Genomic DNA, 144179 nt, shown 5'->3' on the forward strand with positions numbered 1-144179 from the left:
TATTCCCTGTGTTATTTACAACACAACCATACTGTTAAACTAAAAGATTTACCATGAAGAGCATTCTTGCCTTGGTCGTATCTGTCAAACTAACAAACCCAGTTTTGTTATCCCAAGACATTCAGCAAATAACAGAGAAGAAAACCACTGAACACCTGATTTTCAAGTTTCCAAAGGGGGAAAGAAAAAAAAAAAAAAAACAAATAGGCAATTAGTTTTGCATAAACAAAGCCATCTTTGTTCCATTGGATTTTTAAAATTATTATTGTGTTTTGTTAGGGTTGGAATTTTTTTTTTTTTCCCCCATGAAATAGCAATTTTTTTTTAGCAATTACACGTGTAAGATGCTGCTTGGCTCTATCTTGGGTGTTCACAAACTTCAGAAACTAGAGAAAACATTAATATTTAAGAGGAAGGACTTGTAAAGATGTTACTCATTTTTCAGATTCTAAAATGCTAACTGCGAAACAAAATGACCTGCTAGGGTTAAAGTGAAATCACCAGTGCAGAAGAATATGTAATTCACTTGTCTTTTCCCAGTTACACAAATGCTACAGCTTCTTTCCCAGACCAACCCCCAAACTGTTTTCCAAGCATAAACTACTGCATAACTCTTAGTTCTACTTGTCATCTGCTTGGAACAGTCGGGAACAACACCCACACACAAAACTGATTTCTAAGCAATCCAGAAGAAACATGCTCTCTGCCCTCACTGGATGTGGGCAGCAGCTTGCAGGATGGCTGGCAGGGAGGATGGTCCCCCCAGTCATTCCCTCTCCCAGTGATTCCCTCAGAAACACAGCATGTTCCAACCAGCTGGGACAAATCCTGCAGTTTCTCAGTTGTAGTGCCTGCAAACACAACTATAACTGCCGAATGGCCTGTCCTGCTCTGCATTAATGATTAAAATGTGAAAAATTAACTATAAAGAATGTTGAGTCATCAAGGACATTTTTGAAGGTCTTTCTCATGTGTTTTGTTTTTGAGGCTTTTTTCTTTAGCTTGACTTCCAGTCCACATTGGATTTTGGTTCCTTTGCTACTGTTAAATCTTTTGACTATCCTTCACAGCAAGGAATCTTTAATTTTAATAATGATTTGTTCCTTTAATCACCTTCAGCTAATCCCAAAGCCTTTTATTAAAAGGTTAGCATTATACTTCACATCCGAGAGACAGAAAACGGAGGATTGCATTGAGGAAGTCATTCAAATCACAGTTCAGCAGGCATAGTTACATGCATTTCAGTAGTTAAGCATAATCAAACACAAAAACAAAACCATAAAGCAGCCTTTTCTACTGGTTTAGGCTTACTAATAGTTTTCACTTGTGTAGTCTGAATGTCAAGCCCTGCATCACTTGAAAAAATCCCTTTAAGATACTTCCATCAAACTGACATTTATGAAGGATCAATATTGTGGACATCCGATTGGAGAGAATCACAAAGTTGCATGAGTTGGAAGGGACTTCTGGAGATCACCTAGTCAAATCCCCTGCTTCCTGTCTTCCAGCCGTGTTCATTGTCTTGTGCTACTATGGATAATAGTCCCAAGACTGATATTAATCTTCTGTGTTCAAGAACTCAATTCTTGGAAAGTTCAGTTTGGAGAATGAAAGGTATTTTACTATTTGACATTGTTGTTAAAATATTTTTTTTTATTTGAATTTATTCCAGAATAAACTGTTCCATCTCCTATACTTCTACTTCAGCCCTGTAAAAAAAAAAAAAAAAACACACACCACCGCAATGCTTCAGAAGTCTCAATTTCACATAAAAATTAAAAGAACTTCCTGAATTAATGTGCTCATTTCCATAGATCAGAAGGCATGGATGAGTTCATCAAAACCACACTTTGCTTTCAAAAACCAGAGGATATTGGCTTCCTAATAAAATGTTTACAGTACAGTGTTACATTGCAATTTTCTTTTAGGATATTTACATTGATGAGAAGGAGAAATCAAGCTTGAACCCTGCATTCCCTTTGATTACCTGTTCCTGTAAATCGTTCATAGTTAAAAGCAAAAGTAAAATAAAAAAAAAAATAGAGGAATAAAGGGTGGGAAAATCTCGATGCTGTGCAAGTACTGCTCAGCATTATCAAAACATTGGTTTGGTACAAATAAATACTGTTTGAGTCACGAATCTAAAATACAGCATCATACCAGGCTGTTGTGCAGAAAGTAAACTCCATTGCAGTCATGCCCAGAAAAATATCTTCAGATTGCTGATCAGGCTTTTCGTACATACTCACTGTCAAAAAGAAAACCTCATTAAAGGTTCCTGGTGGAGCTGATTACTTGATAGGTCAGATAAATCCACACTTAGAATAGAATAGGAGATGGGCTTGAAAAACAAAGAAATAAACAAACAGAAACAAACAAAAATAGCAGACTATACCCGGCTATCACAATAATGCTCAGTAATGGAAAACAAAAATGCTGTTCAATATGGAAGACTAATATATTATTTTTAAAACACGCTATGTTAAGGGAAAAGATAGAAAAAAACACCTCCATCTCCAATAGTTTTCTCAGGTGTTAACAGATGCTTTTAGAGAGAAAGCAAATTCCTTAATTTTTGTTCCATATAATTTACCTCTGGGACCCCAGTTAAACTTTGATTCAAAAAAAGCTTTATGCGTATTCTAGAGTAATAATGAAAATATATGCCTGCTTTAACTAAACATATATGGTGCAAGGCTTGTTATGTTGATCTTGCAATCTCTCATAGATTTGCACATTAGGATTACCTGCCAATTGCATTTCAGTCACCAGACTCATGCTATGACTAAGCCATTATAATTGATGAGTTAATAATTAGTTACAAATACAGAAAACAAAGCAAGAGGAAAACAGATATCGACACTGGATGATAGACTAAACATGAAAAAATCCCAATTACTGATTCTTCAGAGACAATCCTTATGTGAATTTACAGCTCCTCACATCTTATCTACATCTTATTAAAGAAAAGGAAGAGAGAGAAGAGAGAGCATTTTTAATGGCCAACTTAGAAGTTGACTAGAGTATTTTAAGGGCGAGAATGAGGATTTTTCATTCAAATATTCTGCAGATCATCATTACAATCCTGTGGGTAAGGTTTACAACTTAAGAATATACAAATAATGGACACGTTCTTTCAAGCTCTGAAAGATCTAAGTCTGAAGTAATAGAAGGAGCAAAATTAAACGTTTTTCCTGCTGCTTCTTTTATTGTGACCTTGGGGTTCCCACAATTCTTTTTCAATAACAGAAAATATAGCCATAAATAACAAGCTGTTGTTTCATCTCTTTGGTCCTTCTGGACAAATAATAATGATAACATAGTGAATGTTTATCTCAGCTAGTCTTTATCACATTTCTTTAGTGATAAATTACACTTGAACTATAGGATTCTGAACTTTTCAATAAAACTTATTATTATCTGTTTAATCTCAGTCACAAGAAATAGAAAAGGACAGAAGCTTTTAATTAGAGAACTCCGAATAAAATAATTAACAAACAGTAAATTGTAGGCAATAACCGTATTTTTCAAAGTATCTACAATAAAATCTTTCTGCAGCAGTTTGTAATGAGCTAAGTACTTACTGAATGAGAAATAAAAAGAAAGTTAATTTTATTAAGTACTTCATTATTCATCTTGGTGACATTTTCATCTCAGTGAGTTACATGTCCCCAAAGGTTGTAGGACCATAGCCTTGCTTCTGTAACTGAAGTAAAGTTCTAGTCATTTCTAGAGCAACAATGAATAAGTACCAGAACTTCGTAAAATCTGTGAGATCACAGTTCCAAACATTTTCCATGTCATAAGTGCAGAAGGAAACCATGAGCTCCCGTTCAGGGTCATTGTTCCAAACAAAGACCAAGTTTCACTGAAGCACCTTAATTTAGATCATTGACATTAGCTCCCCAAAGGATCTACAGGCTCTCTCAGAAATAAACCCATTTCTCTTCAGTTTCCATTTTTTCAGTATAACAATTTCAAAAATAGGGGGATCCTTCTGGTTTTCTCTGTCTTTTCAAACTGTGAAAGTCACTCTTCAGAGAGCCCAGCTTTTGAGTCATCCACAAAGACAGAATAAATGAAATCTTGTGAGCAGGACATGACATTCTCTGTAGTAGGAAGGATGAGAGTTTAAAATCTGCTTCTTCTGCTCTTGCTCCTTTGACTGTGCGTGTTGACTCTTCTAGTTGCAATTTACAACTCACAGACTGGAACAGGAACATTGCTCATTCCTGCTACAATCACTACACCAAACCAGGAAAGGAAATGACTTTCTTTATTTTTGCGTATGTCTATAATTTTTTTTTTTTTTTTTTTTTTTACTTCTTTCCAGCAGTTGTCACAAAGAAAAATTTAGAAGACTCCCTAGACTTGAGTAATATTTGACTACCCACTGATTCACACAAATTAAAAGACATGCTACTGCACCTTACCTTATACTTAATCACAGTTCACTGAGAAGTTATTCAGAATAAACTACTCTGGCTAAGATCACCTAAAATCATTTGAAGAACTACAGTAGAAGAGAGCCTGGGTTCTTATCTATTCACATGTACATTGTGTAAATTTTATTCTTATGTCTCAAGAATATAGGTTAGACATCATTTTTATTTCCTTTATACTTTATAAAATTCTTCTGCTCATATTCAGGAAAGCAATTGCTCTAAATGGCAGATCATATATTAGACAGTATAATAGACAGTACTTCAGAAAACCTGCTATTCCTTCTTCCAGTAAAAGCTTTATAAATATTTCTACTTTTCTCTTATTCATTTAAATGTGGGGGGGGGGAGGGAAGAAAAAAACACAAGCAGAAGACAAAACACCATGAGTTTGTAGCAGTTTTTTAGACCAACTTTCGCTAAGTGATTTTTCAAATGTTTAATACATTAAATTGCTTTGGACAAAGGTCTTTCAAATTCCCACTTTCAGATGAAATCAGGAACACTGCACTGTTTTGAGCTTCAAATCTCCAACTCCATTTTGTTCATCCTGGCAATATAATTAGAAATGATTATATGGTTCTACTACCATCAAATATTCTGTTAGGTAGAACATGCTGTCTTTGCTATTCCTTCAATATAACAATGTGATTTTTTTTCCCTACTGCCAAACACATTTTACTTAAATGTCATTTCATAATATTGATTCCCAAAGTAAATTAATAAAATCATCAATATTTTGAAATCTTTTAATCTGATGAATACTTGAATCATAATGTTATTATTAGTTTGCTTTTTCTCTTTGTGTTGGAGATTAACAAAACATATTTACAAATATGGCCCACTTACCTGCGTATTACTAACATACAGTGAAAATTAACAATGCAGGGAATATATTCACCTCTAGATTTCTACATTTTATGACAACTTATTTCTGGACCTTTATAGCTACAATGATGGCAATATACGCTATTCTAAATTGCAAATAATACAACTGAAATCTTATGTTCCTGTCAAAGTGTGGAAGGATGGGAGTTTACATCAGTGAGATTCCCAGAGGAAATCAGAAGACACTTTAACTTGAAAAGCACTATGTTTTATTAGAATGTGAACTGGTACAGTTGGCTTCTTAAGCAGAAAAAAAATTTGAAATGATGAGGAAAGACTGAATAGATGCAAATGGTGACTGCACATCTCCTTTTGGAGGTGGGGTTACAGAAACTTCAAACGTTTCAGTTTAGTGAGCTTCGCTCCATTCCCCTATGGTCCTCAGGCCATTCCTACCATCAGAATCAAGGTCATTTCTTGAACTCCCAGGCTCTGTGCTTGACCTGTGGGTCTCTCTATGGCTCTAACTTTTAAGATGTCTTGCTCCATGCCTTATGAAAATAGCAGTCTCTCCCTCCCCTTCAAAACATGTCCTCCAGACTCCTTCACACCATTTAAACTTAAAAACATAAAAAATCATAAAATAGTTTGGGTTGGAAAGGACCTTTAAGATCACCTAGAGTTCCAACTCCTCTGCTATAGGCAGGGACACCTTCTGCTCAAAGCCCTATCCAGCTTGGTCTTGAATGCTTCCAGGGAGGAGGGATTCACAACCTCACTGGACAACCTATTCCACCAACTCACCACCCTCACAGTAAATAATTTCTTCCTAATACCTAGTCTAAATCTATCCTCATCCAGTTTAAACTCATTTCCCCTCGTCCTGTTACTACATGGCCTTATGAAAAGTCCCTCCCCAACTTTCCTGAAGGTCCCCTTCATGTACTGGAAGGTGACCTCCCAGTACATGAAAGCTCCCCAGAGCTCTCTCTTCTCTTGGCTGAAGAGCTCCAGATCTCTCAGCCTGTCAGGGGAGGTGCTCCAGCCCTCTGATCATCTTCATGGCCCTTCTCTGAACCTGCTCCAAGAGCTCAATGTCATTCTTTTGTTGGAGGCCCCAGAACTGGATGCAGTACTTTAGGTGGGGTCTCAGAAGAGTAGAGCAGAAAGGCAAAATCACCCCCTTTGACCTGCTGGCCACACTTTTCTTGATGCAAACCAGGACATGACTGGCCTTCTGGGCTACAAGCACACATTGCTGGCTCATACATTTGAGCTCATATATTGGCTCAAATGTTTTACTGTATTTTAAATGGATAGGTGAATAAATGAAGGTATGTGCCATTTTCATTAATCCAGAAGGTAATGAAATATTTATCTTAGCAGTAAGTAAATGTGTTCTCATTTAGTCCTAGCTAGTCTTCTATTTATTTATCAAAAAGAGTTAACATAGTAATCATCAATCATTAACTTATTTTTTTTCTATTAAAAATTCCATCTATTCAACAGGTACTAAGACATGGAAATTAATTTCATAATCTATGTCCTTTATTTTTCCACCATAAAAATATTATTATTAATTTATTTTCACTATCTGGGGGTGTGTCATTCTTTTACTGTAAAAATATTGATTTCTCAAATGTGAAACAAAGGCCACTGTATTTGACAGTGCAGAAAGATATAATCCTCAACTCTCGGGATTCCTGAATATCATGCTTATGGCATATTTTGTGATTAGACAATGAATTTTGTGACTGGAGCATAACATCATCTTATTAGAAGATAACATTAGATCTTAACTGCCAACATTGGGCAATTATATACAATCATCAATGTTTTCTCTATGGCAGTGTTAATAACTGAACTCCATTTATTAAAAAACAAAACAAATTAAAAAAAAAAGACTTGCTTCCAAACTCTGCTCTTCAAGAAAAAGACAGTATGAAGGCCATTCAAAAAACCTTTTGTACTGAGCTATCTTGCTAAGGCTGGATTTCTATAACAATAGAGCCCCACTAGTCTACTCAAGTCGTTCTTGTTGACATTTGCAGTGCTAATATGTTCCCTGCGCTACCACTGTCAGTACAGCTGTGCCAATGTACTCAACTGTAGATAGAAAGGAATGTATGAGCAGCTGATGAAGATGTGGAGCTTTCTGTATGTATCTGCTTACACGTAAGCCTAAGTTCTGTGACCAAGTACAGATGAAATTGCTGTCAGCACCATGATATTTCAAAGAAAAAGAAAAAAGCACCAAGCTAATCACATGAGCAAGTCAGTGAGACAACTTAGTCTGGGAAAGAGGATAAAATGAGTTTTGTCTCAGTTCAGAAATCTTAAATTCTCTTTACAAGACTGGCCAAATATACATTTCTCATAGGACATACAAAATGGGTTTTCTCCTCTTCCTACAGATCAATAAGTAACCAGAAAGAATAAAACAGTTATAGTTGGACATATAAATATTTCCCCATTCAATCTATCTGTTTCTTGTTAGGAAATTTCCAAAGAAATATTTTATCCTACATAGCGGAGGCACATAGCTAGACATGATAAATTACTTGTCACTTACAAAAAGAGATTAAACAGAAATCGAATTTCCATCAGTTAAACCTTTAGCATAAGGGTATTTAAGCACCTCAGCCACTTGCTAAATGAGGAGACAAAAATGTTATGCTGCTTAGTAAATAAAATAAAACAGAAGCAGTAAGCCGAACAAAGTCTGAAGTAGCATAGCTGTATATTGTGCATAAGTTTTCCATGCGTACAATTATTTTCAAGGATTATTACTCATAGCCCATTTAAAAGAAAAGGAATATTCTACCCCAGAAATATTTTTTTCATACATATATAAATCAATGCCTTGCTCATGATACTTGTGGTGGAATAACAAAACTAAAAAGAATGAAAAGACAAACCAACTTGCAGAAACTCCTCCCATATATCAGATCATACTATTGTCTGTCAGCTTTTGTTAACTGCCAGACACCAAAGGCTTTTTAACGTTTCACAATTTAGACAGCACATCTCAAAGGTCACTCAGAGATTTGGCAGGTATAATAAACATTTTGTGATTTTCTGAAATAATTCTCAAAACGCTAAGTATTGTGAGAAGTTTTGTCAACAGAAATACTGAAACACTACTAAACTACTTGGACTGTGACCTGGATAGGTATATTCTTATTGTAGTCTCCATTATGAAATTAGCAGATTTTCACAGGGTTTTCACCTTTGGAGTTACACTATGCCATATGGCTGTACCAACTGTGCTGGGGAAGCTCTTCTGTTAGTACTCAGACTGAACTTAGGCAAAATACAAGCACTTTGCCATCTTCTTCAAAATCAGCTGGTTTCTGAAATGTTGATTTGTTTCTCCTTAAATAAATAGTGTACAAATTTTTTTCTGAGCTGCAGTGCTTAAGAAATAAAATGTTTCCCTAAACTGTTAACTTTTATGTTTCATCAAGAGTAACAGCAGAAATCAAAGTTAAAAGTTCTTTATGTAATCCATAAAGTTCCAATGGAATAAAATAGTTTTTATACAATTAATTTTTAAATTACAAAATGAAGCTTGTCAATCTACATTACCATATTCAATTTTATAACAGTAACTCTTTAAATAGAGATACCACACCATAAAAGCAAAAAATAAAATTTTCTTACAGCTATAACAATGATAATAGCATATGTTTTAGATCATCTCATCAAAAAGGCTAGTAAAACTGGGCAGCTCCTCCATTCAAAATGACAGAGCTTTTATGATTTTTTATTGATTTAAGGTTTAAATATGACAAAATGAAAGAAGTATACTAAAAATTAATATAAGATAATGAAAACAGTGGCCAACACATTAATAAGGACTAAATCCAAAAGACAGGTTGGACTTCTTAGAAGCAATGGTTTTAAGAGATACAGTATTAGGGAAAGTAAAAGATAGAAAGCTGCTATGTAAATTCTGGCAAAGCAGACATACAGTCTAGAAAAAAAAATTGTACTTTTATTTCTCACAGTTTTTTTTTTTAATCAATGAATTATGGTCTCAGAGTTAACGATGCTTTAAACCTCTAGAAAGCTGTAAGGTAAAGAGTTTGTGTCCTACAAAAACAAAAGACAAAAATATTTCTTCATTACATTTCAGGTCCATTTTTTTTCCTACCACTGCACTATATTCCCACAAAAATAAAAACTTATAGTGAAATATCACACCCACTGCAATCTAAAGCAACTTTTTTTTATTTTTTTTAATCTCCCTTTAGGCTGAGGTGATGCTGCTCATTTTCTATTACAGATTACTCACAATCTCAGAAGCTCAGGAGATATCATTCATGTTCTGCAGAGAATTAAAAAAAAAAAAAAAAAAATCAGAAAAAGGAACTGTTTTGATACTTTACAGCCTGACTTTGATTTGGCTTGTAGCCTAGAAGATGTGGGCATTTAAATGGGATACCACATTTAATTCTAAAGACATGAAAAAAGAAACAAAATTAATGAGCTGAATCATAAAAGGAACCCATGAGGATCATGGAATTCAGCTCCTCCTCACAGGACTGTCCCAAATTCAAATCATAAGTCTGAGAACATTGTTCTAGTGCTTCTTCAACATGCTTCCCAAGAGACCTTTTCCAGGATCACCTTCTCTGCGAAAAACATTTTCATAATGCCCAGCCTGACCTTCCCCTGATGCAGCTCTGTGCCATTCCCTCAGGTTCAGTTGCTGTCACTACAGAAAAGAGACCAGTGCATGCCTCTGCTCCCCCCATGAGAAAGCTGTAAGCCACCCCTCAATCTCCTCTTGACAGAACACAAGAACTGACCTCAGCTTCTTCTGACACATCTTACCCTCTAGCCCCCTACCATCTTTGTAGTCCTCCTTCAGACAATTTCTAACAGTTTTAAATCCTCCTTTTATTGTCGTGCCCAAACAGCACACAATGTTCAAGGTAAGGATGCACCAGCACACGGTGTCCAACGGAGCAGGACAATCCCTTCCAATTTACTTCCCTTTTACCATTAAGGTAGTCTAAACAATTTAGTAGATTAGATATCTAATACATCAGGGGCAGAAGCGTGGAAGATCCTACCATGAAATTGCTTCAGTGATACAAAGCTTTTTACAGCTTTGATTCAAAGCACAGAAAGGATAAAGGTAATCTCTATGCATTTTAACTATGTAAAAATAAGAAACAGTCCCTATAGAAAAAGCTTTGATTTAATTGTATAATCATCTGTTTTGGAAAGTGGGTCACCTAAGAAACCACTGATTAAATACTTTCAACAACGGTAGACTGAAAGCCAGTGCAGAACCCTGCAATCCAGTATTACTCCTCCAGTGCTCTAACCAACTAGCAGCATTTGGAGCAGCTCTACAACTCAACACTTTTTCTCACTCTTTTTAAAATCATAAAATAATAGGGAGATCTTCACCTCTAGTATATCTTACACTATATAGATAAGGACAAAGGAAAAATAATTTGGAATATTTGAATCATAGAATCATTATGGTTGGAAAGGACCTCCAAGATCATCCAGTCAAATTGTCCACGTACCACCAATATTTTCCCAGTAAACCACGTTTCACAGTACAGTGTCTACATTTTTCTCAGACACCTCCAGGGATGGTGTATAATCAAAGAACATTAAGGTAGTGTATAATCAAGGAATATTGTATAATCAAAGAATATTAAGAGGTTATAATAATGAAATAAACAAGAAAGTCAGGCAAAGCAAGACAAAGAGAATAGATAGGATGCTCACCCATATCATGGGCTCGCTCAGGAAAGTCCAGTGGAGCGGATCTTCAGAAGAGAGATCCTTCCCCACTGGTAGTCAGCTCTTAAATGGGTCTAGGAGAGGTGAAGCCAGGCTCCACCACTTCCTGCAGCACAGGTGAATTGCTTTCACCTGTGCTCCCAGGGCTGACTCATTGCTCGTCTCAGGTGATTAACCAGAGGTTCAGGCCATGACTCAGCAGTTCCCACACAGATGGTGACTCAACAACCTCCCTCCGCAGCCCATTGCAGCACCAGACCACTCTTTCGGAGCATTTATTTTTCCTAATATTTAACCTGATTTAACAAGTAGGTAAAAAGGTTTCATATCTTTTTTCCAGTATAATTCCGAGTAAATTCATTTCAGTTGAAACACTAAATGTTTCACTTTCCACTAGAGCAGAAGGTCGCCTTTGAACTCAAGAAGCTAAAAAGAATTTTAAAAAACATACAGTAGCAACCACAGTCTGCTAATGAAATAGTTTGAGTTTCTTCCTTATTAAACCATCTAGTAATGGTATAATATTATGCTTTGAACAAGTTAAAATAATCACTTAATTTGTCACTGGAAGAAATGTGGCTATTCTGTTGCTCTTGTTCCTGATAATAACCACTGTTTATTTGCAAGCTATTCCAGAAAAAGTTTGATTAATTGTGTGAATCTATTCAGCTGGAAAGCTCCCCTTTCTTCATTCTTTCGCCTTCTTTTTAAGAGAATGACTTTCAAGTTACACTTTATTTCAATTGCAAATGAGTTCCAGCTTACTGGATCTTTAAAGAATTCATAAATCTGAATGTGCATCAGTCAGATTTGACTTAAATCTACATATTGAAGAGAGCTTTGCTACATTATTTCAGAGTACCTCACGACTCTTGCTCTATCTATTTTTGGCAATGTACTGAATTCATAGCAGTTGTTTTTTTACAATCTTAAACATTTTGTTTGTTGTTGTTCTAACATAGATTTAGTGGCTCTAAATAACTCCAGTATACCCTACAGAGAACTGTTTGACAATTAAACCAGCAAGGATTTAATTACAACAACACCTAAACCATGTTTCTTACTTCATGCATTAAAAAAACAGACATGGGGTAAGCCTATACAGTTATGTGTCAACATGATCATGTTCCCGTAAAATGTACTAGGTTTGCATTAAAATCTTATCTTTACTCACTGTAGACCCAAAATATACAGTCTTATGTTTCAAGTAGTTCATTTCCCATATCTGAAGTTCCTGAAATGTTTCGCAAATGTTTTACTGTTAAAGGAGAGCATTGCACTGGGGAAGTAAATGAATGGGCAGTATTATACGAATGCTTGAAAGTATCTGTGTGTTGGTGCAGTGCTAACAGAGAAAGAAAAAGAAATACAGCATTAAGTCAGACTTTTTCTCTCTCATAGTAGACTTGTATATGTTTGGTGATGAATTTCAGTCACATCTGAAAAGCAGAGAACTTTCCAACTGCCACTAAGCCAACGTGTTAAGATTTCCCACTAGATTCTCCATGTGTAGAAATCAGTGTATTAACTAATTTAATGAAGATGTCATGAAAAAGTGAGCCTTACATAAAATTATAGAATCACAGAATTGTGTTAGAACAGACTCTTAAAAGGTCATCTAGCTCAACTCTCCTGCAGTGAAAAGGGAAATTTACACCTAGAAAGGTTGCTTAGAGCACCATCCAGCCTAACCATGAATGTCTCCAGGGATGAGGCATCCACTAACTCTCTGGTCAACCTGTTCCAGTGCCTCACCATCCTTACTGCAAAAAAACATTTTCCTTATATCCAGAATCTCACCTCTTTTAGTTTGAAACGATTTCCTCTTGTCCTATACAACACGCCCTGTTAAAGAGTCTGTCCTTTCTTATAGTCACTTTTTAGATACTGAAAGGCCCCCACAAAGCCTTCTCCGGAATGAACAGCCCCAGCCCTCTCAACCTTACCTCACGGGGAAAGATCCCTTGGACCTTATTGTGGCCATTCTCTGTAACACACTCAAGCAGGTCCACATCTCTCCTGTACAGAGTATTCCACATCTGGATGCAGCACTCCAGATGCACCAGCCCAGAGCACAGGGGCAGGATCACCTGCCTCAACCTGCTGACTGCACTTCTTTTCGGTTGGCTTTCTGGGTTGTAAGGGCACATTACTTGCCATCCACCGGCACCCCCCAAGTCCATTTTGGAGCTTGAAAGATAGAGTTATTTTATTACTGTGTTATTATTTTATTGTGTTTTATTGTAACATCCCTATTTAATTCAGGACAATGGCAATGTAAACTGTTTTCAAGATGGATGGGAATTTAAAACTCTGACATGCTATCATGGTTAATGTTCTTGTGTATGCACTTAACAGTGTAAGATGATTAAACTTAGTCTACGGTGAAAGTTACAGAGTAGGAGATAAAGACTACTAAGTGTAACTAATAGATTGGCTATGAATAATTGAAATGTAATTATGTTCATTTCCACTGTTATTGATATATTTTCTTGGAAAACAAAAAGGTAAAATATTGCACCTTGAGTGACTGACATAAATTGGCTGAATAATTTGTCAAAATCTATATTAGAAAGATTCTTGTTTTACACAGGAAATAAATACTGAATGATGAAGATGTCTGTTAGAGTCCTGAACAACTCTCTTACAATGCAATATTATTCTCTAGTCTTCTTCAGGAGGAAACATGTCTCCTGGCCTCCAAGGCTCTTTATTATTTTACATACATTCTTCCCAAAATTATTCTACTTAGAAAAGAGTCAAGTTAGATACTTAAGATCTTCTGAAAATTAGAGAGCATACTATATTTTAAAATCAGTGTCTAGTATTATAATCCTCTTCCACTGTGCTTTTTGACAGTCTTGTCTCCCCTGGGGGATGACAGGCAAGGAGTTATAACTAGAATGTCACTCAGTTATTATTCTATGAGGTGATGAACTCTGTTGTAAATGTTTCCTCCCTCTCCTCATTTGGGAAGAGCAGGGAGCAGCTCACTACTGAAACAAGCATGGTGACTACCCACCACAGAGGCCATACTGATGTGGAAAACCAGACTTTCCAAGCTGATGCATGCACTCAGACTGACCTCTTGAGGAGAGAAAAAGCTGCCCATTGCTCAAAATTCCAGAATGTCAAAGTTGCTCTAGAGCTTAAGGAAAGCAGGAGAGTATCAAGGGTCCAGCGTGCTCAGCCTGATGAACTTTTCAATCAAGTGACCAAATGAACTGAAACCTGTATCCCAATAAACTATGGGCCATATACCCGTATATGGTATATATAGTATATGCCACCTTCTTTTGCTAGAATACCTTCTACAAAAGTCATCTTATTCTGACATTGCATAGGCTATCAGGACACATTTTTCAGCAGAATTTTCTAACAAGATACAAACTACACCAGTGAACATCCTACCTTTCTATGTAGACGTCCAGTTCATTGACTACTTGAGATAAGTGGGTTGCAACTTCTTACCAGGTATCTTTTTTTTTTTTTTAATGCTTTCAAACAACTTAGTCAAATTGGAGGACTCTGGAGTATGAACTAGGTCTTAAATACCAGATCCTATTGTACTCACTGCATAACTATATCAAAAATGAAAAAAAATCTCTGCTTATGCAATAAATTCTAGAGAGTACAGATGAAAAAAATCATCTAGTTGTGCAAGGTGTTTATGCTGAGTAACGCTTATGCTTAAGTAATTATATTTAAATCATGCCTGTATTGTGATGTTTTTTAATAGATAGGTTAACTCCAGTTAAGAACCTAGTGATTGCTCTCAATGTCTGTCTACATCATATTTTATTTAGTAGATGCATATTTTGTGCACTTTTTAATAATTACTGTATTTTGATTTGTGTAAAAATTATGAATCTCATTAACAAGTCTTTTAAACTTTTCTGCAACATCAGCAGGTGGTCATCTGTCACCTATTCATGTACTTTGTGAAGGAAAGGGAAAACAGCATCTCTGAAATGTAGTTGAAGAGTAAAGAATTTTTGGCTCACAAAGCTCAGGTGAGTCTCTGCACATGACATATAGCCACATGTATAGACCTGGCACAAGGTCAATTTTTATTTTGGTTTCAGAACCAAAATTTGCACTAGGGAGGCTGTAATTTACTATGCTATTGATCTTTAGTTTTCCCCTTCATTACTCCTCTCATTCTTGATTCACTTTCCTGGAAACTTTTGACAATTTCTTTTCCAGAGATTATGCTGTATGTTTGTAGCTGCTGCAAGTTTTAGTAGCAATTCGTATTAGCCTAGGATATATTTCAATACAGCATAATCAATACAAATACATATATTCTAAAACCAATTTGCTAGTGATGCAAAGAGGGACAATTTTTATTACAGCATTCATCATTTGTCTTAAAAAAAACTATCAATGTTATTAAAACAAATAATATGAAAGCTATTTAATGACAAAGATATCTGTGTATGTATTTGCATATACATATATATATACCTACACACATATATATATACACACACACACATTTTGGAACCTGTTGGTTTATTTTATAACCTTCTACTCAATGGGAATTAGTATGCTATGTATTGCTTTCAGAGTTGGAAAGACAGAAGAAAAAACATTCTAGGCAAAATTCTCCACTAGGCTATTAAGATACAACATGTGAAAGTCCTTTGAGATTTTCAGTAAAAATCTACTCCCTGTCCGGGTTTGAAGCAAATTATGGCATTTGAGTCTCACCAAAAATAAGGTAGCGTTCCAGATCTATATAAGTAAAAAGTCAAAATTTCTGTAATTTATTTCCTTATGCCTTGCAGTACATGAACTTGATGTTCTTTCTGTTATGTTCCAGGACTTATTTCTAAAAAACAAAAACAAAAAACAAAAACACTTGAATAACGGGAAATTCTAAGTAGATTTATTCTGTTGAGAATGTTGTCCTAAACGTATTCCTCCTACACTCTTTAGCAGAGTGCCAGACTTCACCAACTATCTAGTATAGTCATTTTTGTGGGTTATTTAGCTGTCTTGATTTTGGAAACCAATTGCAGTAGTCTAGTGTAGTTCTTTTAAAAAATGAAGCAAAAAGGAAAGAAGTCTGTTTGTTAGCATATTGCATGTTCCATTCTTCTTTATTTGGGCTTCATTTTCCTGTCACCATATAAAAAGGAAAACACTCATGTAAATTAGGTTTTCAAACAGTCCTGCAATTCTGTTGTACTTACAAGCTAGTTGCACTAACTCTGTAGCAGATACTGTCACCTTTATACCTTACTTGTTTTGCCTATATCTAAAGATACTCAAAGATTGCTTATGCAAGAGGGGACAATAAGCCAGTTGTGCTTTATTCTGAAATTCTTGTTTAATGTAAAACTATTTGATCTAGACTTTTTTTTTTTTTTTTTTTTTTTAAGTATTCCTTCATGTATCAAGCTCAATCTTTTTATGGAAAACTAAAGGGTTCTAGTAGATTTTAGTATTTTTTCCTCGAAGTTTGAATGTTAAAAGATAGGTGGCTATTACGTTTTTTAAATGTGAGAGCAGATTTAAAGTAAAGAAATGGACCAGTAGTCCATCTCATCCTAAAACAAAGAGATCAACAATATTTCTCAGAAGTAAGGCTGATTTTCAGTCATCACACTTATTTTGAAATAAGTTCTGTAATGTTATTTTAATATTCTTGTACAGAACTCTGACAGTCAAATTATAGCTAGGAAAAGCAATTCTGAAAAATAGCTGCTTTTTAATGTAGCATCATTCAAATGTTTTTAAAAGAAAAATAAATGATCATTTCACAATTATGATACAAAATTTGTGTTTTTTAAAATAAATAGATCCAAATTTTTGGCACAATAGTATATAAGAGTTTGAAAAATACCTTGTGTATCAAAGCTTCTCAGATAAAAACAAACAAAAAACCTAACCCCAAAACTTAAAGTGGTGACTATGATCTGCTTGGTTTTGTTTATAATGTATGGACACAAATAAGAAAACTGCTGCAAAATCTCCCAAGTAGAACCAATTCTGAGTAACTGCTGTATTTATCACTGAAGTGAAAAGAGGGAAGCAATCACAATTTTTTTGTCTCTTTTAGCATTTTTTTTTTTCCTTGCTCTTATTTATCTTCCTCTCACTCAGCCTCAAGTATCTGACTGAACCACCATTCTCACCACTTCTCCCTGGTTTTCCAACTCTATAGCAACAACAGCCAAACATTATAGACAGGAGAAGAGATTTCAGAAACCTCCTTCTCTAGAATTTCAGCTCAATGCTCTGTTCATGTTCCCTACTTTAAAAGGTATAGTGTCTCCACTTCCTTCAACTGAATGTTGCTCAGCATATTTCCCAGCATCCCAGAAGCAAACCTGCTATGCTGTACTGAAGTCTGTCACCTCATTCAGTCTTTCAAAGAAGTGAGATGTAACAGCAATACTAAGCAGTTACAGAGGTAGGATCTGCATATGAGGCAGAACTAGTTTATTTTCATCTGAGTATGTTTGTGCCATATCTGTCACGCTGTATCTCTGAAACCTCTCAGTCTATCAGGCAACTGTTCACATCCTCCTCCAAAGTCTGGCTTTCTGACTACAGCTATCTCACACAAACAAACTTCAATCAAAATATGTTGAAGGTGTGTTTGCATGAACTAGGTAGAACATATGTTCCTGCCAGAAAGATACCACCAGAATAAACACTTATTTTGTCTCCTGTGTTCACTTAAATCTAGTTACTCTGACCTAAATTTATCGTTCTCCCACCAGACAAGGCATTTGCCTCAAATGTTTTTCATTTCTTCTCTTATTGCTCTCTCTCTTTTTGCAAAGATGCCCAAGAGAGCTGCTGCATGGAGGGGTGGTACAGCATGCAACAATAATTTATTGACAAAGTCAAAAACTATAATGGTGTTCCTGGGACATCAGCAAGGACAGAGTTAACACAATAGATGGCAATCACCCCAGGTTTCATGCTGAGAAATTCAAAGATTGACACTGGATCTAAACATGGTAAGAATGAGTAAAATACCAATTTCTGACGTATAGATACCATTATAAGGCTTAAAGGTTGGAGTATTATTAGGGGAAGGAGAGATGCAAGGAGATTAAAAATGTTTCCAAAACACATTTTTCCTCTCAAATAATTCTCACAGAATAATGTTACTTTAATCTTTCCACAGCAAATTATTAAAATTCAATTTTATAAAAGCTATAACTTAGACAAAAGCTGAACACTTATATTTGATTTTCCTTCCTCCTCTTATTCTTCTCTGAAGCTCTGTGATTTTAATACAATAAAGGCAAGATCCTATTCATCTCCTGTTCTGTTCTTGCAAAGCCAAACCTAAACTGAAACAGCTTTACAAAGTACAAACCTAGCCTCCTACATGAACTGCAGCAAATTCACTTCACTCAAACTGGATACAGTGAAAATCTTCAAAGCTCAGTTATTTGAAAACATCAGGATTGCAATGAAACTGAAATGTGCACTGTCTGACACAACAACAACAAGACTTTCTGTCAGATGTTAATTAAGACTTTGCTTGATGGAATACGCTTTGTGTTACTAAAGGAGCCAGACTCTATACTGCTGCCATTTTACAAAAACAGCAGCACAAAAACACTTAAATTCTTCCCAGCAGACTGAGGTTTTTTTTGGACAGACTAGCTTGTTGCAATGTGATAATGAAGGTTTCCCTCAAGGGAGGACTTGAGGCCATGGTTGAACTTGCAGAGGAAAAAGATCTGGACATGGTTTCAGGTTTGTACTAAAGACAATACAAACAAACAAGCAAGCAAAAAAAAAACAAAACCAAAAAACCAAAAAAAAAAAAACCCACACAACAAAAACAACAGAATAATCTTTGACAAAGTCCTTACAAAATCAGCCAAAGACTACCTTATGTCTTATCATTAAGTCTCAATTTATTTCAAGCATTCATTTAAGCTGCTATGAATATTAAATGATAACATATTTACTATTAAACCTGTAGAAATTAGTATTTGTTTTAAAATCAGGAATAGTAATCACTGACATACTAATGCAGCACTCCTGACCAACCTTCTAGTGTTATTGAATGACTTTGCATTTTCTCTGGAAAAACAAGAACCATTAGGCTTACAAAGTCCTAAATCTGATCAGTTCTTCATTTATTTTTGTATAAGTAGAGACATTTTCAATGTCAAAAGATTATTTGATTAAAAAATAATTGTCACTGGGGAAAGTAAGGGAATGAAAACAAATTGATGATAATGGACATTTTCATTTGTTACAATCCCAGAAGCAATAAAGAAAGAATTAATATTGGCATATCCTGGCTCCCTCCCTTTGTTTTATATTAACTCATTTCAACTTCATTAATAGAAGATAAAACTTGAAGTTTTGTTTTCACACCACCAAACAGTAATACAGACCTTCATAACAGAAAAGCAATATGACTGTGAATAACACCCCCTCAGCAACTGAAGCTTTAAGATATCTGAGAACTGGAGGCACAGCCTCCTTACAGAATAATAAAACCTTTCCTGACAACAGGAGGTGAAAATAAAATGACAGCAGTCCAATAGCTGTTCTTCAGGATGAGTCATGGATACACCCTGCTAGGCTAGAAAAGTGCAAATGTGGGTGTTTGACCTTCTAAGGATTCCTCTCTTGTACACATAAAGACACAATTCTTGTTTAACAGGAGAAGACAATAAAGATCCAGGTAAGAATTTATATTGAGACATTAAAATGGCATTGGAAGTAATCCGTGAGTAAATGACAAAAACAATCCTGATTGTATCAGGACACAGGTATGTTTCTATGTTTCCATAAATTTGCATTGCTCTTACATAGGTTATGTATTTTTATGACTTTTAATATGACAATTACGCATTCTTAATGACTTTCAGAAATAATTTTTAGGGACTAATTTATTATTTGCATATTTTTATCCTCTACAATATCATCTGATTTGGGATCAGTAAAACATTACTTTTTAAATCGCCATTCAGAGGAAAGAAACAAAAATCCTCCTGTCTGAGTCTGGTAAAGAATGCATAGTCTCAAATCAAAATGAGACAGTCAACAACATTTTGCGGACAGTTTTACATTCAAAAGCATTTCTTTGGAGCTTTTGAGTGGGGAGGACCAGGAATGTTTTCTGGCTCAAGACTTGGCCTGGGAGCAAATGAAAACAGTCTGATACAGGGAGTTAAAGAAATTAGGAGATGATACCATTGTATCTTGTGAAGGCAAGATACAAGCAGGCTCTCCCTGCCTCCTCTTATCTCTGCTGATATAAATTTGGAAGGCTTGGAAGACAGGAACAAAAGAGAGAACCCGAATCCAGAAGCTGTCACTCGAAAGAGCAGGCTTGACCACTCTGGAATATAAGTGAGAAAATGTGAATGTTTAAATGTTCCTTGTAGTCATCAACTAACCTTCACCACCACTTGGACGACCAACCACTGCCAAAGACCAGAAGCCCTGATACTAAGACTCTGCTGAATGGAGGAGTGGTGAACTGCTTTGCTTTGCTGTTTGTATGTTCATATGTCTGTCTATCTCCCTGTTTTCTACCTTTTCTCTTTTACATCTTCACCCTTGTGGGAGCTGTTGCCTAATGTTTCTTAGAACTTTTAGCATAGAAATAACTCCCTTGGTGAAGTACTCTTACATGTAAGACTTATTGATCGTTATTAGCAAATTAGCCAGTTTCACCTCCGAGTATTTGTTGTCAGAAATCTCTCAATAACTTGATTTGTCTCATTACTCTGAGTCTTGCCTAATTCCATTTTGGTAGCGACCCCTGTTGACCAGGGTAGGCGCGACTTAGAAGGCAGAAAAAGATTCATTTCCTCAAAACCACCGAGTCTAGACACCTTCAAACCTCTACTAATGCAACATACAGGAAAAATATGTACATTTAATGACATTTCTTGGGAGCAACCTTTTATGCTTTAATATATTCACTAGGATTTGAGTGGAGATTTTATTTTGTTTTGAAGTTTATATGATTATTTAATAAAGGTAATAGGTTTGTTGGTTAGTCTGGATATTTCCATTTCATTCCATTTCAGAAAAAAATTCTGCTCAGTCTTCCTTCCATTGGGAACAAACTCAGCAAAAACATAATCAATAGCAAAATGGAGCTGGCTGTGCTTTGATGCAGTCAGCTTGCACTTGTGTTTGGAGAAAGATGCAAATAAATAATGTCTTAATATCTCCCTAATAATTGATTTTAACTTTAGCATTTTTGAAATGAATCTTGCAGTTTATAAAGCTAAAAATCAAGACTAATTAGCAGTGTAATTTTCCAGCTTATAAGAGAACAAGCTGCCATGTCCTATAGTCAACACTGCTGCATAGCTAGACTTAATTTAGGTAAAGCTTTTTTTTTTCTATAATTCTCTCATACAAGGTACCACCTTTACCAAATAAAACCCTGAATATTTCTTCCTATCCATCCATAGTGAACTCACTCAAATTGCCAAACTGTTTTTTTACATATTAGTTAAAAACTGATTTCAGCATTTGTGTTTGATATGTTATGTTGCACTTGAAGTACAAAATTGTCAGTGGTCAGACATTAGCAGGGTTAAATGCCTGCCTTCTCTTTCAGTACATTTATATAATGCAGAGAAGTGTTTCCTGGTGATCTCAGGGTATTTCTGGGTTTTCATTCATCCATAACCTTCAGTCACTCATATTTAAATGATCACTGCTATGTTAAACAGAATTCTTTATGATTATTTATCATTAGCTTTCAACAAAAACTACACACTATGGATAAAAAACTAATGAGTCAGAAACTAATCACGCTTCCGCAGATTCAGAGGATTCTATCAAACAATGCCATTGGATTTTTTCCATAAATTGAACAATGATTCAAAGTAGTTTTGAATCCTTGGACAATTTCTGCAATAGTCAGTTTACGGTTTAATGAAAGATTTCTATGTATGAAAAAATATACAAAAGACAACACAGAATGACAGCAAAGATAATCCCTACAAAAATTATACTAAGACTAATTACAGAATGATGGTTTATATAGACAACATGGTTGTCAGTTCTCTAGAAAGTTTATACTGTAGTATAAATCTCCACTTTATACTGTCGTATAGAGCTCCACTTTTAGATCATATATTATGCAGTACGCTGTATAAATTCAATAAAACTTCTACAAAATAATCAAAGCAGAACACAAGTAATTATCCTTGTAGGTCAAGCATTCAATTGTTTTCTGTGAGGATTAATTAAAAAGATATCTTCTCACAATTTAAAAGCAAGATTCTCATTAATAGCTAAATGCCCAATCCATTTTTCAGTAAGGTTTTCAGAAATTCTCAGTGAGAGGTGAACAGAACTCCTAAATGAATAAGGCTAAACATTGACTATCAGAATGCTACAGTTTACAGGATTAGACACAAAAATCAATTAAATCATTCTTGCTGATTTCAATGAACTATAGCCTTGATATAGATGAACATGAAGTTTTACTCACAAGAAAAAGGAATATTTCAACTGACATTAGGCCAAACTGTTGGCTACCCCCAAGAATAGGGCTCCTGCCTCGGTCCACCATGGCTGTTCTTAATTATGTGTGTACATGGAAAAGATGCATCTCCTCTCCATCTGCTTTGCTTCTTTTCACAGTCATGACTGACCCAGAGAAAAGTATCTGTCCCTGTTTCTGGGAGGATGCTGAAATATGAACCTTGATGAATCTTCTACTGACAGAAAAAAATAGAGAAAAGGGAAAGGAACAATAGGCACAAGAATAAAAACTTGTGATTTTTATAAGCTACCATTATATAATTTTTTTGGTACCTACTTTATCAGGGGAGTTTGGACTCAATGATCTCTTAAGGTGATTCTGTGATTCTTTTCATATCTGACTTAGTAGAGCAATTGGGCAAGAAAAGTACATTCCTCATTCCACTGGATGGTTTACTTTCTTTGCCCTTCTTCCAAAGCCAGTTCTGGTAGGCTTGCTGCTTTAACTCCCTCCAGCCAATGCAGACCTTTGAGCAACGTGGAGTCAGGAGCACCACCGTGTGGCACCTGGGAAATAAAAAAAAGTTATTACAACTGAAATGATGCAGGAAAAAGGCTAATAAGGGAAAGTTGCTATAAAATAGCAAAAAACTTTTTTTTTTCTTTTTAAACATAAGCAAAACTGTTTTCTTGAGTTTAAAAAGCAATATTACATTATGTAGAGAGACAGATAGTAGATAAATTGTAGGATTCTTTCAGAATCTCAGAAAGATATGCGGCCTGTTTTATTGCTATTTTCCAAACTTTAGAGCACTGGCTTTCTTAGGGCCTATACAACATAAACACATTTAAGTTTCTGCTGTGCGGAGGCTGCTTCCTACCAGGTTAATTAATATCCCTGCTTTCGTTTCCTATCTAGCTCTCCTGCTTGCTATAGGTTACACCCCAAAAGCATACACAGTCAGGACCATTTTTTGTTCTGAGCTTGGACACTCCTCTGGCCAGAAGTGAGACATCACAGTGCTACAAACAGGTAAGTGAGTGAGGTCCTCCAGATACAGCTTGTTCAGACAACAAAAGGGAAATTAAAGCTAAATTATTACTTGTTAACTACTTATATGCTTTTAAAACATTATAGTAAGAGCAATTAGTTGCAAAGATTGAGATCTAAAAGAAATTATACTAGTAGAATATTTTATAATAGTGATAACGTGAGAAATAAATCAAATGATTTTTTTGGAGACCGGATCTCTTGTGAAAAAGTTTTAATTTGCGATTGCAATGGCAGATGTCTTGCAAGCAGGATCACAAAACCAAAACTACATTGCAGCTTTGTATCTCCTATTCACTGACACCAAGAATTCCTCCTGTTTCCTAGTTCATCTACCCTATGCTTACTATTGTATCTACATCCTAATCCCATCAATCTTTAATCAGTCTCTCTCTCACCTCATAATTTGTTATGTTATGCCTTGTTTATCGTGTTTGTCCCATCCATTTCCCTATCTCGACAGTTGAGCCTCTCACTACCTGCTTTTCTGTTTATCTAAGCTTACCATAACTGATGTGAGAGGTTGGGGGAAAAAACCCAACAACCACAATTTTAACTCTCACAATAAGAACAACTCAATTTCTCTATATTTTCCAAATTTGAGGAAAACAAATCAAACCTTGTAATTAAAATAATGAACTGTAAAAGTACTGTATTTTTACAAACAAATCTTCAGAACAGCTGCGCTATTCAAATGCTGAATTCTACTCCCCATAAAAGGTACATTTTGCTGAGAAATCACCTAGGTCCCAGCCATATGACATACTTCTGTGGGACCTTGTATTTTCTACCAGTTTTCTCTGAGGCTAAGGTGAGTTTGGCTGAGGAAAACAGGCCATAGTGCTGAAAAACATTTATGGCATGCCATTACTCCAGACAAAGTCAGAAACTTAAAACAGGAGAATAGGATGTCTCCGGAGAAAGACATCTTCATGGTTACAGTTAACCATAATCAAACTTCAATCAATAATTACTTGAATTCTGATCAAGCTTAGGGACATCAGGCTAAACTGGTGACTTTCAAATAAGCACCTGAAAGTACATGCTCAGAAACAATCATGTCCAAAAACACAAAGGGGCAATAAAGGGAGCTCAGGGGCTGGCTGGAGGTGAGCCAGCTTTTCCAGGCACAGCACAGCTTGTATTAAGTACCAGGACCACCGAGGTCCCATGCTTGTGTTCCTGCTGCAGCACACTGCTTCCCTCAGTCTTGTATCACCACAACTTCCTGGTTGTAACAGGCAATCACAAAAGAAATACATTTTTCAAGAGATTCTAGCTTTTCTGTTGGCATTCACAGCTGGGAATAGTCCTCTTTTTAATACTTTTTTCTCCTTTTAATTTATTATTTGATGTCTTTCAAGACCAGCTCACTTCCAGAAATACAGAGGTTTGCAGCATTAATAAATAAGCAAAGATTATCATCATCTTGCAGGTTTCTGACCCTTCAGAAATGCCTAGCTTTGCTGTTTAATGCAGATTATAGTGCAAATTCTTCTGCTTGTACATACATGACAAACATTTTGGGCACAGCTGGCTGCATTTTTTTTTCAAATGGCTGCACTGGCATCCCAAAATGCAGCTAGGCGAGGTCTCACCAGTGTCCTGTAGCTTCTGCTATCAACCAAACATTTAACTGTAGCTCATTATCATTTCCACAATGTTACAACAGATAGGGAGGGAAAGATTGAACATAATCCTAAAATATAACATACAGCATCTATTTCCCTTATGGGAAAGATTTCTTTAGTGGAAACTGGGGAGAGAGAATCAATTTCTCCCACATAGAATTTTTTTCCATTTCACCTTTCTCCCCAAGGATTAAATCCTAGCAATATCAAAGATTATAAAGAAAATAGAAACATATGGGCTTTTCTAATTGCTGTCCTGCTGCATCTTATTAAAATATTTAATATTTTAATTAAATACTCCTTATTTATATAGCACCTGTCTGCAGAAGCATCCTAGATGCTTTAATTATAGAGCAAAGTCTATTTTAAAGATAAATATGCGCAAGAGGAAAACAGAAATCATTAAACATAATTCAAAATAATAAATACAGTCAGTGTGCCTTGAATGCCACATTATGATTAAAATAATCCTATGAATCTAACTTTTGGAGTGCCTTTTCAAATCCCAGGAGAAAAATCTCATCCAACACACCACAGCCATGAGAACAAAGGCACAGACGGTTTTGTCAGCTTCTGCAAACAGTGTTAAAGCAACACAATTTTAAGCTCTCCGAGGAAAAGATACTGTGATTGTTATTTACATTACATTGGTGCCTAGGAGGCAAGAGCAGTCAGGCCCAGAGTTCCATTAAACTCTGCACTGTACAAGTGCAGTACAAGTCTGGTGCCAAGAGGTGAGTCCTTCCTGCCACCAAGCCTCTGACCTGTGCTGTGCCTGCTCTCACCATCAGCTCCAGTGCCTCACCAATTTCAGTCAACAGAAGAAAAAATTGCCTCTCTCAGTCAGAAATGGCAACTGCAAAATGTAAAAATAGGACCATGTCACAGGTAAATTGGAAGACATAAAATTGAGAGGAAAGAAGAAACAGAGACAAGAGATTGCTTTCACAAATTCTATCTCTGAGGCAGTGTCAAAGGCAAAACACAACTGAGATCTCTTACAGCTAAGTGTAAATCTCTGTTCCTTAGACTCAAGAGTGATTACTATAGATATGAAGAATTAAACTGCTATTAAAGCATTTAATTCCAAAGGAAAAATGAAATGATGCATAATTCTACTGGTAGCTAAAAACATGCACCCAGCAATAGATGAGCAGAATCTTCCCTTTTCAGACTGTAAAATTATGGTAGTTATTATGTTTTGTACAAGTTGTATATATGAGGTCAAATGTTCAAGCAGCTCAGCAAACCATGATGTTACAGTCTGGCCTTGTACTTGAGCAAGGAAGCATCCAGTGAACATATGAGCATGGAAAGTGAGGGCCAAGCAGTCATCCTGAGGATGTAGACCCCAGTCTGGTCACAATGCCTACTGAGCAAATACTGAATTTTTAAAATCATCAGTATTTTTCCCCAAATCCTCTGCAATGACATCTCCTACAAAACAGATTGCCTGGACTATTCCCATGCACTGGGTGATGGACTTTGTACTGTGCAGATACGTGCTGGAGGTAAACAACCAGACTTCACAGCACAAGATGCTGAAGCACTGATAAAGGGCCAACAACCTCTTGTAAAATCCCTTACAATATCAACAAACACTGCAGTTTGTGAAATATAAATAGGCTTCTGAATGAACTACCACGTGCAAAACTGAATTATTTATCTTTATATTTTATGTATTCATTATGTATATTGACATACGTCACTGCCCTATTTCAAGCCCTACAGAAAATAAGTCCTCCTGTAGTCATTCCCCAGCTTTTCTATGATCAGATCAGTCAGTTCTGGGTGACCTAGACTTTGACAACACAAGTGATGGCTCTGCAACATGTCACTCCTGCTCCTACTGCAGAACTATTGAGAGGAAAGTTGCTGTACATTATCAGTAGCACCAGGGGTCAATTTTTTGCAAGAGAGCCTTAACCCAAATTACTGGCAAAGAAAAAAAAAAATAAATTACTGCCTGTAACTAGAGTGGGACCTCATGGGAACATCCCAATACATTTGGACATCTCTAGTCTGCTCTGATCAGAAACAGTCTAGAACAGACAACCTGACAGAAGAGCCACACAGAGCAAACACTAGTGCTCTGTGACCCAGCCTACCAGGCACTACTGAAATCTGGGAATATTAATGAGGATTCATCTGGCTCTTTGTGATAAGAAAGTCATTACTGATTGACAAGAGGAGCTGGACTGAAATTCTCAGTATAAACCAGTGCCACTCATGTACAAATATTCACAAATCTAGAGATACAAGATATTCCTTTTTCAACAGTTTTGTAACTTTCACTGTTCCTGACTGAAAGTTCATAGAAATTGATAATGATCACTATCTATGTATTATAACCCAGCTGGCCTTTGATTTTGCAAGACAGTGTTTGTTGTTGTTGTTGTTTTTAAAATAATGATAACAATTTTAATATTTTCTGGGAACAATATTTCCCTCTTATTTTCAATGTCATCACAGTTGCTGTGCATAAGACAGCTCACAATCTCAGAATATGAAAATATGGATAAAGAACTCAAAAAAAGAAAAACATCTTTTTTCATTCATTTAGTGTGCACTGTCTCCCAGTAATAGCTCAGCTCTTCTTATAGCACATTTGCAGAGTTCCTCAAATCATTCAACTTAATGTATATAACATGGGTGCCTTACACAGTGACTGAGTTCCCCAGAGAATCCCCTGCAAGAAGCATGCAATAGCAAAGTATAATCTACAGCATCCAGACTAGGAGAACACCTTTGCAATTAGGCCAAATTTCTGAGTTTTATTAATTTAGACAATCTTCTTCCTGTCTTCAAAATTAATCAAAATTATGCTTCATCTAAGAGGCAAAGACTCTTTAAAGATGAAGTAATTCCAAGATATAAACTGTGGCTGCTCTACTATCTTTGGCAACAGATGGGCAACCTCAGCTTAGTATGACCATTTCCCCATGTCATCTGGAAGCAGGGTGGAAAAGAGCACAGGATAGCCATAGGAAATATGGTCTTGATTGAGACCACCCAGTCTGAGGCCAGACTATTATACTTCAAATCTTACAACTGGCTTGTGACAGAGGGGACATACTCCGTATCCTGTTCCATTTATTTGGGGAACAGGGCATTACAGTAGTGGCAACTTCATCAATTCCTCAACAACTATGTCATCAAATCCTCACAAGATTATTTTCTATCATTTTAAAATGCTGGCATATATCTTTGCACTATAGCGATGAGACATAACATTGTGCAGTGATTTCTTCAAGTTAAGTGTGCAATTGCATGACTCATCTGTTTTCCAAAGTTCACATTGTTCATATTTCAGAAACCATTCTATAGGATTATATGTCATGGTTAACAATATAGTAATTTTTACTTCACACTTTTCAACCACCCACATTTATTAAAAAATTAAAAACTCCATGACAGCTCTGCACAGCCATCAGTCCCATGAAGCACATATTATTCCATTTACTCTCAAGACAGATAATATAGAATCAAGAAATTAATTTGATTTGATTTAGTCTGCATGATTTACAGATTTAAGGTACAATCCCCCAACAACAACAAAATTGATTGTAATATGTGAAAATAAATTTAATAGACATTCACACAGCAAACCTTCACTGGAGTCACTGAGTGGTTCCTGTGCCTTCCCATTTTTCTCTGCACACTGAATGATGGTTTTACAAATACTATGTGCTCACAGTTCAGAGCAGTAATGAATTCAAAACAAACACATCAAATGCTGCAGACATATCAGACTCAAACCAATAACTACCTTGAAACATTTTTTAACTTCTGGTGCATTTTCTTTTGTTCCAGTGTAAAAACATGAACACAACACAGATGTGAAAATAATGCAGGAAGAAGTTTATGCAAAGGAGAGCCCCTGAGTCTGAATGGCAACCACAGCAACTTTCACAAACAGATTTCCAGTGCAGAAAATGATTTGTAGACCAAAGTCTCTAAGGAATGCAGAGAAGCTGCAATCTGACAGCTTTAATCTTTTGGTCACAATCTCCTGACAAAAGGACACTAAATGCCAAGAATGATATTTGATTGTAGAAGCAGCCAAAATTGGAGACCCTCATTTCTGTACATGACTTATTAAGGAAAATAAAGACCATTGTGATTTGACCCCAGGGAAAAATTCCAGCAAAAGGGAAATAGATTTTACCTGCATACATTTGGGATTCAGTGATCTGAGTGTTGAGGCAAACAGAAATACGCTGTGCAGGGATAGGACAATTGTCAGTTCTAAAAAGAGAAAATAAATAAGGTAAGAATAATTTAGAGCCAATTTATGCTTTCCTTCTCCTGTCACCAAAATACAGAGTTCAGCCTGGGATCTCCTCCACATATTCTGCAGTCCATGATCCAGAGAGATGCACAGTGACTCGTGTGCTCCACTGCCAATATGTTCTCCTTTAAATTCAGCCTTTGATACATACAATCACAGGTTGAGTTTTGAGGTGCACTGGGCTGCAGAGAATCTCCATTATTACTCTGTTGCAGAAGAAAGCCCTTGATGTTTTTCTTTTTTCTCCTCATTCTATGTGAGTGTCATTTCTGTTTGTGATATAGCCTTATGGCAACTTGTTAAACAATAACAAAATTGTATAATAATATATCAATGCAAAGAATATGCTAGTTCGCCTTACTGTCTCGTGCACACTCTAGGAAAAAAAGATAGCAATCATGAACACTACCAGACCTAGCCAAAATGGCACAAAGTACACATAACACAAGTGATCTAGCTCACTGCATTTGCAGATAATTCTGAAACTGAACTGCCAGTTAATTTCTAATCTAGTTTCTACAGATGAAAGACTTGGTGACTGGCCCCACTTATTCAAACTACAAAAAACTGTGCCAAAAATTACTATTCCACAGCTCCAGGAAAAAGAGAAGCTTAGAGATGGTAGAAAATATTTTGTCTCCCATTTTGAATTTTCAGATCTTAGAGTATGTCTTAATTTCCTCTAATTACTTCATTAGAATAATCTCCACTTGCAAAATGCAATGATTTTTAACTGACTATAAAATAATCCTTTTCTCTGGTATGGACAGTAATAAATAACACTCACAAGGAATGGCTACATTTTATTTTCTCATCAGTGCTTGGAAGCAGTTATTTTAAATTGTAAAGATCAGTGACAGAGAGGGTACTTTGAATTAACACAGATGCATTATGAATACTCTTTTTAATCTTCAATTTAACCTGTAAATACAAGCACACAATCTTGATATGTTTCTCTTATTTTGCATCTCAGTGCTAATAAAAATATCTACAGAGAAAGATGTAATAATAATAATAAAAAATCCTTTCCAGAAATGCAAAGTGACACAGAAGAGTCATAATGAGCTATTACACTGCAGAGTCTTGTTTCAATTACTCAGAAGATAAGGATGACTTGAGCACTTTGTCATTCAAATGCAAATTAAAGCCTCACTTCATATGCAACAGGATCAGGCACTGAAATCACCTGTCAGGAGTTTGAGACATAAAAGCTTCAGTGTTTAGAATTCATCATATCTTTTCCCACTGACTTATACATCTTGAGGAGACTGAACTGCTCATTCAGCCATTAAGGTCTCAATGAAACTGTTGGTCCAGCTAGAAATATTTTCATAAAAATAACAAGGAGAAGGAAGAGGGGAACTCCAATGAAATTATTTATCTTAGAATCAATAATTTTGCACTCAATGAACAAGATTTAAGGAACTACAATTCCTTATGGCTATGCTTATTATCAATCTTAGTTCAGTAAAATGTCACCACTCAAGTTATACAAACTGATTTGACTAGCATGCATTGTATTTTGGTGTAATGTTCATGGGAATAAGTTATTATCACGTATCTGAGCAACTTTAAAATCTTGCTCTTTTCCAATGGGCAATTTCTCTGAAATCAAGGCCACTCAAACCATTCACATGACAACAGCCTGTTCTGAGATGAGGATGCATTCCATCATTTTGTCAGTTGCTATTGCTACTTTTTCTATAAAAATATTTTAAATGAACTGAAACAGAAAACTGAAAACAGGTCTTTTATCCATTACTGAATGTTTCCCAAGCAGCCCTTCTACCAAAATATCCTGTTTTCATTCAAAACTGTGTACGTAGATCTTTTCACGTATTCTGTAATGATTTCAGAAGTGGATACTGTGAAAATTCAAACTACGAAATATTCTCTTATCTGGAATTTAGAAAAACATGGCCCAGTCTATCTTCAGGTGCCCTCAAGCAATTGTAGGATTTTATATTTTGTCTCCTTTATTCCAGATGATTTCTCTAACTGTTAGAAATGGAAGAAATGAAGCAAAGACAAACCCTTCTTTAATGACTCATCTTTGCTTGAAGTGTGATAGACAAAAATACGTAGGGAAATCTATACCTAATCCTTCACTCTCAGAGTCCTGAGTTATTTTTAAGTGGAAGAAAATACTTGCTGGATTTTGTCCCTCCATTCCTCACTATTGATATTATAGAATCATGGAATCACAAGGTTGGAAAGGACCTACAAGATCATCTAGTCCAACTGTCCTCTCATCACCATTACTACCACAAGCTACTAAACTGTATCTCATAGCTCCTCATCCAGATACCTCTTGAACACTGCCAGGGACGGTGACTGCACCACGTCCCTGGGCAGTCCATTCCAGTGCCTGCCCACTCTCTGAGAGAAAAAATTCTTCCTTATGTCTAACCTAAATCTGTTTGTTGCCTGAGAGAAGAGGCCAAACCCCTCCTCATCACAACCTCCCTTCAGGAGTAGTTCTGTAGAGTGCAATGGAGTGCAATAAGGTCTCCTCTGAGCCTCCTCTTCTCCAGACTAAACAATCCCAGCTCCCTCAGCCGCTCCTCATAAGGCTTGTGCTCCAGACCCCTCACCAGTTTTGTTGCCCTTCTCTGGCCACGTTCCAGGGCCTCAACGTCTTTCTTGTAGTGAGGTGCCCAAAACTGAACACAGTACTCGAGGTGCAGCTTCACCAGTGCTGAGTACAGGGGGATGATTACCTCCCTGCTCCTGCTGGCCATGCTATTTCTAATGCAGACCAGGATGGCATTGGCCAAACAACATCAGGAGAGCAGACAGATTTGAAAGCATATGTTTTGAGATTGGATATCTTTTTGGAATTATGGCCAAAACTACTCTACAAAATCCCATTTAAAATACCTGTGAAATTCAGCTATGCACCAGAACAAAAATAGGAGAAGAGAAATTGCTGTCAGTTGTATCATGACCAGCAGTGCAATAACATATTTTCAATGTCAACATTAAAAGAAAGCTTTTTAGATTAGATCTGACAGAAAAATACATTACAATAAAAATAGTATAAATGGCTTATACAGATTACTTAGGGAAACTATAGTAGAACTATACCAAAGCCACGAAGGTTTCTACTCATAATTCCAGAAATCTCAGGAGCTACCAACAGCAACCATGAAATCTATAAACTCAAGAAAAATAGTGTAACAGTTTTAATAACAAAAGCGGACTGGATTTCCTATATATCTGTTCAGGCCCTCTGATGGGTCTCTTGAAATATAGTCCATCACAAAACTAGCAATACATCCTACTGGAAGGCACAAGACACAAGAAACACCTTACAGAAAATAAAGTACTCTTTCTCACCGGAAAAGTTTTATTTACTATGATGAAGCAATACAGATAATCTTTTTATCTACATCCTGACAATCCATGGCTGCAGTAGTCCAGTCACTCCACCATAGTGGACTCTGGCTTGAGCAAGCAAAGAATTACAAAGAGAATAAAGTGGCAAGATATAGCTCTCACCATTTTCCCAACATCCCATCAGCATTAGCAGTATGCTTAGTCCAGAATAGGAGGGTAACTAATATGAGATGAGCATATTTGGATTTGACCACACTTATCTCAGTATGTGCCCTATTGAATATCTTGCAAAGTTCACACGTCATTTGCAAGAGTAAGTTCTTTCAGTTTTCATTAGAAAAAGGACAAAGTCTGTTCAAAAGAGTGTTCAGTTTCTTAACAAGTTAACAGACTTCACCAGAATATTTTCTGACTTCTATTTCATGAGGCTTGACATTATAAAATAAGCTACAAATATACTAAAAAATTTAAATCCACAAACAGTGCAAGCTGATGGCCTAGACCCTTGGAAAAAGTTATCATATACTCAGAAGCTCTGATGTGTAGTACCCCTCAGGCAGAGAAGCAAAGCTCAAAAATGCGCTGTACTATTCACACAGGTCAGACCTTACTGCAAGGGGAAGCTTTTATCAGTAAAGACTTTTAAAATCATTGTGCCTGAAGTTTTGACAGTTGTCATAAATTATGAGGATTCATGTTTCCAAACAGGCTTTTTTTTTCCCCCCCTAAAGCTACAATGAACACTGAATTTTCCACTGAGAATGAATAAGAGAGGAAGGGAAGTTCTGCATATCATGGTGTAATTAATGAAAGAAAGAGAGAGAAAGAAAGATGGAAAGAGAGAGAGAAAGAAAGATGGAAAAGGGAGAGGGAGGGAGGAAGAAAGGGAGGGAAATGAAGAATATACAAGCCAAAGAAACTCTGAATGCTGGCCATGTAAGTAAAAATTCCTAAGAAAAAAAATCAGAATATTGCTAGAAGGAAAGTAACCCTTCTTTTCTCATTCTTATGATGCTTTCTTTTTTGAACCTTTCTTAGAGAAAGACCCAGTGGTACTCCTAACAGTGCAACACTTTTAGGAAAAGACATTGCTTATTTCATGACACAATGAATAAGCCACAGAGAAACAGATCAGAACTATCAGAAAGAGTCTACAACTACATCCAAAACAGTTACTTTCCATTTTTTTCCTATACTTCCTTTACTGTTATTGAGTGCAGTGTATCAAACAGCATTCTACTTGAGACCATGGTAAAGAAATATCTCACCTTCACATGATTGATCACACAATTCAGGAATTAATAGCAATGACAGCGTGAATTGATGACTCTCTTCACAGCTTGTCTTCAGCAACGTAAAATGAAGGAAAAAAAAATAAAAATCAGGAAATCAGTTCATCATTCAGTGGAAAAATCAACATAATGAACAAAAACAGAGGCATGGTTGAGAAGGCTGATCATAATTTAGCTCACTCCTAAGTATCTGATTGATTGATGAGCTCTTCCCAAACACCTTTCTGCCCTGGTATTTTATGGAGAGTTTTTCCATGTGTCTTTTCAATTAGAGGAACAAATAAAGTTAAAATTCAACTTAAAGGTAATTTTGGATCTCAAGAAAGGGCTCCAAATAATTTAAAAAATAAAATGAAGACAGCAGTTCTCTGGAGGAAGTACACCAAAATGTTCCAAAGGAACATTTCAGAACACGTGTTGACCTGTGGATGTGTAGGATGAGAAGCTTCAACCAGAAATCTTGTGAGAATTTCAAATGTCTATAAATTGCAAGTACTACATTGGAAAGAGTGTGTATTACTGGTTCAGTTTCACAGTAGCTTGTATCTCCAACATCGCTATAATCATTCTGATTCTTGGAAAATATGAAGACAATTCTGAGAGCTGTACTGGATATAAAACTGACTTTTATTATTGACTGGGAGGAAAAAAACATTTTATTGATTTTTGTATTTTTTCTTACTGTTAGGTATTATCTGGGAAACATTTGAAAGCATGAAAATACGTATTTATCTATGCTGTGAATTTTTCCACTTATATAGATCTGTATATTATCTTGTCACAAATACTGTCCAGACTTCTCAAAATGTATTTGAGTTTAGGTTCTGTTAAAAAAGATTTATCAATATATAAAGCAAATATTCTACTACAGAATTGAAAAAATTTACTCCTAAAACAAGTAAAAGAAGAAAAAACACAACAACATAGCTACACAAACAGCTAACAGTCCAGGAGTTCGTAAGGAAGGCAGTAAATTTGGTTAATTGTATCTGGTTATACCTCTTCTGCATAACATATACACATATATACAAGGAAAGACAAGGACTGTGAATAAACATAGAATGTAACTTAGCATCACTGGATTTAATTAACCTTTACAGAATTTCCTTATGGATTCCTTGGAGTTTATCTCTATTTTGACAGAAATTTCTAGTCCTCTTTTATTAAACTGTCATTCTTTCATACACTTCTCAAAAACCTAGATCATTTAAACTGTCATCTGTCTTTGCCATTTTGTTACATAAGGTCAGATTTGTTCAAAAAGAGTTTAATTGCAGGAGTCACACAGATGATTGCAGTTTTTCTCTAGAGGTGTATGCCAAATTACTGTAAACTCTCCAACCAATGCTTTGTAGCAGCCAGAATTACTCTTTGCTAGCACAAGATCTAACCATAAAGTCATAGAAGGCCTCACTTTAGTTACCCTGTTGTTAAGAAGAAAAGGAATTGAATAACAAATCACAAGTAAAAAAAATGAAATGTTTCAGAAGACACTTCAATATGTAGATATACCTTCAGAAACATATGTCAAAATAGTATACCTAAATACATACCATTCAACTTCTGTCTCAACTGGAATAGTACTTTTTTGACAGACAAGTAGTAGAGGGTACAAGGAAGCAGATGCAATACCAAAGGTGATACACCTTTTCCATACAAATCAATTAACCTTTGCTCCTAAATAAACAATACAGCCTAAAGAAAGTCTGAAGCATGTTGATAACTTCAAGGTAATCATAAAGATAACTTAGAAATACCTTAGCAAGTTATATAAATTCTTGAGTCATCACCAAAGAGATTAATAACAGAAGTTCTGCAGTTCTTTTACAGTGAAGGATGAATTTCACTTTTGAAAATAGAGACTCTTACACAAAGAGAGTAGAATCACTAGATTTGCCCAGAGGCTGTGGATGCCCCATCCCTGGATGTATTCAAGGCTAGATTGGATGGGGACCTGAGCAGCCTAGTCTAGTATGAAATGTTGAGGTTGGCAGCCCTGCCTATGGTGGGGGGGGTTGGAGATACACGATACTTGAAGTCCCTTCCAAACCAGGCTATTCTGTGATTCTGTCTGATTAGATATCCCTGCTGGTAAATCATCTAATGATTAGAAACTAATGCATCTCTGTTCTTATCAGAGATATGCAATTGCTTTGACTCACTGTGTCTGGGAACAGTAATTTTAAATGTCTGTGTAAAAAGCCATTTGAAACTCTTGAATATTTCTGAGTGAGAGATAAATCTGCATCAGTGGAGACAGAATTTGAAGCACTTTTATTTGAGGATGACTGTTGGTTAATTGACAATTATTAAAACAATTGATCTACAGCTGAAATGTATTGTTATTATTAAACAAAAAAATACCACTACAGTTATTCACCAATAATATGCATCAGTTGAAAGATACTACACCCTGTTTTTGGAATAAATAGAACATATATTTTCTGAATTTTCAAACATAATTAAAATAAAATATATCAATGAAAATGCATTAAGCCCTCACATGTAATAGCTTTTATTTTTGTTTTGTAAAAAAAAATACAGGATTCAGCAGGAAGTAAAATCTCACATGTACAAATATTTGCCGTTTTCTTACTGACAAATAATGATGCAACAGAAATAAGTATTTTCTTAAGGCATACTGCAAGACACATATTGCATTTTCACTTCTCGAGATGGAATTTCAGCTTAGCACTAGAGTTACTCGTAAAGGTTACACATACTGGTATACAAAAATATCTCATTTGAATTTTTTTTCATGAATGTCTCAATTCTAAAATATGTACCATTTAAACACATTTAGAACTTATGCTCCTGATTTTTAAAAAATCATTTGCATATTTCCAAACGAAAAAGAAATCTTATTTTTATTTCTGATTTTTTTTTTTTTAATTCCTGTATTCATTTTTATAATAAAAAGGTTTGTAAGCAATACTACTTTAGGAAATGATATCAAAATAAAAGTTGTCTTTCATTTTTCCTTAGGAACATTTGTTGTTTTGCAAAATTTCCACAAAACAGAGTATTTTCTTTGATATCATTATCTTTGTTAATAGACATGTTCTATTAGCAATTGCAAAGAAAAATACATATGCCATCTATAACTCACAGTATTTTTCTGGATTTAATTAAGAATATAATCTTCAAACATTGTTTTTGTTCTCATAAAAGATTTGTCAAGACAAAACTTCAGTTATCTGTGCATTTCATAGCATTATTTGTATCACAAAATAAACTATTCACTAACAAGATTTTAATGAACAAAGATGTTCATAATTATCCAAGAAAAAAAAATACAAGTCATAGCAATGAATACTATTAAGACCACTACAGTGAGCAGTCTGCTAAAGACTTGACCAGAATATAAGAACTGCATTTATTTACACTCACTGAAGTTGCTTTGGAAATCGAAGTCCATCAGCCAGCACAGCAATGTAAACAGAAGAAGTAAGCAACATAACTATTACTTTTTTTTTCCACAGCTGTAATATGTCAGCCCTCTGCTCTGGTATATGTAACAGAAAATAGTGCAAGTATTCTTGGGAAAATTATTATACATTTGCATATTTCAACAGGGAAACTAAACTGGTGTTAAAAAGATAAGGCACTCTTTTCTTCACATGCAGTGATGTATATAATATCCTGTGTACTATGGTATTTTTGGCAAGGTAGCTTAGAACCTCAACACCATAAGTTCATTTTAAAACATTCAGGTTGAAATCTTCCATAGAATAATTATCTGCCTTTTTTCCACTTTTTTTGGCGTGCTTCCTTACTAGAATTGGAAAATGAGTAAACAGATCTCTCAGCATGGGTATGCAGAAATGGTTTTGCCCTAGAGCAACATGAGAGAGCTTCCCTCTAGGTAGGAGCTACCTTCAGCTCTCATTAAACAGCAGCATGAGCTGAGACTGTGTGACAACCTGCATATGTATCCTTCCATTTTCTCAGTTAAAGTCAGCCATGGAGTATGTGAGCAATGGCCAGACTACCATTTATTTCTATTTATCACAATTTTATAGTAGCCCAAAAAACATCAATGAAAACGTACAAAAGAAATTATGTTCAGATAACACTGGAGATCATCCAAAACACTAGAAATGAAAATATGCGAGACCTTTTCAAAGACACACCTGTGTGTGGAAGGTTTTGACATACAAAAAGGACGTTATAGAAAAGCACTGGGTATGAAAATATTTTAACTATATACACTGAAGTTTTTAAAAATAATGAGTGTTTCTGTGATTAAAAGTACATTTAGCCAAAATAAGAAAGCTTATTCTTAAGCTTAGATAGTACTTATAGCCTACGTGCACACAAAATGTTTCAGTAGAAAACATCCACAGGTTATTCATTTTCAGCAATGTACACGAGTCTAATAGAGAGACATGCTAACTCCTTTCAATGCAGAGATTTTCCAAGCAATGTGATGGAGTTACCATCCTTGGAGGTGTTCAAGTAGATGTGTTATGAAGGGACATGGTTTAGTGGGTATGGTGGGGAAGAATGACTAGACGATCTTAAAGATCTTTTCCAACCTTAATGATGCCATTATTCTGTTCTATGTTTCTAACTCCTGTTAAATTCAGGATTAAAACAAGAACCACATTCTGGATAAAACACTTGTGTTGTTTTATTGGGTTAAATATTATGTTGTATGTAATAATTCTCCTGTTCCAGCAAGCACTACTAGGGTTTCTGAGAAAAATATATACAGAAAATGGAGAGTCCACAGAAACCTTCTAGAACCATAAAACCAATAGTTCATGCAAATACATAATCACTCCAGGATTTCAGTGACCAAAGGCTGTAAAAGGCATTTACTAATTAGTTCTCCTGAGTCAAATGCAGTTACTTTGTTTAATATGTAACAGTATCAATTTACAGGGCATTTCAATAATTAACAGAGCTTTCTTTGTTTTCTTACATCATGCACTGCAGGTGATCAGGAGTACGTTTGAGTTAATTAAGCTAATACATTTTTTAGATTGAGAACTCCAGAATGTGAACAGTTTTCTGAAAGGAAAATTAATATCACCTAATCACTTCGCCATGTTTTGAATTTTGCTATGTTGTATCATTTTTGCTCCCATAGTTAAACTGATCACACAGAAAGAGGTCCAGCCCATGATAAAGACTGGTGACCTATGACTAGTTCGCACAGTTTTTGCTGGGAATTTCACTGCATTTGAGGTCATTCTTTTTTTTTCCTCTCTGTGTACTAGCTGGCTGAATTGCTGACTCAGATGCAAAAAGATAGTAAGGTATCTTTAAGACACTAACCACCAAAGAGATTGAGATTCAGACCCACACTACACTACATCAGCTCAATTTGAAAAATATAATATAATAATCAGCTAAAACCTACTTTCAGAATTCCTAGTTTTAGCCAAGTGACCAGAACATTCTCTTTCTGAAAAAAAAAAAAAAAAAAAAAAGAACAAAACAAAAACCACTCATGCACAAACCACTGCAACTGAATTTCCAGAGCTAAAAATTAAATGATTAATTTTCTTAAAAAGCATATGATGAGTGTATTTGTACACTGGTCATCGCATATATAGCTGGAGATAATTCATGGTTAAGAATTTGAATTAATTTCTGAGTGACCATAGGTTATACAGTATTCAGTCTGGAGAATACCTACAAGTTTTTTATGCTTATAATATTTAAGTAATCTTTACACTCATAGATAGATCAGTGACTGCAGTTATGCAGGCTGCCTTTGTACGAAAGAGAAAGCACCTGCCTACAGATCAAACCACCTAAGCATATTCATTTATTCTCATTTGACCTTACTTTTCCTGCCTTCTATTGCTTTGACAATGTTTTACTCCTTTTTTAAAAATGCCAAAAAAAGAACGTTTTTCACATCACTAGTATGTTGCCAGTTCTCTGACAGTCCTCAGTCTGTCTGTGCTCACCATAAGTTTGTTTGTGAGAATGGACAAATGTCAGGAATTACCCGCCCCCCCCCCTCCCCCCAAGCCTTGGCTTGTAACACTGCCGTGCCCTGACAGCACAATATATATCTTTACGAAATATCTTTGCTGAAGGAAACATTATGATGTGATGTGGAATTCACAGATAATAAAGTTGCTCATACTCTCCCTCAGTTATAGACTGAAAGGAAAAAGACAGAATGATGAAAACTCCCTTGTATCATAACCATCCCTGGTGCCTGCATTTGATTCTTGAACTCTGCTGCCCTGAGGGCAGAACCATTACATGGGATCTGACACAGCCTGTATTTAGTGTAGTTCAAGAAAAGCCCAGTGGAGTTATTTGTGTCAAGATCCTTTCTACTCTATTTCCATCAGGAAGAGAACAACTATAGCAGAATACGCAGTGTTAAGTCTCCTGTTCACGTTCCCTCTCTCACAGAGTAACTCAGCTGTGCTGGCAGAAAGATTTGCTTCTAAAAGAAAAAGTCTACTACAGTTATTAAATATTACTAATGTGCATTTGAACATGAGACATTTTATGAGAGTGTGACAGAAAAAGTCACTGCTTTGTTGGCATCTGTAATAACAGTTGGCTTATTTTCTGTAAAATGTGTGAAGATGCATGAATAATACAGAAATCAATCCTTTTGGAAATATTGATTTTTAACAATACGAAACTTATTATTTGGAAGAATACTGCTCTGCTAAATACTTACCAGGGGGGAAAGCATTATCATTTCAATCCTTTCTGCTGCTCATCTACTCATTCTCTCTTGGTGCTCCTCCATGACTGAACGCTGCGGGGTAGTACCTACTGAGGAACTGTCAGGTGACAAAGGCTTTTAGCAGAGAGGGCAAGATCTGATGGCTCCTCATATAAATGAACTCAGGCCAAGCAGTAGAGCTGGAATCCTGTGAATGGGATTTTATGTAGAGCAGATAAAAACCTCAGAAAGAAAGATTACATCTCCTTCTAGCTGTAGAAATTATGTAAGTATTCATTTGGTTATTTGTGTCTGTGCACAAACAAAATAAAAATGAGACCACTTCCTCTAAGGGCACCTGAAAGAACTGCACATATAAGAATAAACCAGGGAAGACTCCAGTGAAACCCCTGGTTTCATCTCAGTATAAAGTGGGCACAGAAAGCAGAGGGCAGGGATATGGCTCCATCAGTATGTCTGCCAATCAATCTACGATGTTTGAAGGAATGCAGCCTGAATGGCTGCATCCAAACAGATGGCTTACTTCTATAAGCAGAGTCACCAGAGGTAGGATAAGACCTTTTGGCTGGTGTCTCAATCTCTCACAGGCAGAAGCTACAACCAAATCATTATTTATTTACTTAAATTAAAAAAAAAAAAAAAAAAAAAAAAAAAAAGGAGGGAGAGGAGGGGAAGCAAAAAAGAAAAAAGATGTTAGTTTCTTAGAATTAAGGGAAAAAAGAAAATCAAGCATTGTTGGATATCAGAAATTTCCAGTGTGCAACTACAGCAATTACTATTGTTGATTTATTTGTTTTTCCATCTCATTGCTCTAGTTAAAACAGACATATTCTACAGTCTGCAATCTTAAGTGTTCATTATTCTAATCCCTAGTGCAATTGCAAAGAAAAAGATTGTCCCTCTATTTTTCTCAAAAAAAATGGGAGTCCACAGATAAGAAGCTTTTTCCTTGGCTATGGTAACTATTTAAAATTCATATTTTATTTGCAATGCATTTTTAATACCTCAAGGCAGAGAAAAAGAATGTGATGCAAAAGAATACCACAGGAAACCCATTATTCCTGCCAAGTTTGTATATATATTAAAGCAAGAGGGAAGCAGTATATCAAATCAATAACAAATAACGTGACACTGTTTTTTTATATTCGGTAGAAAACTTTTACTATGGCAAACTTATGCAAATCGCCATTTGGAAAGAAAAGGAAAATTCATTTTGAAAGCATAATTTTAGGATTGTACTACTCTTCATTTTTTGACACAGATCTATTGAGCAAATCTATCCCTTTATAGTTTAATTTTCTGAGTTTGTTTGTATCATATTTTTGAACAGGTCCAAGCCCAAAGACTTCGCTAAGGCAATGGTCTAACCACCACTGCTGCATCCATGTTAGAAAATAAACTAAAGCTGAACTATTAGAGCCAAACATCTTGCTGAAGGCAACTACCATTTCTTGCCTGACAATAGCCTGGACTCTGAATACTACTTCAGTACTGCTGCAGTTTGCAGGAAAATAGATGAGCTCACTTTCTCACAGTTGTCTTAGCTGATCATTACTCATGCTTCTCCAACCTAAAGGCACTAAGTCCCACTGAAATATACTATTTGTTACCTCCTAGCTGAAATGACTAGCACATTTCTTCCTCATTTCAGCCAAGTCAGACCACAGGTGACATAATGTTGGTTTGTCCTTCTGTATGCTGGACAAGGAGAGGAAAGCTACTTTCCTAATGAGCACAAGCTGGATCTTGTATCAGACATCAGTTTCATGCTGTAGCTACAAGATATTTCTTCCTATGTAGCTTTCTGTGCACACACGTGATGGAGGGAGTAGATACTCCCAAGGAGGCTTTACTTTTCTCTAATCATTTCTTTCCAGGCATGGTCAGAAAGTGTAGAGAAATTGGAAACAGCTCTTGAAAATGTGTTAGAATGATCTATTAATTAGGGTTAAGACTCCAGTTCAAAAGAACTACCAACAAATAAACTAAGTTCCACAGTATTTTCCTGCACGCAACTGTTGTATGGGGCAACTCTCATGCTGATGCCAACTACTTCATAGGGCCAGAAACTCACCCGAAATATTCCTATATAAAGTTTCAAAGAATGCAGTATAGCCCCTCAGCACAAAAAAAAATCCCACTGTAGCTGGGAAATAAGCAAATCAATCCACTAAATTCCTCCAAAAATTTCAACCTCGAGTATTGTTTGTTTATTTTCCTCCCCAAATAAGTTATCTTTGGAGAGCTTACACTCCGGCAAATTACAATCGCTCATTCTCTTCTTACTTGCACCAGTATATATCAGAAAACTACTGAATAGGTACTTACATAAGGGTACTTTACTGAGATACTGCGTAAGACGGCATGAATTGTTACATACAGAAATAGTGCACTATAATAGCTCTTCTTAGATGTAAAGTTTCTCTAATGCCCATCAAATAGTACCAGGGAACTTTAAGAATTGAATAAAGATAATGGGGAGACAGCCAGGGAGCCAGAAGTATAATAAAAAAAAGTAACAATATGATTCAAGACAGAAAGGGAAATGGAGAAAAAAAAAGAGTCAAAATGTACAAGCTGTCCAAATAATGAGAAAACAGCTATCCAGGACCAGCAGAGAAGCAGCAAGTAATTTCAAGCAACAACTATAGAAATGCTGCATTTTCCAATTCCAAGGTGAATACTCCTTTTTTGTTTGCACAAATATTTGGAGAACAGTATTTCCTCCTGTCACAACTCTGATTTCTAAATAACAAGGCAACTTATGCAGAGTAAGGTGTATACATTATTTAGAATTCAGTGCAAGCCAGGCAACATTTGCCAGTGATTAGTCTTCTGTTTTAGAGATTTTTGCCACCAATAAATTTATGAACATGTAAATTAGGTAACCAACCACAGAATACAATTGAAAAAGAGCATATACCTTACATAAGACAAAAAACCCACACAAACTGTATAATCATATTTGAAAACAATTCTTCAGTATTCAGGTATACAGAAATAAGAAAACAATATAAAGGGAAATTGGCCAACTTTCTAAGGTGTTTTGTATAGAATAGAACATCGAATTTGATTAACTTCCAAACTTGATAACTGCGGTATAGGAAATCAGAAACTGTCTTTACTTTAGTTCAGTCAGGGTGGAATTACACTGTCACTCTCCAAACAATCTAGTTTTTATCTGGGTAGCATCCAGTGGGGGACTGATTGCTCAAGAGCTCTGGTACATCACTGTTACAGTAAAATTCACAGAAGCCTGTTCACATTTGAGCTGAATTGTCTGGCCTCACTGAAAAATAATTACAGTTGATACAGGAAAATAACTCCAAATAAGCAAATGATGCTTCATCACAGCAAAGGATAATTCAAGAGTGCAAACATAGGTGTTGAGTTACACTGAAAACATTCTAAAGCCTTCAAGACTTCCACAGTCATGGCATCTTAGAACCAGAAGAATATCACACACTAAATCATACCATACATAGCACACCATACACAGCACATGTATCCTGCATAACTAGGAAGCTGTGAATACAGAGCTGCACAGCAGAAACCCAGATCCTGCTCCCTGCCCTGCTATGGTTTATTTCTTAATCACAGAATCATAGAATCATTACAAATGGAACTCTAAGATCATCTCATTCAACCACCAACCCATCCCCTCCATGACGACTAAACCATGTCTTTAAGTACTGCATTTCTTGAATACCACCAGGGACAGTGACTCCATCACCTCCTTGGTCAGCCTATTCTATATTTGACTGCTATTTCTGAGAATAAATTTTTCCTAATATCCAATCTGAATCTCCCCTGGTACAACTCAAGACCATTATCTCTTGTGCCACTGCTTGTTATGCAGGAGAGGAGAAAAACCCCAGAATTCCTACAACCTCCTTTTAGACAGCTGTAGAGAGCAATAAGGTTCCCCCTTGAGCCTTCTCTTCTCCACACTGAGCAATCCCAGTTCTGTCAGCTACTCCTAATAAGTATTGTGCTCCAAACCCTTCATCAGCTTCAATGCTCTTCTCTGGACACACTCCAGCACTTCGGTGTCCTTGTAATGAGGGGCCCAGAATCGAATACAGTACTCAAGGTGTGACCACAACAGTGCCAAGTATAGATGAATGATCACCTCCCTGATCCTGATCACTGTGCTATCTCCGGTACAAACAACCCAGGATGCCATTGGCCTTCTTGGTCACCTGAGCACATTCCTAGAATCGCCTGGATTGAAAAGGATAATAATGAGGTTCAACACCCCTGCTGAGTGCAGGGTTGACAACCACTAGACCAGGCTGCACAGAGCATATCCAGCCTGGCCTTGAATGCCTCCAGGGATGGAGCATCCACAACCTCCTTGGGCAACCTGTTCCAGTGCATCACCACCCTGTGTGTGAAAAACTTCCTCCTAATATCTTACCTAAACCTCCCCTGTCTCAGTTTAAAACCATTCCCTCTTGTCATATCACAATCCACCCTTGTAAACAGCCATTCTACCTCCTGTTTAAATGCTCCCTTCAAGTACTGGAAGGCTACAATGAGCTAGCTCATGTTCAGCTAGCTGACACCTAACATCCCCAGATCCTTTTCTTCTGTGCTATTTGCTACCCGCTCTGCCTCAAGCCTATAGTGATGCATGAGATTGTTATTACCCAAGTACAGAATCCACAGCCTTTCCCTCATCCACTAGGTGGGTCACCTTGTCATAGAAGGAGATCAGGTTTCTCAAGCAGGACCTGCCTTTCATGAATCCATATTTGCTAGGACTGATCTCCTGGCTCTCCTGCACACCCTGTGCAACACACTCAAGACTCCATGACCTTTCCCAAAGTTGAGGTCAGGCTCACCGGCCTGTAGTTCCCCAGATCCTCCTTCCAACTATTCTTGTTGACGGGAAAATTTTATGTAAGATTTGAATGCTCTGTATGAACCTTACCAGCACCCTCATTTTCCTGTCCCTCAAGTTCCAGAGCCTCATACCTACCGGTAAAGGGCACTTGAAGAAGCAAGGCCAGTAGGGTCTTTGTCTGCCACCCTGAGCAGGGACCAGCTCCCACTCCTCCTTGACTTTTAGATCCCCTCCTTCTGCCTGTTAGTGAGAGGATAAGGAATACTCTGTTAGATGTGGAGTGTCCTACAAGAAAGACATTGAGGCCCTGGAACGTGGCCAGAGAAGGGCAACAAAACTGGTAAGGGGTCTGGAGCACAAGTCTTATGAGGAGCAGCTGAGGGAGCTGGGATTGTTTAGTCTGGAAAAGAGGAGGCTCAGAGGAGACCTTATTGCACTCTAGAACTTCCTGAAGGGAGGTTGTGATGAGGAGGGGTTTGGCCTCTTCTCCCAGGCAACAAACGGGATCGAGGAAATGGCCATAAGTTGTACCAACAGAGATTTATATTAGATATAAGGAAGAACTTTTTCTCTCAGAGGGTGGTCAGGCACTGGAATGGCCTTCCCAGGGAGGTGGTGGAATCGCTGTCCCTGGCAGTGTTCAAGAGGCGTCCGGATGAGGAGCTGCGAGATATGGTTTAGTGCTTGTAGTACTAATAGGAATGGGAAGGCGGTTGGACTAGATGATCTTGCAGGTCCTTTCCAACCTTGTGATTCTATGATTCCTCCTGGTGTACTTCTTGCAAGGAAGTCAGGAATTGGCTCCACTAGATGAACTCCCTTTCATACTCCATTATTAATCTTTCTACCTCCTCCAGCTCTGTCACTAGGCTGAGTAGATCATTCTCCTCACACCACAAGTAAAGTGGTGCTCGTGTAGCATCTAGCCATAGGTGGATTTATCTCCTCCAAAGACTAAGAAACCCACAAGCCTTACAGACTTCACCTACACTGCAGCACTGTACCATAGGAGACTGGGAAATGGCACACAGCTGTCCTTTATCTCTATGTCCTGACTGCTGTAGGAAATGGTACAAATAATTTTGCATAGGGGCACCTTCAGGATGACATCTGCAGGAGAGATTTATTTTTACTAACTGCTCAGTCAAAATGTAGCTGAAATTACGTACTGAGGATATCTTGGAGCCATTCAACAAGCTGACAAATCTGGGTATGGACAGAAAAGCTGAATTTAGCTTTGTTCAGGCTGAACCTGCTTCAGATCTGAAGAATTCACTGCTTGGCATCTTGTTTGCTTGTTCCATTGGTATCCAATTATCTCACAGAAGACTGTATCTCTTCCTCCTACCTCATTTATTTCCTACTGTCACAGAGCTACCTTGCCACATCTGCAGCATTAAATATCTGCTATTCCAAGTAATGAAAGAACCAAATCCAGAACAGAGGGAGTCTGTAATGCCTGTTACTATGGTCAATCAAAGCAGGTACAGAGAGTACAAATCCTCGTGTGGGCTCTTATCCTCTGGTTTGAGTTTTCAAGTGAATAAAAATCATTACTAAGAAGTAGGACACTCAAATCAATTTTATTTCCATCTCCAGCCTCTGTGGTGACCTCTCCACCATGCTTCACACTGGCAAAAACACCAATACCCTTTCAAAAATACTTTCAGATCTACTGATGAAAGCCAACAGCCACAGCTTTCCTCACTGTAAAGGAAAACTCCTATTTATGAAATTTTCACAGAAATCCAGACAGCAGATAATACTCCAAGACTCAAAACTTCAGACTTTCTGACTGCAACAACTGTCCAAATCTTCCTACTGCAAATGCAAAAATGGAGGTTGATTTTTCTAATGAAGCTCAAGTGGTGTTTTTCCTGTATGTTTTAGAATACTTCAGGCTGCTTTAATAAGACTGTTGTATTTTATAGCTTTCACTATAATGCAGTGCAATTTTGCTTGATGTTCTTAAGCCACACATACAATTCAAATTAAAGATGTTGTAAGCCTGACATCTTCAATATAATTGTTTCACAAAGACATAAATGGATTGTCATCAGGCAAAATCAGAAATTCATGTTATGTTGATTAGGTGAGCAATTAAGATAATGTATCAATTAACATCCATATGCAGAAATGGATTAATCTGAACTGAATAGTTTCAGCGTGGTTGATTCTTTGTTCATATGCATCACATGAAAGTAAACCTGTTTGGTTCTCTTAAACGCACCTTACAATTTATTGTTAGAGATGGGAAAAGTGAAGGTCAACTACCTGTAAACAAATTATAGCCCAATTAGACTGTTCTTTTCTGGTTCCATGCTTCTTTCTTTTCTAATTCAGCTCTCTTTAATTGGATGCAACTTTACAGAAATATCATGAAGCAAAAAGATTTCTGGTAGGGTCTGAGTTGTATTTTTAGAACTCAGCAGACAGTATAATTTACTATTTCTTTCTATATATATATCTATACTTAAAAAATTGAATTTTTAACATTTATAGGCTTACAGAGGAATTTTAAAGACTAATTAACTATTACCCCCTAAATAGGCTGAATAAATTAGCACATTAGTGAAAACTGCGGTTTAGTACTGTATATATATTAATTTTACAATTTCATTTTGTAGCAAGAAAGATTATCATATCGATATTAGGTAACTATCTCAAAATACAAATATTATTTGTACACTTGTTAATTAATGAAAAAGAAATCTACTTGCATAATTAATATTAGATTCTCATGCAATAGCATTTAAATAAGAGTTAATTATATGAATGCCTTTCAAAGATTGAATTCCTAAGCTTTTTCTCTCCTAAAACTGTTTTACAAGACAACTTCCAATTACATCAAGTGAATTCACTGCAATTTCATTATTTTTCCTTCTCAAAGTACTGCTTAACTTTTTCCTAGCATTCATCTGGTACTCTCTGTGAAGCTGAGAATTATAACACTTATTTTCTATACTGTTTTAATCTATCATATCTAGTATTGTATATATAGCGCATACCTGTTTTTCATATATACAGCAATATAAAACACAGCTGCTAATTTGTGTCTAACAGGAGAATAGGCAGTGAGAGTCAGAGAAGTTAGAAAAAAAATTACGAAGGAAGACTTGACAGTGACTTGAATAAGCAGCTACCTGGCTGGATTATCTTATGCATTAGAACATCATGTTATGATTTCCAAGGATGTAACAATACAAGCCACTGATGCTAGTTACTCATGTCTGCTCAGGGTTGCTTTTAAAGTACAGTTATGATTCCCACTCAACATGCATGACTTTTCTAAATTATTATCTTTTTTAGTTTCCAGAAATATTCACACACACTTAGTGACTGGAGAAAGACTGCCATGAGCTAGTATCACGTACGGACATCAAGATAAATCACCAGAGCTAACAGAAAGCTTTCAATTACTTTTTTTTTTTTTTTTTTTTTAAGACACAATGATCAGCAATAGAAAAATAAATCAGAACAAGCACTTGTATCTGAAATACCAACAGCAATACCTTCTACGGTATTCTGAGCAAGATGTGTGCACTGCAGTAGTACTGCAAAATCACCCAGCAGCATTAGATATGAATTTGCAGATTTGGTTAGTGAAGCTTATAAAACTACTGCAGAAAGATATCCAATAGAGTCCTTAGTCATGCTAGGGAAACAGTACTTGCCTCTGAACATTACAGCCTCCTGACATTTTAAATTTTTCACTGGGAATTGTAATGCTACAATAAAAGTAGGACACATCCAACTTTATTACAAAGATCATCCCACTTAACAAGCTTCAAAATTAATGTGTTGCTTTAAAGAAAAGAAAAACATGCATTTCCTTGAAATGAAAGGACATGACTCACTACAGAGATAGAGAGAACTCAATCTGCAGATACACCTTAACTGAAACGTGTTATTGATGTTATAGATGAGGAATATGACAGGTTCATTCCTCTTGAAACTGGAGGACTTGGTAGGAATTAGGACAAAAAAAAAAGTTGGGCTTGATTGTCTCTGTGCTTCTTGCAACATGAGGTAATACAGCGTAAAAAGCTTTTATTCCTTTTATAAGATAAATTTGTGACGGGAAATGTGTGAAGCAGATTGAGAAGGTAAGTAGTAGAAAGTACGAAATCCCTTCAAGAAAACTGAAGAAAATGAAAAACATCAAAACAAAATATAAAAAACCAGTTCAAGAAGCTTTACTAGGAAGATAAAGCAATACCATAGGTGCCTCTTTCTTTCTTCTTTCTGTATAAATTCCAGAACATCACAATCCCTTACTAACTCAATTAACTTTGTGATCACCAGACATCAATTACCTTACTGTATATTTCACTTTCAAAACTAGGAATAGCATATAACTCAGATATGGTCGCATTAATCAGCTCTCATCACAGCTTCTCTTTCATAACTTTTTAAGGTGGGGAGGGAGACAATCACATTCATAAAATAGAACAAAATCACAAGGTTGGAAAGGACCCACAAGATCATCTAATTCAACTGTCCTCCATCACCATTACTACCACAAGCTACTAAACCATATCTCGCAGCTCCTCATCCAGATGCCTCTTGAACACTGCCAGGGACAGCGACTCCACCACCTCCCTGGGAAGGCCATTCCAGTGCCTGACCACCCTCTGAGAGAAAAAGTTCTTCCTTATATCTAATATAAATCTCTGTTGGTACAACTTATGGCCATTTCCTCGATCCCGTTTGTTGCCTGGGAGAAGAGGCCAAACCCCTCCTCATCACAACCTCCCTTCAGGAAGTTCTAGAGTGCAATAAGGTCTCCTCTGAGCCTCCTCTTTTCCAGACTAAACAATCCCAGCTCCCTCAGCTGCTCCTCATAAGACTTGTGCTCCAGACCCCTTACCAGTTTTGTTGCCCTTCTCTGGCCACGTTCCAGGGCCTCAATGTCTTTCTTGCAATGAGGGGCCCAAAACTGAATGCAATACTCGAGATGCAGCCTCACCAGTGCTGAGTACAGGATAATGATTACCTCCCTGCTCCTGCTGGCCACACTATTCCTAATGCAGGCCAGGATAACATTAAGTGTGAAAGAGAAACTTCAAAGGAAGTCTGTCACACACAGTTTTCTTCTTCACTGTGTAAGCACACTGTTTTGCCAGCTGATGGAAAGAAAAGGAATGATACTTTGAAATCCTCTGCTCTTACTATTTCACTTCTGCATAGGCTAGTAGAGCCTCACAGAGATTCATCCCTGTATCCTGTGGATGGAAGTGAAGAAACCTCTTTCAACTCTCTCGAGTACAGAATAATCAATAAATTAGTTGTGAACTGCATTAATACCAGAAATTATTACCGATCTTTTGCAACACACTTGCATATTAAACAAATCAAACATTTTTATTTCCAAATAAGAAACATTCCAAATACAAGCAAGTTTCAGTAAGTTTTCAATGTCATCTAGACCCAAGTGCACTCTTAGCCTTCTTTGTCCAGGTAATTCTACATTGCAGAACACACAAGATTATTTGCCAGCCTACTAATATGATTTGTGAAGTATGCAAATCCACTTAATGCTCCTGTCAAGAAATGATACTGATTAATCATATTTTGTTTGCTTGCCACTGCTACTTGGCAAAACAGACAAGTAATATTTGTTGCTGTTCTAACATTTTGTCTAATATCTATATTGGCAGTCTATAGCCGTGCAGATACTTTAAAGACAAAATAAAGGCTAGATTTTTACCCTGGAAAGGTATACAATTTAATTTTCCTTCAGAGTCTTTGCTTTTAGCATACTTAGAGGAGCCAAAATTACTTGCAAAACAATTTTCTGGTGCTCACTTCTGATGAGCTCTTTTTATCTGTCCAAGAGCAGATGGCCAAACAAATGACTGTGTTAGCTTCTTTTGCCAGGTGTAGGACCAGCAAACTTTAGAGCTCTTTATTAGCTTGATTTTCCGTGCACTCTTTGCTATCTCTCAACAAGAGAGAGTCTACTCTGTCATTTCTATCCAAGTTTGTGCCAGCAAAGAACTGCCTAGTCTGGTTCAGCTGTTTTCAACAGCTGTCAAAAAAAACTAGCATGTAGCTCAGTAGAATTTCCAATGATTCAGAAAACACAAGCTACAAGACTTGTTGATCTTCCGTAGCAATACATTTTTTTTCTTCTTTTTTTCCTGGAGAAGATCTTCCTAGCCTCTTTAAACTAATGAAGCCAGTTCTTAAGTCAGTCGCTCTTGGTCATTTCTATGAAAAAATTCTCCCCATCTTTCAAAAAGTAGTTTTTCTGGAATATTTTTTCCATGTAAGAAAGCCACATAATCTTCATTTTACCAGGAAAGACATTTAATTGCTCCTATAAAGCAGGAGTATATTTCACAAAAGGGACTAATTCATAACTGTGTAAAGCTGGATATATTACTGATGGACTGATAATCTTGTTCGAACTGTGGCAATAGTAAAAATATCTAGGTACAACAAGGCCAGGCAGGAAATTTTAAAAAAGGAGCCTGTCACCAAGTAATCACACCAAACCATTTATTCAGAAAATACAGGAGGAATAAAGCAGGTGAGAAATGGAGATTAAGCCAACAGCAGAATAGTTAAATGCTGAACATGCATTCAAATATGCTTAAATGCAGGTATTTGTAGAGTCACTGATCAAATATGTGTTTCAGTTTGCAATTTTGCTCTGGATTAATATTTAATAATAGATTAATATTTAAACAAAACACCTAGGGCAATAGGTAATATGACAAACAGAATCAGATCAACTTAGAAAAAAAAGTATAATAGTACCAGGAACCTTTCTTAAATTTGTAGAAGAATATCTCTTCCATTTTGTATATGTTATTGATTGAATTGTAATGATGATGTCATAAATAACTGCTCAGCACTTCTGTCTTGCTTGAGCAGGGTCAAAAGTTGACTTTAGCTTTGTGCACCGGCAATAGCTTTTACAAAAGTTCTTTTCTCCCTTAGTATACGACAAACTCAAGAACAGAAATTTCATATAGATAGGGCACAGTGATGTTTCACTAAATGTCATTATTCTTTCATATTTTCTTGTCTTGTTCTCATCTCAGAGAAGTATTTCAGTTTACACAATATATATACAAATTTCAAATCCACCTGCCAAGATTTCAGTTCAGTTTTAGGCACTCAGAATGGAATACAGTTTTCAGAGATATAAACCTCCACTTCTTTATCTGAATAATTTTACACTGTAGAGCAACAAACCTATTTATTTAATAAATTTATTTTCAGATAAACACTTTCAAAATATATAATTAAAGATATATTCAAGGTACTAAACATGAAATATTTTTCCTGAGCTCACTAAGTTAGAGTTCTATTTTCCCTTACACAAAAAGCTGAAATCTCAAAAATAACCATGAACCAAAATAACAAGTGGGAAATTATTCAGAGTAATAAATGTGTTTACCAGTGGTCACTCTAAAAATGTTTAGTTTCAATTTCCAGATTTTTACTGTCTGTTCCAAAGCAAAGAGAGACTTTGAGTGGGAAAATGATTCAGAAATATATTTAAGTTTACCTAAATCTTTTTTCCCCCACGAACAAAGGCACTACTTTACTTAACTGGTGTTTCATTATGCAGACAACTCCCAAGACTATTTGTTTTTAGACCTTTGAATAGTTTCCCATTTATCTATGTTCCAGTGTGTGGCCTTCATTTGTGAAAATGCAGGTTCTTTTTTATTATTATTTTCAATAAGAATGTTAGATATTATTCTAGTTATATTATTTTATATAGGAATGCTAGCTTCTTACATAACAATAAGTTCCAAACTGCAAAAAAAAAAAAAAAAAAAACCTGGATACAATTAGAATTAAAATCTGTCTGAACTTTTTTATGAACAGTGCAAGGAAATAATTAGGATGTTACTTCTAAAGAGATTTACACCAGCTGCTAATCTGAAGGAAAAGGATCAAGTAATCAGAAGTCATGTGCATTTCAGGTAAAAAAAAAAAAAAGCTTATAAATATTTTATGAGATTTTCTAGAAAAGGCTGTTGACTTATATCTTCTTGTTGTTTTTCCTTCATCTAATATTCTTTTCCTGTATCTTGCAGTGAAGCTCCTGAAGCTCCTTAACCTTTCCATATGTGATACTCTCAATGTTCTCCAATGTAAGTACTGTCCAATGAAGCACTGCGTTGGCAGAGCTATTCTGTAACTATACAGAAGTATTAGCAAGCATCTTTTACTTTGGAAGAGTCATATGGTCATATCAGATTGAACATGCTGTCAGATAGGTTTCTTCTAACTTTGAAGAAAATGGCAGCACACAAAGAGTGTTTTGCTATCAGTAGTACTGATGGTGAGTGTGAAGAGGGCTTTCCTTGTCTTTGTGGACAGTACTTTTATTTGCACAAATGCTGCAGCCGGCAATGAAAGGTTATATCTTGATCCCAGCGTAACTATCCACTGCACAAACATCTGTCCACTAGAAATCAACTAAAGGATGTTTTAAAGAACTTTTCAATGAAGCTAATTTTGCATTCTCTAAGTAATCCTTTAGATTCACAACCTTTTTCTCTTTACAGAAGTTAGTCACATTGAGAACTTCCACTGCATTTTCTTGTGTCAGTGTTTAGTAAGGTCCCGCTCTGCCACCTAGCCCTTTACTCACACAGATCTTCATTAGAAATAATTCACTCCAGGGCTACTATCACTATCTCTAACAAGACTATGACTGACCGGGAATTTGAAAGGTTACCTGAGGCTGGGATATTCATAACAATGCAGTATTCCTTTTAACTAGGCATTAGTATTTCTGTGGCAGTTGTACTAGGTATCTCTTCAGAGAAATTTTCATTCCATTGAAGACCTCAAAAACTTTTGGTAGTTTTACAAAAGGTACTTCAACACAATGTTTGTCACTGTCTTATTTTTTAAAGTAAAAATTAAGACAGAAAAAGTGCAGAAGTTGTCATTTTAAAGTATATTCTTGTCCTACTATCAGACAGTCTAACCTTTCAAACAGTCTAAATACTTTGAATCTATTTCTTCTGAGCCAGTATATTATCCTTGTTTATTTACAAGAAAACCAACCAAAACAATTGTATTAAATGAATACTTTAGCGATATTTGTATTCCCTGACTGTACTCCCATCTCTCTCTCAACGGTCTAGAAAATTAAAACCACCTGTCAAGTTGCACATTATAAAACTAATTAGATATCTGGAAGCTAAATACAGCGCATAGTAAAAAAAATCTATAATGCACATGAATATTTGCAAGTTCATGAGCATGTTAAGAATCCGTTGAATGGAATGATGCTGACAATAATTATGAAATATATTATCAGGTATTGTCCTGGATTTTAATTTATATTTACTTTTTTGACAAGTACAAACCACTTTATGTAACTATTTTATTTAGAAGGAGAGGGAAATGGAAAGGGCGGAAAGGTAAGTTTATAGTTTTTCAAAAAAGTTCAAGTCTTTAAATCTTCTTATACCAAGAATATTCAATTTTCTGACTTCAAAAATGGGAGATAAACATCCTAAAGTTGATCTTTTAGTGCTATTTCAGTCTTTTTATGACTAAATAAGAATAAAAAGAAAAAAGAAAATTATGAAAGTTTCTTTAGTGATCTTATTTCAGCAATGGTTAATATTGAAGATAAAGACTGGTTTGAAATTTCTCTTGGATACTTCATATTTAAATACTTACATATCCTGCTTTTAAAATAAGAGACCTTCCTGTTACTAACTCACATAAACACCCACAACATTAATATCTTCATTACATATTTCTGTATTTTATTAGTCTCTATATTTTAGGGAGGATCAGCATGCCTCTCAGGAAATTGTATCAAAATGTGTAAAATTTGCAAGCAAGTTTTGTGGAGATATAATTCTCTTGAAGTTTTAAAATAATAGAGCTGTTTATACATATCTTCTGTTATTAAACAATCCAAAACTCAGTGGATGTTATCAGTTTGGTTCAGATTATTATTTAATCTTTTTTTAAAAAATCTTATTTTGCACACAAGTTCCTTCCAGTGCATACATCCTTTCCTTCTATTGCTTCCCGAGAACATTCAGCTGAAGAGAAAATAAGGAAAAGTAAAATAACTTTTTCCACGGGTTAGAGATTGTGAAGAAATATTCATGTTTTACTGAAATAAGTCTGCCATTTTGATACACTAAAGGCAATAATAATTAGTCAATACTGTAGTCTGAATTGGTAAAACTCCACCTTAAACATTAATATCTAATATATGCCTACCAATCATGATTAGCTCTGCTTGTTATCTGTGAAAAATTAAAGGACATTTATTACTGCTATTGGTTAGACTTATGAAACTGAAAACCTTCTACATAACACTGAATTTGTCATGATTCATCTGACACTGATAACATTACTGAAGGTTATATGAGATCATGTACTGCAAAACTTTTTTCCCCATTATTTCAAGATGAAGTGATATTTCCTGATCTTGGAATTTGTCTATAATTCTCATGAATACGGAATTAACAAGAACAGCTACATTCAGTTTTTTTCCTCTCTCTATTTACATACAAATAATATAAATCATGTAAATAGAAAAGAATCTGCCTTAGGCAGGAAAACGCACAACATGATCATATCATATCCTTTTACCTCCTTGGTTTTAGGAGCAAAGATTCATTAAATTCATGTCAGATTCTCTGAAGCCAACTCTTTCCTTCTTCCTAGTTTAGGCACAGTTATAAAGCCAGGTTTTCCTATTTCAGTGTCTAAAAATTAAGATCCTAAACTGAGAATGAGGCAAATAAATAAAGTGCTTAAGTGCTTAATAATCATAGAAATCCTCTTAAACTTTATGAAACACTGTTCTTCACATGTTCTTCAAACAAAATAATTCAAGTAAGGACAGTGTCTGAACAGGTCAGCCATGAACTAGAATTCTGGCTTAGAACCACACCAACTGTCAAATAATTGCTATAACTTTTATGTTGCAGCATTTTTGAGAGGTTGTCTTTTGGAAGTCATGAGATTCATTGCCTCCTTTCCTGCACAGGAAAAGCACAAGAAATATTCAACCTTCTAGAAATTCTTCTATAGTAAAATATATAAATGAAGTTCTCCAAAATAAGTGCGGGCATTCACACTCTCTATGAAAATACAAAGAGCTTTACGAATATGAATAGAACATTGTACAATTCCACCTTTTTATTGCATTGTTACTTAACAGGAAAATAAACTTTACATCAATAAAATGCATTTTTGACAGACAGACCCTGAAGCTTTTCCAGATCCTATGAACTCATCTGTGTTTTATTTTTATTAGTTTACACAAGTGGTGATGACCTACTTACAACAATTGAGTGTTTCTGATCCTGAGGGGAAAGATGTGCTTTCAAGAAAGTTTTGAATTAAGAAATTGAAAGTGTCTTATATGGTTGACAGAGAATTTTCAAAGGTATAGCAGATGATGGAAGAATTTCTTAAGCAAGAGTAAGAAAAGAAAAGAACACCTAAAGCCTGAGGAGTTGAACCCAAGAACAGAGGAGACAGAGGACAAGGAGAAGTTCAAGGTTCATATTCTGAAGCAAATCAAAAGCTCAGAAAACACAGCTCCAACAATTTCATACGGCCATATTTTTCACAGAGTACTGTTTTATTGTTACGTCAGTATGAGGTGGATTCTGCTGTTTTTCTTAAATACTCAATTTGAGCATGAAATTTGCAACTATAGTCACTTCCCAAAGTCACATTCTGAAATTCGTAACTGTAAAACGAAGCCTTTCCAGACTTTGACTGTTCCTTGCTGGTTAGAGATCCTGATATGCAGAGGTCCAGATTTCTGTCTCCAATAGGTTCACATAGACACCTTTCACACTTTTCAGATCCCTAGACCTCTTCAATGAGAAGGCCAATAAACAGTAAGCCACAGCTGGAGCGAAAACAAGGGATAAAGCCCTGAGGCTATGCTACTGGCTAATTTATCCAAAACTCAGAAAGGAATAAACAGAAACTATAATACCTTTACCATGTAGTTTCTCACATAGCATATACCTTTCCTTTTTTCCCACTTATCACCTCTCCTGATTGAAATTTACTATCCTACAAATAGTACATAAGAGTCTTCACCATGTGAAGAAGTCTAGTATCCCAATCATCACTACAACATAATCTCTCAGGGCTAGAGAGTAAAGAATAGGAAATAGTCTTGAGGCACGCACTTTTTTCCTATTAAGTTACAAACACAATAGAAAAACACAGTCATAGGGCTCCCTGATAAAGAGCTCAAAGTTATTTCCATACAAAAGGGAATTAAATCCTCATAACTAGCTTTTTTTGTCTTTTGTCTTATATAATGAATCTCTCAGTTGCAACATACCTCCCATGATTTATCATTCAAGGATAGCATCTTACTTGCCTGAGGTAATCTAGGTATATTTTGAACATACAGGTCTAAAATTGCTGTGCACAGCACAGACCAGAATATTCAGAGCAGACTTAGAGGAAGAATAGGTAGTTTGCTAATGAAAATATCTGGAAAAATGTTGTACTGGGTAAAGAAATGTGTTCTGAAAGGTTTCTCTCTTCTCTGTAAAAAAAATCATTGCCCTGGAGTCCCAAGTTCTGTGAACACCAGGTGTACACAGATCGTTAGCCAAGGATATATTATTGCTTTTTTCAATACTACACTGAAATTCTCCTGACATTAGGGAGAAATTGTTGATTACACCCATTTCTTTCAAAGCTGCAGATGAAAGGGATATTTGACAACTAAATAAACTGTAATGCCATGAACAGGGTTTTCATTTGTAGAGTACTTAATGCTGCAGACATACATGTACCACAAGTGCCTAAAACTCCTACTAATGTAAGCTTACAGTTTTTATCTTTTTATCCACCTTTTTCCAGGCTGGAGGCTTGTCTTACTCTTTAATTTCACAGAAAGACTTCATGAAGCATAACTTCATAGAACAAATGAATGACCACATCAACTGAAAAGGTAAGAGATTAACATATTCAAATGGATGAATACCACATGATTTGATAAAGACTTGAATTGTTTAAGTGCTGGGAACTACTGCAGGGCTCAAATTTGCCTTTGCACTTCCATCCCTCCACTCAACTTCGGAGAAGTCATTCTTGTTACACAAATATGACAGCTTTCAACTCAACAGTCACAGAATGAAGAAAGAGCCTTGCACAAGCACGTGCCAACGGCTAAAAGTTTATTTTTATTTTATTCTAAATTATAATCTTATACCCTAGTGCTAGTGATAAATGTACTGTCATGGTTTTTTCAGCATTCCAAATCCAGACATCATGAGGCAGACTGGTGCTTAAGCGCAGTGCCAGGTACACCTCCTGGATGCTGTGCTTCTAGCAGATTCAGCTATGCTCATGTGAGTTCCAGCTCTTGGAGTTGCTATTTCTGATTCTGGGGGGACAGAGAAGAGCTCTTGTCCTTCCAAGAGGTCAGCTATGAGGGCTTGTCATTAAGAACTAGGACTCTCTCACTTCTCTTATTTCTTAGGTTCATTTTATTTATTATTTTTAATTATTCTGTATTATCTTACCTTCCTTCCAAAAGATTAGATTCAATATTTGGATAAATTGCCAATCTTAATCAACTGTTATAGTCATCAAGATCTCCTCACTACAATTTCTCTATTTCTTCACAATAATATCTTAGTAGAGGTCCAGTTCCTAAATGTCACATCAATTCTAAAACTTTTTATTATGAAAATAGGGTATTGTTTCTTACATAGCCTTGACATAACAAAGTAAGTCTGGCAGTCCCATTCATATGTATGTTCTCAGCAAAGTTTCACTGACAACATGAACAATCATTTTCTGCTTTTAGGCCTCAGTTCGAGAAACCACCACAGTCCTCCTTACTTTTCATCTATATTCAGGAAACCATTTATTGTCTAAATCTGCACATCTTAAACAGCTCGGAGGAAATTTATTCTACTGAGAGACTTACATTCTCTTCCTACCAGGCATGATTTTCTCAGTCGGAGTAACAATACTAAAAGTTATGTTCCTTGATAAAAAGAGACCTGACTTTCACAAGTCCTCAGTAGCTTCATCTGAACTATACTGAGCACAGTTTTTAATAAATTCTTTACATTAAAAAGATAAAATGCACTTTTGTCTGTCTGCATACTTGTAACATTCTTTTTCTTCATATTTATATAGAAAGGAGACAACAACATTACCATTTGTTCATGTCCTTGCAGAAATAACTTGTACTAGGCCCTTTATCTCCCTCCTTCATATTTAGTGCAGCAGCTAGAAAAATGCAGAAAACCTCTGTACTTAGAATGTTTTGATTATAATAAAGAAATTCAATTTACTTGCAAAGAGATGTTATGTGAACATACAGCAGGAAGAAAACTGAACCACCATTATAGCACATTATAGCAAAAGTACTCAGTAAACACAACACGTAGTATAAGAGACAGTGAACTGACATTTCTGCTCATTCACAGTCTTGAAACTACTGAAAACAGGTTCCATTATTAATTGTGCTCATAGGATTGTTGTTGAGTAACAATTCTAAGACAGCTTCACACTGACAGTCACCCTTGGAGTACTCTTAGTAACTGGCTTGACTATAAACTCTTGGATAGATCCAACAAAACACTTCAGCACAGGGTTCATTTTAAGCACACTCTGCTTTAAATGTTTGCATTTTTTGTGCAAATGCATTTTTTTCTGGAGTAGACGACTATTTTTTAACTTGTGATTTTTCAAGTGCTTCTATGGAAGTCTTATCTTTATGAAATCTAACAAGTTTGAGTATTTTAGAAGGCATACATGGTTTTTTAAAGTACCTATCCCCACATAGCCCTGACACTGATTTAAACTAGCTATGGATTACTCTTAAAAAAAGAAAGGCTATTTATTAAAGTTTGCATAAGAGCTTTTTCATTAAAATTATGTAGGTAGAAAGATGGAACATAAATTGAAGATAGAAGACTTTAAGCTGTATCACTAATCATTGACTACTAGAATGTTTTAGGAGCTCTTTATTGTAGATGCATATGCCTGTGAGCATGACAGGAGACTACAGATGTTACTCACATAAACTGTTTGCTTTTTAAGACCCAATTTCATCTGTTATTTTCTAATGCCATATACCGAACAAGTCACTCTGTACTGTCCTAAATGGACACATTACAACTGGAGCTCATAACTCTTTTACATACGATACAGCCTTTTATCTTCAGGGTCAGGAAGACCAAACTGTTTTTATATTATTTTAAATTTAGAATCATACAATTGCTCAGATTGGAAAAGACCTTGAAGATAATCGAGTCCAACCACAACGTAACCATACTAGGTCTCCTGCCCTCCCTCTCCAAGTGGCTTATTGCTCTCTTTTTTGTTTGCAAAATATATTTTTTTATTTACAAAAAAAAAAAAAAAAAAAATTTCTTCTTTTATTCAGATTTCTCCCCAAAAATCACCAAAAAAACCAGACTCCACATCTCACAGCTAGGTTTTATTTAGTGATATAAACCACAACAGACAGTTTAAGGTAAGCATTCATAATTTATGTATTTAACTAAAGAATTTCTGAAATATAAGTATTTTCCAAACCTGTCCTAGAACCTACAGCTAGCATTCTCCCTCACAAGACTCAGTTTCATTATGTTGTTTAATTATCAAAATATAGTATATTAATGCACCATCAATTCTGTATTCTCCAAATTTTTAGGTGCCTTATTTCATTAATCAAATACCCATTTATTTGCAATAATCATCGTAACATATGAACATATTCAGGATTCTAATGATCTCATGAACCTAAAGAAATGTAATATACTCCAATCTCAGAAATGAGCACACCCTCATATTTTATAGTTAAACCACTTGGTGTTTTATACTAATACCTATTTCTGCAATAATTTAAGTGTATATTTAACAAACATACAGTTAGAAGAGTAGCATAGTTAGGATGGTATTTTTCAGGTTTGTAGATCGAAAAATTATCGTGACAGAAACAGACAATAAAAAATGAAATAATTACCCATGTTCTAGGCTCATAGTAGAAAACTCCAAAAGGAGAGATTCCCAGAAAGATATCCTACCCCTACTGGCAGTCAGCCTTTAAATGGAATGTAGGAGAGGTGGAGCCTAGCTCCACCCCTTCAGGTCACACAGCTGAATTGCTTCCTCCTGTGCTCCCATGGCTGACCCAGTCCTTGCCTCAGGTGATCAATCAGTGGTTCAGGCCATGGCTCAATAGTTCCCACACAGTAAGTCATAAGAGATACAAAATGTAATGAAATCTTGCCGGGAAGGCTCAGTTTCTACTGCCATACCACTGTCTACCTCTGATGTAGTGGGCCAGCATCATAAAATGGGAGGCATTATTTTCTGAGCAGCCATCATCACCTACGTAAGTATATTCATATGTAAACAGCCAGAATTCAGTAGTATCTCATGCTTTAGAAAATGCCCAAGTAAAAAAAAAAAAAAAAAAAAAAAGCTGCAAATATTTGATGTCGTAATAAAAGTACTGGTACATACACCATCTATGTAATATAGGATTTGAAACCTTTGCTTTTCTCAAAAATCAGAGGGGAGTTGTGGGTTTTTCCAAATTATTTTGCTCTTTTGTCTGATACATCTATCATTTTTGTTTGTTTGTTTGTTTAATATTATAGAATACACACTGTGTAGATACTTGTACATACTTGTAAAACCACAGACGTGTAAAGAAGAAATGCACAGATAGTGTCATTCATGTGAGATATGAATAGATAAAGGGATTTCTGAAGCTGATTCAGGCTACATATGATTTTAAATACAACTTGCTCCTGAAGTTTAGATATAACTTGGTATAACGTAATAGCATGTCTCTGAATGAGGCATTCTTCCTGTAAGATTTTTCTGTTTTATGTATATTAGTTTTCCTCCAGATTCACATAGGAGTCCTACCTTGACAATAATGATTTACCACTAAGCATTTCTGTTGTTAATTAGTGGCAGGCTTCTTTTGTTTGTTGTCTAGCTTGTATTCAGGAAGAAGTTACAATCATAAGATCCTGAAGTAAATATTACATCAAATCAAACAGAAATACAAATTAATCATCTCAGTCACTAGGGATTTTCCAGTACTCAGTGACAGTGGAAATGTTTTCACTTGTTACTAATGGAGAATTTAATAAAATTTAAAATGAACAAAATAGCAAATGCCTTCGGACATCACACAGCAGTCTAAGATTTAGAAGATCAATGACTTCACAATTAATTCATCTCTTTTAATTATTAACAGTGCAAAATATACTGTCTTACTATTTTCTAAGATATCCAAAAACATATTTAAATTTTCTCATTAAGTAGAAATAGCTTTCTGACAAGCAGTTAACTCTTTTGGCAAAGTTAAATCAACACTAGTTTACTAACTGTCATCAAATAATACAAGGTTAAGCCTCTTCTAATTACGGGCATTTCAAGACAAGCATATAACTAACTGTAACTATTAAATGATCTCCTGCAATGCACTCATTATTTTGTAGAGATAAGAAACTCCACTTCGACAAGATCACTACTTCTAAGAAAACATCTCCCCATGTGTTCCTGAGAATTGCTGCAAGAACTTTTACTTTTCCCATCTAACAGGAATGGGCAGCAAGTTCATTTTATAGGAGATAATAACTGGAAACAAATTAAGATATAAACTTTCCATGTTACAGTCCAGCAACTTTTTTGAATGCTGATGAATATCATGAATACTACTAGAATTATTTTTCTAAGAAAAAAAGAAAAGGTAAATTCTTACTAGTGTATGAATATCTTACAAGAAGGACAGGCTGCAAAAAAAATCTGTCAAAATACTCAGTGCAGTAGAAGAAGGTATATGGGTTTGGAAATATCTCTACTACAACTGCACATAAGTTGCACATTTCTTTCTTATCCTTGAATGTCCTATCAGTAGAAACAGGGAAAAATCTCCCTGTCTCAGAAGATCATTTTATAAAGCTCTCAAATATCTTTCTAAAGTCATAAGATTGCTAAGCACTGAAAATTACTTCTTTCTAGAAATCAAACCACTTCCTTGTTGCTCACAAAGGAGTTGTATGTTTCTGAAGTGTATAAAATAACATTTTTAAAGTGTTTTGCACTGGTATATATTTGCACCTACGGGACTTTTTATTTCTTTTGCTTTCACTTTTCTTGCAAAAAAAACCCATTTTGTACAGGACTTAAAGGGAAATATTTCCAGTTTCACACAGAATTCCTAGTCTGTTACACAGAAATTCTGACAGAAATTTAAACACCATAGATTCATTCTATCTTCCAATATTTCTTTTCATATTATGCCCCAAAAGTTATACCAATTAGGCTTGTAGAAAATTCCAGCTTTTGCTACCAAATAAAGTTATAGAGCTTGTACACACTAGAAAACAAAAATAAATTAAAAAAAAAAAAAAAAAGATTTCAAGACATGCAGCAAGTAAAAGAACACAGAGATAAAACAGGCACAGTGACAACTAAAGATCTCAAAGAGGGGAGGGTGACTGCTTATCTTTAGTCATAGCTTTTGATTATTTTGATTATTATCATATTCATAGTTTTAGATCTTACTATCAGCTGCAGTATCACTTATCTTGCTTTTGAGGTGTAACTTAAAGTACTTAAAATCCTTACAAATACTACAATATTTTTAAAAAAATGGATATGTGTGAAATAAATCAGTTTATAACTCTACCAGTTACAAACCTATAGATTCATGAGAAAAATAATGCATATACATCCTTCTTCATAGTCAGCCTATATGTACTGGCTAGTAACCTATCTCTCTTCTTGAATATGTTTCTTCGGCTCTGGGAGAACCTCAAGCAAAACACATTCTTACCTGGAATGAAACATATGAGCATACGGAAGCCTTCCCGCAAGCAAGCACCGCTGCTTTCAGGCTGGACCCCTGAGAATCATGGAAACTAATAAAGCTTTTCATATGCAACTGGGACTATCTGTAGAAGCATATCTCAATTTTAAAATATGGAATGTGCATGAAATGTGAAATAAGATCTATACATTTTAAAATACGTGCTTGTTTATCTTAAAACAAGTTAAAATGTAAACTCTATTCATATTATTATAATTTGTATGGAGAAGTATACACAATACATATATATATTCTGCTTGCTGGTTTGTTTTTTGTTTGTTTGTGTGTTTGCATGCTTTTTATGTGTTCCAGCTTTTTTAGCAAGCAGAAATATACCCTGAAAAAGAGTTTTCAGATAGCGAAGTCTCAACAATTAGGAATACATGTAAAAAAATTTTTCTAAGAAGGAAACAAATAAAAAACTGATTTTTTAAAGCAGAAAGAAATGCAACACCATTGTGTGCAATGTCAGAGTGAAAAGATTTATTAGCTGGCTATAAGCATGAATGAAAACATCCCTTTGAAACTGAAGCATTTATCTTCACAGGAATTTTTCCTGGACACTGAGGAGACTGAGCCTACATACAGGACTGAAAAGCGGTATATCTGACAGTTTAAAAGTTGTTAATTTAGGGACAAATCTAGTAGGTACTTACATTCATGAACTTTAGAGTTATGTAGAATATTAACTTCCTAACTACCCCACCAGGGAGATGTGAAGGGCTTGTTACTAGTATTAGAATATATTTCTGTTGGTTTCTTCTGAATAAGTAAACATTATTTATCGAGTCTGATTTAGTGGACTTAGCACAAATACTGTGAGGTGCCTTGGTGGTAACTGTGGTCCTTTGGTAAACAATCAAGAAATAAAAGAACACTAAAAACAGTAATAATTATATATCTCTAGAAAAAAGACTCCAAATCCTTGTTAATCTCTATGAGAACATGATTGTGGGCTTCCTGCTGTCAGCACTATTATATTGGCATTATTTTATCACGTTAGGGAAATTCAGTTCCCAGCTTCAGAGAAATCAGTGTTACTACAAAAGACTCAAATACTACGAGGTGAATTAGAACAAGCAGTAATAATAAAGTTGGTCTTTCTAAGCAAAAGAAATATTAGATGTAACAAAATTTATATATGAATGGTATCCTATTGAAAAGCCAATTGAATCAGCACTGAAGATCAACACAATAGTAAATGTAGAACCTTAAAAGTAATGCACTAAATATTATATTAACTATACCATCATTTCAGGATAACAGGGGCACTAACACAGATTTGAGCAAACTTCCTTATAAAAAATAGACAAGAAGCATCAGGCAAGTGTGTTGGCTGATAAGAAAAAGACTAAGCTCTTGCAAGAAATTTCCAGTACATTTTACCCATTCAACTGTTCATCAAAAGATTTTAAATTCTATTGAGTGTTTAATAAAATTAAAATTGTCTTAAGAGTTTTATACATTAGTATTAGTGAAGAGTTTCAAACAAGCATGTAAGAATACAAATGTGAATATTTTTATAAGGGTTCTTTATTTAAATTGTTAAATACCATGTTGGAAAACCAATTGCCACTGTAACTAAAACTTTACAGTTACTAAGAAATAAAGCTGTAAGAGTCCTTCCTTTAATCACTGCAATTATGATACGTATTTCAATTCAGTACATGTCAACAAAGAGTATTTTAATTTCTCTGCAAATAAAGGGACCATGTGTGATGTATAATGCGAATGGCATAAATGGAAGTCACAATCTATCCTTCATGACTTTCTGATATGACTAAGACTCAGTACTGTATCTTAATCTGTCTGCCTACACTTCCACACCACAGTGAGCTGTGTGTTGCCCTTCTGTTGTGCAGTATGACACATTCAAAAGATGTTTAATATGCATGGTCATCCACTCAGAAAAATGCTTCTATGTCAATTCTTTTGGAAAAACAAAACAAAACACAAACCACTTTATTTATAATTTATAGTGAAACGAGGGATGCTCAACAGTGGATTTTTCTGGAATTAAAGCCCAACTCTCCACTCTCCTTCAAATGAGAGAGTGTGCAAGTTCCCTACTTATTTATGAGGAATGCTCCAGAAGTAATGCTTCCTATCTTATTACGTTGGTCCATGACATCAGAGGTGGATGTTGGTGATATGGCAGTAGAGATTGAACCTTCCCAACAATATTTCATTGCATTTCGTTGTTGGATGAGAGATAGCACTAGAGGGGCAATCTGACAAAATGGCATATAACACGGGAGTGCATATGAAGAAAAGGCATGGAATTTACTTCCTTCATGCAGAAAAAATGGCACCCATTAACATTCATTAATGCTTGCTGAACATTTATAAAGACCAAACAGTGGATGTGCACAGTGAGGTGGTGGGTGGTGCATTTCAGCAACAACAAATTAAAGACAAGCCACATTCCAGATAGGTCACACAGACTCTTATGGGTGTGTCAAGGCAGCTCTTGTTCATCACTGGCAAAAATGCATAGCTAACAGTGGTGACCATGTTGAAAAATAATGTTTTGTAACTTAAAATTTATTCTATCAAATGCTATTGTGTATGTTTTGTAGTTTCCGTGCAAATAATTAGAAGGCTCCATTAGAATTGGAGTGACCTATGTATAAGAATATTTTTGTCACCCAAATTGACATCACATCAAACTCACTTTTATCATTCAATGAATCTTTTGTCCCACACCCCTTAGTCCAAGAAAGCCAGACAATACCATGTTAGGATTGTTTGATTATTTCAGAGAAGGTCCAACATTTGTCAGCATGTTTGCTGACCAAGTGAAATTGGTTTTTTTTCACACTGTTCAAAGCATTTTTCAGTGTGACATATTTTCACCTTTTTCTCTATTTCAGTCCAAGAAAAACTGAAGGCAATAAGTACAGTTAAGGCATTCCCTCGATTTTTTCCCAGGATAAAATAAAGTAACAAAAATGCAATAAAAGTGCAATTATTAGACATGCGCTCATTTTGAGTGTATCTAATTCAGTATACTTTTTTGGTAACAAACTACCAAAATGTTTCTACTGAAGGAACAGTATTTTTTTTTTAAGACAAATAAAGATTTAGTTCCTTAGAGCAATTTATCTCTTTCACACATAGTATTCTCTATATCACAAAACACTGAAACTTGATGACAATGTGTAAGAAAATTATAACACAAATGCAGACTTTCAATAATGAAGTGCCAGAATTTTAGAAATAATTTTACAAATGTGAAATGCATGAATTTGCAGCTTAGCAAGTGCAATCAAAATAATGTAGAAGTTAATAGTGGCCTCTATTGACTTGAGTGGTTCTCTGCTTAATCATCATGCCCTAAAACTAAAGGCATCTGATATCGATATTACAGCTAAATTTAAGAATGTCTAGATGACAGCACATTACATCTTAGAAGTTAGTATTCCTTACAAATTCCATTGTGTGCTAATTTCCAACAATATTTTTATTATACTTAGAAACCCACATCAATATCATTTCATGCTTGTTTGAGATACTTGCAGAGGGTGAGGTGATTCCCTGTAATAGCTATTTACACCAGGTTTATAACATGAACTTTTCCATTAAGTGTCCAAAAAAACAAAACCAAAACCAAAACAAACAAACAAACAAACAAAAAAAAACGATTAATCAAATCTAATGCTGGTTGTTTTTTGCTTTATTTTTGCCTTTGCTTCTAATGTCATTTTTATGGATTGATTGTCATTTATACTGAAGGTTCTATATATCTCTGTAAATTCCTTCCAATTCAACAGAAGTCTCTTGAGATTTAAGGCTTTAAATCAAGTTTTAAGAGGGTCTTAAAGAGAGGTAAGTTAGCACCTTTCAACCCCAGCTGTCTTTGAGAAATTTCCACCCCCAAAGAAAACTGGTAGCGAGAGACACCAGCTGAAATACTGCAAAACTGACAGTGAAAAGACTGGTGTGTCTAACACTGCTGATTCAGTTACAACAGATCAGATAAGTTGTACAACTTACTAGAAAAGATGAATCAAACTGCATCCTCAATTTGTATTTGGCTTCCATATGCCTGCAGTATCCTTAGGTCCTTAGCACTGCAGAAGAGTTGTGATGCTCTGTTGAGTAAAAACAAGTACAGCTTTTATGCCATTTATTCTCATTCCATGTTAATCAGCAACAAAGCATCCCACAGAGAACAAAATTATATCTTATTTCTTCCCTAAAAGTTAAAAAGACGTGAGAATTCCTGAGAAGTACCTGATATGTTTATATATTCATATTTACATATACTAGTATCAGAGACTTCAAAGCATTGACTGACAAAGTTTAAAATACTGCCATTGTTTGTCAAACCCGACGTCAATAAATCAGAAACATTTAACTGAAAAACATGACCATCCTTAGAAGGTCTTTAATATCTACTAGAGTTAGGTCTTATCAGCGTATAATCTTGGCCTGATCATGCATTAAACAATACAATTCATCTCTGTCACATATGCAAAATCACACTCTGTTTTCCCAAAAATACCACAGATAAAAAATAACCACATTTATAACAAGTCCTTAGGAACTTTGAGCCTGAGACTTTAGAGTGCAGCTATACTCTAAAAACTTGTTTGTAAATATGGCAATAATAATAATAATAATAATTAAAAAATTCTCAATAATTATCTTCCGCCTACCAGCAAAAAGATGGATTTTGAGCTAGATTCACAGCAGTTCACCCCACTTTCAGTAAGTGATAGAGCAAATTACACCTTCTACTAAATCTGAATGACAAGTGTTCTTCAAATTAAAGTCTCAGAGATATATATATGCCTATTTAGGTATAAAAATATACATACATTTGTGAGGGGCTTTGTTAGTTAAGGATTGATAATTCAATTTGCAGCCATATTTTATAACTGTGATTATTCTATAAAATCTATGTTTCCAAATACCTTAGGACATACACTTGGGTTCCTTGTTTTGGATTCACCACAAGTATTCTAGTTTCATTCAGTTTACCCCTTTGAAATACAATGAGAAATCTTTAGTAGGCACCTAAACAATTGGTTTACACGGTGTATTTGAATTTCCAAAAAGCATTAAAATTCCCATCACTAGTGTTTCCTTTTAACATTCAGCTGGAGATAAAGGAAAGGTCTCTTTTCATTTAATTTATTAAAAGAAAGGAAACATAGGATAGAATGATATGACTGCCTCTCTCTGTGGAAGAAAAAGGGTAGTTACCAGGAGGATTGCATATGAAACTGCTCCCATCAAAATCTTTATAAATGACCTTGGAAAGGGAATGACTTGCAAATTGAAGATACAAATTAGTTGGGATCATTAATATATAAGCCAAGTGCAAAAAGCTGCAAAGGCTCTTGCAATACTGATTAGGCTAAGAAATAATACAGTGATAAAAGCAGAAGTAGAAATTCAAAATAAAAAAGTGCATACATGAAAAAAAAACAATCTTAACACTTCATCTGCACTGTTGGAGTCTACTGACAGCAACTGGGGAAGACATCTTATCATCTGGATACCTTTGAAAATTCAAAGCTCCATCCCAAGAAGGGGGGAAAAAAAAAGCACTGGCAATTGCTTAAAAGGAAGAGCAATCACCTGTGTAATTTTCCTACTGTATAAGCCATGCTATGTGGGAAAAAAAATGTGTGTATACATAAATATATATATATATATAGTCATAGAGGAATATTCTAGATTTAAAAAAAATGATGACATCTGAGGAGAAATTAAACTGGGGATGATTTTAATGATTTTCTTTGTGTTGTCATCTTTTTTTTTTTTTTTTTTTTTTTTCCTGATTATCAGACAGCTCCTGCAAATAGCCAATTAAATAACCAGAAAAAAAAAAAAAAAAACAGAAATAATTTATCTTCCAGTGCGTGAACACCTAGATGCAATACACACTGCCATAGCACATGGAGATCAAACATGCAAGTTAGTTAAACAAGATAAATCCTATTTAGTTAAAGAAGATAAATAAGGCCATCAGTGTGATTAAACAAGATGCCCTGGACACAATCTACAACTCAAAAGAGTCCATATAGATTATGACAACTGGAAATGAAATGCAGAAAAACACATCTTTTCCTTAAGGGTTACTTATGCAGGCAAGGATGAAGGCAGAACAAACTGGACCTTTGATCTACCCTCACATGGCTGCTCCTATTGTGTCACAAAAGACAGGCTATTGAAACAGAGATAAACCCTGCCTTCTTCAGGAGCAAAGAAAGCATGTTTGTACATGTAAAGATATAGCAATAACTTCTCCAGTACATTAAGTAATACTGTCAAGAACATAAAATGTATCATGCGATCTTTTAAATGGTTTTTGATTCCTCCAGTTATGCCTACTACATTGGGAGTTAAAAACTCCCAGAAATCAGAACAGCAGCATTAAGCCCTTATTTGCTACTACATTTGCAGCTACAAATGATTTCATATTTGTTTATTACATCTACAGAGCAAAGGCAAAACAGAATTCAAGAGTTCTAACATATGTGTAACATGGGCTTGTTTCCAAATCAATCTAAAACACTGATGTGGTGCTCACTGTGCTCAAAATGGTCATTCCACTCCTGACAATGTAACTTCAAGCACTGAAGAGCACTCTGGGCACCTACTGGGTACTAGGTAAGTCATCTGGAGAATATGACTTGACAGCTACTTCTTTGAGTGAAAACATGATGTTCACTGACATCTTCGGAACCCTTAGCAAGGCTTCTTTGCACAGTTACTTATTCATGGTTGGAGAGAAATCTGATGTTTCTTTCCATTCCCTAAGGTGGGAGGGAAATATAAATGAGAATTCATCTGGCCTAGACACACAGTAATGTTTTCAGATCATGTTTTACTTGAAATATATTTTTATTAGTGCATTTCTCACCCAGGAAACTGTTGATTAGTGTATTCAATCTCTGTGCACAATATACTGTTCTCTCATTCTCAGATTGATGGATGCGAACATTGGAAAGGTTTAGATTAATCCCTAAACTTTCCTATTATCTAACTTTGTTCCTCTTACTCTCACATCTTCCTAAGTAGCTAATACTAAATCTAATTTGTCTCTCTCCACAAGCATATGGCAGAATTTAAGGTGGCAGGGATATCAAGTTAAAAAGACATTCTCACAGTTCTCAAAATTACCATGCAGGTGGATTAAAATTTTATTGCTCATGAACTGCACAGTTCATGAAATACACTACTCAAATAATTCTACCTCAATGAAATCAGATGGTAGATGCAGCTGAAAATCTTTAACTAGGAGAGAGTCTTATGCTTGAACCCTGACTTTCTAGTATCTACATGCTCTAGAGGAAAATGCTGACTCCAAAAAAAGCTCTGATATAAATAAGACAAATGATTTCCTGATACTTCACATTTTCACAAACTCGACTGTGAAGATAAGCAACTTTGGCACTTAGCTGAATGTAATGAAGCTCCCATCGGGTATATTCTGTGAAGGGACAGAAATTTCTTCTGAGTTTCCTCTCTATGGACTATAAATGCAATCAGCAAAACTCTGGAGTAATAGTGATTCAGAAGAAATTAAGTGGGACTTGAAAAATCAGTGACAGTAACTGTTAACAGTAATAGCAACAGTCCAGTAATATATAAACAAACAATCACTGAAATAAAGGCAGTAATAGCATTTCTAGTAGTTACTGAAAATAGCTGATTCCATGGAGAGAGACAAATCATGGCTACACTTAGTCTTTTGCTAATGGCTACCAGAATTCTTGGCTACACTAGGTAAAGTATTGCCAACAGGTCAAGGGAAGTGATCTTTCCCTTCTGCTCAGAGATGGTACCAGGAGTACTGCATCCAGTTCTGGGCTCCCCAGCATAAGAGAAACATGAGCATAATGCAGTGAAAGACCATGGAAATAACGAACAGACTAGAAGAACACCTCTTCTATGAGGAAAGATGGGACTGAAAGGCCCAAACTCATTAAAACAGAGAAGGAAGTTTTAGGGTGATAAACAGACACTTCTGGTGCTCCACTGATACCTTTGATCAGATCCAAAATTGTGTACAGTAATCCTTTTTAAACACATTTTGAGCATTTAGCTACTACATTAGTGAGATCTCCAAAAATAAATATGACATTTACCCTTACCTAAGAATTCTTTGCAATGCAGGATTAAAATTGTCAAAATCCCAGCCAAGAAGGTTATATAAGAATGAGAACCGCGAAGAGAATCACCTGATTTGCAGCTAAATTGGTGCAAGAAATTTTTATTTAAATGGGATTTTAAAAGCTGTCAGTACAAGAAATCCAATTGTATCTCACATGGGTTTATTAATTGTTTCTGCAAGCAAAACATGTTAATGTAAAGCCTAGCCAGAGACATGCTCACTTAGATATAAAATAATGAGGCTAGCTGCCTGTGCTTGTTAAAGAAAAATATTTTCTTCCCCAAGTTTTTGCACTTACAATTCATTTACTTCATGTTTTCACAAACTTCTTGATGTTCCATAGCTGTATACACTGTGGGAATAAACAGCTAAAACACAGAATGTGTTTCATAACACATTTTATTATTTTTGGCTTAACTTCTATCAAAACATAGAAAAAATAAATTAACTTTCCCAAGTAGCAACTTCTTCAAGAAAATTCAAGAAAATAAAATACACTGTTTCATGTAATTTTGTTTCTGAACACACAAGTATGAAAGAATTTTGAAAATAAACTGTAAAGCAAATTTTTTCTTCAGTTCATGACATGTACACTATAAGTAGTTCACTAAAAAGTATCACATGCTTTAGGCACTGAAAAGATGAACATGAGGATATATATGACTGCCTATCAAATACTGATGTGAGAACTCCACTGAATCTAAACTCATTAGCCATTTACACCAATTTCACATAAGTTGCATGAATGTCATCCAATTTCTAGACAAAAATGAGAGGAAAGTACCAAGGGCATGATGCAAGCAGCAGAAGGCAGGCAGATGGGGCTAACCACCCAGTCTTTGTGCAGTCTCAAGTTCACAACTGAAGAGATCCCAGTGGCACGTGCTGCAAAGGCAGATGGGATCTGTGGGCAGCCCAAACTTGGACTGCTATTACAACATCCACATATTAAAAGACTGAACATCATGTGCCTCGGGGGTGTCAAAATATGCTGCTCCCTGATACAAACAACTTAATACATGACAAGCCTATCCAGGAGAAAAGTGCTGTTATAATTCTTATGTACTGAATGAACAATAATAAAATATTCCATGAAACATACTCATTTGTTTAATACCAGCCAAAATTATTGAAGCATCAGTTCTGGAAAGAAAAAAAAGAAAAAAAAGAAAAAAAAAAAAGTTATTTCTCTGTTTTTCTTCAGATAAATCTACTTAGCACCATATAAATGCATCTTATAAAAGAAGCAGAGAACAGCATTTTTTAAAAACAGGAACTTAAAACATTCATTTCTCTAAATATAAGAGAGCTTTAAATCAAATCGGGCTGAGCTTAAGACAGTTTTGCGTTCCTTCAAGCGGGGTTCCTCAGCTTTAAAAACAAGGATACATTTATACATGTTTAGATACAGATTTAGAGATTTAATTTAGTCAGCTAGTCTTCAAGTCTTGCCTATTTTCCCTTTCTGCAATGTTTGCAACAATGCTACTAAGGAAATTCAAATTTATATGGGCAAATCCAAAATCACAGCAGTACAACTAGAGTTTTTCCCCGCTAATGTAGTCTTTTAATGGCAATGATGTATATACAGGAGATTTTTTTTTCAGTTCTCATAGTGTTATGTGCAATGTTCAAAGATAGGCTTTGATGAATGTTAGCCTGTATAAGAAAAACATTATGAGGGTAAGAAGCAATGTGAAAATATGGTAAGATATAAAGAGAAATATTATGAAAAAGAAACAATCTTTAGACCTCTATCATCACTAAAATATGAAGAGAAATAAGATCAGGCAAAATCATAATAATGTTATTACAAATGACGTTTAATGTATATCTACCAAGGTCAAATGTGATGTAATAAAGGATGCCTGGCTCATGGAGACAAATAAAAGACTGAAAAAGAGCTCAAAGCAAGGGCTGAGGAATATTGTTTGATGTGACAGGCACAACCAGAAATTACTAAAGCTACTTTATGGAGATTTTATTTCTTCAGAAGGGAAGACAATCCACACTGCTAAGAGGTATTTACAGGGTTACGTTAAGGGTGAGCAGTTTATCATCTTCACAAACAATACTCTGCCAGCAGCAGGAAATGTGTTCCTTGCCTCATGACTGATTCAAATCAATTCTTACAGCAGAGATACTCCCTTAGAATGTGACCTAATATTCATCTACATATAAACATTGCTATTCCAGTACACAGAAAATGTTAAAGTCAAAAATGACATGTCTCAATATCACTGATTTCTGCTATGGTGAAAAGTAGCCTGTAAAACTGCGGTTATCTGCCACAGCTGGGAAAAGAAGAGCATGGCCATCTCAGAAGCAGGCTACTGCAGGCACAGGCTAAATGCTAAAGCACAGCTATCTTGCATTTGAGATATCCTGGATTATAGTAGATAACAACAAATGATCAATCAGTTTGACACAGGATCTAGGGGAGCCCCATGCTTTCTGGACTTGCAACTGTAGGCCAGTCAGAAAGGAAAACATATACATAAATATTTTTTTAAAAAGCAACATCAGAACGGAACAGAGGCTACAGAGACAGAACTTCAAAATTTGAATATGTTGGATGAGCTAGACATACTTCTCAAAAGGCAAGACTATACAAGCAACAAATGTATAGTCTACTATTAGTAGTAGACTATATATTCATGCTTTTGCATGATACAAACTGGAAAAGCTATGATAAGCATGCTTCCTTCTTTCATAGAACAAAAGGGAATGGTCTTAAAGGAGGGGAGATTTAGATTAGATGTCAGGGGGAAAGCTTTCCTGAGAAGGGGTGCTGAGGCAGTGGGAGAGTTTGCTCAAAGAGGCTGTGGATGCCCCATCCCTGGAGGTGTTCTAGGCTAGGTAGGATGGGGCCCTGGACAACCTGATCTAGTTCTTGATCTAGCTGTTGGCAATCCTGCCTATGGCAGGGGTTTGGAACTAAATAATCTTTGAGATCATTCCAACCCATTCTATGATTCGTATCTTCATTTTTTCAGAAAAAGCATATCTGAAATAGACCTGTATTTGGGTCACATGGAGAATGAGCAAGTATAAAATAGCCAGGATCCAAGTCTGTCAGAGAAAAAAAAAAAGGGAATAAAAATAACCATTTTTTTGAACATGAGTTTTCATGGACATAGAAGTTAATTTTTCAAAGCCATTAATGGCTACAAAAACAATTCAAATTTCCTGCCTCTGAAAGATTTATTATAGATTGCATCAGAAAATCTTGCACTAAACAGTCTCTTAATAAAAATTTTTCAAGTAGGAATTACATCTTTACCTCTCCAAAACATTGAAGTCCTGCACCGACTTATTAATGGACTTACAAATCTGACCATATTTTAATACTCTACCTGTTCTTTTACAAAATTTATGAGTACTCAACTTCTGAGCATGGTTGAAAGAACCAAGCATAATTTCAGGTAAGCAAAAATATCACTTAGGAAAGAGGACTTCACAAAACTAGATTTTTTGGTGAACATGCAAGTGTTCATAGCCATTCTTTTCTTGCCTCTCTCTTGTGAGAATCCTTCTTTGTTTTTTGGTTCAGTGCTTGCTTCCCGAGGTATTTCTTGTGATAAGACTCTGATTTATTGAGAAGGCAAGTAATGGGTGCTACCGTGTGACAATCAACATCACTTTGTGGACATTTGATAGCACCTACCTCCAGAGCTGCTTGCCTCCGAAAGAGAGTGCTCAGGAGTGTTTACTGCCGGAAGATTTGGCCTGTGACTAAATAGCTCCAGCTTCATATGGGAAAGCTGGGAAATAATACCATTGTGTCCTGTGAAAAACAGGATGCAGGTGGGCATCCCTGCTCCCTCTTATCTGCTGGCAAGGCCTGGAAGACGGGAACAAAGAAGTTTCTGCTGAGATCCCAGAGCCAGAAGCTGCCACTCCAAGGAGAGCTCAACCATTTTGGACTTATAAATAAGTTGGTACTACCACTGAAAAGTGCCCATCATCACTGTGGCCACTGTCATCGTCAACAGAACAGCAATGCCCGATGACCCACCACTACTGAAGATCAGTGACTGAATTATGAATCACACTGGATCCATGGTGGTGACTATCTCCCTCTTGCTTCCTATAAAGACTCCTTGCTTCTTCTTTCCTATCTTTTCTATCGCTCTCCTTTCCTTCCCCATCACCCTAATTCAGTGTCCATCCTCCCCTTCCCCATCTCCCTGATTAAGATCTGTAATAAACTGGTCGGACCAACATTTGAACCATTGTTTCTTAATCTCATGCTGGGTATACAGATATCAAAGAACCTCCTCTCCATCCTATATACTGGAGTGTGACATCTCTGTTATAAAAACATAAGGTGGAGGAAAAGACCTTTGGAAAATATACATTGATTTAGGTGTACTTCTTTCATTAACAGTGATGAGATTTGCACAGCTTGAATCTTTGTGCCAAAAACTGAAAATGGGCTTCCTAGTCACTCTCATACTGAATATGGAGAGTTTTCTTTTATTCCAGGTAGGATTGCATCTCCCATACAGAGAATGTATTATTTTGTCCAAGGCTCTCTGTGTGAATTTGTTATTCTGACATTGCATTTTGCCAGAGTTCACCTAACAGTTACTAGCTTTACCAAGTCCAAAAGTGAGCATTCACCTGCATGAACACCCTTAATTCTTAAGGGAGAAGATGAACATTAACCACCAAAGATTCACATAATAAATCCATCCTGAAAAAACATGGAAAATATTCAGATCTGAGAATGGCCCTGTTTAAGCTAGTAAAAATAAACTGAATTGATCTGTAAAAAGAGAAAATAAATCCTACATTTTTTATAATGGTAAACCAGAGTAAACTTTTCTTTGCAGTTGTTGACCAAATAAAAATTATTTGGCTAATGCACAATAGGATTCCACAAATGTTCCTACTGTTTTCAAAGTTAAAAACATTTTTTTTAATTTATGTGAATTGCTCTGAACAAAAGAAAGAAAATTCATCTGAAACCAAAACAAAACAATAAAGAAAGCAAAGAAAAAAACTTATGTTGTGGATATTTCAGGAAAACTTCACAGAGCAATTACAAAAAATAACTGGAAATGTTGGTACTAAAAATATTAGTGCAGAATATGAACTTATACCCTTACATTACTAAAATGTCAGGCAGTTGTCTGAAAAGAAGCTTAAAAAAGTATAGAACTAAAGCCATTGTCACCAATGTACACACTACCTTCTGTAAAGTAGTCTTAAAAACTTTGCTAAAATCCAGCTCCATTAAGCTGCAGACAAAATGATTTCTTACTGATAATTATTCTGACATAGTTAACTCACAAGGACAGGGAGATCTATTGTCAAGACCTGCACTCATGCATGTATCATTTGTTTCATATTAAATCTGATATTGAAGCAATTAGCTGCATGCAGTATTCAAATGAATCAGATAAAGGAATGAGTAAAGGTAGTAAATCCACGCTTGGATGGTTTGTATCTGCACTGTATTCACTGACATTTCATTAATGTGTGAGCTTTCAAAACATTTCAGTGAATATGAAAATAAGGTTTTTCTCCAAAATATTTTTAATGGAATGTGCTTTATGACTTTGGCCCAGATTTTTTTGTCCTTTTGCAGGTCATATCCCAGTCACAATACTCTATACTCTGCAAGTACTGATGTTATCAGTAGCCATGCCAATACAGATCTCAAAGCAAAGACGAAAATTTTCTAAAAGCAACCCTGAGCTCATCAAGCCAAAATGATTTAAGCATATATATGGAAATTTCTTTGCCTAAATTTGCCAGAAAGTGAAACTCATTATCAACATGATTTAAATATAACATAAAAAAGTTTACCAAATTTACCAAACAAATAGTTTTAAAAAAGACAGGGCAGCACAGTGTAAGTTTGTCAGCTCAGAGAAAAAAGTTTTTGTAAACTTCATATATATTTTACATTACTGTCAGTTGCTCTTTCTCTACAAGGTGTTACCTCATGCAAGAGCTTTGAAGCCAATGATTCTAGAAATTGCAAGGTCACTTGTAGACAAACCTGACTATGCTCTGAACAGCAACATGAGGAGGCAAATACACAAACACATAGGCATCAACAGAAAAATGTTTGCACAGATGCCCAGAAAAAAATGATCACTTAAATAGACACCTACAATGAAGTGGAAAAGTCTTGAATAAGAAAAAGTGTCTTCTGATCTGGCCTGAAAACAGTCTCAGTAGTAGTAAATCTGAAAGGCTTCCAGCAGAACTAGGAAAAAAACAAGGGGCTCTTAACCATGAGTGTCCTCTTCCATGCAAAAGAAGGAAACGAGAGGATCCTTCAATCAAAACATACAAACAACAACAACACAAAAAATAACACACACAAATCTTCTGGTTTCCTGGTGATTTTGGCAGGCGGGAAATAATTTCAAGATTAGGCAGCCTCTGGTCACAGCTAGGTCATTGACACAACACTGTTTTCAAACATGCCAAAGCTTCCATCATCCCATTAAGTGGTAGACTTATATTTGGCATTAATATTTTGCACAGTTGTTGACTTTTCCTAACACCTTTTCCCAGATGCACAGAGGCTTTCACTGCAATACAGAATGTTTCCAATTCATATTAGTGATAGTACTCTACTGGAGCTCACTTTACCCAATTTACCTGTTACAAAAGGTCATCTAAGATATTTTTCTTTAAAAGAAAACACTGTGCCCTGTGCTAATTAAGTGGAAGATAACATACTCTAAAGGCAAAATATGGGGCTCCATTGTTATTTGCTTTTTACAGTTACTGATAGTTACGATAGCTAAACATAAAATTAGTATTTTAAACAAAAGTATGAAATCTATCTCCACTTCCCACATTTTGATAGTGATAGATTGACTTGCACCCTCACCATCCTGGCCAGATTGTCTTGGTTTACTCCATAACTATAATGATCTTGAAGAGCTTCAAATCTCAAATAAAAGACTACTATATATTGTAATTTTTACCATTCATATGCAGTTTTAAATAAACATATTTAACAAAATCTAAGATTTGTGCATTTTTCTCTTTCTCTTATTTCTTTTTTTTTTCTTCCTTTGGGTTTGGAAATTGGCAATATTCCCTCCAATAGGCCTTCTCTTCTTCCAGTTTCCCTCCCTTTTTCTCAGTTTTCATGGCAACTGCCCAAATTTATACTTTCACTCTTCTTCCACGTTCACTCCTTTGCAAAATTTTTATCATGGCCACTCAGTTTCCCAGCTTATTTTATCACATTCACAACAGATTCTTATTCTTCACTCCTTTTTCCCTTCTTATTTTGTTCTTTCACTGTCACTAGTTCTCTCTCTACAAAGTTTTCTTTTTCCTTTTAACAAAATCCCCCTGATAAATATTCAGTAATTAATCTCAAAAGATTTCAATCTCAGAGGATTTCTCTCTTGTACAAGGCTGATGGTTCAGTTATTGCATTGAGGAAATAGAGAAGATGAGGGAGAAAGGTGGCTAAAGCAAGTCACCCCATTAACCACTGTCAGATCATAGCATTAAAAGTAAATTATTTTGAGTTACCTTGATTACTTGAATACTAAAACCTCATTTTTTCCTGTCTTCAGTTCTTTCCTATTTCCAAATTTTACCTCATCTCATCACATCTTCAAAACACAATAATTAAATCCCCTCTTATCTGGAAATTCAGAGTTGAATTCACAAACCTATTTGAATTATTTCTTCTCACCTAGAGGCACACAGGATAGGAAAGCCTTCAGCTACATCCTGTGACAGAACTGTATGTTTCCCTCATTGCCAATATTCTAGAAAATCATTCAAAGCCTGACAACTGCTTATCCCAGACCTTATTATGCAATCATGTAGTTCTAGTTTTGAAACTGCATTGCTTATAGGAACTTACCCACATGTCAAGGCTAAGGTTTTGTCTTTAAATAACCACATAATAAATGACAGTGTTCAAATCTTGAGGGATATTGTTTCATTTCAGTCTTAAGAAACCTATCATCATCTACCTCAGTTAAATAAATTGCCAGGGACAGTATCTGTCAAATTCATACAGTTCTTGGGTTTTCTAGAGAAATAAAATGACCATTATGGAAGAAATGACAGACTGTACTACTACTGATATTTAAGTACTTGGTTTTATTTAACACAGTGTAAGCCTAGAGTAAGTAAGTCAGGTTTTGTAATAATTTGAGCAAAAGTGATCTGGCTAATCTACTGGTTGTGGGACTTGGCCCATAGACATTTTCTAACTGTCCCAGCAATGCATTTCTAAACAGCTATTCATAGAAAATACGAGTATTTCTTCCATTGTTTATAGTGTTTATATTATGACAGGGCTTGCAATTCAGTTAGAAACAATTGTAAACAGACATGGATGGGTTTCCTTTCTTTCTTTCTTTCTTTCTTTCTTTCTTTCTTTCTTTCTTTCTTTCTTTCTTTCTTTCTTTCTTTCTTTCTTTCTTTCTTTCTTTCTTTCTTTCTTTCTTTCTTTTCTCTATTGATTATTCTAAAATTTGTGAAGGTTTTGTCCCTTTTCATCCTATTCTGCCTTTCCAAATGGTCCACAAAAATTAGACAGTGGCACACCACAGGAAGGCAGCTGCCTATATTTTTAATACGTTAAGTAGATGTAGACAATTTAAGAATCAACTTGAATGCATCTGGCAACACAGGCAGGACAAATTTTCTTCTGACCACAAAACACTGAAAAGATGCTTTTGCATGTCCCTGTAGGAATAATCAGGAGAACAGTTTGGCCCCATGTGCATTAATCCATCCCTTAATCATCCTCTGACTTGTCACTAAAAGGTTTCTGTTAGGTTGCTCCTCAAATCCTCTGTTTATTTGGAAGCCTGGCAGTAAGGAAAATAAATTTTCTAGACAGTGACTTAATTTCTCAACTGCTAAATATGTATTGCTTAAGACCAAATCCATTACTGCCCAGAGCCCCATTTGTCTCTCACAGACAATCAGGTAAATTCACGTAAGGCTCTTACTGAAAAAGCTCAAGCTATACTTTTCCATATCTTGGTAGCTTCTTGAAAAGTAGTTTTCACAGTTACAATATACTCATTATATTGGATTTATCCAAAAGAGTCTCCCTCTACAGTCTTTATAAATGCTCAGGGCTCTGCAAAGTAACTAAGTTCATTTCAAAACATTAACCTTTAAAAACTAGTCAGTCTCATGTATAAAACAACACAAGCAGTTGCACTAAAATAATTTCTCTCCATCTAGTACATTTACCTCACAAAACTCTATTACTGTATTTATTACTTCTCATCCAATAACCTTAGCATAAAAACATTAAAAAAAAAAAAAAGTAAACCTTTTTTACATGGACACAAATATATTATAATCACAGTTTATTGCTCTGCAATTAAACTACAGGCTTCGTGGTAAACATTAAATTCATTTTTACTGAATATATATTGATAGTTTTGAGAGGTCTTTAGTTCTCAAGGCAAATTTAATTGCTTATGTTGTGATAATCTACAAAGAATTGGAGGCATGATTCAGTGGAAAGCTTCTTATAGACTTCAGTTGCTTTTGGCTCATACCCAAAGGATGGTTGGTAAGACAGTCAAGTCTTCCCAATCTCCAGAAAGATCTGATGGTCTAAAAAGATGAAGAGAAAAAAAAATAAAAGAATTCAAAACACATATGTGTAACTAGATACAGGAAGAAGCTTGCACATCTTTTTTTCCTTTAAAAAGAATCTAGCTCACACATACCAAAACTACTTGGCAAACCTAGAACATTTAGGAGATAGGAATAATCACAACATTCATGAAAAAATTCATGCAGTTATTCTGTAAAAGAAACTCAGGATGAATCTCAACACTGACAAGCTGGTAGTTATTTATGGAAGATATTTTCTCAGTTTTTGTGTAAATTTTGCCTCATGTTTGTAAACTCACTGCTTTACCATTGCTTGCATTGTGTAACTCGCCTGCCAACAAACACATTTGCATTACTACTTAGTGTATGACTGCCTTTTATGGAAGGAATAAAAGTAACTAACTAACTAAGAACTAATCATTGAAAAATAAAAATTCATATTAAAAATTGAAAAATATTTTTGAAATTGTTATGAACATATATCTTCCGATTATAAATAAGATGATGTTAAAGGTGTTTTTTTCACTAATTATTTTTCTTATTTCAGTTAGGATGTAATTGTCTGAGGTCAATGTTCTCACTGAAATTTATTTATACCTAGTGGCAAAACTTCTGATTTTCACAAATATCGGGTGGAAAAAAAAAAAAAAGTAATTTTCCAGAATGTCCACAAATAACAATGAATTGTGAAACAAACTAAAACTAACATGCACACAACAATCAAAGACACAGATTAGTTAATTTGCTGACCATACTTGAAATACTGAAATATCCATTCTATATTTGCATAAACAATTTATTTAGGAATTCCTAGCTCAGATTTTATGATGGATGCCAAGAATGCATGTAGTTCTACACATAAATGAATTAATAAAAAGCAATCATAAAGATTATTTGGACAATCATGACCATACCAAAAGAACTGAAGTTGGTTATTGAATAATGTGAGTCAACAAGATTCAATACTCCTGAGATTAAATCAGCAACTCATAACAAAAAGCATAATCAGTAAAAGGCTCTAAGAATTTCCAGTGTCTATTTGAATACTATTTTACAGATAATTTACAGAAATGTCATTGTAATTAGTAATTAAGAGGGTTGCAACTCATGGCAGGAGAGACTTCAGCATGCTTCTGTATTAGACATAGAGGACATATATTTATTTTGGTAACATATCAAAAGTGCAGATACTTTTCATTGGTAATTAGATGACCAAACAGCACTTCTCTCTTCCAGGAAAAAGAGAGAAAAGTGTTGTGAGATGCAGAAGAATTTTTGGCTGGTATCAATCCAGTTTCTTCAGAACAGAAATAGCTCATTTTGTTAGACAAGACTGGCAGCATAAAAAAAAAAAAATACACTTTTATACAGCCAAGACTATGCTAAGATTCCCTTTCATAGAACTGTTGACATTATTTATCAAAACAAAACCTAGAGCATCTTTCCCATATGCCTAAGCGTTTACTATATTTTTAATCCATTTCTTTGATTTTAATCTAGAAGTAACCTCATTCCTTTGAATCAAAATAGGACAACTTTAGCAGCAAGTGAGAGGGAAAAAAGCCATTCTTAGTTGACTTGTCCACTTGTGTCCAAGAAAAATTATATCAATCTTATTATATTGCTGTCATTTTACATACTATTTGACAATCTTTGATATGATCTGAATTGACATGTTGAGGCATTGCAATGCTGTGAAAAAGATTTTTTAAATCACTTCAATCTGTTTTCATATTTTCCATTTCCATATAGATAAACATGGAGGCAGAGCAACGCTGCAACAGAAAGCTTAAGGAGTGCTACCTAAAGCTGAAGATCTTTTCTTCAGCGCAAGATGAACTGACATTCAGACTGAACTCATTTATAACTCATTTAATCTCACTGCAAAGTAATTACAGTGCAAGACATGGTGGGAGAGGCTTCGGCACACTTAAATGTGAGAGATTTTTTTTGAAGAAAAACATGTAAATCAGACATTCCCTTTTCTCTTCAGATTGCCAACAACAGGGCTAAGCACAGAGGAGACGCACTTTCCTTTGGTAATAGATTGCAAAGCATACAGACTTTTAAAGAAGCCTATTGTCAGCTTCATTTTCTCATATGGCTTTAACCTTCAGGACCATTAAAACTAAAGACTGAATTGTCAAGCTTTGAACCTTAATAAAACTACTATGAGGATATGCTGCACAAGATATTCAACTGATAGAAACCGGCACTGCACATCAAGGTATCTATGCCATGTTTATGCTAATTGAACAGGTGAATGTATTTACAGTTTTGATTACATGAAAGTTAGTCTGTACACACTCATTGAGCACATAAATTCCCTGAGCCTAAGTATAATAGAATCAAGCAGCCTAGACTGCAAGAGTCTACTTCATTGTTACAAACATTTTATTTTAAAAAGTGTTATTTCACTTATATCACAGAAAAGTCTAGACCAAGATGTACATTGGGTTCTGCTCTGGACTTTCATGTTGTTCATGAGGAAGTCTGGTAAGTCAATCTTTCAAAAGCTATTGCAGAAACAGGAGAATCGTTCAGTTAGCACTTTAGTAATGCGTTCCACTAAGTAAAAATATACAGATCCTAGATACAAAATTAGGCAACTGTAAGAGTGTTTTTCCAGCATTAAGATCATATAGAAACGCACATTAAATCAAGATATTAAGACCATACATGAGAGAAAGGAAAAAATAATATGCTGAATTACTTTGTTTTACATACCATGAGCAACAATGTTGAAAAAAATATTGAGGAGCTGCTTTAGTAATATCACAGCTTTCCAGTGAACTACTTGCCTATCTTATGCTTTAGTCCAGTGCTGGATCATGGTAAGAGCTGTGTACCAGCTTTCCTGTGAAGATCAACAGACAACTGCAACGCATTTTTTTAATTTTTTTTTAAATATCTGATTACCTTCACACACAGCACAAAACTATTAGCCACAAAACTGTTCGTGATGGTAGAAGGCTGAATGACTTATAGTGGAAAGCAGATCAGGAATAAGTTAAAGCTGCAAAACTTCTCTTAAACTTGAAGTCTAAGGAAAAGAAAGCAAATTTCCCATGATGTTAGAATATCCAGTTAAATATCTGAATATCTAGAACCATATCTATGATATCCTGGGCTCCATCAGGTCCACAGGAAGGCCATGATCAGAGGTCTGAAGCACCTCCCCTACAAAGCTCGGCTTGTTCAACCTGGAGAAGAGAAGGCTACAAGGAGACCTCATTGCAGCCTTCCATATTTAAAAGGGGATTATAAACAGGAAGAGAATCAACTTTTTACAAGGAGAGACAGTGACAGGACAAGGGAGAAAGGCTTCAAGCTCAAGGAGAGAAGGTTTAGATTGGATGTCGGGGGTGGGGGGGGGGTCTTTACAGAAGTTCTTTACAGAAAGAGTGGTGAAGTGCTGGAACGGGCTGCCCAAAGAGGTTGTGGATGCCCCCTCCTTGAAGGCGTTGAAGACTGGGTTGGACAGGGAGCTGGACAATTTGGTTTAATACCAGATCTGGAGACTGGTTGCCCTGTCTGAGGCAGGGGGGTGGAACTTGATGATCTGTGGGGTTCCATCCAACCCAAGTCACTCTATGATTCTATATCTCTAAACGTAAAAGAAAGGAAATGGAATAGAGAAAGAGATAGATGGCAAAGGAAAACTCCAAATAAAAGGCAAGAATGGTATGAAAACATCCAGAAGTCAAACTGAATTAGACCACGTAACTAAATTAAAATGAACAAATTAATTGATGAATCAGTCCTGGGACAGATTTTGTTCCATACTTTTGTTCCATAGTAATTATGCTAATCCAAACAGCAGGAATGTGATACCTGACGGCACTGAGATGTGTGGCACTGCCAGTAAGCAAGGAGAGGGACTGAAATATTCTACAAGGCTTAGAAGAATGTCTCCGTCCAATTGCTTATTCATGTAAGTAGCTAGAAATGATGAAGAAGTATCATAATCTAAAGTTATTAATTCATCAGCCACTAAGATTTTAGTCCACCACTGTGAAGCTACTATAAAAATAGCAAATGATACAACAGGAATTCATCCAAAGAAATATTTCTAATATAAACAGGAAAGTAGTGACGCTATGAGTGAGATCTGATCCAAAGTACTATTTTTGTCACATACTCCCAAAATGGTGAATCTAATCTAGATTGTCTTTATCAGAGTGTTAATTTATTTCTAATGAAAATGTGGTAATTGAGTGAGTGTTAACAGAACTGCTGTATTACCAAGTAATTGGTAGACTCTGCATGGTTTCAAAACTCCTTTTTTGAAAGGCAAAAGGAAGAATGAAAACAAAACATTCAAAACATTTTAACGCCTCACATAAACTTAAACAAATGTTCTTCCCAGTCAGCATGGCAAGACGTTTTATTGAATTCACAGTTGGCTCATTTGGCCAAAGATGGCTAACGTATAATAATTAAGGCAAAATCAGCATGACTGCTATGTAAGTGAATCATTAAGAACAACCACGTGATAGGTTTTATTATATTCTTAGTAGAAGAACAGTAGAAGATCTTGGGGTGCCAGTAAGATGTGTCTTATAGCTAAATATTTTCAATAGAAGGGATATTTCAGAAAAGAAAAACAATATCTTTTCAATCCTTAGCATTAACAACAGTGCGCAGTCAGTGGATGAAAGAAAGAATGGCTCCTAAAGGAAGGCTATGCAAACTACTAAAATGCTATTTATAGACCTAAGTGAAGAACAGCAATATTTCTGTCACTATTTCAAAGTCCAGTTTGCATTGTGATTTGGAAAATAAATAAATAAAAAAAAAATCTACAGCATTGAAAAGAAAAAATAAAATCAGGAAGAAGAAAGAGAATCACTCTCCACAAAAGAAATACAGAGAACTTTTGGGCAAATCAAAAGGAACTATTATTTCAACCATTTCAAAATATTTTATTTAGGTAGGTATTTCTAAAAAAAATTGAGATCTCATATATAAGAAAACAAAATATAAGAACAGCTCTTTTGGGAGCCATCCATAAAGACCCAGAGGATGCAGCTTTGAGTTTTAGTCCTGTATTTTTTGGTGCTTCGTATTCCAGTGCTATCCTTCCTTCTCAGACCAACTTCACAAACCCTTTATCCACATGGATCCTGTCCTTGTGCTCTGAAAGTTTGTGTAACTAAGTGTGCCACAACAGAGAAAGCAGAATTATGAATGTCTCACTCCACTCACTCCAATTTATAGGAGGCAGAGAAGGTTCTTTTAATATATTTATATCTGACAGCGAGATTAAGACACAATGGGTCAAATGTTTTCTTGACCATAGGGAGATGGAGAAGGGAAAATGGGCAATAGAAAAAATAGGAAATAAAAGCAAAAAGTCTTTGCAGGAAGCAAGAGGGAGACAGTCACCAACATGGGTCCACCGTGGTTTGTAGTTCAGTCCTTGATTTTCAGTAGCAGTGGGTCATCGGACATTGTTGTTCTGTTGATGACAATGACGACAACAGTGACAATGGTGAAACTTTCCAATGACAGTACACACTTATTTATAAGTCCAAAGTGGTTGAGTCAGCTCCCTTTGGAGTGACAGCTTCTGGCTTTTGTATCTCAGCAGGAACTCCTTTTGTTCCCATTTTCTGGGCCTTGCCAGCAGATAAGAGGGAGCATGGAGGCATTAACTTGTGTCTTGCCTTCACAGGATACAATGGTGTCATCCCCCCAGTTTCCCACAGCAAACTGGACTTATTTGGTCACAGGTCAGATCTTCCGCCAGTAAACAGTCCTAAGCAGTGTCTTCTGAAGGCAAACAACTCCAAAGAAATGCTTTCAAATGTAAAATTGTCCACACAGTGATGTTGATTGTCACATGGCAACACCCACCTTTCATCTCCTAGATAAGTCAGAGTCTTATCGCAAGAAATGCTTCAGAAAGCAAGCTTTGAGCCAAAATCAAAGAAGGATTCATACAATTAAGCATGTAAGTAATTCATGAGTAAGATGAGGTGAGGGCTCATCCTGGGTTGTTTCACACAAAAGGGCATGCTGCACCTCATGCTTTCTGCTCTAAGAAACATCTAGGCATTTCCTCTGCCTTTGCTCCATGCCTGGAAAAATACATTGGTGAGGAAGTTAAGCTACTGAAAGAAGTCCATTCTCTTCACATCATGCGATACGGAGATTAAAGATGAAGGAGAAAATATATTAACATGTTTCCTCTCTTTCTAAAAGAACCTGATGCTCAGACATCTCTTAGCATCCATTTCCTCTTTATCTACTTCCCTAAAGTATCTCCTTCCCTAAAGAAAGGTTCATTCTTTGAATTTCTTTCAGTGATTATATGCAATTCTCAGGGATAATTCCTGGGAAACTAATACTAACTCTTTGCAATTTAATGGTATCCAATCTCCTCAACAGTAAGCACTTTTATAGGCCAGACTGCAGCTATCTGCAGTAATTTAAGAGAAATTCAAGATGTACCTCTGAAGAACCTTCCTGATGCTATGCTGAGGGAAAAGTACCTTAGAGTGCACATTTACAAGCAAGGCTTGACCAATCAAACCTCTGTCTCCACACTATATGTTATTTTTATTGTTCCTCCCCTATCCTTTATAATGCAGTGGAAATGCAAGACGGTGTCTCCTCTCAAATACTGGAAAAGGAACCCTCAATTCAATTCTAAAGAGAACAGCACCAGCAAACACCTGGTGATGGATCTGATACCTTGACTCATCTTCATCAAGCAGAAACATTCCAACCAGATCTACAGCCTTTTTGATGAGTGCTCTCGACCTGTGCAGATGGTCATTGAACTACCTGCTTACTGAGGTATGCGTACCACGGGCCTCCCACATGGATAATGGAATGCCCGCCTTTGGAGAGGCACTCTTCATGTACATCCATCCTGTACCAACAGCTGCCCTCAGCCCTGACTGCCACGCCACCTTCTTTGCCTATGCTGGTCACAACTCTCTCTGCACTTGTCTTTCATGTGTATGGGGAATAGACACAGCTCATCCTGGATCCATCCAAGTCTTGTTAGTTGCTGAGTACTGCCAGCTCATGGTGGGTCTGCATGCTACTCCGGACTTCAGGACTGGAGTATTCCATTAGTAAAATACCAACCTGCCCGATGTCATCACTTTTAATGTGAGAGAAAGTAAACACTTTTTTGAGAAAGAGGGGTACATACAAAGCTTCCAATCTTGTGTACTTCACAGATTATGTCACTGTCTTAGGCTTCATGTAACCATGATTTTTCCCTTTCAGATGCGCTCAATGCAGATTTTGAAACAAATTCATATAGGGTATGTGGAGCTAATTTCTGTTTTTTAGTAGCATATAACAGTTTAGGTGGCTCCTAGCTCCATCCTTGTCCAATCTTTCATCTCACACTGCTTCTATCTCTGTTTTCAGAATGCTCCAGTATGCTCTCAGGCCCAGCCTTCTTTTCTTCCTTCCTGTGTTTATAATCAGCCTTTGACTTCTGGGGCTGCAGCAAATGCTGTTCATTCATGTACTGCTGACTTTAGGTACTGTCCTCATTACCAAAACAGGAATGATAAACTCCAGGAAGGATAATATTCAGTGTCTGCATAGGAAGAAAATGAGAGTAATGACTGCTCTGACAAACATTTCCAGAAGACATAGAAAAAGAAAACTCAAATAGGCATAGAGCCTTAGCCCAGAGACTCACTACCAAGTTCTTTCCAGTCTGGCATCCGTAGCAAACCAACCCAATAAGAAAAATTGCTCACCAAGGGGCCAGCCAGTGCTTGCATAAACAAGATCATGATCCTGTAACAACAGACTCTGAGCTACGTGATTTATCACATTCCTCCTCCTTGCACATGCCTCCTCTTCTTGCATTCCTGACTAGTTGAGTTTCCAGGACTGCATTTCTTCCAGATCTAACATTGTCAACGTCAATCCTATTCATTTTCCTTAATACAGATCTTCACCAATTTACTTCCTGGTCCACATCAAGTAAAAGCATCACAGCTATTTTACCTGAATGAACCAGAATTATCCTTTTACTCCATCATTCTCTAAGGAGTCCACTGAGGAATCTTATTTCAGAGTTGCCTGTTGCCTCAGCCTACTGCTAGAAGTAGGGCCCATTTGCTGTGGCTCACCTTACAGTTATTATTTGGACATTTTTTTCTGACATCCTGCTTTAAAGATTCCTTTTTCACCTCTCAGAGTGAAGATGGAAGTCTCTCTGCAATGAAAGAAATCAATAAATAATTACTGCTTCATATAGCAGTAGCACCACGAACCACTAGCACAGCTACTCAGCTGACACAAATAAGTATCAAGATGCTGGAAGAATGTTGCCTTGATGGTTCTCAGCCTGCTAAATTTCTGTCATGAAAGAGCAAGATGCATTTCCCTGCTGTTTTACGTGAAGTCATACAGAGCGAGGGCACCTTGTAAAGCAATATATGTTCATCCAAGAAAAGAAATACAGAAAAAAAAGGCAAAACAAGTGTTATATTAACACTTAATAAGCTATATCAACACAGAGGACTGGTCAATGTTTAAATCTGCCTTCAGGCCCTGACTGTTAGCTTTCCATACAAAAACCCCTTGGGTCCAAACCTTGGTTAGCATCCACTGTGATTCCCAAACTCCCTCTAATTGCTTGGGCCTGAGGCTGAACCTTTCCGCTCTTTTAATAGAATCATAGAATTGTAAAATGGCTTCAACTAGAAGGGACATTAAACTCCATCCAGTTTCAATCCCCTGCCAGGGGCAGGGGTGCCAATCACCAGATTAAGCAACCCAGAACCCCATCCAACCTGGACTTGAATGTCTCCAGGGACAGGGCATCCCCAGCTTCTCTGGGCAGCCAGTGCCTTCCCACAGCGAGCAAAAAGATTTCTTCCTAACATTTAATGTAAAGTTTCCCTTCTTTGGTTAAAACCATTCCCTCTTGTCCTATTACTATCTGACCATGTAAAAAAGGTGTCTCCTTCCCTTCATAATCTCTCTTTAAGTAGTACAGGAAATCTGCAGTGGAGCCCTCTCTTCTCCAGGCTGAACAAGCCTATTTGCCTTAGCCTGTGTTTGTAGGAGAGGTGCTCCAGACCTCTGATCATCTTTGTGGCTCTCCTCTGGACCCACTGAAACAAATTCACTTCTTTCTCATGCTGGGGCCACAGGCCTGGATGCAGTACTTCAGATGGGGCTTCACGAGGGCAGAGTAGAGGGGGACAATCACCTCCCTCTCCCTGCTACTACCCCAAATTTGATGCAGTCAAGGACACAGTTGATTTTCCAGGCTGCAAAAGCACACTGCTGGCTCACATTCAGCTTTTCATCCACCAGAACCCCCACGTCCTTCTCTGCAGGGATGCTCTCAATGAGTTCTTCTCTCAGTCTGTACACATATTGGTTTACCCTGGCGTAAGTACAACATCTTGCAGTTGGCCTTGTTGAGCCTTATTAGGTTCACATGGGCCCACTTTTCAAGTTTGTGCAGGTCCTTTTGGATAACCTCATTTCTTCTATTGTAACAAATGCATTACTCAGCTTAGTATAATCTGCAAACCTGCTGAAGGTGTATTCAATCCCTCTATCAAGGTCATTAGTAAAGGTGTTAAAGAGCACCAGATCCCTGAGGGACACCACTCATCACTGGCCTCCTCCTGCACATTGAGCCACTGACTGTAACCCGCTGGCTGCGACTTTCCAACCAATTCCTTATCCACTCAACATTTCATCCTTCAAATCTGTCCAATTCGGAGAAAAGAATGTAGTGCAGGACCATACCAAAGGCGTCAAAGAAGTCCAGGTAGTTCTTCCTTTGTCTACTACTTTGTCTTCCATCACTCCATCATAGGAGGTTAGTCAGGCACAGTCTTGGACTCCACTGATAAGGAGAAAGATGTGGGATGAGAACAATCTGAGGGTAAATGCAGAACTTGAAGGAAAAGAGAAGAATGAATGTATAAGATTAAGGCATCCATGATTAACTGAAAATATAAAACTGTATTATCTTACTAATAATTTAGTCTGCTACTTCTATGCATCCGTAATTTGACAATATCTGTGAACAGAGATGGAACATAAATAATTGAAGAGGGAAACTTAACAACATGGCAACAGATGTTTTAGCAGAAACTCTGTCAATTATGTGATGACAAAACAGCTGTTTGAGCAATTTTTAAGTTAGCTCAGTGTATGTAGAATCAGATGTTACCAGAGGCATCAATTAAAAGACGATTCTGACATTCAGAATGTTGGGTCTTTTTAAATCTATAAACAATTTTATATATATTTTGTTTAGACACTTCACTATTCAGAACTAAAATAATCACTCAGACTAAAAATTTTATTATTCTACGTATGCTTAGATCTACATGACATGAAGCACAATCCATTCTATCAAAAAACTGTGCACGTGTTTGATGATAATCAATTTAAGAATAATTACTACTGTCTAATGTTTGTCAGTTAGCTGTACTTCACAAGGTATTCAAAACAGAACCTTTTGTGATTCTTTTTTTGTAAAGCAGAGCCAGTCAGGCTAAGCTAGAACAACTGAGTAAACAACAGCATTCTAACATGGAAAAGGAGGCTTATCCCGATTATCAAGTCTTCAGTCTGCAAGTTTGTAATGGTATCTATACAGCCTCATACAAATGAGTTGATCAGACTGAGGGAGTCAGCCACTTACTAAGACAGTCTTCAGTGTTTTTTTTTGTTCACTAATAGTATTGTTAAGAATGTCAACTTTTTACAGTTAACACCAAAAATGGTGAGTGCTTACTGTTTTGCTCATCTGAGACTAAGTGCTCAAACACAGATCACACATTACTTTTGTGACTGATGTATATGTAAATAAAATTCCATCATTATCCTAACAATGTCAACTATTTCACGCTTAACTCTTAAGAATATTGGCAATTTTATCTTTTATAATTATAATTACCATAATCCCAAAGTCCTGTATGGTTCAGGGATACATTACAGAACAATAAAAAAAGAAAAAACAAATTTTCTATCGTTGAAACAGTACAGCTCAAAACATAAACAACTTCAATTATGTGTGTTTTATGGCCAGAAGAATCAAGCCTCTTCCGGTGTAAATTATCAGGATGATATGAAACATAAGTAGACCAAACATGATCTAACATTCTGGTTAACAAATTAAATATATCAGAATATAGGCAATTCTTTCAGTCTACCTAATTAAATAAACAAAATTCTTCCTGTCATAGTAGCAACAGCAAGAAATTCCCTGAGCCTTTCTGGGGGAGAGGGAGAGGCTCATACAATTCCATGACCCAGATAACATGCATACAGTTATTTCTAGAATACACTGCTGTTAAAGCACTCAACAACAAAACAAGATCTCAAAGTATATTTGCAAGACTTTGGGATAAGTAGTATTTTTCAGTGCAAAACCTCTGGCTAAATTATAGCTATAATTAATTTATTATAATTTACAGCCTCAGTTTGTGCACATCCTACTCCTTTCTTTCTTATTTAAAAATACAAAAGACATAAAATATTTAAGAAGTTGCCTGAATTAAAGGCAGGAGCACAACAGCTCACTACATAAACAACTGCCTATATCAAAATCCTGTCATTGTCATGTGTTTAGTATATTTTCACCCATATAATGATCAATCCCTGCAAATAAAAAAGAACAAGGACAAAGGGAGGAAGGCACGACTGCTCAGAAAGCTAGTGTTAAAAATAATAAAAGAGGATGGTATGGGAAATAGAAATTTCTCACCTCTCAAAAACTACTGAATGATGTTAGAGCAAGAATAGGGCATGATGTGCTCTCTCAGCAGACTTTTATACATCTCCAGCCACAAAGTGTTCACTGACCCATGAACATAGCTTGATAGTTTATGGCTAATGCCATCAACAACCCGGCTAAAAAAATTCAGTCTCCTCCAGGTTGTTGTAAATAAATCTAATTTTTCCTTTCTATGGGGTTAAAAGACTTAAAAAGCATTTGCACTTTAAAGAAGGAGGTTATGTATATTCATAGAGAGAAATATCATTCAGATTTGATAATAATATCAGGCTTTCCAAATTTTTTGTCTCTGAAAAATCGGAAGTTAAATAAACAAATTATCTGACTAGATTTACTGGATGCACTTGCATCTTTCAACCAAATTATAAGATTTGGGGAGATTTAAGTCAATTGCCCGCCAACAGCTGTCATTAAAGGAGATTAACTTTCTTCCTAGACACCAGAGTTTGATATATACATGGGTAAAGCTTTAATTAAGGCAACAGAGCTGCTGCTGACACAGTTCTTGATGAATCTGACAAAGAAAATTCTTGGTCTGATCTTTTTGGTATAGACTATGGTTCAGTGGATGACTGATTTCTTCAATTCAGTGCCCAAACACTGAAAATTTGTTTCTGGGAAAACAAACAGTGAGATTTACTCTGCATCTGAAACCACATATTCTATTAAGTCCAAAGCAAGATTATTTCACTATGTTTTTAATGTTTCAGTTAAATCAAAGGGCTAGGTGAATAAAGTAATATACCCGCAAAGCCAGGAGCTGTTCCCAAAACTTCCAAAGAAGAGTGATATATTAGTTTCTATTTTGTGAAAAACTAGTTAGGGGATTCCTCTGCAGAGCAAAGTACCAATACTCTCTTCAGATCCCTCAGCATCTTCAGAATATTATCCCAAACTTTTAAATGTAAGCTATCCTGCTACAGACTTGTTTCAGTTTCCTTTGAAACTGTTTCACTTTATGGCATCTAGCTAAATAATCTATGTTCTGTTCAGGAGAATAAAAATATAACTATTGATATGGAAAATCTTTAGCAAAAAAAAAGACCAGGAAAAATCTATTGCAATATTTCCTTACCCACTGTTTATCATACTGTTCTTAGAAAGGGAGGGAATCCTGCAAAGATAAGCTATCAGGACTGATCAGGAGCAAAAGAGAATCCATCAGTTGTGACAGTGTTCTGCCCTCTCCTTGTTCTGGCTTTTATTTCCAGTAACCCTGCTCAATGTATAACCACCAGTGGCAGTTGTGATGGCTGCATCCAACGTAAGCAGTTAAACATCACTGACAGTCATGACGGAAGTGACTGGCTGAGACAGTTGCATCCAGCTCAAAGTGGATTAGGGAAAAAAATAACAAAACAATTATCAAGGGCTAATTAGAGCAAAGCGCCCACTTAACCACATTGCTGGTTCAACTCAATCCAAATTTGGAAGAAACTAACATCTGCGTTCAGTATGCAAATATGACTATGAATCAACCATCTAAACCTATAAAAAGAAAAAGAGCAAAAGGGGCCTTTGAGCTCTGCTGTACAATAGTGGGATACATGACAGAATCGTCAAAAGAAAAAAAAAAAATCATAGTAGAAAACACCAGCCCATAGTCAATAAAAACAGGAGAAGCAAAAAGCCAGAGGGAAAAGGGTGAACCTAAGGCAACATAGAAGAGAATGAAATATAATGGGAGTTGGTTGATTTTAAAATAAAACCAACCAGTTCATAGACTACATCAAATTTTTTTGTTTGTTTGTTTAACTTTTGACTTCCTTCATATGCTTCATTAAGTTAAGGGATTAAGTTAAAAATTCAGTTAAAAAAGTGATTAAACACTCCCCAAGCAGTGGAGGCAGTCTCCTTGCTGTCATTATTTTTAACTTCACAATCTCAGTCTCTCACCTAACTATAAAAGATATCGCTTATCCATTCATTCAGCTGAATATTCTTTTCATTTTATTTTACTCCTGTGTATGATTTCTTTTTTTATGTTATCTGTGGTTTGTTTCAAGGTTTGTTTTGAGATATTGAACATGAATTATTAATTAAAAAAAAAAGATATAAAATGTGTCTGATCCACTTCTGGAATCGGATGTATCGCTGAAATCTTGCCCATGGTAGAATTTTCAGGATCTCAAAGTCTCTAAAGACTCTGGTGTTTTAACTTGCTAGATTCTATACAAGTTCAAGAGACAGACAGGTGCAATTCAGCAAAGTTCACAATCATAGAGACTCAAAAGAGAAGGTTGCACCTGACCAATCTAGTGGTCTTCTATGGTGGAGTGACAGCATCAGTGAAGAAAGGAAGGGAAAATGATGTCATGTGCATGGAATTCTTTGACATGGTCTCGCACTACATCCTTATCTCTAAATTAACGAGATATGGATTTGAAGGGTGGACTATCAAATTCATAAAGAACTGGTTGGAAGGTCACAGCCAGAGAGTTGTGAGCAGTGATTCTATGTCCAGTAGATGATGGGATCTAGTGCACCCTCAGCAAGTTTGCTGATGACACCAATCTGAATGGTGCAGTGGTACAGCAGAAGGAAGAGATGCCATCCAGAGGGACCTTGATAAAATCAAAAGGTGGACTTGTGTGAAGCTAATGAGGTTTAACAAAGCAAGGTGCAAGGTTTTGCACTTGGATTGGGTTAATCCTAGATAAGTTTATAGAGTGAGAGAAGAAATCCTTGAGAGCAGCCCTGCTGAGAATGTCTTAAGGGTTGTGGTAATTGGAAAACTTAACATGAGCCAGCAGTGTGCTCTTGCAGTTCAGAAGGTCAATGGTATCCTAAATCCCATCAGAAAAGGGGTGGCCAAAGGGTGAGGGAAGTGACTGTCCCTTTCTACTCTGCCCTTGTGAGGCCCCATCTGGAGTACTGCATCCAAGTATGGGGCCCCCAACACAGAAAACATGTTGAGCTTTTGGAGATAATCCAGAGTAGGGCCATGAAGATGATCAGAGGGCTGGAGCATCTCTCATGTGAAGACAGGCTGAAGAAGCAGAGCTCATTCAGTCTGAGAAGAACTCATCACAGCCTTCTAGTATTTAAAAGCAGACTGTAAACAGGAGGGAAATCAACTTCTGATATGGTTAGATAATGACAGAACAACACAGAATGATTTTAAACTAAAGGAGGGAAGATGTAGATTAGAAGTCAAGGGGAAAGTTTTTCATTGAGTGAGTGGTGAGTTGTTGGAAAAGGCTGCTCAGAGAGGTTGCGGATGCCCCATTCCTGGAAGTGTTCAAGGCCAGGTTGGATGGGGCCCTGGACAACCTGAACTAGTACTTGATCTAGTGGTTGGCCACCATGACTGCAGCAAGAGGATTGAACTTGATGAATTTTAAGGTCTCTTCCAACCCAAGCCATTCTATGATTCTATGAGAGACAATCTGACAAATTTTAGAAATATTATTCTTATTTCACCAGCATATTTTTCTCCTCATTAGAAAACACCTCATTTTCCACTTAAAACATCTTTCTGCTCAATTTATGCCCCTTTGTCTGTCAAGTTTGTCCTTTTGCTTAAGGCATTTTATTCCTCAGTATTTGGTGCAGAAATCAGTTTAGAGAATGTGATATACATCTTCTCCATCTTTTACCTGACAAATGTGGGCCAGGCTTTTCTCTTTCCATAGTAGCACAGTCTTTCAGTTTTTCTGGTCAGCTTAGCACCCATGCCAACTTACACTCAGCATTCTCAAACATGGTTACTCTGATTTTTATACAGTATTTTTATGCTTTTCTAGAAATACATCATCTGATATATTCTATGCTTAGACTCAAAAATGAAGTGTTTTTTTAGCAACTTAGAAATCTAACCAGGAAAGGTTCAAGCAACCAAAGCTAGCTGACATCAGTAATAAGCCTTGCAGTGAGATTTCTGAGTAAGAAAACATGAAATGTGTCAGTGTGCTACAATCTGACCTCCACAGAATCACTGTGGTGAAAACAGTTCCAGACATAGTCAAGTAAAAATTTCAAATTTTTCCTGTGATAAATCATTTGTCACACCAATTCAGATATGAAAATAGGCACTAAACTAAGGAACATTCTAATAAATATGTTTAAATTACTGTTATAAACTATATTAATTTCAAGTATAATACCTACTCATTTGTCATGGTTTTATGTTTTTTGGTTTTCAGTATTCCACATCAAAACATCATGCACTGGAATTAAAGTGTTAATGCTCCAATTCCAGGTACCTATCCCCATACATTATGGAAGTCATGGGATCTGACCCTTCCAGGTGGGATGGTCTCTTACTGCCTGGCAGTGGGTGCTGGAGGGTGCTTTCCTAGCCGTTCCAAGCTTTTTCAGGTTTGACTCAGTCTCAGGAGCTCTCTCTCTCCTATCTTATTTGATCTATTAGTCTCAATTTCAATTAGATTGTATTATACTGTGTTTTCTTGCATTCCAATATCACAGTTAGTAAAATAAGTTTTCCTCCATAGATTGTTGCCACTGTTTTTTTCCTCCCTTCCTTCCTTCCCATTTTGTGGGGCTAGGGGGGTGGGGGGGGCAGGGGCCTACTGCCCCCTGTCATAGGCATAGATCCCTGTCACAGGCATAGATTGATCTAGTTAACTCCGTGACACATTTTTTCAAAATCAAGCGTATTTAAATATCCCTTGTCTATGGCTGAAGAAAAAAATACCAAAAGTCAGGTAGAGCTCTTAACTCAAAGGAAACACAAACATTATGCAAACATACTCAATTTGTTAAGAAAGACAGGGACTTTTGAGAATAAATTTTTGAAAGAGAAACTCACTTTGAAGTTAGGCTGAATGTATCAACATTTCAAATCACAAATATAATTGAAAGTTGATAAACATATCATCTAACATATACATAGGTGCATGCTTCTCAAGTGAACTCCTTGACTATACAGAACTAACAGAAGAAGCCTTATACTGAGGAACCTGCATGGAAGACATAGACAAATGCATTCCTCCAACTTGGCTTAGTCCACACACAGTACATTTCATCTACTTCTGCTAAAAGATTAGATTTGGGGCTGATTGATGAGCCAGAGCTCATTACAGTAGGCTCATACAACCTGTAAATCACTCTCAAGGTACACTGGCTTGTTTTATACCACACTACCTCAGCAGGACATTAAAAGCCAAATTGTTCTCTGAACAGTTGGCAGGTGTGTGGGGAAGTAGGAAGGTAGAGAAAGCAAGACAGAAAGGAATTACCTGCGGTTCTTTTGAGAGATTAAAATACAGTGTACAGCCATTTACTGGATTAACTAAAGTTCATTCAAAACATTCCTATAAGAGGCTTCATTAATTTGTATATTTACTCTCTTCGTAACAGCCATATTTCCATACAAAATAATAATTTCAGGATAATGATGCAAGCAGCTGCTTTGCAGGCAGGTCTATTTTCAACGTGAAACCATTCCCTATTGAGCAGTCTGAGGGCAGAGAGAGAAAGGTAAATGCCCCTAATGAATATCATCGTGAAAGTAAGCAGCCGTCTCACGTATAAAACATTGAGCTTGTAGGACCAGAGCTGCATTCTTTTCCAGTGGTAGGAATCAACAGCTTTACTGATTTATCCCTTGATACAGAGAAGATAATACAGATCCCACGCATCTAATTCACATATGCACAGACAGAGCTGAATGTGCAGTTGTGACCATCTATACTACCACGCAGCTGTTTACTTGTGTAAGGGGCAGGAACAGCCATAAATGGATTGCTAACTCTGATCAGACGTTTGCTACCTAACCTTGTGTATAAGGAGACAAATCTTTCAGAATCTTGAACTGTCTGCATGTGCACATATCTATCCTTTTCTACAGTCAGTGATTTTCCATAAGCAACTAAACAAAACAAATATTGTGATGACATGAAGATCTTGCTGAATTTATTAATCTAGAAAGACTGGCTGATAAAAAGGGATATTAACACCATAATGAAAAAATCATACTGTGAACGGAATCCTTACATGACAGCAGAAAATTCACCAGAATAAAATCCTCAGTGTGCATGTGTACATGGCAGATAATCTACCCAGTAAACTGAATATCGTAGGAAATTTTGTTTGAATTACTTTGCCACTCACAAAAATACTTCGGATTTGGAGATGGATGAAGATGAAAGAATTAAGTTTTGGTGAGAGGGACACTTGAATGTAAGCTTATCACTGAAGAGCAAATGGTTGTATTATTTGTTCATTTCAGCTATTAACTTCAACATACAGAGGATAATTTAGCAGCTGAATAGTACAAAATACGAAAGACCTCTCGAGATCTTTCTTGATATCTGAATGAGAAGGTATAAGATATAAGTTACTGAGTTTTTTTTTAATAAGAGTATGCAGCTTCCCCATTCATCATACCGCCATCTGATTAAAGCAGTTTTCCTGCTTTTTCAATTAATCTAGATATTGTACATTCCACTGCAGAATCCTGCCTTGTCAAAGCTGTATTAATAAAGAACACTCTTCGCAAGCATTGTCCACTGTGTTGTCCATGCACTGCTAGAAGGGGTAATAGTAATAGTCACATTTAGTCACAAATGACAAAATGTAATTTGAAGGCCTTATATATAACTAGTCTCCCAATAGACTACGTGCCTTACTCCTTCTAAACCTCTCAAAAAAGAAACATGAACTAATTCAGCCCCTTTCTAAAATTCAACTTAAAAAAAAAACCTCCACCTCTGGGCATACTAGTACTTCTGCCCATCTCCAGATTTGCACTCTTTTCTGAGACTTACTTCAGAGCTCCTAGTGCAATTGCATTTATACACATACACAAGGAACAGTGGAAATTCATTTGCACATATCAGTGCAAAACTCCTCCAAAATAAAAGTGAGTACACATAAGTCCAAAGAAAAAAAAATAAGCAAAAGGAAATAAAAAATCAAAACCAGTCCCATGTATACTTAACACTGAAGGTACAATTATACAATAATAGAGACAACAGTCCTATAACTGTATATTTCAAAAGCCCACCATAAGAAATAGCATGTTCACCATTCAGTAATTAGTTAAATTCAACTGACTACACAAACATAGGAGAATATTGGTCAAAATCTCCCACATGAAGAACATCTTAGTGAAAAGTTGCAGGGCATATCAAATTATCTTGGAATATTAGGAGTTTGATATGTTTCATAATTTAATTTCAGCAAGGGAACAATATAATAACTTTGTCTTCCTTGCCAGGTCTGTGAGAAAAGCCTCCTTTCTACATTTGGTCCAAATTCGGGCAATTGCATCGAGATATCTATTGTATCTTGTTTTTTTTTTTAAACTCAAATTCAGACCTTTGTGCTATTTGTGCTTTGTGCTTTGACATTGTCACAGACTGATAGACAAAAAGTAGAACAAGTAGATACACAGTTAAGTGATTCTCTTAATTCTACAGGCTGACTTGAGAATTACCAGTAGGAGAAGCTTTGGAACCAGTTTCATCCAAATCCATGTGTCAGCTGAGGAACAATTCAGTTTAAAAGGAATTAAAATATTTCAAATTCAGGGAACAGTTTCATGAAAATAAGCCTTTGGTATCACCCTCCCAAAGGAATTTTAACTGGCTTTGATTACTTTTTCTTTTCCTGAGGTGATAAAAAAGAATGAAAATAGAGAATTCTCTTCTTCAGATATATTATTCTTTAGTCCTTAATCACACTTCTGCCACCTACTGAACGTCACTAGCTAGAAGACATAAACTGTGAGTCTGAGTGCTCCCATTCTAACAGGATAAACCTGTATTTTTGGGCTTTTTTAGTACTCATAAGGGGATCATATTAGAAAGGAGCAGATAAATTTAGTACTTGTTTTCATACTGCTTTCCCAATTTGCCTGTCTTTCCACCCCGTGAGTCACCAACTCAGTTGGCCTCCATAGCTCCCTAAAACACTTTACTAGCCAAACACAGTTCATAAAACAAGCCAAAAAATGTGCAGTGTATGAACTACATTGCAAATTATGTGACCAGAAATATCAATAAATCATAACTACCTGCCTAGAGCTCATTAGAGAGGAATGAAGAAGGCTCCAATGACAAATTGTCTCATGTAGAGATCTCTGATTGGAGACCGAGGAGGCCACAGGTTACCTGAACTGAGAAGGGTAGGAATGTTGAATGATCCATTATCTGGCTGTTCTGGCAAAACAGTAAGGAAGAGAGGCATCTCATGTTGAGATGCACATGAGGCCCTACTGCAGGAGGAAAAAAAGTAGAAATCAGAATGTTCGTATAGTAAGAAAGTTTTGGGACATTTCTAACTTGCAAAACTAAGTTCATTCTGCATTTTGAGTTCAGACACTCTGGATTATTTTTAAAGGACTTTTAAATAGTTTTTAAGACATGCAGTTATTCACAAACCTAAGCCACTGTCACTGAAGTTTTTTCAGAGGTCACATTTAAACCTGAGTCTTTGGCAAATTTTTCCTCCTTCATTTCTCAATGTTGCAATTTTAACTCGTCAAATTGAGCTAATAATGCTATCCTACCCTTATAACACAATTTCCTTATCGAATTAAGGTTTCAAAGAACTACAAAATTTTTAAAAAAATCCTTGTATACGACTTATAGAAAGGCCAGAAATGTTACTTCTCAGCCCCAGATCTCCTTTGATCGTCACTGCTAATCACTCTTCTACAACCTCAGCATCATTTTTTCCTATTATGAGAAATTATTCTGAGTAAAACTTGTCTTCAGATTGTGAAACTGTTATTCATTTAATTTACCATATTTCAAATTCTAGACTTCAAAGTCTCAAAGTACTCTGAGTTTCATTTTCTGTGGGGTAGCACACTTATTTTTCTGTACAGTATGACATAGTTCTTCAAAGTATTATATATTCAAAGCAGAATTTTAAGAAGCTTAACTTTTCATACCTCTCCCATTCAGCATATAAATTAAAAAATGAAGCCTTGGTAACCATTTCTAATTTAAACACTGCTTTCAATTAGAACTGTCAAATATTTTTCTGTGACAGAAGTCATAACCATCAAAGATGCGACAAAATCAAAATTTCATGATAGCGTATTACTTAGCCCACACTTTTAGAAGGAACTTACATCTTTTCTATTTAAAGCCATCACTTATATATAATTGAAGGCTGCATACTGTAACGTCAAAATGTTGATGGTACTTTAGATTCATCAAAATGAAATTCCAAGTTGTCAACCCAATCTTATACAGCCACAAAACAAGCTTATGAACTCTTGAAAGTCTTCAGGGAACAGAAATTTCATTTTTTAGTCAGCTTAAACATCTGCAGAGTTGGAATTCAAAACTGAAAGTGACTAAATGTTCCAGTTCCTGCTTTTAAAAGCAAAGTTTAAATAGAAAATAATCAATACTCATCTATGGTGGAAAGATAAGGGAGACCTTCATATTCTGAGAAATATCAAAGGGAAATTATGAAAACTCTATAGATTAAAAAAAAGAGAGAGAGAGAGAGAGAGAGAGAGAAAAAAAGCATTCATCATCACCTGCAAGACTGCAGAACTGTGCTTTGGGCACACTGGGATAGAACACCTTCACCGAGACCTTAGAACACAGAAGTTGATGGGAAAATTGATAGGCAACAAAAACTAGTTTAATTTACAATCCCATTATAAAGGATATAAGGACTGCAAAAGACCCTTATTTTAGATCTTGTACAGCTCTAAATATTAGACGTTACAATAATACTTTTGCTAGCAGAATATTACTGCATAGTGCTCTACAGCAAAGTTACTCTGATCAACTTCTAAGCATCCACTGCACGAAGAAACGATAACTAAAGACTGCAGGACCTGTTCTCTCTACTACTTACAACAGACTGGATGCTCAGAATCCTTAGATACTTTTGCAGGTATCTAAGGATTGCAAGTTTCTGTCTATGAGAAAAAGAATGTGATTTAAAAAGAATTTAGGGACCCTCATCTTAGAAAATACAGTAATCCTATTAGCTTTGGAAATGCACTCCTACACTCTTCCGTCAGTAGAATGGTGTACAGATATTTTTTCTACTTTTATCCTAAAACAGAGAACATATATTTCATCATTTTAATGTAATTTGTATTCAATTTAAAACAATGAATTATCTGAAATTATAAAGTAATATTAAAATAATTTAAACAATTTTTTTCCCGAACTCTCTGTCATAGAATTTTAGTACGTACGTACAGTGTAAACATTTATACACTTCTACATGTAATGGTACTTGACTTTTAGACCTTATATATTGCATCATAATTCACATCCACTTGTGTCCATAGCAGACTGAGAGAATCTGAATATAAATACATTAGAAGACTGAGAAAAATGAATTGTAAACTCACCAAAGACATAATAGGAAACATAATCTGGACTTTCTCTAAAATCTTCATAAGAAGACAACAAAGGCTAGCTAGGCAAAACATGTAAAGAAATAAACTTCAAACACAGTTCTCAGCAAGATTTATTTATGAGAAGTACAATAACGCAGGCACTGAAAAGCAAACACAATTCCATCCACTGTAAAACTAGAAAACTTATTCAACAAAGATACAAGAGATTAGTATTTCCAACTTCTGTTCTACACTTCTGTTATATAACCACGATATTTGCTATGTTTCCCTCCCAGATACTATGGTCTCCATACACTACTTTATTGATTGAGAATAGGTGCGTTCTTCCTTTTGGATCCCTTCATCTCTTGGGGAAAAGAACAAACATCTTTTTCTATAAGCAAAAGGCTGAGCAATAGTCTGAGCAACGTAATTGATATCTCTAAACTCCCTGTTGATAATCAGCAGTGTTGCTCACAAACCTTATGTACACAGATCAATCTATCCCAGTTACATCTGAATACAATGGCTGGCAATTGGCACTTATACATTCAGCTGGCTGTTTCATCTCATTTGAGAATGCAAAAGAGTGCAGTGCCCATATAAATAAAGTTATAAGTGGAGCCAGCATAAAAAACAATCTCATCAGAGCTTGAAGCAGAAGGCAAGAACAGAAGATGCTCTATCCATGAAAGCTGGTAAGTCATACATCAGCTTCAGGATATCAATTTCTGAAAACTGTAGGATAGGTTACGAAGGGGAATGTCAATTTTTCCCTGGATCAGTGCTTTCTGAAATGAAAGATACTAACACAGTTTTAAAAAACTAGGTATTTTTATAATCCTGTAATTTTTGAAATGTTTGATAAGTATTAATGGACTCATATATGTACTCATTTTATCATACTTGAATTGGATGTTCCGAGGAAAGGGCTGGAGGGGAAAAGAGGAGTAGTATCTGAGAAGTCTGAAAAATATTCAAGCTACGCATATATTTACATATTGTCACACTGAGCAATTTTTTATGGCACACATATAAAAAATCTCCTCAAATACATTAGACTCTCTTTCTTGCTTTTCAGAAAATGTACAAAACTGATTTCTTTTTCTTTTTTTCTTTTTTTTTTTTTTTGTATGCGTTTTTATTCGCAGTCATAAAGAATGCATGGTTTTAATTTAACTGCTCATTTTGAAGTCTTGCTCTCCTGGTGTTCTGCAGTGCTAAATATATGTCATCTTACATGCAGTCTTGTCAGGTACAAGCAAGCCAAGATAACAATTCATTATTAATAGCATCAAGAGGCTTTATTTGGTGATGAAAAATAAGAAAACTAAATAGAAAATCTTCTGTAAGAGGTCCTAACATAAAATCCCATACAATACACTGTACATACCTATCATCCCCTGTGAATGCACTTCACTAATACCTTAAAGAGCGAGTCCTACATAGTTCTACATTTTCTTTCACTTTCTCAATGTAAAAATTAAATTGAAGCACAATCTCCAGCACAAGGAGTTGGAAAAATCAGGAATAGGGATATCAACAAGAATGCAGCAGTGACTACAAAGCTTTTCATTCAGTGAAAATTATGTCATTTGTTTGTAAGTAGTGAGTGGCATTCCAAATAATATAAACAACAACAACAACAAATAACAACAAAAATAATGATTAAAAATAAATTCACAAACTTCACTGCAACCTTGTGCCCTCAATTTTTTGTACGGCTGAATTTCTTAACAGAAAGAAACTTAAGTTGGTATTGACTTCTAAAGTACAATTTTCTCTTGCTCCTGCATAGGTTTCACCCTTTAAGTCAGATACTCAATTTTCTTTAATTTATATTTTCAAAACCCAAAAGGACTGCACTCATTGATTTCCACTGAGAAGTTTCCCAATCTTTAAAATGTCATCTTTAGTAAACCACAGATTCATGGCTTGACCTCTTCCACTGTAAAAGGATTTCTTGGGGAAAAGGGAAGAGTGCAGATGGGCATAAAATTCAGTCTTTTCTATAGTTTTGCACCAAAAAAAAGTTAAATAAATATACCCCCATTATGTTTTTAAAGCTGGTCTATTAATTTCGAATTGCGTCTTGGTGGGTTTACTGTTGCTGTTTCTTTTTCTTTGAAAAAAAAAAAAAAGCAGGCCTCCAGCAGTTATACAATTTTTCTAGTTCATTATAACGTGGAATTTTTTTGGTTTTGCTTTGTATTCAGTTTGCTTGATCTACCCCCAACCTCATCCCTCCCCATTTTATTTCTCTACCACTTTTCCTCCTGGCCTCAATGAATACAAGATTTTTCCTCCTACAGGGGATCTTGTTGTTCAGAGATAAGCATGTGTGTCTGTAAGACAGGAAAAATAAATGCTTTAGTGGATGAATTCCATTATCTGCCAAATGGCCCTTGAAAGTTAATGAGGAATCTTTAGGCTGGTTCATTCCCCTTAAAAATAGAATCATCTATAGAATTTTTATACCTATAACAAAAAAAATTTAATTTTATGACCTGTATTCTTTTTAGCTCCTTGAATTGAGCTTACAGATAATTTCATTTTTTCTTTTTTGACTGTAGTAAATTGCCACTTTAGCCTTATAAAAATCAGTTTTTTATCTTGAAGTAAACTCGTGTAACATATTTCTTTTACATCCTGATGTATGTAGTGAGGGAAAGATAAGCGCTCATGAATCTTCCTTTGAATCAAAGGACATATGAGGATTGTGAGCACTCCAGGTGTGACCTCACCAGTGCTCAGTAAAAAAGAAGAATGCTATCCTCTACTTATTGTCAATCCTTTGCCTAATGCAGCCCAGAACATAATTTGTCTCCTACGTGGCAAGGGCACATTGATGGCCCCTGTTTAGCTTGGTGTCCACCAGAACACCCAAATCCTTTCCCACAAAACTGCTTTCCAATCAGTCAGTCCCAGCAAATATTGGTTTTGGGTTGCTTGCTCCTCCTCAGATAGACTTACACAGAGCAGTAATCTCGGAGGACATTACATAGTGATGAAGTTTTTAAACAATTACAGTTTTCTATAAATAAAAACAAACTTGTCTACATACCAGTATTTTGTATGTGTTCGCATATAGGTACGTAATGATTATTAAAAATTATATTTAACACATATTTATGTATATAAAATAGATATGTATACAAAACAGATGTGTATATGTTATATAAGTGACATTAATTTTAAAAGATCCATGTATTATGTGTACCTATTTACATATTTATTGCATAATTCAAAACTATGCTAAACTGTTATGGGTAGAGAAAACAGAGACACAAGAATGATGAAGAATCATGTAAAAATCTACAGATGAACAGATGCATAAACCCTCAAAAAATTTGTTACCTTCAATAGTAGTTGATTCACTCTGACAGAAAATAGGACTGAAACCCCAAAACATTTTTAACTGAAGTCAGGAAAAATTCAATTTTACAAAGCTATGATTGCAAGTAAAAATAGAGGCAGATGAACTCCACTAGACACAATGGTACCTTGCTTTCCCCCTGGTGACTGGCAGACCTTAACAGTGGACTCTTAGAAGCGTTCCCACTAGCATATCGCAGTTTCATCAGGAGTTCAGCTGAGAAATAAGAAAGGAATCACATTCTTTTTTTTTTATTCTTTTTTCTTTTCTTTTTTTTTTAAAAAAAAAAAAAAAAAACAGCATACAACAAAAACTTTTACCACACCAGTGACATAAGCATGCTGTAAATGCCTTGGGTGAGATTGTTCTGTATTTCTCTGTGTTTATCATTCCTGAAGCCAGATATAATAATTTACCTGAGGCTAGAGCAGAGTTAGACTTTCCTTGGCCAGGCTCCTAATCACTTCCTCAAGCAGCAAAAGTGAAAACAAACTATAATGATTCATTCTACTCATAAGGCTGTCTGATTTTTTATGCATTTGGGTTTCAATCTCATCACCACTCTTGCAAAATGTAAAAAGAATACAAGAATGCAATGTCTGCTCATCACACAGAACTAGCTAATATCATGCCTTATTACAGCAATATCTAGGACCAAAAGTTGCAAGACAGTAACTGAGAGACAAGTACATAGCACTCATTGATATTTATTTCTGCAAATGTTATCTTGGATTCTGGCAACATAATTCCCTGAAGCCAGGGATGACATCTTCTGGATAAAGGTTTCTTTTTGTATTTATCTTTACTATTCTCCTTTTCTTTATTTTTCGTACTCCATTATTTTCTCCTTGTTACATTCTTTCCTTCCTTTTTCCCACCATTATCATCTTCTTATCTCCTAGATCACCAAGCACAAAATATCCACAGCAGTTTAATTTCTGATCCATTATTAATTCTTTTTTCGCATGCAGCCCTTCTGCTACTCCACAGAGCCCATTGTGTTCCAGTGTTCTACAGTTAAGGGGAGCAAAAGTGTAAGTTTTTTGTTTATTTTGCTATTTACTTAAAGAGAATTGAATTTTAAACTGACAGTCAACACTGGGATGGGATGAGTGATCACTACTATTTTTTGGGAAATGTGAATGTATGAAAGCTTCAGAAGATTTGTCTCTCTATTTCCTAAAAATCTTGCTTTAGAAATATTACCAGCATACAATATTTAAAATCCATTCTTTCATTGAAAAATAGTTGCAGTCTTAGCAAGTGCTATTCTTTTTTCATTATGCCTTTCCTTTATAACTTAACAGCTAAATTCTTTGCAGAACACTGCCTACCTCATAATTGACCCTATAGGCCACAAAGCTTCTTTCATGCCCAAACATCCACAACTACTACTCTAAAATGTATGGCCATACTAACAACAAAGTAAATTTCAATAACAACGTAAAAGTACCCATTTCAAACAAAGTATTTTATTCTGCCCCATTACACAGACGCATCATGTTATTATACATGAAATGTTCAGCTGATTATCATATACCGCAAATAGTAAGAGACTACCATATGGTCACAGTCCATACAAAAGCACTAGACAAAGCCCCAGTATATATATATATATGGGTTTGTCCAATACAATCTATGATTTTTTCTCTTACCTCATTCAAAGGAACAGTAGTGTAGAAGATGAGTCATTCTTGCATTAAATGAGGTAGTAACAAGCTTGGAAGTGACTATTTTTCAATAGCTATAATTAGTTGCAACTTGTGTATGCATGACTTATTATTTTACCACTAAATTATGACACCATTTGTATGTAAAGTACAACTATAATCATTAGACTGTAATAGTCTAATGTGGAAAAGCTTTTAGAAACAAGGTATTATTTAGACTGAGCCAGCAATACGTGTCATTTTTATGTTCAAAAACAAAACACAAAAGCACAAGCTTATTCCAGGACTACATCTTATGTGATGCTGCATGTTCTTTCTGTGCAGTTGAATTAATTACACAACTTCATTAAGAAAAATATAATTTGTACCTGCCTTGTACCAGAAGACTCCTACTCCCATTATCCAAGCGAAGAACCTACATTTTGTTCCCCTTAAAATGAACACAAAACCAATGTAAATCATGGACTAAGATCTACTGTCTGGCTTAAATAAATCTGTAGACAGACCTAGATCTTAGTTTCTAACCAAGAAAAAAGGGATATAGCACAAACGTACTCAAGAGCAGGATGTGTTATACAGAGAAAGCTTGAAAGTAAAATTTACCATCCATATCTCCAGAGGAATCTCTCAGTTCTCACTGACTTCATTGGATGTTGAAAGTTTTCATTCATTTTGGCAGTGAAGCGGTTTTTGTGGAGAGTTTTGAACTGTTTCATATGATTTGTTATCTGACATGGGTAGTCCTCTGACAAATCTAGTCTGCATATTATTAAAAAAAAAAAAGTCTGAAGCAACCACTGAAAGTTAGAATTCACATTTTTCTACCCAAACAATGTCGGATGACATAATAGATTGTAACATACTGCCAAAGTTTTCAAGGAGTCATACAGAAGTCTTTTAAGTTTATGTCTCAAATGAGCTCTGAATCACTCAAATTCAGCATGAAATACTGGGGACAAATATGGGGGAAAAAAAAAAAAAGAGGGAAATCCTTTTGAATATGTAATCCCTATCTAAATAGTTGACCTTACATTAATGACCTTGTCATTAAATGGTGGTTTTTCAAAGTTGAAAATACTTAAGTCTGGCTTAATTCCCAGCATGTCTATTTCCTCATTGATGGAATATCAATATTCTTTCTTTTCTCTTAGCAGAGATGAAAATTTTTAGCTGTCTACTTCAGTCATGCAACTTTATTCAATGACCCAGTGTCTTTGTGGAGGCACTACCTCTGTTTGTTACTGACTTACGCCACGCACTTCAGAAAAACAGTAATAATCAAAGTGGAAGCAAGCATGAGTAGATGTATTCAAAAGTGTCTGCATTGCTGTTATCAGCAATCAGACTTTTATCTCTGTTATGTAAAGAGATGTAATTCACAAATACAAGCAGAAAGTGTCATTGAATTTGCTCTTGACTATTTAGTCAGAAATTTCATCATACTATTTTTCTTCTGTGTGGCCAAGCAAAATGGTGGACTTCCTCACATTTATTACAAATATGTTCCATAACAATATCCAACATAACCTCTTCTCTTATTTCTATACACATGCCTATTAAACACAGACGTTAATAAGACTTAAATTGGACCATAATCAACGTTGTTGCTATAAAAATGGAAATTCTGTCCTCAAGAAATATCAAGAAAAAGTTGAACCAAGATACATTAACATTTTGGTTCAGACAAAATAACAGTATAAATTGAAACAAAACTCCTATTGTCTCTATTTATTGTGCATTGGTTTTTCACACTGGATGGACTGAGTGGGCACAAATTAGATTCCATCAATAGAAAATCAAACTGAAAGCTCTGCTCCAGGTGTAAAACAAACAAACAAAAAAGCACAACTCAGTACCAATTCCCTAATACCACTATAAATATATTGCATAAATGATAGCAACATTCAGACCAGAAGACAAAACTAAGACTAAAATCTAGTCCAAAGAAAAAGCCCTGAATGGCACATACCATAGAAGAAAGTTCTTCAGCTTCAGTCTGCTGACGCTGTCCCACTGTAAAGAATTACATGCTGATGTAGCCAAGTTCAAAGTCTCCTCACCCTCTGGCCAGCATTTGGATGATTCCAAGATGAGCAGACAATGTATGGCTATCAAAAAAAAAAAAGTCATACAAAACCCAGCCAAAGATCTGTCTAGCCCTACATTCAGTCTTCAGCAATGATCAGAGTTCTGACACAAAGAAATAGACTAGGTATTGCTATTTCCTATGAATAATTTCCAATTCACAGCTCAGTAAAATCTTGAGCCAGAAACACTATATTAGTAAGCACAAGAGGAATTCATTTAGATTCATGCTTCTAGAAAAATGCCTATTTGTTTTTCATAAATCCTAAGTACCCACAACAAGCAAGAGGCTGTAAGAGTTACCCACAAACTACATGTAAGTTTAAGAATCAGTGTTGTTAGTTTGTTATGAGACTTACCTGAATTATCTGATCTTCTCCATGCTTTTTATGCAAAGAGTGAATAAATATTTTTAACCTCTTTTTGACCTTCATGTCTTCATTGGCCTCTGCTACATAGACTCTCCAATTTTCCTAGCTGGAATTTCTCAAAACACTAAGCAACTCCACAATAAAGAAAATGGAATTGTGATGCACCTGACCTGACAGATCCTTTCAGTTCCCAGACACTTCCTGGGTGCCAGAATATTTTTTCTGCCATCAGTAAAGGCTGTCATACCAGCCTGTTTTTAATTAATACAGTTTTTATTTCTCAGCTTCCCAGTCACGAGAGATTACAGTTTCCACTGGCTTCAGGTTGAATCTGCCACGATTCACAGAAAGGTGTTAACCTTTTACGCTGCGGTAAAACTTCAACCTCTGCCCGCTTTTTCAAATCTTTTTTTTTTTTATTTCTGTCCTTCTATGACAAAATATATTGACTTCATTAGGGCACTCAACCAGAAAGTTGTTTAGGATGAGTATTTTGCAATATACAAAAGGACAAATACAGTAGGTATAAGGAAGTTACCATGAAATGTATTTGCAGTTCACACATTGATTCAGTTAATACTTCTAATATCTGACCATTTTTCAACATCCCAGAAAATACTCTATGTCGTCAAGAAATGTTGCCACCTTTATTACCTGATTTACTTCCCAGATCATTAATCATTATCTGTTCTCAGACTCATTTCAAAGGAACTCACATCATAAATCGATTTTTTTTTTTTTCTTTATTTTGTTTTGTTTCCATTTTGGTGAGAGATGTAAACAACATCCTCAGTTTAGGGCCTTTTTTAGCCATTCACATAGGCACTAGCACTAGCTGAGCCACTCCTCAACCATTTCTCAAGGTCAGGCAGGGACTAAAAGGATGTGGGGTGCTGTGTAACCTGTAGGTCTAAAATTTTATCTAGGATATCTGGGAGAATTTAGTTCTATGCTCAGTTTGCACAGAATGAAGTTCTCTCATCAATGAAAAGCTGTGTGTATACAGCTATGAAATGTGCCCGGCCATGGTATGTGTCTAAGTGTTCATTCTGTTCCCCTCTCCCCCCCACAGAAAATCTTTTAAAAATGTCTTTGGCTTTCAATTTGATAAAATTCAAGACACTGAAATAATGAGAATTCTCCCCAACACATCTCAGGCTGGAAATAGGTATATTGTGAAAAATGACCACAATCCACTATGATTAGATCTTTATAAACGTGAAAGTCCTGAAGAATTCTTAGAGAACTGTGAGGGTTTTTTTTTAAGATCTGTTTATTCTCTTCCTATCAAACAGAGTTGCCTCCATAGTCCTATGTCTCTACTGAAGGTCAAAATATTAAAGAAAAGTTATATTGGTATCTTACAATATCAGGAAGATATTTCTGAAAATAAAAATGAGCATATACAATATCTCTAAAGAAACATGTTTCTTCACCAGTCTGAAGACTTTGTCATGTTTTAGTTCTGAAAAATGCCGTGTCGAGATCTTTGTGATCCACTGACATTCCTCTGCTTTATTAATTTTACTTTAGTCTCTTAGACAGATTTTGTCAGAAAAGTTTCATCTCCTGACAGCTGACTTCTATCTCTCCCATGAAGGCAGTTCCAAGATTTAAATAAGCCATAGGAAGTCTTTATGAAGACATACTACGATTCATCTAACACTTACCTAGATAGCAGCATAACCCTAATGCATTAATGCATCTCACTTTTAAAACCTCTAAGGCTAATAGAGTTAGCCTCTTAGAGTTAACAATAGAGTTAGCTTTACAGTTAACACTTTAACTCCACATGAGAGATTAACTGACAAACTACGTGCAGTGAAGAAATAGGTGGGAAAAACCCAAATTTATACCTGGACCTATAGTTAAGTTACAAGAAAATAGAAAGAAAACATTTCTAAAAGCAACTAAACCAATGAAAAAGAACAGAGAGACAGTTCAATTCGAACTTAAAGTTAGCTGTACTGATATTTATTCAAGCTATACAGGAAATACATAACACTCTCATCTTCCTGATTGGTATAAGTAGAAATTACAGTCTGATTCTTACTGTCGCATATTTGTTTCACTGCTACTATTAATTAAGTAAATATATTGTCATCTTCTTCCTAGTTTTACCAAACATAGCTGAAAATGTTAGTTTTAATTCCACTTATAGCCAGAGATAGTCTATCTCTGTTGATCTGGGAACATTCAAAAGCTATCTGTCAATTCAATTTCAATCACATTTTGTTCAGAGCTTTAGTTGAGGTAGACAAAAATAAAAACACTCCACTATACTGTTTAGTGGAGAAGTAGTAGTAGATTCACAAATGAAAATATAGATTTACACATTTCAAATCCTAATTGTCTGCATTTTGGTCATTTTGAAATATATTGGTTTTTGAAATATACTAGTTGAAGATATCTCTTCCTACCAATATGTTTTAAGATAAATAATAATCCTGCAAATAACTGTAAGGTTCTATTACTACACAGTCTGTTAATCTACATGCTAAGATTACATGAAATAAAATTACCAAAAATTGCCTAACTACAATCTCTAGCTTTCCATATAAAAGCTGAATCAGGTTTGTGAGATAATGGAATTAAAACTTGCTTCTCAAGAAGAGAACATCCCTTGGATATATGCTAATATCAGCCCTTCAAGTAAAAATAAAAGCTTCCTGTCACATCAGTTAGCATCATCATAATCATTCTATGTTTTTGTTAAGCAAGTAAAAATGCAGAGGTGAGCCTATCTAATCCTACATACATCACATTTCACTCTTAGGATAATTCCAATTCAGCACATGAAATGCTTGTTTTGGAAGACATTAACGATCACCCAGCTCCAATCCCTCTGCCATGGACAGGACTGCCACCTACTAGATCAGGCTGCCTAGGGCTCCATCCAACCTGGCCTTGAATGCCTCGCAAGGATGGGGCACCCACAGCTTCTACGGGCAACCTGTTCTGGTATCTTACTGCACTCTTAGTGGTGAGTATGTTCCTCCTAACATCTAACTTAAATCTCTCTTCTTTTAGGTCAAAAATGTTCCCCCCGGCCCTATCACTTTTAGACTATGTAAAAAAAAAAATAAAAATAAATTGCCTCCATCTTGCTTATAAACTCCTTTTAAATACTGAAGATATCTATGAGAAAGATATATTTCTTACAAGTGATAATAGACTGGGTAGTCTATTTGAAAAACTTAGCAAAGCAAAATTCCATCACTTTTCAGCAGTGCTTAATTTGGATAAGGGCAGAACACTCTGATCCTGATGTGTGCTGAGCACATCTGTTAAGGTGCTGAAGGCAGTCAATTACAATCAGCCCACCTGCCAAAGCCATTCTTAGTTCTGGTGTAGAAAAGGTTGGCACAGGTCATGTGAATGCCTTATTCCAGCCCAGCTGGGGAGTACTTGAACTCATTATTACACCACAAATATGCCAAGTTGTTTCAGCATAGTTACAATAACTCCATAATGTAGAGCTCCGTGTGGTAGCTGTATTTGCCCAGAAGATTAGTGTTAATTCTTCACATCTTCATTTTACACTCTATTATCCCATCTTATTTGTAGAATTTAGTCTCTGGATTTATATGTTATCATGCTGTAAGCTTTGAAATAACAAGGATTTCATTACCACCTAAATTGTACCATCAAATTCTTCTCCATACGTTAGTTGCTTTTACTGAGAATTGTGAAGTATGTTGTAACTACGCGATTTACAATGGGCTGGTTTGTTCTTTTTTTTCCCCCTTTCTCAAAGTCACTGTTACTTTGGAAAAGCACAACATAAAATGCAAACAAGCTTGCTTACAGTTATAGAAGTACAGATCACAACCTGTTCTAACTGCTCAGATATGTGCATTTGTGTAATGTCTGTTCTGGCAGTACTAGGACTCTGGCAGATGGTAAGTTTTTCACAGTGCTGTAAAATTGAGTTTTGCCAAGAGATGGGAAGGGAGAGATGATAGGGAGTGAACTAAAATTCAACTTGTAAGCTCTGGAAGGCAACTGTTATATTTTACCATCTCATATTAATTGCTTCATTACTAGAAATCTCTGATGAATTGATTTAGCACTCTTATCCTAGGGTATCCATTCATATTTACATGGCTTGAAGCATGTTACTAAGGTTAAATGATATTTTTTAATACCAATGCTTTACTTTAACATAAACCATGAAAATTAGCTGTAGTCAGAACAAAAATACTGTAACCTGACTTGCACAGAAATGTAATAGCCTAATTTTAATCAGACTCATTTCTCTCTGTACTTCAAGTCCACAGCAAAGCTCACTGAGCATACATATCCAGCTACAGCCAACACTGGAGAACACCACTCCCTTCAAATGATTTCTTCCTCACTATGCCATCAAAACTGCAAAATCCACAGCTGCAAAATGTTCTCAGATGTTATTCCACAGTGAACCTCAGAGAGATTTTAATGAAGTCAGTACTTACCTTCTCAGCAGATTAATACCTTCAAAGACTTGTCATAATTTAATATATTTAAGTTGCTTGATGACAAAGATAACAGTAAATTTAGCTTTCTCAAGAAAGAAAAGTAGTGCTTTTTGTGTGATTACACTTGTCCCATGGCAGAGAGTAGGAATAGTGCAAATAACAGCTGTAGTAAAGTTCTAAGAGTTTAAAAACTTTTTAAAATTTATGTATTTTACACACAATTGCTTTATAAATCTGAACTAATAAAGTTCCCTGCATAGAGGAAAGGCAGCAGCATTATAATTCTATATAAAAAGTCAAGAAGTATAAGGAAAATAGGTTAAATAATATCCCAGACACTAGGATAGGTCTATGATTCAATATGACTGATTTCCAGACCTTTGCTCCACTACTATTTTCCAGTTAGTGATTTGCAGACTCCAGGGGAGGAGTGGCCTATGAACAAATTCCAACTAACCTATGAAAGAAGATCAACAAACGCACAATAACACCATTTGATAGAGCAAAATCTCAGCTGGCAAGCCTTATTTTTCAATATTATCACCACCATTAGCTATACGTTTTCACCAGGGATGAAGAAGAGTCTGCATGCCATAATCACAAAAATCTGCACCACTGGAGGTGACCTGCTGTCAACACCAATGAAATTCTCTGGCCACCACTTCACTGTGCTCACATCCACTGTTTGGTCCCTATAAGCACTCAGTAAGCATTGATGTATGTCAGTGGATATTTTTCTGCATGGAGGGATTTAGTGAAACACCTTTGCTTCATCCTCATTTCCATGTCAGACTGCCCTTCTGCTGCCATCTGCCACACAGCAACAAAATATAACAGAATATTGGAGGGAACATTCCACCTCTGCTGCCATAACATCAACATCTGCCTCTAAAGATGCCAACATAATAAGATAGGAGGCATTACTTTTGAAGCAGCTCTTACATAATTCTGTTTAGATTAACATACAGGAATCACTTCCATTAACCACATCAGAACAGTAATTCTATTATTATTTGCAACTGTTAAATTGTAATTGCAGTCAATGAGGGATACAGTTATTAAATTTAAGTATGTGATGCTTGCCTGTAGGTGACACTGTCACTTCTAGTGAAGATGCTACTGCATCTCCATTACTAAGCGTTATTCTTCCAGAAACATGCCCTTCTCACAGAAAGCCACCCATCTTTCATCATAGTTTAATTGTTGCCCACTGTATCAAGAATTAACAGCCCAAAGTAAGCAGATTAACACCAGTGAGCCAAAGAAGTTATTTGAGACTGTGCTGCAGATCGTGAGAACATACAGGAAATAAGAAACTTGCAGTCTTGTGGAGAGGAGGTCCTTCAGAACCAGAAATTATAGGGAAACAGAATGGCTGCTTATGTCACAGAAACAAGCAAAGATTTCAGAAGGAAGCCTGTGACTGCTTAACTGAACATCGGTCACCAGCATTCAATAGAGAAGGGGACAAAAGAGCTTCGCCTCCTGCATTATTTATAGGTAATCAAAGGAGACTGTACCCCAGAGATGAATAAAAGTTTTCAGAAAATCTGCTTTCCCTATTCATCGTGAGAGCCACTGCATTAACATGATACATGCTCTCTCTGGTTCTGCTTTCTGTTGCAATGCTCTAGCTGGACAAACAAAATAAAAAATAAGAAGCCAGTTATTTGAATTTCTTCTCTTAGCAAACTAATTATAGTTAGTGCTCACAAACTAAATAATAAAAGTAGAATATAAATTAATGCACAATATTTCTACCAGATAGCACATATAACATTTCCTATAATTATCATTCATATGATCAAGCCAAGACCATTTATTTTGCATAGATAGACTGTAATCTCTATAATGTAAATCTTCAGAGAAAATCTAACACACACAAATAATAATAATACTCTTTTCTTATATAGTAAATGACAAGTTTGTATTTTATTTGTAAGCCAGGTAACTATTTGTGAGACATCTAATTCTTCTAAAAGTTGGCACAGTTACATGATTTCTCAGTGAACATTAAATATGATCTATTAATTACAACTACATGAAATAATATAACCTGAAAGAATACACATTATCAACTATAAAGCATGACAATATGCATTTATAGTTCTTTATTTTCTGGGACTGAGTTTCTTCTTCTCACACAGGTGTCTCCAGTTAGTTTTTTTTCCAAAGCACAGTTACTTTTCAGTTTTTCTTCAAGTTCTATTTATTTAGATAAGAGACACGGGTCCATTTCTAAGAATTAGAGTTCAGGAATCTTGACCTGTCTTGGACACAGCATGCTTGGTGTCACTGAGACTAACTAGAAAGCATTAAAACTCTTCCACCACACAGCTTTCAGTCCGGCCTACTGATTTTTGCAAATCTCCTGATGTGCTGCATCTTTACTAATGGAACATAGCTGTAACAATGATTCATTTAGATTAACGAAACAATAGAGATTTACTTTTTGTTGAATGCAATATTTCTCTGTTTCTATTGAACCTTCTACACTTTTTTCACTAGTTTATATATTTCAAGTATTAGTTGGAAAGGAGGGCAATTTCTTTACTAACATGCATCCTCACATGCATGAGAAGCTGCAGACTCCTCTGGTTTGCAGCAAAGAATGCAGCAGATACAGGTAATAAGAACAGCATTTCTGACATGTCTAAAAAGTCCCTACTGCTAACAGCTGATTGTACATTACCTTCCATGTATATCCTGCAGATACTGTGTCATATTTTGTGTATAAGAAAATATTGCACATATATGTCATGTAGGAAATATGCTACGCTGGAGTCCAAAATTAACTTTCTTTTATCCATTCTCTACCCCCAAAAGTTCAAGATCTCTTACCAAAATCAATCTAACAGAAACATGGAATTCACAAGGTGTCATTTTGATCACCTGTTTTCATTAGAGTTAAGGATTCTATTTTAAATACACGAGGTTGTTTTTTTTGTTTGTTTTTTATGCCCCTTCCTCTCACGGTTAATTACTCAGCATAGAAGAATGATTTAATACTGATCTAGAACAACATTTTTAACTTGACTTATTTAAACTAACAAGAAATCTTCTCATGAGCTTAAATATCTATTTGCTTTGTGATCTAATCATATGCTCACATCTATTTTAGATTACACAGACATACTGAATACATCTTAGCATCCTTATAAACCAATCCTCCCATTCTCCATAATCACATTAGCCACTGATTACACTTATATCAAATTAATTAATCTTTAACAAATACACATAATGAATTATGTTCTAGGAAACAGGTGACAATATTAACTTGAATTGGATGGGTATGCTGACTCCATGCTGTAGATCTGTTTTTCTGTTTTCATTTTTAAGCAAGTTTTATATAAGCTATCTGGAGTCTGACAGCTCCTAGTATTCAATATGGGAAAGATTTATAGAACAACATCAGATGCAAATTCATTTCAGGTACTAAACTACAAATTCACATCTGATGTCAATTACACTGTTTTTTGTGTGCTGGCGAAATTCTGGAAAGAGACTATCATTTAACTGAGCACAGAACTCCGTCATTCATATAAAAAAAAAGTGCTAGGAGTGAGTTTTTCAAACTTTCTCTATCAAATCTATACTTCTGAATGTTTTCATGTTTCCAAGAAACAAGACCACATAAAGCTAGTTAATCTAAAGCACAACTCTATTTTGCTTTATATAGCCATTAAAATGTTAAAATAATGTATATCCAGTGTGCATTTTCAAAACTATATTTGATGAAATAGGCTTCCAGCCAGTTCTCTCTTTTTTTTACTATTTTTTTTTTCCTACTAGGAATTTTAATCTACAAGAACATTTTACATTCACACAAACCTACAGATATAGGTAATACTCTGACTAATAACCACCTGAGGAAGACTGAGATTTAATTTTATTCTTTAACTTACGATTGGAAAAAATAATTCCAGATGAAATGCAATTAGACAACAACACGCACAGCAGTATTTATGAATTTATGAGTTAAGTATCTGGAACTTTTAATCTGGAACACTTATCTGGAAAAAGTATAAGTAACAGGATCATTTTCAGTCAGTTTTAAAAAGATGTTTTAAGTCTTTCAAAAGACACCATAATCATTTTCCAGTTAATGATGGATAAGTTTCTTAACCACAAATAATTCACTAATTCACAATCAGTTCGACAGAATTTATGCTTCTTGTAATGTTTCTCTCTCTCTCTGGTAAGATTTGTTGCATTTGTGATATTATAAGGGATTCTCAGCATTAACATTTTTACCTCAATTTTTTTTTCCTTTGTCTTCCGGTTAAACCAGACATCACCAACAGTAGTCACACTTGATTGAAGCTGAATCTCTAGCTATTTCATTTTATTCTCAATTTAAGGATCAGGGTTTTGCAAGATAATATTTTAGGGAGCAGCCAATAAGCAAGCAGGTTAATGGCTTAGCATACATAACACCTTCATAAGTAGGGCAAAATCAAAGTAATGATAAAACTTCATGTTTCTGTTTTCTCTCCGTTTTAAGGATGCCTTGAAGAAAAAGAGAGAGACTGAAGTTTCCACAGAGTGGCCTTTGTTATCCTAGTGTAAGTGGTGCCTGTACTGACGAGATGAAGCTGAAAGCACCGAGACCATAAAAACACTCCAACATACAGTTCTAATAACAGATAAAAGAAAGACAATATAAATTAAAGCCACGTATGCATGAAAGAGCAAACATGGAATATAATTTTCAAGTGATAGCGAGCTCAGAATTTATGCTGGTCACTCTTCTGCTGGAAAATACTTCTTGCAGCCAAAGACAGATAGGAACTCAAGATTACAATTACTTCATGATATTTATACATGACCAAAACAAACAGACGCAGTTGCTCTGACATCATAGAAGATGTTAACAAACACATTCAAAATACAGAAACACCAATTTTGGAAGCTGAAAAGCAGCAGAACAATGAAAAGACTGAGGTTTTATAGTGCTTTAGAGAAACTTTCCTGGAGATTAATTCTTAGATTTAACCTAGGTAAATTTAGTATGCAAGCTGAGCACCTGGGATGAACTGAGGCTTTGAATCGGCATCCAAGATTCCAATGAATCTTGGAAAAGGATTTGGAAAAGATTCAATACAAAAGTTATTAAAAAAATACTTCACTAACCGGATAATAAAACCAGTAAGAGAGTTTCAATGAAACCAGAAAGGAGTATATTTGAAGTTTTCACCATCATAGGAAATTCAACTAATACAGACTAAGTACAGTGTATGCTCAATTATGTTACAAGCTAAGTTCTAAAGGCCTGAAGTTTCAATCCTAAAGTTAGGTAGCAAATGATAAAGACAACTTGTGAAACATCTGAAACTGATTTTAAGATTGTGCCATGAATATATACTTCATCTAACTTTTACAACTGAATAAAAAAGCATTTTGACAATCACATCAAACCTATAAAAAAATGCAAGTTCAGAAGAAAAAGAATCTAGTTCAGTAGCAAATATTTGATACCTGACAATCATTGCATGAGAAATAGCAGTTCCAAAAACAACTAACAGTTTGAATGTTGGCTAGTTAGAAGTTAGAAGTTATAAGTGTAGAAGTTAGAAGTGTATATCCTGAAGTTCTGTGAGGACTAAAGCATTCTCTTCAATTGCAGGAGAATATCTGAACACCAGACAAGCTGAGCAATAACATATGCAGTTAAACCTGGTGGAATAATGAAGTGTATGAACTATAGCCACATGGAGACCAATAAGAAAAATTTGTTCTATTAAGCACTTAGGATGTTGAGCCACTAAGTATGCTAATTACTCCCCAGTGTATGGTAGATTGAAGTGAATGGTTTAGCTAAAATTACCCAGCATCTGTTACATGCCAATGACAGTTTTTATCATCTTTCTTAACTGAGAACAGCATCATCACATGCGCCAGACTATAAGAAGCAACTCAGAATTATTTCAGTCTTCCTCCTATGCATGGTTATAGTTTCAGCTTCACAACATATTACAAAATGGCAATGTTCATGATTCTAACTGTATAGAAGATTTGAACCACATAGCTCAATCTGCTTAAAGCACTTTATCTACATTAAAGAGGAATGGGAAACAGTAGATAGGCAAAAAACGTATAACCATAACCTGCAAAAGAACTCAATAATTTTAAAGCTCATCTTTTTGCTGCTTCTTTTTGAAGGAAGTATCAACACATTCTTTCAGAGAGTAGCTGAGCAACTGCTTATGATACAAGAAAGCCCCTTTATGTTAGGTCCACACTTAGACAAACTGGGAAATGGAGGGGTGTGGAGAAGGGAGGGATGTCATCTTTTATAACTCCACGCTTCAGTGTGTGAAAAAGGACGGAAGAAGGAATCCATGTACTGTGACATCCTGAATGTTACAGGCTTCTAAAAAAGGTTTATCTAAGTAAGATAATACTAAATAACAATGGCCATGACATCAAATGATCATCCTATCTATCCCACTTGCTTCTCTTTTCTTCACAGTGATAAGAAGTTGAGGGAAAGTAAATTTGTGCAGCTCTAAGAAATATGTATTTTCATCATTTCTTCATAGCTACAGGCCACCAAGGGAGCAGACAGAGTGACGTCAGTCTCTAGATATCCACCCTGTACTTCTCTAGCCATAGAGAAATCCAGAGAAGAGACCAGCAGCCAGCTTTCAATAACCTTCTACAAGGATGGAGGCAAGGGAGAAATGCTGTTTTACATAACTTAGATTAGCTGTGTCAAATCACAAATCAAATCTATTGCCTGGTGGCAATGTATTTCTGATTCAAATCAAGAAGTAATCATTCTTAACTGGTACCTGTCATAAATGGAAAAATAAAAGCAATAGGAATAAAACATTATGTCTCAGTCCAATTAAATCAGATTTCACAGTCCATGTATTCAACATTTTAAAAAGGTAAATTTGAAAAATTATAAAAATTGAAATTTAGAAATTGATAGGAAAACTAAATATTTAATTCCCTTTTGGTGGATTTTTTTCACACACACACACAAAAAAAAAAACATAGAAAAATAGCCCTTTTGTTCTTCTATTTCAACTGATGAGACTGAATATAAAAGAAGATAATTTTATCTAGTTTAACTCAATATTCAGTAATTCTTTCATATATTTCTTTAGATTATATGACTTATTCAACGTATTCAAATTGAATCAGTCCTTTTACTGTCTGAAAAGATTGTAGCAATAAGCAGCTGTAATCAAACAAACAAAAAACACAAGAATTTGCTAGCACACTATGTAATTTTTTTCCTATATCGTCTCAATATTTAAGCATTTCAAAAAGATTTTCATACATTTCTGTCCTTAAATTTTTAGCTTTCTATTCAAAGAAGCTAATAAGAGAGTAAAGCCTTATGACCATAGAGGAAAAAAAAATCAGCACACTCCTTTTGGAACAGACTTCTAATAGTAACCAAAACCATAAAGCAGCTAAGAATTTTAAAAGAAATTAAAAAAATACAACTCTATGAGAAATTTCCAACTATATAACAATGCAACAAAAGTTTGTTGTACAAGCTACACCTTCTATTTGTCAAAGTACTAGAAAGTACAGATTAGAATTAAAAGTTACTAGAAAGCCTGATCAAAATTAAAAAGTTGCGTATTTACCATTAATGACAGAAATAGAACAAAGTGGTACAAACTAGAAAGTAGATTCTTTCATTTTGATTATAATCATGTGAGGATTCTTCAGGTAACCTGTCTGATTAGAGTTCAGTATTTACATCAACGTGTTTCTAGGCAGATTTAGTAGTCCTTATAATAGCAACAACGGCTGAATCTTCTTGCTCATAAAATGTAAAGAAATTCTGAATAATAAAACACCTGATGTACATTAGGCATTGCATCTACTGTTTGTGGGCTGGTTTTCAGCTAAATCTTAGGCATCTTCACCACTGATGCAAAAACCACATTACCCTTACAGCCAACTATTATCTGCTTAAATATGCACCAAGATTCCTTCTGAATTTAGTTATTTTATGTGCCAGAATCTCTCTTTTCTCTCTAAGAGGAACCACATAGCAGAACTTCACGCTTGTGGCCACAAATGGACTGCAGATCAGCTGGCTGTGTGTAATAAAAGTCAAAGCTCACAGTCTAAGATTTTTCATATTTTGCATTTACTGAAATACCTGTTAAAGTTCTACAAGATATAACTGCAAATAAATAAATGTATCAGAACAACTCTAGACCACTTTAAGTTGCAGATAAAAAGGAAAAAAAAAGGATGTTTTATTTAAATTTATCAAAGTTAGCTCTCCAGCAGAAATATTTTTTACAATATTTAAACTGCAATTAAGAAATACATGATAGTTTACCTCGTACTGGTGATAGTTTATTTAAAAATTCTTCAAAAATTTCCAAGAAAGCTAAATATGTATACAAGCTGAACTAGAAGTTCAGACACAATGGTTTTCTGACAGCTGTATGAATGAACCTAAAGATCTCATGGTCTTCAGCAAGTACAAAATATGTTTTCTCTGGATGTATCCTTGAAAGGACAACCTTCTGGAATGATCTTTACTTAATAGTAGTAATTGAATTACAAACACCAAATTTCAAACCTGCTCAGAGCAAATATTCAGAAAAAGTAGTATATCCACAAACCTTATAATGACTGAGATCACACTGTAGCCTCAGTTTCATTATCAGGATTTTCCTTCTAGCACTTCTAGGTCTGCTCCAGAAGCAGTCCATCTGACAAGTCCATTTCCCAAAGGTGGTATAAATTCTACATAAATCAGAAGAAAATAAACAATGAAAAAAGGCTTTCTATGGAGGATTCCTCCTGAGAAGGTTTAAAGTGTTTTCAAAAGACATATTAATATACTTAGTCTATACTTGTTTTTTAAAAAACAGTATTGCAGGGCAAGTACACTTTCAGGAATCTGGACTGTAGTCTTTCCCTGTCCCCACTATTTGCCAGTTTAAAAATGCTTCCCACAATGACAGTGGAGACAAAAGAATAATCTGGCATGCGCACAATAATTTCATTGAAGAAGCCATTTTTTATTCCAGACTGTCACAAGTAAGCAAGAAAAATTCCATGAGAAATCTGCCTGTCTACAACAGTCTCTGGGGAAAACAAAGTCTCTGTTGATAGGTAACATTCGTACTTTTCTGTAGGAAGTACACTTCACTAAGATTCTAATTACATCTTTGTCAGCTTACAGCTGTTGACAAACATAATGAACGGATGGCTCATTGTCTTAGGAAACACACTGGAAACTGAGCCAACAATTTCTGGAACCAAAAATTATGACTAAAGCGTGATGAATTCTCAAGCACAAAACAACCCATTTTGCACTACAAGACAGTACAGATTAAGAGGTTTGTTCTGTATATTTACTGTTAGTAAAAAAAACATATTTGAAAGTTGCTTTCAAATACACAATAACTTAAAAAAAAAAGCTAAAAGGAAGTACCAATTTGTCAGACTGATAAAAGCAATTTCAAAGTCTCTCAGGATCCAAGCTCTATGACAGCCACAGATAACTCAAACTTCACTTTTTGTTACTAAGAAAAAAGATCAATTTCAACCTGCAATTTTCCACAAGTACATGGACACCTTAATTACACCCTTCAAAAGCAAACAAGAAAAAATTAGGGAGGGTGCTAAGGAAACTTTTTTTTTTTAAGATTTTGTTTGTTATTGGAAGGTTTCATCAGTAGTATTGACTTACTCTTACCATTTTCAATTCAGTTTGATCCTGAATTGCTTGTCCTTCTGTTATTTTTTCTTCTTGAGTCAAGTTTTTCATCAGTCCTCCTAACCTGTATCTGGGAAGCCACTCTAAGGCTCACAACACTTTAAATTTTGACTGGTTATACAGTAAGTTCACAGTCCAAATTTACACTTCTGACCCAAACAAAACTACCTTGGACATCTGGAGGGTAGACTTTGCACAGTTCAGGACAGTAGTAGCGAGAGTCCCTTGGGATTCAGTTCTGAAGGGTCCAGGGGTCCAGAAAAGCTCAATTCTCCTCATGAAGTCAGTCTTAAAGGTGCAGGAGAAGGCTGTCCCCCAGTGCTGCAAGATGAGCCAGTGGGGAAGAAGACTGGCATGGATGAACACGGAGCTCTTCCTGAGGCTCCAGGAGAAATGGACCTGGGGGTGCTGATCAACACTCGGCTAAACATGAGTCAGCCCAGGCAATCAGGAAGGCCAATGGCATCCTGGCTTGTATCAGAAATAGAATTGCCAGCAAGAGCAGTGAAGTGACTGACTTTCAGATTGACTTTCTGTACTTAGCACTGGTAAGTACCCGGTGAGAGCACCTTGATTGTTGTGTTCAGTTCTGGACCCCTCACTACAAGAAAGACACTGAGGCCCTGAATGTGTCCAGAGAAGTACAACAAAGCTGTAAGGGCTCCGGACCACAAGACTTAGGAACAGCAGCATGGGGAACTGGGATTATTTAGTCGGGAGAAGATAAAGCTCAGGGGAGACCTTGTAGCTCTCTACAACTACCTGAAAGGAGGTTGTGGTAAAATACGGGTCAATCTTACCTCCCACATAATGAGTAATAGGACTAGGAATAGACTCAAGTTGCACCAGGAACGATCCAGGTTGGATATTAGGAAAAATTTCTCCTCTGAAAGAGTGGTCAAGTGCTGGAATAGGCTGCTCAGGCAGGCGAGATGGCTGACTCACTGGATGTGTTCAAGAAATATTTACATGTTGTACTGAGGGACACAGTTGAGTGGAAAAATATTGATGGTAGGTGGACGGTTGGACTCGATGATCCTGGAGGTCTTTTCCAACCTCAGTGATTCTATGATTGAACAATAATTAAAAGCTTTAGAAAGATATTTGAATGTTCATATGTAATAACCAAAACATCACACTACATCATCTCAAAGACTGTTACACGACACATACAATTACAAATTCAGACATCAGTCACTTATTTTTCAGAATTATATCTTGGGTAATTTTGCTTAATCAGTGCTTTCACTAAGTTACAACACCAAAAGGTTTAATACCTTTAATTTTTTTAATTAAAATTTTTAGAACAGAACTAAATACACTGCATGCACTTCTCTGATCCTGTTGAACATAGAACATACAGAGCAAATAAAGACTAATTCAAAATGGAAAAAAAAAACAAAAATCATAGTCAAATACATTATTTTAACCACATGATAATATTTGATGATATACTCATAATAAATACAAGTGTGATAGTAGCACTAGATTAAAATACTACAATCTACTTCTAAAAATCAAAGGATTCCTTTTCCTCCTTTTCATATTTTCTTCTTATTATAAGGAAGTAACTACGCTTTAATATCTTACTTGGAATTAAACAAACAGAACTTGATTCACAGATTCAGAACTATTAACACTGGCATTAGAGTAGATTTTATCTTAATTCAGACTAGTTCATTCAATATGAATCTATTTACTAAAGCATAAAGAGCTGATTTTGTTCTATTTGTTTATAAATGTAATATGTATCAGGAAAAAAATGCTTGCATATTCAAAACGCATAGCAGACTAATCTGTGAACCATCATTATCACTGATCTTTTTTTCGTGAAGCGCCTTTGATATTTGCTTCTTGGATTTTATTCAGCTATAGAATTTGCATTTAGATTGCAATGCTGAAGGTAAAAAACAACCAAACAAAACAACAAAAAAGGATGCAACAGATTCTGAAATCCTGTGACTTCTTTTAAGCACAATGCAGCAACAATCACAATGATTGCACGTGACTGAAAACGTTTTGATTTATCAAGTTACATTTCACTATTCCCCACTTAACTAATCCAAAGTTTTTGCTGAGGAGTATTATTTTATCCCCTCCTTATACAAATTGCAAACAAGATAACAATGGTCAAGATCACACATTCTACTACGAAAGATTAGAAAAACATTTCCTTCTACGTTAAATACAGCTAGTAAAAAAAAAAAAAAGTACAGATTCAAAGACAAAAGCAATATGTGACACTTAATCTTGAGAATCTGAAGAATACGATTTAACCAGAAGGTTCTCACACTTACTGAAATGAAAAGAGTTGCTGGAAGAAGAACTACAAATATACCATTGTGGAATTTATAGTGACAATAAATAACAGTTACCATGCTTTGGTTTAATTCTTCAAATTTAGAGATGTTCTCAGCAATAGTAAAAATGTGACTGTATGAGAAATACATAGAACATAGTTTCATCTAGTCTTTGTAAACTCTCTATAACACTTAATCCCATTTAATTAGCAATGGAGGAAATCTGATGACAGCTTGTTTTCTGGATCATTAACTCAACACAAAAATTCCATTTATTAACTCTTCCCATTACTTTTTGGAAGAAAAAAAAAAAAAACCAAACAAAAAAGCTCCTGTTAAAGTGGTCTGAAGATCACTTTAAAAATAGCCAGTAGACTGCACCGTACTTTTCTATGAATTCGTGGAATATGAGAAAACTGTGTACAAGAAAACATGTAACACCAAGTGGGAATAAAAAGAAGACCAAGCAAAAATAAGACTACAGCCCTTAATTTGAAGACAGAAACAACACAGACAGTGGGATTGAGTGTACTCTCAGCAAGTCTGGTGACAGCACCAATCTGAGTGGTTCAGTTGACACAATAGAAGGAAGAGATGTCATCCAGAAGGAGCCAGACAGGATCAACAAGTGGGCACGTGAGAATCTAATGAGGTTTAACTAAGCCAAGTGCAAGATGTTGCATTTGAGTCAAGGCAATCCTATATATCAGAGTAAAGACAGAGAGATGAAGTCATTGAGAGTAGCCCTGACAAGAAGGACTTTGGAGTCCTGATGGATGAAAAGTTGGACATGAGGCAGCAGTGTCCCCTTGCAGCTCAGAACACCAGCAGTATACTGGGCTGCATCAAAAGAGGAGTGGCCACAAAGGAGACAGATGGAGCTAATTGCCCTCCCCTCTACTCTGCCATTGTAAGTCCCCATCTGGAGTACTGCATCCAATCCTGGGGCCCCCAGTAGGGGAAGGATGTGAGGATACTGAAACAGGTTCAGAGGAGGGCCACTAGGATGATCAGAGGGCTGGAGCACCCCTCCTATGATTATAGGTTGAGGGAGTTGAGTTTGTTTAGCTTAGAGAAGAGAAGGCTCCGAGGAGACCTCATTGCAGCCTTCCAGTACTAGAAGGGAACTAATAAGCCAAATGGGCAAAGACTTTTTACATGGTCTGACAGTGATAGGACAGAGGGGAATGGTTTTAAACTAAAAGGAGATTTAGGTTAGATGTTAAAAAGAAATTTTATACTCCCAAAGGGTGGTGAGGTGTAGACTGCCCAGAGAAGCTGTGGATGCCCCCATCCCTGAAGCTGTTCAAGATCCCTTTGAATGGGGCCCTGAGCAGTCTGATTGGGTGGGTGGAAACCCTATCCATGGCAGGGGAAGGTTGGAACTAGATGATCTTTTCGGTCCCCTTTAACCTAAGCCTTTCTAAGATTACATGCAATTTCTTGGGGAAGAATTCTTCCAATAAAGAAAGAAAAGGGATGGATAATCTAATAACAGACTGACCTATGATTTTATACAAATGTAAATAAGCACAAATAAAATTCTGTGGAGCAATGGAATGAACTGTACAAGCGAAAAGCAAAACATGACAATATGCACATCTGTATAAGGAAAGAAAAAAGGCCTCCTTTATAAATGTTGGCCATTATAGGTAACAAAGAGATGAATGGTAAGAGGGAACACGTATTCCTTACAAGAACTAGGTGAGCAAGTACAGGCATATGTAATGCCTTAACAACCAATTCAAAATCCACTGAAGTCAACACAAAACCTTGTCCTGAATTCCATGTGATCTGGATCCATCTAATCACTAGGGCCTGTATGTGCCTCAGGGCTCCATTGGCCCTGAAAAGTTTGTATCCTTGCTGCTCTGCAAGTACTTCCCCAGCTCCTGTCCTGAGGTTTGGCTGCAGAGTGAAAGGCCAGCTCTGATGTGGAGCCATAGCACCCAGTAACACACTGATGAAGGAGATAAGCCAATTTGTCAGCCAATTTGGGTAAGACATCAGGTTCCTCGAGCACAGTGACACAGTACTTAGTGTGTAAGAGATGATCCAGTTGAGGACCATCCCTGAGAGCCAGGAGATGACCACTGAACAGTTGATATGTGTCAAGTAGATATAAGGATTATAGATTGGGCAGGACACTTCAACCCTGCTGGTGAACCCAGGGTACAGATAACTATCAGCTGTCAATACTAAGAACAGCATGGCTTTCAGTTATCACTTGGGGTCACGTACCTCTATTATAAGCCTTTTCATTCAAAACAAAATGCTAAAACAATATATTTAATAGATATTTAAAATTGTTTAACTTAATTAGCATATTAATATTCTGAACAGAATAAAAAATGCTATTCCTAATTTGGTTGTTGTAGAACAAAAGGCCAACAATAACTAAGAAGCTACCAGCCACACCATCATTGACTTCTAGTTAAAATATACCATTTGGTCACAGCTGTTTACTCTTCATTACTGCTTTTTCTCAATCACCAAAATCTCCTTGTACATAACAAGCCATCACTGCATCCAGGACACCAAAATGAAGAGGAAAGGTCTGTTGTAACTAATAAGCTCATGCTCTTCATACATAATTACTACAGGAATATTACAATAGGGGCTGGGTTAAATTTGATAAGTAAAACAGCTCTTTTAAGATTGGGATAAAACTACTTTGAACAGATGCCATGCAATGCATTTGGCACAGAAGCATCCACAACACAATGTGCTAAAAGTACTACTCACACTCTCAACAGGAGAACATTTATCAAAAGTAGCAGTCACAGATTCTGAAAGTTATAAAGCTGTCAAGAAAATGCTAATTTAATCAAGTGCAGGTTTCTATAGGGTAAAATTTCAACATGATCTCAGTGTGAGTGCTTCAACAGTACTCAGAACTAGATGCATATTATGCTGCACCCGAAATTATGCTTCACCAAAGATTCATCTTTCAAATAAAGTAACACTTAAGTACAGAATAAACAGAGCCACAGAGATCAATAAAACATATATAATAGCTGATAGTGACAATGACAAGGCTGCCCAATATTCCAAAATCTGATCTGCATTATATAGATTTAAAAAATGAACTTTAAGAGGTGCCAAGGGCTTGCCTTCCACAGACATATTCATAAGTAATTCTACACAATTTAAGTTTAATCAGTAGCTTTTAAGTTCCCTAGCTGCAGTTTAGCTATGTTAGATATAATATGTGCTTTGGATACAAAATTATCTCAAGTAGTGTAAGAATGACTGATTCTGGCCCACAGTACCAATAAGGTCACTTTGTCTGCTCATACAGCCCTAATCAAGGAACTAGCACTTAGGACCTAAGGCATTCATTCCTCTAGATATCACTTGCATGTGCACATGGCTACCTGAAAACATCTTGTTGAGAAATCTGATCAGAGGAAAGGAATCTTTATTACCAATGATATGGAGCCTGCCGTAGTATAAACCACAGTAAACATCACCTGTAGGAAAACTACACATAAGTGAGATACATATTCTAACACTGAACTAACTAACTGTGAAGGTAGAATCTGTCCAGGGACTCTTTTTAATGTAGTAACATGGCATGAAATTACAAGTCCATAACAGAAGATTGAAATGTTTCCTGGGAAATATCTTGAGTGAGATTGTATTCCTCAATGAACTAGTAATAGCATTAGGAATTAGGTCAATACATATGAGCTGACAGCCTGCATTTTTAACATTTCTTAATGCAAAGCATGACCTAGTATTTAGTTTAATTAACATTCACTTCATTGTCACCAACAGATTTCCAATGAGAATCAAAGCACTTTCATTTTTATTATCATTATTTAATAACATCAGTGTATGTATGCTTAAGCTCCAGTCTAATACTAAAAAGGAAGAGACGTTGAGAAATACTGAACTAACTGTTCTCCTCATTTAATGTTCTGTTTATCTGCAGTGTTTCACTGTACTATAATGACATTCTACATCCACTGTAAAAGCAAATGCCTTATGTTGCTCTGTATTTCACCGATCACAAAGTCAAACACTGCGCAACCTGATATACACAGAGTGTTCTTAACTGAATTGGAGCAGTTTAATGAAACAGCTGTTGGCAACCATTTACACTTCTGTAGGTCTTGGATAATTTTATACATAACAGAAATAATACATTATGCTGACAGTCAGCGCACATTCATAACTTTTACTGGTGTATCCTTTATAACTTGCTTGCTAATTTTCTACTGCTTCTTCAATTCAGAATATTACTAACAATGAAGAGTGCTGATGCACGACAGCAAAAAATTGCAACCTCTGACAGAGGTTTCTTTTTATGACTTCTTATCTCTTATTCATTCCATCCCTTAATCAAATCTATAACTGTCACCTCCAATTTCTGATAAAATATTCCAATTAAACAAACTTTAAAAAATGCCCCCAAAGAGCATGTAATACACCAGCTGCTGTTTTATTACTTTTCTCACTTGTCTCACTCTTAGCTACTAATAAAATCATTCATCATTTAATTAAGTGGATTGATGGCTGAAGTCTTTCTTGCTAAATAAGCAGCCAATATTCTAGATGTGCGGACACTAGATCACTTTTCTAATTTAAGTTTCAGCCAGTTCCCATGAAGATTCTCATGAACAAGGGCATTATAACAGTCTGACTTAATACAGAATCTCAACACTCCAGCCAAAGCACTGCAGAAAGAAAAAACCACAACAAACATGTCTATAAACTCAGCTAGACTAACTAAACAAAGAAAGACCTATGGTGCCTCAAGGCTTTTTGCCAAAAATACTTAGTTTCTCATTATTCTGACAGTGAAATGGACCCAGATCCCCCTTGAGCAACACCTTTTGTACTTACTTTTTAAATAATTCCAAGTACTGCACAATTATTTCCTCTAGAGTGTTCTTGAGTCTGTTGTTCTACTTAATATTGTGATGAAAAAATTTACTTTTAATAAAACCTTATTTCATGAATACAGAAGCATTGATTTGCATCTCTTTCATTTTCCTGATGTTCAAATAATCAGGAGTCTAGGAATACTGTTAAAACTCAATGTTCTTTAAAGTCTACCTTCCTAATATATGTAGCAAGATAATACTAAAAGCACAGATTTGTTACAAACAAGAAATTGTACTCACTTTCAAAAACAGAGATTAATATTTTTATAATGGTTCATGATTGTCAACTCACATTTGATTTGGAAGCATCTTTAAATCAATCTTTTATAAGACCCACCATGGTTCAGTATAGCATCTTACGAATTCTTGATTACTGTACCTCTCTCATAAACATATTTATGGACCTGTGACATCCCAAATATTCATGGTCTATTTTTAAAATTCTTACACTTACTGACTCTGCATTAAATAGCAAATATTTAACATCTGTGACTGCTTTTTATACAAAACTTATTCTGATAGAATACGAACTGGTAAGTGTTTAATATGAAAATACTTCCAAGAATTTTTTAATGAATGTTTGCATTTAATTCCTAGTCTCTGTTCCCAAACACATAATGGCCTCTGCTTTAGCATCTACAAGGCCATCAGGATAAGATTTCCAATTGAACTAAACTTAATTGTCATTTACTTTCTTATGAGATCATGCATTTTAACACAGAAGTTGCTCACAGGATAAAAATTCCCAGTAATACAGAATGTTGTAGATTTAGATAGGAATACATAAGAAATCTGAGAACTGGAGGTCAGGACTGCTAAGGTCTGAAAGAGACAACATTTTCTAAAAATGCCTCCTTTATAAAATGAAGCATGTCATCCTTGAGGGAAAATGGCAGTATCCTGTCACACGCTGAGTACTGATTAAAAGCGAAAGGACTGGGACAGACTCTTCAAAAAATGTGAAAGTTCAATATAATAATTAGAACATCATTTTATTATGCATTAATATTTAGTTGTCCCAGTTGACAACTAAAAACGAAGGCTTGAAGTTAAGACATCTCCCCCACCATGTCTTTCTTCACAAATGCCCAGGATAAAAAGTAAGAATAGCTGTGTTCTTGCCTCTGCACACAAAGGCAGTCAGATATATAAGAAGCACTACAATAGGACATTTCCCTCCAGAACGTCAGCAAGAAAAACTTCCTTCCTTCCACCCCCCCCCTTTTTTTTTTTTCAGAAGTTTCTCAGGGTGTTTTCTCATTAATACAATCATGTACATTGAATAGGAATTTGCTGTGGTACAGTCTAATCTTCTGTTATTCAGTATGATAACAACATAAAAAAAAAAAACAAAAAAAACTTTAAAATTATAGAAGAACAACTGTCATTTGAAGGGGAAGAAAAAAACAAACTTCTAAGATGAATGCAGTGTTTTAAGCTCCAGGACAGAGAACTCTAGAGACTTAAGAAGGCCCAGAGGATGAAATTTTCTCTAAAAGACAAGTATAATAAACAACATTAGAGGAAAAGCAGATAGAGGAAAACTTGTTTCATTAACCATATTTGTACTTATCTAAGCTTTAGTTACAGTTCTGTTTTCATAATTCATGGGAAAAAGTACACTGAATTGCATAAAAACTGAGAATTATGCTTATTACTTGCAATTTCTATGGTTTCTAGGGATTTGCTTTGAGAGAGCATCTTAGAGTCAGGTGATTTGCATGAAATCAGTAAATAGTCCTTTCCATTGACAAAATCTCTCAGGAACACCAGTGAGATCTTAGCTACTTAAAAATACACAGTTATCGAATTCCAGCTAACTGAAGCAAGGATGTCTAATCCTTCCAGATGCCAATGAAGCACCAGTGGAAGCAGTATGCTGCTGGTTATACTGCAGATGGTTCTGTCTTGGGGGCTATAGTTTAAACTTCACCTTCTGCCAGAAGAACTGACACTTCTATGTGCAGGAAAATATGCATTGAATACCACCAAACTCAGTTTTTCTGCAAAGTCACTAATCTCACAAATAGTCTAATCTCTACCTTTTGGTTTTGTTTTTTTGTTTTTTTGGGGTTTTTTTTTTTTTGTTTTTTTTGGTTTTTTTTGGACGGGGGAAGGAAAGGGGAGCACTCCTTCAGTTCTCGTATCTTCTGTAGGATTAGAAATTCCTACTTCCCGCTGCCTACAAACTAAGAAGTTCATTTATGATCACCACTAAGGTTTCCTTCGTTGTGGAAAAAGAGGAACAGGTACCTCCAAAGGACAAGAGACTCCATTTTAAAAGAGGTGTTTAAAAAACATAGGATGAATTACTTCAGGGAGCCACACTGCGCACTGAGGGATGCCAGAAAAACTAAATTATACATGCAAATTTTGACCGAAAACAGTTCAAGATCAGTCCCATTCTTACTAACTACTTGTTCTTTGTATGCTGTCTGCTTTAATCTCCTTTTCTTAAGACTTATTCAAAATACTGGTATAAGAAGTCATCTTCTAGGTGTATTCTCCACTGACTCACTCATGAGAACCTACCATAGAACTCTTGGACTGTGCACTCCAGATTATCTTTCCATCTTCAGTTTCCAGAGGCATGATATATATATGATAACTTGATCTTTAGTTATCTCCTCTGCAAACTCATTCCTCCTTTAAGGTACTTTATGACACTCTCTTGCTTTGCTCATGATGGTGCACCTTTCCATGGTAGCCACCAAGCCAAACACTGTATTGCGCTCTAGATACATAAATGTCTATCACAAATACACCTAGTAAGTAATCTAAGATCAAAACCTTAAATAAAAACTTGATAGTGTGTACAACATCTTGCTTTTAAGTTTGGCTAAAACAAGGATATCCTTGCTGCAACAAAAACAAGATCTCATGAAGAATCCAGGGTTGCTTGAATATTATTTTAGCCTAACTTTCCTTCCACTCACTGGTGCAATTTTTATGGAGTTCAGTAAATCAAAATTCGACCATTGTTAACCATGTTCAAAAATCATGAATCTTGTATTATCTTGTAGTTTATATATGTATTTTTTAACTCTTAGCTTTTGTAGAAAGGATTGTCCTTGCTAACCGTTCAGTGCCAAGTTTGCTCACACAAGTCAATTAATTATGATTCGTGCTTTAAGAACAAAGTTGTGAGGAAAAATTAAATTAAATCCCAAATCCACTTTCAGCCTTTCTGAGCCTGAAAACATATCTAAATTATTCTGTGCACTTTTGCACAGAGGTGGTGAAGGGATTATGAAGGATTAAAACTGAAGGCAGGAGTCTCTCCTTAGGCAATGAAAAAAATTAATCTTCTCCTGTGCCAAAAGAATGGACCTCTCTTATCAAATGTAGCTGTATAGAAGAAGCCTGGATGACAGACAATGCAAGAAGAAAAAAAAAAAAAAGAGGGGCAGCATGGGAGAACAGTTTTTCCAGTGAATTTCAGAAGTTGTATTGGCATTTTTGGAGTTCTTATCAACTTGAATTGAAAACATTCTCCATCTACTGTGTTCTTCTCAAATTCTACTTTGTTTCATTTTTCTTTTTTAACTTACAGATTTTTAGTTTTTTTAATGTGAAAAATATGCATGACTTAAGTTGTGCTAGAGCACAGAGGAAAACACCTAAGGAAGAAGAAACAAGATGCAAAAAAGTAAGGTTTTACAAAAATTATGCTACCTAGGAAGGCCATTCTAAATCTTTCCAGCAAATCAATTCATATAAGCCACCTGCCTTCTTGTAAGTTGAGTTCTGCATTTCATTCCTCCTTTTTGCTACTTTCTGACATTCCTGCACCTTTCAAACATTATGGGGTTTTGGAAAGAAAGAAAAGGTCCCTTACATATCTCATATCACCAAAAAAAAAAAAAAAAAACAAAAAAAAAAAAACAAAAAAAAACCACACAAATGAAGTTATTCACAAACTTCAAATAAGCCATGTTCTAATCTACTTTTTGTTTTCTTTGTAACACCCGTAGATTTGGATTTTGTTTTAAATCCAGAAACTAGATATTTAAGAGGAATAAACACAAGAGAACACACTGAGCATGTGGTAAATCTAATTTCAATATCTTGTCTTTTAAAAATGATATGAAACAGGAGGAGCTGGACAATGATTCTTATGGGTCCCTTTCAATTTAGGACATTCTATGGTTCTATGATTCTGGGTGTTTAAATTTAAAAGAATTGAGTATTTAAAAGGAAGTGAATAAAATTCTAAAAAAGAATATTGCTCAATATTTTGAATATTGATTACTGAATGAATAGTACTGTTCAATATTTATACAAAGAACAATTAACTAGTAAACATTAAAGCAGTTAGATGGAGCTTGTATTTATTGCTTATTCTCCATAAATATAGTTAGGAAACACAGAAGTTACATGCACTAATTTGACACTTGTTTTAAAGATGGAGATGGTAGAAAATACTGCTAGTGTGATAAACCATTGTTTCATTAATGTTTCATTAAGCACTGAAGAGCTTTAACTTACTGAAATTCATAAGGGAAATAACTTTGTACATCATATCAAAAGCAAGTATTGAAAAACCTGAAGTTAATTATACACTGAATTATTTTAATGCTATACTGAATTGATTATACTGCTTTCACAAAGACTGCACAAAATGCTTAAATTGTAACAACAGAAAACAAATTAATAAAAACTAAGCCAAGAAAATCAGAATAAGATGCATTAAGAAAAATAATTTAAAAAAAAAAAGCCAAAACAGCGACTCTGAAAAATAAAGTTAGTTTAGTTTGAAATTTTTGTAGGCAGTTTGCATTATATCCACAACAAATTATAGAGCATTATTCAAATGATGGATAATTTGAATAAACTGCATGTTATAGAAATATAAGAAACTCAAATCTGTTGTGAAAACAGACTTAGAGCTTACATACTATTTCTTACAGAAAAGATCTTTAGTTGGGGAGGGGTGAGGGGAGCAGAGTTTTTTGTTTCAAATCCACTTGTGCAATTTCAAAGAATGTGTGAACCATTATAAACTGGAGGTTACTCTGGTTTTCCAATCTATCCTCTATTACAAGAATTTCAATTATGAAGCCCAAGAGAGCTTACATGACCCAGCCTATAGCTGTAGAAGCTGTTCTTTCACATCACTTCAACACTGCTGAAACACACCTCTTCACTGTGCTCACATCCACTGCTAGGTCTCCGTAAACCCTCAGCAAGTCTCGATGAATGTAAGGAGGAGCCATTTTTTCCACACAGGAATTCACTGACACGCCTTTGCTTTATATATACTACCATGTAAGACATCATTTTGTCAGACCACTCCTTTGCTGCCCAGCCATGAAACGTAACAGAACATTGGTGCTAATAATGCCCATTTCTCAGAGACCTTATGCTGCAGTTTTAATGTGGAAGAGTACACTCCCCTGTAAGCATCCCTTGTAAGATGCTCTGTTCCCTCAGTCAAATTGACTTTCTGGTGTGACACTGCTCTCCCTTCTAATTTTTAAATATATTAACCACATTCAAATGAGTCTGACATGGGGGATTGCCTTAATTAAATTCTACAAGTTACATTAATACGTGGCTGAGTAGATCATTAAATAAAAACTTATAACTCAGACTCTTATGTAATCTAGTAGTAACACTCAGCCAGTAAGTCAGCATACTATGGTTATTTTCTAACTCTACGTATGTGCTGCTGTTTTAACTCAGCAAAACATACAGGTAGCACTGGAGAAAAGGAAGAAAACATACAGGAGGGAAGACAAATCCATATGAAACCTGGGGATGTTAGTTCTTCTCCTCCTGAAGCAGGTCAGCTTCTCTTCTACCAGCCAGCTCTTAAGAAAAAAAAAAAAAGAACAGAGAAAAGAAAAAAAAGTTAACCTATCTTTTGGTGACAAGATGCGATTTTTCATCCTATGAGTTAGGGTTTGGACTCTCTACTTATCTGTGCCCATTGTATTTGTTACACTGCACATGTGATCAGATGTTCACAGAAATCCCTACTGATAGTTGCAATCAGCTTCTCAGATTGCATACACATTTACATGTACATCTGTAGCTCTGCTGCAGTCAAAGAATGCTTTCTTGTTTTGTGATGTACATTTACAACAGTTATTGCATGAGTCTTTGCCCATAATCAGGTCTTCTTGACAAAACAATTATAAAATCCCCTTTACACTGTTTATGGCAGTGAGACAGATAATTTTATCATGATTTAATACACTTGGTTGCTCTCTTCTTAATTTTCTCAGCATCCAGATTCTCCAGTTTTAATTCCCACTCTCTGCCTTAGCTGTGTGGAAACTGTTTTCAGTGGCAGGAGCACTTACAGCATCTTCAATTTGGATGAGACACAGTAGTCAGGTATAGTAATTAATTCCTGTAACTTTGCTTCATTTGAACAAGGAGGAATGCTGGGTTTTGTTTCCAAACGTGCTGGCTACAAAGATTATCCAGAGCTCACTGAATGACTGTGGAAATACCTGTTTATCAAGAGAAATGCTGATAAACTGGATGAAGCTCACATACAAAGACAATTATGTTGTTTGAAGGACAAGTGATTTAGAAACACTGATAAAAGCAAACAAAAGGATCATAATTAACAACCTAACAACTGCAAAAATAAGTAAGTAAAACTGCTGAATGTTTTAAAAGGAAAAGCTATTACACATCCTAAAACCAACTGAGATGAAACACTGCAGTTTGTTCTGAGTTTCTTTTTCACAGGAAAAAGCTTGTGAATTAAAGTTGTGCTGTACCACTGCAAAGATAACAGTTTTTAGAACAGTGACTACAGCAGCAATAAATCCCAGGTCTGTTAAGGTATTTCAGCCCTGCTATTCACAGTTATTTGATCTCTGCTGCTTTCTTCAGTGATGTGTACACACACAGGTCCACCAGAGAGAATGGTGAAACCCCATCCTTGTAGCATTTCAACACTCACCATGGTAACACAGAAGCACAGCTGACCTGACCTTGAGCTGAAAATAGACTTGCATTTATTTGTCAAGTCACACAGCAAAGAACAATGCATGTGTCATCAACCTGAGTTCATCCTGGGTTAGCAGCAAAGGGAGAAAAAAACACAAAAGACCATTTCTGATAGACAAGTGAGCCAGAACTCTTTAATTCTCAAAGAAATTTTCTCCAGACTAACATACACAAGACTGACATGTTTCACTTGAGGCCTCTTTCTCCTTGCACTTTCTTAAAACAAAAACTACAACTCATCTCATTTAATACATAACGCATTACAAGAAATATCCACACACTGTATTTAATCAAATAACGAAACACTAAACTAAGTAGAGATCAAGGTAAGAGAAGGCAAACTTACTGCCAGTAGACTGGAAGATAGTCTACTGGCCCACACAGCAGTGAATGGAAAAAGACTACATGAAGCAAATGGCTATCTGAAACTCTAGATTTTGAGATGCCTCAGTCCAGTTCCGAAACTAGCAGCCACAGAAGCCAGATGTGACAGAAGGAAAAAAAAGCCTTTGAAAAGAGTGAAAACCTCTTTGTGGAAAAAAAAACTAGTAAGTCACCCGAAGGAAAATGTCCCTTTTAAGCAGTTAATGAAGTAAACTAAAGAGAGCTTAATGAAAGAAGAAAGAGTTCTCTTTTTTAATCTTAATTCCCAAGTTTGCATTAAGGACATGAGGAATGAGAGAATAACAGCAATGAGCTATGGAAAGAAAGAATAGGAGAGGACAGGTCTGCATGCAGTGGTAGACAAGAAATGCAAACTTCAGGAATATACTTTCCAAGGAAAATACATATATTTTCAGAGTCAAATGAATTTCTGTCACACTTATGCATACACAAAATATATGGACTCTGTCCCCTCATTTTTGTAATCATAAGAATGCTGAAACAGGACATTATGGAATACTAGTGTATTACTGAATGTAATCCTTTAACAGCAAAATGCTACCCTTATAGGATTAATTAAACAGTTTTAATATTTGATTAGCATTTTGTCCTAGAGGAAACAGGGAAGGACTTGGAAGAGCTGCTCTGACTTTTGGTCAGAAAAATCAAGCATATGGCTTGTAAAGTTGCTTATAATATGCATTGCTTATTTATAATCATTTGTACATTTCAAGCCTTCTTAAAAATCACAGAAATGCTGGAGAATTAATGCCTGTAATATTTTGGCTTGCTGAAGCCATCTGTTTAATGCAAGTTATTTAATTTATTTCAAATTCTAAAGCCACAGAATCCAGAGACACATTAGGGAAACAGCCAAGCCAGGTGCAATAAGCTAAGCACAGCAATGATACCAAGGAAGAAAATCTAATTCCAGCTCTCTGATGTTGGCATTCGTGTGTAAGCACCATCAGAAACAACAGCAAAGAAGCCCACACCTAGCCTTAAGAACAATTGATTACAGCTTCACTCTAGCAAAACTCCTTTCTCACAGCTGACTAGGGAACCCTTGAGAGAGTAAAAAGGAGATATGATTTCAGTCACCCTTAGCTCTTGACATTAGGCTTTCGCTGGTTTAACATACAAGTGTTGATGCACACAGACTTTCTCAAGCACTTACCACTTGTCCTTTCAAGCATCCTTTTTTGTAGCACTGGTTTCAGCATAATCAGTCTTTCTGATTTCTCTTCATCTCATTCTCCATCTCCACAGGGATCCATTTTGTGCATTCACAAAACACTTCTTGAATACTTTACTGAAGTACCTCTTTCATTCTTCTGTATAGTCAAGATAGCATTCATCCATTAGTCTAAAGATTTGTTCAGTTATAACTATTGTCTGAAGCACAGCATACATTTAGGTTTGGTTTTTTTTTTTCAAATATCATTTGTTCATCTGAATTCAAATAACCAAAGAAAAAGGACTCTTTTGCAGTTCACTGATTATTGTTTTTATTTACTACTGTTTCTCTGGAGCTCAGTATCTGCACTGTCAGTGCAAATAAATACCATCTAGTATAATATACAGAGGCTTTCTAAGGGTGAAGTAAAGGATTTTCTCTTCTGGTCTTTCCTGCTGAGAGATTTATTTGTTATTTTCTTTGGGTGAATGTTTGTCCTTATTTCTAAAGGAAAAAAAAAAAAGATTAAAAATTTAAGATAAAACACTTTTCTGATGTGCTGTTAATAACAATTCCCTATTTGTGGTCATTTTGTCATTTATCCAGTCTGACCACTTGCTTTTTCTATAAGTAATTAATCTGCAGAAAAGTCCTATAACAAGAGATAGCTCCATTTTTTAAACACATCCTAAGTCTACTGAAGATAAATGGAGATTCTGTCCACTTTGTTTGAATCTCTACAAAATGCATCCACCAGTTTCTGATGTCTCATACTGGGAGTTCAGAAGTTTTGAAAGTATTCGGAAAAGCTTCCCCCTATCCTTGTTATGAACTTTTCCTCCTGTACTAAAAGCTGGCTTTCATGTCTGACGTTCTTGTAGGGAAATTCAATTTCAAATTCACAAGTCTGAAATTTCTGTCCTAGAGAGGAAAAACATCATTTATATTGGATAGGTGAAAGCTTGCTCTCTAAACTAGGAATGGGACACACTTATATTCACTCCCACAGAAACAGAACCACACAAGTGCAACAAAACATCACCCACAGTTTGTAGGTAGGATCCTAAATGGTACCTAATCCTGAGGGTCAACTAGTATCTCTAAATAACCTCGAGGTAATCTGGCAAATCAGCATTTGGTTTCCATACTAAACTGCCTCCTTCTTACAGGGAAAAAACAAACAAACAAACAAACCAACCAACCAAAAAAAAGCAGTCAGGGAAAACACTCAACAACCATCTCCATAAGAATGGATGGTTGCAGTGTGTTTTCTACAAGAAAGAAAGTATCAGACAACGTATGGCTATGGCTTTTGTCCCCACCCCTTCCTGAATTCTTAAAATGGTAAAACAATTCACAGAACTTCAAAGAATACTAAAAACAGGTATTTGATGACTGAAAAAAATCTGTGAGGCAGAAAGTGTTTTGAAGTTGTTTTTCAACCTTTGCTTTTAAACCTTCACACTGAATATGGCCATCTCAACCTCCCATGTATATCTGCCACCTTCTCTTTCCTTTCTTTTCTCGTATTCTTCTAGTGTTTGTATGAAAATCAAGAACGACTCTGAAAGAACTACCGCCTGTCCACATGTTCAGACTTCACTTCTTAAACAACTGAATCTACATTTCTAGATCTTTTTTCATCATCTGTTTACGCGCAATTTCAGGAGCTTCTATTCAAAAGTGAAGCAGTGAAATGTTATTGGCAATACTCTGGCAGGTAGCTTAATACAGCGTGCAGACAAGGACAAACCAATTTATATGCTGTTCATTTCTCAAGCTAGAGTGCCTTACACATCTTGCATGTTCTCCTAACTGGCTGAGGTAGTAGCTTCCTATCTCAAAGCTGATGCCAGAACAAAGTAAACCTTTAAAGAGCAGTTCTACCTCTAAGTAGTAACTGAAGAGTAAACATTAAGAAATACAGTTCTTTGCACGCCTAACACCAGTTTGGATACTTAAGATCAGTCTTAACTATTTGAACAGAAGAATGTGGGGCAGTAACACCAAACACAAAAGCACGAAGGGTACTTAACTTCAAAAATAAGGTTTTCCAGGGCGTGATAGCAAACATCAAGACATCAAGCAAGGCAACAAGCTTCCCAACCGTTTTCTTGCTTGCTCAGAAACAGCTCACCTCACCTCACTCTGCACAGCTCTGCCTCCAAGACAGCCAGCTGTACTCAGGCTGGTAGATATAGAACCAGAACTAAAGCTGCAGGTTCTGACAAACATGCTTGTACTTCATTTGGTTTTGGTTTGTTTTTTAAAGAATTGGAGTACATTTTCCATCAACAGAACATATTACAAAGAAGTTCAGATTAAATCTGTGTGTCTAGGATACATGTCTTTAATCTACCTTTCCCTTGTCTGATCTAAAATAAACACTCCATTCTCCAAAAGACTTGTGTTGGCAGTCTCCTCGTTTGCCAAGACGACCCTCTACTCTTCTTTATAAACAGCTATCTTTAGAAGACAAGATATGCTTCACACAAACACCCGATGCCTCTCTGTTCATCATTTGCTTCCCATCAAAGTAAGCATCGAGAACAAGCTTTTTGCAGAGGGTGAGTTGA

At 35.8% G+C, this 144179-nt stretch overlaps 4 long non-coding RNA genes across 7 annotated transcripts; all 4 read right to left on the minus strand.

Annotated features, from left to right (window-relative positions):
* Positions 1 to 286: 286 nt before the first annotated feature.
* On the minus strand, positions 287 to 11089 carry LOC149918482 (uncharacterized). The gene is made up of 4 exons (XR_016465511.1): positions 11025 to 11089; positions 9568 to 9600; positions 2161 to 2248; positions 287 to 1709 (listed from the first exon to the last, which is right to left on the minus strand). It is a non-coding gene; the product is annotated as an uncharacterized LOC149918482 (long non-coding RNA).
* Positions 11090 to 20046: 8957 nt separating this feature from the next.
* LOC149918483 (uncharacterized) lies at positions 20047 to 61627 on the minus strand. 4 transcript variants are annotated; one of them, XR_016465514.1, is made up of 6 exons: positions 40753 to 40933; positions 34068 to 34143; positions 29338 to 29417; positions 22825 to 23054; positions 22495 to 22720; positions 20047 to 20373 (listed from the first exon to the last, which is right to left on the minus strand). It is a non-coding gene; the product is annotated as an uncharacterized LOC149918483 (long non-coding RNA). The 4 variants fall into 4 exon arrangements; XR_016465515.1 differs by lacking the exons at positions 20047 to 20373; positions 40753 to 40933 and adding an exon at positions 61590 to 61627 and having other exon boundaries at positions 21933 to 22720; XR_016465512.1 differs by lacking the exon at positions 20047 to 20373 and having other exon boundaries at positions 21933 to 22720.
* Positions 61628 to 107614: 45987 nt separating this feature from the next.
* On the minus strand, positions 107615 to 124863 carry LOC149918484 (uncharacterized). Its single transcript, XR_016465516.1, has 3 exons — positions 124779 to 124863; positions 111226 to 111364; positions 107615 to 107802 (listed from the first exon to the last, which is right to left on the minus strand). It is a non-coding gene; the product is annotated as an uncharacterized LOC149918484 (long non-coding RNA).
* Positions 124864 to 138000: 13137 nt separating this feature from the next.
* LOC149918485 (uncharacterized) lies at positions 138001 to 141751 on the minus strand. The gene is made up of 3 exons (XR_016465517.1): positions 141604 to 141751; positions 139382 to 139534; positions 138001 to 138886 (listed from the first exon to the last, which is right to left on the minus strand). It is a non-coding gene; the product is annotated as an uncharacterized LOC149918485 (long non-coding RNA).
* Positions 141752 to 144179: the final 2428 nt, after the last annotated feature.

The sequence above is a fragment of the Phasianus colchicus genome, chromosome 3 (assembly GCF_987193195.1).
Source record: "Phasianus colchicus chromosome 3, bPhaCol1.hap1.1, whole genome shotgun sequence".
NCBI lineage: Eukaryota > Metazoa > Chordata > Aves > Galliformes > Phasianidae > Phasianus > Phasianus colchicus.